This window comes from Momordica charantia (genome assembly GCF_013281855.1).
Source record: "Momordica charantia cultivar OHB3-1 chromosome 10 unlocalized genomic scaffold, Mcharantia_2.0 BLBB01000010.1, whole genome shotgun sequence".
Classification (NCBI taxonomy): Eukaryota; Viridiplantae; Streptophyta; class Magnoliopsida; order Cucurbitales; family Cucurbitaceae; genus Momordica; species Momordica charantia.
This window is the reverse complement of record NW_028275158.1, coordinates 14,813,724-14,928,343: the sequence shown is the minus strand read 5'-3', so window position 1 is coordinate 14,928,343 and position 114,620 is coordinate 14,813,724. Positions and strand designations below refer to the sequence as shown.

General features: G+C 39.0%; 3 protein-coding genes, 1 long non-coding RNA gene and 1 other non-coding gene across 8 annotated transcripts; 3 read left to right on the top strand and 2 right to left on the bottom strand.

The window, feature by feature from the left end:
• The first annotated feature begins 21,458 nt into the window (after nucleotides 1–21,458).
• On the top strand, nucleotides 21,459–29,118 carry LOC111025413 (putative WD repeat-containing protein C2A9.03). Of its 4 annotated transcripts, XM_022303276.2 has the most exons (12): nucleotides 21,459–21,953; nucleotides 22,039–22,076; nucleotides 22,185–22,247; nucleotides 24,531–24,693; nucleotides 24,880–25,047; nucleotides 25,151–25,237; nucleotides 25,566–25,700; nucleotides 25,793–25,903; nucleotides 27,429–27,520; nucleotides 27,609–27,714; nucleotides 28,236–28,322; nucleotides 28,400–29,118. In XM_022303276.2, the coding sequence occupies exons 4-12, from the start codon at nucleotides 24,556–24,558 to the stop codon at nucleotides 28,811–28,813; spliced, it is 1,338 nt and encodes a 445-aa protein (XP_022158968.1). In that variant the 5' UTR covers nucleotides 21,459–21,953; nucleotides 22,039–22,076; nucleotides 22,185–22,247; nucleotides 24,531–24,555; the 3' UTR covers nucleotides 28,814–29,118. The 4 variants fall into 4 exon arrangements, with proteins under 4 accessions (XP_022158968.1, XP_022158966.1, XP_022158969.1 ...); XM_022303274.2 differs by lacking the exon at nucleotides 22,185–22,247; XM_022303277.2 differs by lacking the exons at nucleotides 22,039–22,076; nucleotides 22,185–22,247 and having other exon boundaries at nucleotides 21,459–21,761.
• A 14,170-nt stretch (nucleotides 29,119–43,288) lies between these two features.
• Nucleotides 43,289–43,395, top strand: LOC148208639 (small nucleolar RNA R71). Its single transcript, XR_015788580.1, has one exon. It is a non-coding gene; the product is annotated as a small nucleolar RNA R71 (small nucleolar RNA).
• Nucleotides 43,396–49,158: 5,763 nt separating this feature from the next.
• On the top strand, nucleotides 49,159–49,817 carry PSAG (photosystem I subunit G). The gene has a single exon (XM_022303173.2). The coding sequence runs from the start codon at nucleotides 49,213–49,215 to the stop codon at nucleotides 49,675–49,677; it is 465 nt and encodes a 154-aa protein (XP_022158865.1). The 5' UTR covers nucleotides 49,159–49,212; the 3' UTR covers nucleotides 49,678–49,817.
• Nucleotides 49,818–67,561: 17,744 nt separating this feature from the next.
• LOC111025326 (uncharacterized) lies at nucleotides 67,562–68,939 on the bottom strand. The gene is made up of 2 exons (XR_002603507.2): nucleotides 67,959–68,939; nucleotides 67,562–67,871 (listed from the first exon to the last, which is right to left on the bottom strand). It is a non-coding gene; the product is annotated as an uncharacterized LOC111025326 (long non-coding RNA).
• Nucleotides 68,940–89,951: 21,012 nt separating this feature from the next.
• LOC111025325 (heterogeneous nuclear ribonucleoprotein 1) lies at nucleotides 89,952–92,960 on the bottom strand. The gene is made up of 4 exons (XM_022303171.2): nucleotides 92,580–92,960; nucleotides 92,129–92,362; nucleotides 90,699–91,899; nucleotides 89,952–90,457 (listed from the first exon to the last, which is right to left on the bottom strand). Exons 2-4 carry the CDS (start codon nucleotides 92,348–92,350, stop codon nucleotides 90,444–90,446), a joined length of 1,437 nt encoding a protein of 478 aa, XP_022158863.1. The 5' UTR covers nucleotides 92,351–92,362; nucleotides 92,580–92,960; the 3' UTR covers nucleotides 89,952–90,443.
• Nucleotides 92,961–114,620: the final 21,660 nt, after the last annotated feature.

Here is a 114,620-nt window from a genome sequence, read left to right as displayed (position 1 = left end):
GCATGAATTGGTTTTTTTCTTTTTTTTTTTTTTTGAAGAATTTATCAGGGAGGATGTTGATGGGTTAGGCCTTCAACTATACGAGGAGGATACCGAGGAGTTGATGCACATTGTGAGATAGAAAAACGTCAAGAGGAAGGATGGTAAGATTCTATTATTGAGCTCTTTTCAATAGGAGCCCATCTTTTAAAAAAATGATGCTAAACGATTGAATATAAGTGTATGGATAAAGAGATACGAGGAACGTTATCTAAAGGGAAATTGGGGACTTCGAGAGTCGAGCTATTGTAGTAGCATAGGAATAACATGAGGAGAACTAGTCGAGGACTTAAGGTTAAAAGTAAGGAAATGTGTAAAGGAAAAGAATAAGATACTTTCGTTGACAGGGATCTAATAAGATAATGATGGTCCTTAGGAAAGCGGAAGTTGAGGGTCGTTTGTCAATGTTCAGTTTTTTTGTTTTCTCCTTTTTTAACATAGAGAAACATAATTGCATTTGGTTTTTTTTTGTTCATTTATGTTTTTTTATTAAAAAAAAAAAGAAGGCAACCATAAAATTTTAAATTCAAAATGGAAAAATGTAATTAATCTTCAAATTTTTTATGTTATTAATACTTTTTCATATTTATTATGCATTTTATAATTCAAGATTGATAGAACAATATTTTTACTTATGTTTTGAAAACAAAATTGAAACATTAACAAGAAATAAGAAACTTGATTTTGTGCCAACCAAAACATTAAGACACATGTTTCCAATCATGAGGTTGAAAGTTTGAATCGCCACCCCTACAATGAGTAACAAAAAAATATAAATAGACGTAAGATGCTTAGGTAAAACTGGAAACAAGAAATAAGAATAAAAATCTTATCAAAGGCGCCCTAAGTTATCACGGATAATGAGGAGGAAATTGAGGAAAAAGAAGGGTAAGTGAAAAGCATGCTAGTGTTAGCTTTAGAGATTCAATAAAATTAAATATTTTGATGATCACAAACCAAATGTGAATTGATAATCTAAGTTATTCAAAGTGTCAATAACGTAGAGCTCGGAAAAACGAATCAAACGCATTATGAAACACTCAAATCAAAGTCCAAATGAAAAAATTATGGTCAAAACAAGTTTGAAAAAAAAAACAAAAAAGAGTACACGCATGGCATGTGACGTGAATAAGTCTGACCATCAGAAGCCAACATGTGGCAGGTGATGTGGCTCTTTGTTGATGTGGTGGATGGCATGGCAACTAACATGGAGCTAGCAGTCAAATTTCTATCAACGTGGCAGTGACGTGGCGCTCAACTATCAAATTTATGTTGACATAGCATATGATGTGGATGGAGAATCATGTACTGAAATGTGGCAAATAAACTGAGACGCGGCGATGAAATAAGCAAACAAGTTGGTGCTGACGCAAACATTTTGACCAATGGTAGCCTGGCGCTATATGACAATTCCAAAAGAAAGGGAATATGAAAATAAGGCCCTATTTGATAGGATATTGGATAACTTAGGTTAGTTGAGTGACTAGATTTTAACACCTGTTTTAATAAATAGCCAATAGTATGACAATTTGCAAAATAACCATCAAAATTTTAGGATAATTCAAACCGGTATGATTTTCCAACTTTATATTTATTCTATATTTTTAAATCTCACCTAAAAAGTTTAGGGGCAATTTGAGGTATGACCAAAAAAGTTAGGAAAATAAGCAAAATAGCAACAAGGTTTGAGTTTTTCAAATATAACATTTTCTTTTTTGCAAAAAAAACGGAGGTCTACGTTCTAAATTACAAGTATACCCTACAGGCCCGAACCAACAATAAATTACTTCTGATTGACTTTTGATATACTAATGATTGACAGATATACTCCTGATATATATGTGATATATGTTTTATATACATATGGTATGAAATTGATTTACTTCTCATATAACTATGATATCTATTACTATAGGTGACATAGAATTATTGATTGATTTCTGATATACTATTGATTTACTTATCATATAACTATGATTGACAGATATACTCCTGATATATATATGTGATATATGTTTCATATATATCTGATATGAAATCAATTTATTTATGATATAACTATGATATATACTACTATATGTGATATATAACTGACTGACTTTTGATATACTATTGATTTACTTATGACATAACTATGATTGACAGATATACTTCTGATATATATGTGATATATGTTTGATATACATATGATATAAAATTGATTTACTTCTGATATAACTATGATATCTACTACTATAGGTGATATAGAACTGATTGACTTCTGATATATTATTGATTTAGTTCTGATATAACTATGATTGACATATATACTCTTGATATATGCTTGATATACATATGATATGAAATTTATTTACTTTTGATATAACTATGATATCTACCAATTATTTCGAACATATTACCTCTAATATATGTTTTTTAATATACTACTAATATATGAAATAATTTTTTTTTCAGATAAAAGCAATGGTATAAGCACAAAAAAATGAAATAAAAAAACATCGTCGAAAATGTTGATGTCGTTCGTCCTAAAAGACAACATAAACCAACGCCAAAAGTGTTATCTATGGAAAAACGGAAAGCTTCAAAGATATTATCTCCGAAGACACGACAATAACCAATAACGAAGATTGATGTCCCAAGCTTTTACCTAAAGATTATACAAGAATGAAACTTACGCTTTTCTAGACTGTTGGAACTTATGCTTCTTCTTTTATAGAATTTTAAGAATGACATTGTTAGTCTACTTTTGGTTTATGGTACTGGTTCGTTTTGATGTTTAAACTTTTAAGTTTTTGGTTGAAGGACTTTGCTGATGATTTGATGTTGATGTTGATACCCAAGAATGATGTTTAAACCTTTTAAGAATGACATTGTTACTGATTTCATTTTAATCTTTAAAACTTTAAATAAAACTTAATTGTATTATTGATATATATACAATGTATACTTGAGATATCACTGATATATTATTGATATACAGAAAAATCCTAAGTTTCTATTTACCTCTAATTTCTAATTGATTTCTCATTCACAGTAATTTCGACAATCACCATTGACGTTCACATTGACGTTCCTTTCAAGTTTTCTTTCTCATTTTCAGTAAGTATCAAATTTTTTTCTCATTTTCCATGCATGCCACTACCTACTAATTTTTAATTGATCAAAACAATACAAGACAAAGAGTTAATGCACGTAAAATAGTGATTTACTATTATACAAGCCCAACCACTAAAACCCAGGCCCATGAGACAATCCATGAGCCCAACTTAATGGACCAAAGTTGGACTGAACTTAGATTTATCCTTTGATCGGGCTTCAATTAGTCCATATAATAAATTATTTTTTAATTATTATAAATTATTTTTAAAATATTTTTCAAACCAAGCTCTTCAGTATTAGAATTTGTGTTTTTATTTTATACTTCTGTATAATTTTTTATTTTTCAAAAAATTATCAATAAATTTTGTTATATCATATTTTTACAACGTAATTTGTTTTATTTTCACATAAATAAATTGTATTACTATATTAATATATATAAAAAAATAGAACAATAAGAATAATCCTAAATACTAATTAATTATATATTAATAATTAATATATGTATATATCAAGATTCAAAATGTTGATGTCGATAGAAATGTTGAGCTCCTGATTTTACAGACATGTCAATGAACACGTGACAGATATTTTGGGAAAAATCACGGAAATTGTGAAAAATAATAAAAAATTGTTTTAATTAGTAAATAAAACTGTAATTGAAGCTTAATTAAGCTATAATTGGTCACTTCTAACCATATGTAAAAATATGAGTAACTTACTTATGAAAATATCAATGTCAGAAATGTCGGAGCAAGATAATGAAGATTGATGAAAATAATTTGAATTAGTAAATTGAAGTTCAATGTTGCTTAATTGTGTTTTATTGAAAATTAATAATTTATAACCAAATCTAGTATTTAATTACATAATTAAACAAGATATGAAATATTGATATATATACACACATGTATATATGATGATTAAATTTAATTATTATAAATAGAATTATAAAAAGAAATTCAATTGGAATAAAAATATGAGTGAAAATTGAAATAAATGAATAAATTTAAATAATAATAATATTATTAATCTTATAATTATAATTAAAAAAAAGTCAAATGACGAATCCCTCCCACATAGGAAAGCTAATATTATTATAGGCTGGGCCTTTTTATACGTGCCTGATTTGAGTTTAATTTTTTTTAACCATATTCTGTAAATATTCCAAGATGTCGATATTTTCACGACATGTCGGTGATAATTTATTATATCATTGATATTTTCCCCCCACGTGTCGATTTTGATCCCTTTGACACGTTGACAATGGACGTATTGATCGATATTTAGTACACTGGTATATATAAGATTTTTTTTAAATAATGTAATTAAACAAACAAAAATAAGGTAGTTTGATAAATAATTCAAAAAGTACGACATCTAAATCATGTACATTGTGACGCGAGTTCCATGGAACCTGCATCTAACTATTGGACCCGAGTTACATGGAAATCACATCCATTGGACGCGAGTTACGTTGAGGACACGATTTCGTTGCGATGTGGCTCCAGTTCGAGCCATGTGTATGAGACTAAATATGTATATATATCTCGTATGCGTTGCACACGATTTCTCCAAACTCGTGCCACCGCAGTCCACTGGCAGGAAAATGTCCGTATATCTTATTATTTGTTTCAATTTTTCCTACTGATTTCATGTTATGAATGCTATTTTTGTGTATTTTTCTTAATGTTTTGTATTATTTTTTTTTATTTTGAATGCATTCGAATTATTTTACATTATTATATTTCACTAATATTATTGTGTTCATTTGTAAGTTTTTTCAGTATTTTGGTACGTCTTTTATTGTTTTTCTTTTATGTGGGGTATTGAACTGATTTTTTTATAATATTGTTTTGCATTATTAGTATTTTTGTTGGTGGTATCCAAAACATAGTTGACTATTATTTGGTAGTATTTTTGTTTATTTGGATTGTTGTAGACTTTTGTCTCGTTAATTGTGTAGTATTGTTATTTTTTAAAAATTGTTCTGGAATGATTTGTAGTTGACATTTATTAAAATTATAATTTGTTAATATAGTTATAATTTTGTAGAATTTTAGGCACAAAGATCTAGACTGATCAAGTTGATCAAATATGTTATTATCTTGTGATGAACGTGTGGTACTTGAACCTGGAAAGAATGAAGATACTGATATAAAGGTAGAATTGATGAAATATTTGGAATATAATTGAGTGTGAATTCCCCAATAAACAACCATCTATGTCGAAATTAAGAGGTATCTTCACATATATTCACACAAGTAGATTCTATATGTAAAGAAGGGTCAATGTGGGAGGAATGGTCAATGTTTGGGAAAATTGATCCAAACAATATATATAAAGGTAGAAGATTTATGACAAAAAGGGCGTGCAGCTTGTAGTAAAGAAATATTGTATTGCATAATATTACCAAATTATTGTGGTAAAATCGAACAATGATATTTTTCTGTTGTATGGTTCTTCGGTGAAAACAATCAAATAGAGGGAACAAAATCCAATTCATCATTTTTATGATATGTTGATGAGTATTGTATCAATTTTCCAAGTTAATTCCTATCTATCTTGCGTTAATGGCTGTTCGAGTTAAATTACAATTTTTTTCATTCACAGTTTTTTTCTTCACAACCACTATTTGTGGTTTTGCGTGAATGAATTTGTGTTTGTGATTTCCAATGCACAATTGTGCTTTAGTTTGCGATTACCATATCTGAGATTTATTTCTTTATTTTATTGTTGTATACATTTGAGTTGGATGTGGATACTGCTTTTAGTTTGGGTTTTTATGTTTGTTTAAATTCCATATATTTGTTTCATTATAAATTTAGACATTTCATAAATTGAATTTTTAAGCTGCCTTTTACGGTACATTTAGTCATATATATATATATATATATATATATATATATATATATATATATATATATATATATATTAGGTTATGAAACTTATGCATTAAATTTGTATTATACAACATATTCGGGAAAGATCATCCAATCATGTGCCCCAAAGCACGACCCATGCACGCGCCGACTTGCATCAACACTTTTAAATCTGGCTGCCTCGATCGATGCATTGAGGGAGACCGCGAGGCATGGGACAACAGGCGGTTAGGAATATACGTTGCGAATGTATACGGGCGCGTCACCATTGGAGCATCGTAAGCCGTAACCCGCATCTTGCAGTAGAGGAGAACAAACCGACGTGCGAAGGTGCCATCCACCAGATGTCAGGGATGTCCGCCCTCACTCGTCAAAATCCTGTACAGCTCGCTGCACCCCTCCACCCGAAATCGTCGTCCTTCCTGGTCGGCCACCCACACCTATAAAAAGGAAGGACCCCACCACTGAAACTAAGTGAAACATCTGTCACTAAACCTATAAAGTATCTGCTCCTACTTTTTACTTGACTTGATCGTTAGAATATTTAGACGGGACACCACACCGATGCAACTTTTCTGGTTGCAGGCTCATTTGCTTTTCGGCAATGCCTACTTCCGAAGAACACGTTGATCTCTCCTAATGCGTTGTCAAAAGTTTAACAAAGTTTTTATTTTTTTAATATAATTATGCATTTTAAAGTTTCAAATTCGAAACCAAAACATATTGATTCTAAAAAATAGTTTTCAAAAACAAATATAAAAAATATTATACATATTTACTAAATAAATCTATTTGATTAAGTGAAATTGAAAATAACCTAATAGCAGACTAAAAAAACCCTTCTTTTTCCTTAAAGAAAGTGAAGTTTAATCGTATTGGGTTGGGAAGTAATTATTTTATTATTTTTTTTTACTACGGGAAGTAACTAATCAAAATCTAATTGGTTGTAAGTATAAATGAAAACGCTCACCCACATGCCTTTGAATCCCGAAAATGGTTGCTACTGAGGAAAAACAATAAAAATATTAAAAAAATAATTTACAGGTATAAATACTCCGTCGGCCCAGCTCCCCAGCTTTGTTTCCTTTCTCTCTCTTCATTTTCTATCGTCCCCATCTGATATTATCCTAATTTGGATCATTTTTTATTAATTAAATTGTACAAATTGATTGTCTCCCCCATCTGGTTCTCTCTCCCCTCCTCTGAATTCATCTCTTTGTATCTTGGATTTCACAGATCGTCTCGGATCGTTTTAGTCTTCTGTTTTATTTCCCACCTCAAAGGTAGAAACTTTGTTTTTCATTTTCATTTGGTTTATGTTTGTTAATGTTTGTATTACTTTTCTGGGCTCTGTGTGTAAGTTGATTGTTCACCTAATGGTTGCTAATTCGGTGTCTTTTTTTTTGGTGACTATCAAGCTCGGTATTGCTTGTGGGATCGGAATTTCGAATATCCAAGATGAATTTGAGACACTGGTTTATTGCTCTTAGCATTTAGTTATCCTCACGAACGGAGTTAGGGTTTTTCGTAACCTTTTAAGAGCGATTTTCTGCTTGGTTTCAGGTGGGTTTGGTACGGAAGTATGGGAGTTAGCAACCATGCTCGGCGTTCCGAAATTTCAATGTGGGCGTTTACAACTTCTTGTTGTTCAATTTGGGTAAGGCGGAAGCTCTTATGGACTATGCCTTTCATTGATTAGGGGGCTGTTCTTTAGTGTCTATCTGGGCATTTTTCGGCTCTGCTAGTAAGATACTAGTTACCTTTTAAGTATGTACACGTTTTTTGTTCCTCATAGTGGGTAGTACTACTTAAGTGTCTGGGTTTTGCAAGTTAGAAATCTTGACCATTTTGATACTGTTTGTGATCTCTCAAACTATTACAATCTACTGGGCAGGGTGTTGAGTAATGAGGGTATTGACAATGGCTATCATGGATGATTCATGGAACTTGGAGGTGGTCACATGTTGGATGATCTTCTTTTTTTGAACAAGAAATTGTTGTCCTTGTCGGGGACTTTGTTGTTAATCCGGGGAGGAGGGTTTCTCATCTTTCGTCCCCTAATCTTCCAAAAGGCTTTTCTTGCAAATCCTTCTTCTTGTGTCTGGCAGACTCCTGCCCCTCTTGCTGCACCTTTTTTCCCCATTTTTCCCCAGTTAGGAAGGTTAAGATTTTAAAGAAGATTAGGTTTTTGTTTGATAGGTCTTACATGGCAGGGTTAGTAATTTGGCTAGCATCATGAGACATTCTTCTTCTCTGAGATGATGCATTCTTCTTCTTTGAGCAACCTCAATGCTGTATTCTTTGTAGGGGACAGTTCCTCGACTACTTGCTTCCTCTGTTTGGGATTATTTGCTTCAGGCTTTTGGGTTTGCCTTTCTTGTGTAGAGGGTGTAGCTCGATTTAGGGATAGGGGTCGATTTTCGTGGTAGATGAGTTTCTTAGTTGTTCTTTTGGGTTTGTGGAAGGAAAGAAATAACAGCATTTTAAGAGGAGTTAAGAGATCTTGGGAGGATCTGTGGTCCTTATTTGGTTTCATGTTTCACTTTGAGGTTTGTAATTAGTTCTTAGGTTTGATGTTGCTAGATTGGAGCCCGTTCTTTAGTTTGGCTCTTTTTGTTGGACTGTTTTTTTTTTGCCCTTTTGTATCTTTCATTCTTTTCAACCTAAGCTCGGGTTTTCATTAAAAAAAACTGTGTAATATAAACAAAAAAGAGGGAAACGAACAGCCAGCCTAGGGTAGGGAAAACCCCTGTAAAGGTCTAGTGGGGAACTTCTTTTGCAACTTATTAGCAGTGTTGAAACTCCTAAAAAGTTGAAACTTCACAAAGAACTTGACTTTCTTTGGAACCTTGAACTTCCAGATATAATTAACCAGAGGGACTTTCAACATGGGTTTAGATTTATTAATGTGGATGAAAGCTGACTTCGCTGAAAATGAGCCATTCTTATCTATGTTCCACATTATTCTGTCTTGACCATTTCCAAGTTGGATCTCATCCAGGTTTTCCGTAAAGGTGGCTCACCTAGCTACTCTTTGTCAAACAATCTTCTTCTTATCCTCAAATCCCAAGGCTAATGCTAAGCTAACCAACAGTTTGCAATTCGTGCCCCTTTTCTAGTTGAGTGGGCGTAGAAATCAGGGAATAGCAAAGAGAAGGGGACTGTAGCTGGTCAGGCATCTGATAGACCCCCGATTACTAAAAGGTACAAAAGGAAAAAGGCTAGGAGTGATGAGTAGGGTAAAAAGGGAATATTGTATTGTGGGCCCTAGTTTGTTACGAGGTGTTTGGGCAGTGAAGAGAGTTAGTTATATATTTTCTGCTGTGGTAGAGGGGTGGGTATCTTTTTTGGTAGTTTTTGCCTCATTGAAGGTTTGGATAAGAGAGATCAGGGAGCTCTCAAATCTCCCCTCAGCCCTGTAATGCCTCTAATACATATAGAAGTAGAGTTCTATCATTTTGGTATCAGAGAAGTGAATTCTGGGGTGGTTACTAGGATGGAAAGTAGGGTAAAAGCTGTGGAGCAGCAAATTTCAGGGATAGTTTCATCGGTGGAGGATAGTAAAGAATCATGGAAAAAGGAAATGACCTCGTTCAAGGAGGAAATGAGGCTATGAATGACGACTGTCTCTCGGAGAATGGGAATCGATGAAAAGGGGAAAGGGCCGGAAAAGGTGTGGAGGCAGGAGAGAAAACACCGATGAGTGCTGTGGGGTCAAGTGAGGGGTCAACTCAACTCTTCAATGCATTGGCACCGGTATTCGATCTTCGTCTTCGTAAGTTGGATGTGCTGATTTTTGAAGCGGAAAATCGAGATGGATGGCTGCACCGGGTCGCACGGTATTTTAAGATCAATCGGTTAGCGGACAATGAAAAATTAGAGGCGTCGATCCTTTGCCTTGAGGGTGAGGCTTTAGCTTGGCATTTGTGGGAAGAGAAACAAAGACCCATCTAAACCTGGGAAGAATTGAAGGCATTGTTGCTTCAGCGTTTTCGACCCACCTTGGAAGGTACCCTGTCTGATCGATTTGCGGCGGTACGACAAGAAACAACCGTCCGAGATTATCGTCGGCGATTTGAGGAGGCGGGTGGTGTGGTTGATGGATTCCCTGCATTTCTTCTTGAAGGCCTATTCATCAATGGGTTGAAGGAGGACTTGAGAAACGAGGAAAGGGTGATGAAGCCCAGTGGGCTCAAAGAGATGATGGTAATGGTCCAATTACTTAAGGATAAAATTTGTAAGGAATCAGACCCATTGACATCAGGGGGATCGAACAGCACAGTGAAGTCATCTGGGCCATCCCAAAGGTCAACCCGAACGATGTCCTTCAATTCGACCTGTTCTAATCCTCTGCGAACCCTAGAATCGGTGACCAAAAGTCGCGTCGCACAACCGCCGAGCAATTTCGGCGACTTTCTGATATAAAACTCAAATCCAAACGGGAGAAGGGGCTATGCTATCGTTGTAATGAAAAATTCGCACCGGGTCATCGTTGCAAGAAAAAGGAATTACAGATCCTCGTGGTTCAAAAAGTTGAAGCGGTGGGCGACGAATTCCAGGATGCTGTGGATACCATCGGCCCGGAAACCAAGTCGGATGGGGTGGGTTTGACGATGCTATCCTTGAATTCGTTGGTGGGTTTAACTTCTACGAAGACCCTCAAGGTATGTGGGCAATTGGACAAGCGAGGGATTGTGGCTTTGGTGGATAGTGGGGCGACGCACAACTTCATTGCCCTAGACTTGGTTTGTGCTTGTCAACTCCCAATCTCGGACACTAAGGGGTACGAAATTGTCTTGGGTAATGGCGATGAAGTAACTAGTTACGGGGTGTGCAAGGCAGTCGAACTTGTGTTTCTAGATTTGACGGTCGATTTCTTACCCATTCCTTTGGGTAGTGCTAACATAATTTTGGGGATCCAATGGCTGTCTACTTTGGGGGACATCACTCTGAATTGGGCCAAATTTTCGATGGCATTCACTTTAGGGAATCGCCGTGTCCAACTGTGTGGAGAAACTCGACTCCAACGAACCCAGGTAACTCTTAAAGAAATGGTACGAATTATAAGGGAGGAGAAGCATGGAGTTATTCTTGAATTGAACTCCCTCGCGAAGGTTACTACTAAGGACACTACGGGGGCAAGAGAGGTTCCACTGAAGTGAGGAAGGTGTTGCTTGAATTTGAGAAGGTTTTTCGACCTCTTGAGGGACTTCCTCCTTCACGGCAACAAGACCATGCCATAGAGTTGCAACCGTCAGCTGGTCCCGTGAATGTGCGCCCCTATCGTTATCTGCAGTATCAGAAGGATGAAATCGAAAAATTGGTCCAGGAAATGCTTGTGGCAGGTATCATCCAGCCCAGTTCTCGTGCTTTCTCCAGCCTGGTTCTTCTCGTTAAAAAGAAAGATAGAAGTTGGCGTTTTAGCGTGGATTATCGAGCACTCAACCGGGTTACGATCCCCGATCAGTTTCCAATTCCAGTGGTGGAGGAACTCTTGGATGAACTGTTTGGCGCCACAATTTTTTCCAAGATTGACTTAAAGTCCGAGTATCATCAAATTCGGGTTCGACCCAACGATGTGCACAAAACCGCTTTTCGAACTCATGATGGGCACTATGAGTTCTTGGTGATGCCTTTCGGTTTCCATGTTCCAATTAGTGATGAACGATATCTTACGGCCTTACCTACGTAAGTTTGTCCTAGTATTTTTTGACGACATTTTGGTTTACAGTTCTTCTGTGCAAGGTTATGTGCACCATCTCAGATTGGTTTTCCACGCCCTCACGGCTCATAAATTGGTGGCTAATGAAATGAAATGCTCTTTTCGAGTACCACAAATTGAGTATTTGGGTCATATTGTATTCGGTAAGGGGGTGGCAGTTGATCCTGCAAAGATAGCCGCCATGGTTCAATGACCTCAAACGACAAATATTAAAGAACTCCGTGGATTCCTCGGCCTCATCAGGTATTATAGAAAGTTTGTCTAGCACTATGGCATCGTTGCTTTTCTGCTGACTCAATTACTCAAGAAAGACAATTTCGTCTGGACCGAGAAAGCCACAGTAGCTTTCAACACATTTAAGAAGCTTTTGAGTGAGGTCCCAGTTCTTGGCCTTCCTGACTTCTCTAAGTCTTTTGTGGTGGAAACCGACGCATCTGGTATGGGGTTGGGGGCTGTATTGATGCAAGACCGAAAGCCACTCGCCTACTATAGCCATGCCCTGCCCATAACTCATCAACACTAGGCTGTCTACGAACGGGAACTAATGGCGATTGTGATGGCTGTTCAGAAATGGAGGCCTTATTTGTTGAGAAATCGATTCATCGTCCTAACAGATCAAAAGACGTTGCGCTTCCTCCTTGTCCAGCACGTAATCCCGAATAAATATAAAAAATGGATCACCAAATTGATGGGCTATGATTTCGAGATAGAATATAAACTGGGATTGGAAAACAAAGACGATGCTTTGTCTCACCAGTCGGAACCCGTTCAACTCAATGCATTATCATTGCTTGGGGGACTCAACATCTCCATTTTTGCCCAAGAAATTCGGGACGATGCTGAATTATCCAAGGTCATCACAACTCTGCAGGCTAATCAACCAAAAATGGCAGGATATTCTTTAAGGAATGACACCCTGTTTTCCCATGGCCGGTTAGTAATTTCTTCATCTTCCCCTTATATTCCACTTTAATTAAGTGAATTTCATAACTCTCCAGTGGGGGGTCATATGGGTTTCCTCAAGACTATGGCCCGTATCAGCCGGGAGGTTTATTGGCTTGGTATGCGTCAAGCTGTTCAGCGTTTTTGTGCAGGATGTACAATCTGTCAGCAAGCAAAATACCTTTCCTTAGCCCCTGCTGGGTTACTACAACTTCTACCCATTCTGGACCGAATTTGGGAAGACATTTCGATGGATTTCGTGGAGGGCCTACCCAAATCCGATGGCGTTGAGATGCTCGCTATTTCCTCAGGTTCTTAGCTCCAAACTAGCACTTAAAATGTATTATTTTCTTCCCCGAGCTATGATTTTTCTCTTACTTTGATCCAATTGCATCCTGTTATCTCTCAATTACTCATTCCTGCAAAGTATGACTTAGGAACGTAAATTTGTCATGAGCATATGAAAATTTACAATTAGTTCCAATAAAAACCATATGAAACGTGGCTGACATGGTGCAATGTCAAAGGAATGGGTTCAACTCATTCAAGCATGCTTCAGAGTGTTAAATGTGTAACAACCGAAGAATAAAAGATTATATAAATATTTTTATTTGTTATTTTATTTTCTTAAAGATGAACCTTTTTGTTTTAAAAATTACTTTTATTTTAATAAAAATAGAAGATAAATTGTTAAAGTTACATCTTTATCCCTATCTTTTTGGGTTATCTTTTCACAAAAGATTTTAAGGGATTTGCTTTAAAAACCCCTAAACCCCAGTAATTTTATTAGACGGTTAGACCTAATTTTCTCTCAAGAGTAATAAGAGAAAAAAGAAAACAAGAAGGAAAATTTTTTATACTTTTCCTCTAAAAAACAGTAAGTTTTCTTTTTATTATTTTTATTTTCTTTTTCTTGATCTTTAATTCTTCAATTAAGTTTTTGGGAAAAAATTTAAGATATTTGTTTTGTTTTTGTTAGAAGAAAAGATTTTAAAGACTTTTTGCCTAAAATTTTTTCAGAATTTTTAGTTTGAATCTTTTTGTTTATGAAACTGTTTTTGGGCTATATTAAAAGACTCTTTTTGCATAAAAAATGTACCCATTTTTATTCTCTAAAGTATAGCTTATTGTTAAGATTTTTACATGAACAATTGAATGTTTTTACCAAGTTTTAAAGATACACTTTTCAGATATGATTTTTCTATAAAAATCAGTAAATTGTTAATTGTTTTGTGAAAAATTCTTGGAAGTTTTATTTTATAAAAACAGAAAATTTTCCAGATTTAAAATCCCCAAATTTTGAATGGTTTAGAAGATTTTTAAGCTTCTTTTGTTGAGAAACTTCTTGTAAATTTAGTCTGTATTGATTTATACCGATTCTTGTAATTTTAAAGTTTGTTATTTTTGAATTTTGAGGCTTTTTAACCAAATTTTCAGATATGGTTTTGTAGCCCTAAATCCATATTTTCCTAATTGTTTTACATGAAAAAGTGTTTTGAATGGAAAAATTGGGTAGATAAGATTTGCTTAATAATTGGTTGAATTTTAAATCCTTAACTAGGATTTAAGGATAGATTTTGAATATTGGTTGTTCTAAACCTCTAAGAAAGTTGACAACTATTACAAGAAGTTAGTTAAATTTGTAAGATCTCCAAGAGAGGTAAGTGGTTTCCCTTCCAAGAGTGTTGTAAGTAATTTCTCATATCCTTCCAAAACTAAAAATTTATTTTGGGTTTGATATGAAATTTTGAAATTGATATTTTGATATGAAATTGAAGTTTTATTGTGGATTTTAAAAATATTTGGGCAATTGATATTATGTTTATTTGTAAAGTACTTGAAGTATTCTTATATGATTTGATAAAGTTTTGTTTAGATTTATTTAAAGGTTTGAAATTGATATTTTGTTTATTTGTGAAATATTTGAAATTATGTTTTGGATGACTGATAAAGTTTGTTTGAAATTAGTTAAATGTTTTGAATTGATTTAATATTGAAAGTAAGTATTTGTTTTGCATTGTATTTGAAAGATATTTTGATTGATTTGATAGGGCCATCCGAATATGTTTTGTTTTGCGGATTTGGGGTAGTAGCTTAATTTGAAATTGATGGATTCTGTTATGGCTTATTTGTAGGAAGATATTCTTTGGAATGAAAGATTCGTGTGTGTTATTCACTCACGTGACTTCACACTTAAGTAATAATTCTGACTGTTCTGGTCGATATTAATTCGACAATTCTGTTCTAGTCGATAATATTTCGACAACTCTGTTCTAGTCGATATTATTTCGAGAACTCTGATAGAAGCTTCTGATTGATTGATTAGTGTTACTGACGGGTAACCACATATGTTCCGTAGGCTACCCAAATAATGCATCTTTTCACCATGATATGAAAGTTTTGATTGAACGAAAGTTTGTTTTGAAGGATTTGAAGTTTGATCGAATGAAAGTTTGTTATGAATGAATGAAAGATTGTCTTGAATAATTGAAATTTTGTTTTGAAGGAATGAAAATTTGTTTTGATTTATTGAAAGTTTTGATTGACTGAAAATTTTGTCATATTTGAAGATTTTGTTTCCGAAAGACTAGTTTGTTTGAAAACTTTGAAAGTTTTACTAAATAGTTTATAAGGACTTTTACAAGTTTTGATCTTTTTGTATTTTTATTTACGAATGTTTTGAAAGGAAAATGGATTTCAATATTTGATATGGAAATTGCTTACTGAGTATTTTTGTACTCATTCTTTGTTTTCTAAATGTTTTCAAATGAAGGTTCGAGTGACTGCTCAGATAAGTGATTGAGGAATAACATTCTAGCATGAGGAGTTGGAAATCTTTAAGTATTTTTCCATTTTTTTAGATTACAAGAACTTAGTATGGTTTCTGTAGTTGTTCTTTGATTCGATTTTAAGATAGGTTTTCGTTTAAAGTTTTGACTGGTCTTTATCTTTAATATTAGATTTGAAGTTTAATAAAGAAGTTTTTTCCTTTGTTACAGTATTTAATTATTTACACTCCCACATTATTGTTAGAATGACCGTATTAGAAAGTACGGGTTGTTACAAAATGTCTACAAATAATAAGAAAAGTCAAATGTTTTATAATTAAAGAGAAAACAAAGAGGTTTAGAAAAATATTAGAAAAATCTTTTGTAAATCTATTTTGTACTTTTTCTCAAAGTAGATACCATTCTCATTTTCGGCGTGTAACTCACATTATATTGCTTTTGGTTGTTTACGTGTTGGATTGGGTCGAGTAAGAGGAGTTTTTAGGACCAACCTCAAAATTCGGGTTAACTAGCTCATGTACCTAATGAAATTGATATTACTGACTAACCCAACCCAACCCAACCATATTTTTTTTTCTGGATTGGGTCAGGTCATCGGGTTGTCGTTTCATTTTTTTTCTTCCTGAGAACTAGGTTGGACTAAGGAACGACTAACAGAGTGGAAGAACGGCAGACGAGAATAACTATTTGGCGGCAGACAGTAGTGAACGACACGAATTGCAATAAATAATAACGAAATGGTAGATAGTGAGAGGTCAAATGGCAGGAGAGGTAATAATTGTGAGATTGTAAGAGAGACGAGTTCAAACTGAGGGAGGAGGGAGATGAGAGACCGAGGGGTAGGTGAGAGAAGGGGAGAAGGAGAAGGAGGGGAAAACCTAACATGTAATTATTATTTATTTGGAAAGGTAAATGTGAATTTTATGACCTATTCTATTTAGAATCAATAAATGTTGAGCTGACACATGTTATTTATTGTTATTGTATTTGTTGAATACGTAAATGACATGAGAGAGTTAATTATTTTGGGAGTGGGGAATATTATTCTCAAGGAGAGCAAATTTGTTTAAACAAAAAGGGAGGCAAGAGAGAGAGTCGAGAAGCTTTTTTTTCTTCACTTTGAAAATCAGGCTTGAGAGATTGCTGGTGAGCATTCTGTGAAAGATACCAATCTTCTTAGAATATTGCTTGTATTTTTTATTCTCATACTTGGTGAATGAAGTGATGATAGGTGCTGTTGTGAAGTAGATGTAGGTTACCAAACTGGTATCTGAACCACTATAATTTATGGGTTTTCTCTTCTCCTTGTACTATATATTTCTTGTATTTAGCAGTGATATTATTGTTTGATGTTATTTACGTTTGTTTGATCAAGAATTTGACCAACTCTACTAACCTTGGCTCGGTCTAAGGATGACCCAATGGACGAGCTGGAGATGGGTTGAGTAGGGAACATGCAAAACAGAACACTCTCCGATGCTAAAGTTAGTAGTTGGTCGTACTAAACTCGAGAGAGAATTTCTTGATCGCGTACCTCAAACTGAAGCGAATGAGTTCTATTTATAGGCAATTTCCCCAACAAGGCCTCAATGGCTCTTTAAGGCAGCCATGAATCGCAGCATGTTGTCGTGGAGTTTGTCGGAGACTGGGGCCGAGCGAAGTAAAGCTAATCGGTTCAACCAACAAATGAGAAAGAGATTTCAAGTAAGCTTGGTCGGCTTGGCCGCGTAAGAGATTGACTTGGTCATAGGAGATGAGACCAAGGTAATAAAATTTGAAGCTTTATCGATTAAAGCCACGTGTGACTTCCATTATCCAATCAATATGTGCCACATGTGAGTTGGGGATCCACCTCCAACATTGGCCCCCACTGTGCTGAGATGCCATGGTCGGCTCAGCTCAGTGCTATGGATGAGTGGCATGCCGGTAGAGAAATCTAAACTAGATTTTGCGGAATTCGAATGATCGAGCTGACGTATGGTGACATCATGCTTAGCTCGTTTTGGCGGGATCAAATATGGACCGTTGATTTTAAATTAATGGACGGATGAGATGAGCCCTTTGTTTTCTATAAATAGGAAGGCTCATTTTGCACTTTTCTCTTTACGTGAATTTCCAAACTCCCAAAAATTCTCTCGTTCTCAAGGTGTCCTCGGCTCAGACACAATTTAGGTCAGTTCTACTTTCTCGTTTGTTTTGCTCCATGAGTGCGTCGTCTTTCGAGTCGAGGGGCGTGATCATTAGGGCTTGCACAAGTCGAGAGAACAATGCCTCAAACCTCTAGGATAGATCTGACGAGTGATAGTGTAGAGCCACTCATGGGTGATGTGTCCACCTCGGGTTGAGACAAGCCTCGTTGCGAACCTTGACCCTCGATTTGTACTGATCCTAACTTATCCAAACTCCATGAAAACTATAGGATTCAAGATAGGATCCTAATAAGGCTTCCTCGGGTCGGCGAGAGTCCAAATAATCCTCTACTTGGATGGGTAGGCTTTTACCCTCAAATGTTTGAGCGAGGGGTTCGGTTACCTCTTCATCCTTTCATCAAGAGATTTCTGTTGGCCTCAAACCTAGCCCCAACACAATTAGCATCGAATGGGTGGGCCACATCACTCGGTCTGTGGTTCACCTGGTGGAGCTTTAGCTAGGGCGGTGAGAGTCGGCTTCTAGATGTAGGTCAGTTCTTTGCCACCCACATCATAAAGCTCTATAGGGAGCATTCGAGTCGGTACTATATATCGGCTCGAAATAAATTCTGTAAAATTGTCAACTCCCCCTTAGCCAATAAACACCGGCGAGATCAACGATTCCAAGTTTCAGGTGAATGCCTCGCCACTAGGAAATGAGCCATATTGCCAAGTCCTGAGCGAGTTTGGGAATTAGGTAAGTTCGCCTCGGGTCAGGTCTCTACTCCCCTAAAGTCTGGGAGGAGTGAATTCCATCTTGTGAAGTTATGTTCCCAACTCCCCACTCGGTCTCGTCCCCAAAATTGTAGAAATATTGAGTCAGCAACTCGGGCCACTCTCACCCATACAGATCAAAGGACGAACCCTCACGGGCAGGAGTCCATAACTCACTCAGGATTGAGAATGAGTTGCCTGGTCATCCTAAGAAAAAACAATCTATTAGTTAACGGTGTTACATATAAAGATTGACTATTTCGTGGTCCGATCTTATACAAACTCATTGTATAAGATATCCCCACTCACATTTCTCCACACGAACGACCTGGATCGAGTCGTCTGTAACCTATACAGAGTGGGCCGTATCCATAGTGTTGCCAGGATAAGGTACCCAGCCTTATCCATATACTATAGACCCTTTAGGTTATTCACGGGACATTATCCACTTGTATATCAGGGTATATCAAATATATACCCAGTACATATACTGTCCCGGTTACACTAAAATAACCTCGAATGTTTAGTTTATTGGATTTTGGACAATGCAATGCTATGAATTCAACAACAAATTTATTGAATAAAACTTTATTGAATATACATTTGTTTTTACATAAATATAAACTACGAGTTTAGGGCAACACACCCAACAAGCATGACACGAATGTTGAGAAGAGACGATAAATTTGTGCTGGAGAAGCCTAGAAACTATCTGCAGGCCCTCATCGACCAACTCGTCGGCTCCACTTCACTGCTTGCCACACTAGGGCACTGCCAGGAAGGTCAGCTTCTCGCGAGAGCGTAAGGCACCAAGACCATCAAAGACCTTACTGCTGAGTTGGCGAAGGTGAAGATTAAACTTTCAAATTTAGAGAAATATAACTCTTATCTAAAGAATCACCTCATCCAAGCTAGGTTGGACGTCCAAGGTGCTGAGAACCGGGCGAAGGAAGCCGAGAAGTGCGCTAACAAGGTCGAGGACATGCTGGAGTCTAAACATGTGGCTCAGGTGAAGAGGTGGTTGTCCTTCGACGAGCTGGAGAAGGCGATGAGGGTCCTACAAGAGTTTAGTGATATGGTTAGGAACATCGCAACCGAGGCTTCGACTTTGCCACTGATGGGGTCAGGAAGCTTGCACTCAAGCATGACCTATCTGTTGGGTATGTTGTCATAAACTCATAGTTTGCAATTATGTAAAAACAAGTTTATATTCAATAAAGTTATAATCAATTTGTTGTTGAATTCATAGTATTGCATTGTCCAAATCCAATAAACTAAACATCCAAGGTTATTATCATGTAACCGAGACAGTATATATACTGGGTATATATTTGATATACCATCGATATACAAGTGGATAATCTCACGGGAATAACCTAAAAGGTCTATAATGAATGGATAAGGCTAGGTACCTTATCCTGGCAAGACCATGGCGCTTTGTAAATGTTACAGAAGACCCGATCCAAGTCGTTCGTGTAAAGACATATGAGTGGGGGTATCCTATAAAATGAGTTTGTATAAGACCGAACCGTGAAATAGTCAATCTTTAGATGTAATGCCGTTGACTAACAGATTGCTATTTCATAGGATGACCAGACAACTCATTCTCAATCTTGAGTGAATTATGGACTCCTGCCCGATGGCTCGTCCTTTGATCTGTGTGGGTGATAGTGTCCCGAGTCACCGACTCAACATTCTTACCATTTTTGGGACGAGACTGCGTGGGGAGTTGGGAATATAACTTCACAAGATGTAATTCACTCCTCTCCGACTTTAGGGGAGTAGATGAGTGTTCTCTTAAATGCTGACTCCGAGACTTGAAAAATGGGGCCCCACTCTCTCACTAGCACGAGAGAGACTTCCATTTATTGGTCAGATCATAACTGGGTTGTTCATTAGAGGAGTAGTGGTATTTAAGGAGTAAGATGTAACTCAAGGTTGAGTTATGAGCACTCGTGAAGGATTGACTTGCCAGTAATGGTCATATATCCTGGACACAAAAATATACTGTAGTGAGAAGAGTGCAGCTGCAAGTCTTTAGTGGAGTGACCCACAATTATTGAATGTTGATTAACTCGGTTAATGGGTTTGACCGATTAATGTCGTATCGTTGAAGCTTCTTAACTGTAGGTCAATTAGGTCCTCTTGCTAGCTCACAACGGGTAAAATAAGGATCGAGTTTCTTGGAAGAATTTGAGATGTTCAAAATGCTCAAGGGATAATATATATATTTATACATTATAATATATGGTTAATTCTAAATTGAAACTATATATTATGAGACAAATTATTTGAATGAGATTCAAATAAAATTCAATATGAAGAGGATTAATAATAAAACTATAAGTTAAAAATAATGTGCTTAATATATACATTACAACAATAGATTATATGAGAGAATTGCTTTAGAACGTGATTATATTTTGGGAATAAATAATTAAGTGTTAATTATTTATTTATTTAATATATATATATAATTAATTGTTAATTAGATTAATAATTAATTAATAAGATTAATTAATTATATATATATTAATTATTAATTATTAATGATTAATATTAACTAATATTAATATTAAACACTCCCTGCTTAATTGCAGGGGAGTGAGAGGTTTGTTATGAGTGGGGTAACTCTACATGTCATCTTTGTTTTTGCAGAATGGTTCTGCATAAAACAGAACAGAAGAAGAAAAAACCTCCCCTGAATTTTCCCTACTCAAGATTTCTCTCTAACCCAATTTCCAAGTTCGTTGCTGTAATGCCCCACGTTACTCAGGTTGGATTTAATCTCGACTCTTGAGATTTTAACTCAAATTTATTTAAATTCTTATTAAAGTAGTTTACCTTGCTTTACTTATTTATTTAATTATATAATTATGAAGTCACCTGATTTTGTTTAACTCAAATAGTTGTGGTGTGCTTTAGGCTCACTTTTTGTTAAGCATTGAGTTAAGGAAGTTAGGAAATTGTTTACTCCAACCCATGGGTTTATCCTAGGGTATTTATTGGGCTTTTAAGATTGGGACACATCCGAGGAAAATAAAGTGAATTAAAAAAATCAAGTGAATTAAAAAAATAAGAGAAAAAGAAACCTAGCTCATCTCTCCCCACCTTCACGTGTTGTCCCCTAAGAAAAGAAAAAAAAAGGATCTCACCTCTTGTTATGCCTCACGACCACTACCGGCGACCTCTCTGGCAAGCCCACCTCCGACGACCTCACCCCAACGACGGCACGACGGCTCCAACCTGTGGCAGCAGCAGGCGCGATGGTCTTCGTTCGTGACAGCAGCAGGTACGGCGGACTGCGGCGTTTTAGGAGCGATTTTCGGCGGCTCGACGTCTGAACAGTCGGGCCCGACGTCCCTTGGTGGTCCTGAAACCTTCGGTACGAGTTTTTCCCACCGTGCACAACGATATTGGTACTAGTTGACGTTTTTCCCTGCTGCAAAAAACGTAAACAGCAGCTATTATTGGTGTTCGGCGACTACCCGCGTCCGTTAACAACCCGATCTACGCAATCCACGCCCCATCGAGTTAGATCTAAGTTACCTACACCCGAACGAATTCGATTTTGGTGGTAACGAACCCTTCAAAGCACTTAAAACCAATTTCGATGGCTGGAATTTCTGTTTGAATTGCTGTTTTTGTCTCTTGATGCTTAGGTGTTGAATCAACTCGTGGTTTGGAAGCATAGCAGTGTGTAAGTAGTATTAAGGGACGGGTGGGTGCGCTAATGGGTGCTATTTTAATGGTTGCTTGTTCAACTTTATTATATTTGTGCATCTCATGTTTGTAAACAAAATTGTAGGCCATGGTGTGAGGGCTCGTAGATGTTATTGATGGTTGCGTTCGTTCTGAAAGTTGTTTTGAGGTTAAATGATGTATTTTTTCTTTTATATGTGCTGGAAAATTGTTACGAAAGGTGCTGACATCCTTGATGTGTTCTCTTTTTTTCATGATATTATGTGCTGAAAATTGTGGTGATATGGTTGCATTCTCATGATGCAGTTCTCCATGATATAGGGTGTTGAAATTTATTTTTTATGATCGATTTGGTCTGTGTTCGTGTATAGTAGAGAGTAAGGACGATTGTTGTATGGATTAGTTGGGCTTCTTGCTATATTTCTACTTGTAAGGGTATCCTAAGTTCCGAGAACGGTTACTCTTGTATTTTGTTACTTTTATATTCCTTATGGTGTAGAAAATGCTCCCTTGAAACACCCCTTCACAGCAGTTTCAATGGCCCAAATTTTTGTAAAGGAGATTGTGCGTCTCCATGGATACCTCGGAGCATCATTTCTGATCGAGATAAAATCTTTACGAGTCTTTTTTAGGAAGAGTTATTCCGTTGTGTAAGGACACAACTTCGCCGGAGTACGGCCTATCACCCACAAACCGACGGTCAAACTGAGGTGGTCAATCAATGCCTCGAGACGTATCTACGTTGTTTCACCATGACCACACCCACCAAATGGGCACAGTGGCTTGCTTTGGCAGAATTTAGCTATAATACTGCTTTTCACATGACTACAAAGACCACCCCTTTTGAGGCTATCTATGGTCGTCCACCATCGCCAGTTTTGTCGTATGAGCCTAGTTCTTCCCCAGTTTCAGCGGGATACTATGTTATGTCAATTGAAAGTTCACTTGTTGGCTGCTCAACAACGCATGAGTGCTCAATTGAATACTAAGCGTCGTGATGTCGTGCTCCAAGTGGGGGACTGGACTTATTTGAAACTGAGGCCTTATAGACAGCATAGCCTCCATTCCCATTCTAATGTCAAGCTAGATACAAGATTTGTAGGGCCCTTCCGCATACTGGAATGCATCGGTCCCATTGCTTATAAGTTGGCATTACCGGATTGGGCGACTATTCATCCGGTGTTCCATGGTCCCAACTCTGGAAGGCGGTTGGTACTACTTTTCCGATCATTCCATTGCCACGTAACACCCAGGAGGACGGCGTAGTGACCAACCGGTAGAAGTGTTGGGGATCCGTACTCGTTTGGAACCCCCTACGGGACTCGACATGATGATTCATTGGGAAGGCGGTACCGTTGAAGATGCTACATGGGAGTTCTCCGAGACTATCAAAAGGCAGTTTCCAACCTTTCACCTTGAGGACAAGGTGACTTTTTGGGCGGTGGGTAATGATAGACCCCTGATTACTAAAAGGTACAGTAGGAAAAAGGCTAGGAGTGATAAGTAGGGTAAAGAGGGAATTTTGTATTGGGGGCCCCAGTTTGTTACGGGGTGTTTAGGCAGTGAAGAGAGTTAGTTATATATTTTCTGCTGTGGTAGAGGGGTGGGTATCTTTTTTGGTAGGGAGGTGGGTATCTTTTTTGATAGTTTTTGCCTCATTGAAGGTTTGGATAGGAGAGATCAGAGAGCCCTCAAATCTCCCTCAACCCTGTAATGCCTCTAATACATAAATAATAGAAGCAGAGTTCTATCAGCATCCTCCCAAAATAGTATATGCTGGCCATTCTCTACTTTAAACTTCGCAAAACTGAGAAAACCATTATTGTTGTTGTCAATGTCCACTCATGGTCTACTCTAGCGGTCTAGCCGAACCTCCACTAGGTTTATTAAGCCAAGCCATGGGGCTTGATACCATAAATAGCCACAATCACTCTCCTCTAATGCCTTTTGTCCTCTTAGATGAATCTCCAAAGCCATTTTTAAAAAGAAGGGCACTGTTCTTTTGCTTGAGATAACCTACCCCTAGCCCCCATGTTGAGTTGGGAGCGAAGTCCAACTCCACCTTACCAAGTGACTCCCTCGATTGGAATTTCCACCGCTCCAAATAAAGTCCCTCGTCAACTTTGTCCATTGGCCTTCACCCTAGGAGTGGCCCTTACAGGGCACATGTTGGATGATCTCATTATACATTTGATGGACACTTACATTCAGAATGGTAAAACATGCATGATGCTCTCTTACATATTGACTGTGCCTTTTTTTCAATTTTTTATTTTTTATTTTTTTATTTTTTTATTATTCAGAGATAGCTCTAGAGATCTTTGATTGTAATGAGTGAAGATGATGAACTTATCTTCCTAATGCTATGTGATTTATATGGAGAACAGAAGACAATTTTTTTTTTAAATTTTATTTTGAATTGATGTGGAATTAATTAGTTGAACTTTTGTAGGTAGGGGTGTAAATTATTGTATAATATGTCCCATTATCAAGGGGACGATACTGATTACATGGCTGACGAGTACGAAATGGAAGACATTGATGATGATATGGACGATGAGTATCATGAAAGAGAAGTGGAAGGCTCTGATTCTGATGCTGATGAATTCAACTCGGTTTGTGATATATCGATGACTTATTGGATTTAGATTTTCTCATACTAATCTCTATACGATCTAAATTTTTCCATACATGTAGTACCTGTCTCATATATTTCTAAGTTACTCTGATTATCTAATTTGTGCTAACTCCTAATCTTGGGCTTATTGAATATATGAATTCTGTAATGGCATTGTATACAGAATAGTAGAATAGTTGACACCACTGCAGCTCAAGCGAGAAGAGGGAAAGACATTCAAGGCATTCCTTGGGAGAGACTTAGCATTACGAGAGAAAAGTACAGGAAAACCAGGCTTGAACAATACAAGAACTATGAAAATATCCCTAATTCAGGAGAGGGGTCAGAGAAGGTAAATGATCCCTCCTCAACACCCTTGGGGCGTGTTGTGAGTTATATTTTCCATTATTCACTCCAATGTTTTATTTATGGATTTTCCTATGTGATGTGAACAGGATTGCAAGGTTACTGAGAAAGGATGTTCGTACTATGAATTTCGCCGAAATTCGAGATCTGTGAAATCAACTATTCTTCATTTTCAGGTTTAATTAATCAAGTATTCCGTTTTCACCATTGTAAAGTATATTAACTACATTTTTCTGTAACAGTGTAACCATCTTGTAGAAGTGGAATACAGTGTTTTTTTTTTCTTTGGCAGCATGGCCATTTCAACCAAGATTGTTATTAATGTTTGAAATTTTACTTGCTATGTAAAAAAATGTTTGCGGTGTTACTAAGATGTTTTAGCATGGGATAATGCATTAGCTTATAGTTATGCCATGGCATAATCTTCATTTATATGCCATACTTTGTAGTGTTTATTTGAATATGATGCCTGTTGCTGAATCAAACTTTTTGTTTTGGTAATAGTTGAGGAACTTAGTATGGGCTACGTCAAAGCATGATGCATACCTTCTATCACATTTTTCTGTTATTCATTGGTCATCATTAAGTTGCACCAAGTTGGAAGTTCTCAATGTTTCGGGACATGTGGCACCTACAGAGGTTGGTGTATTAACTACATTAAGCTCACCATATTCTTAAATATTCACTTGTGTTGCTCTAAAGTTTAAACTAATGAGTCTGATATAATTCAGAAGCACCCTGGGAGCTTATTGGAAGGATTTACACAGACACAAGTCAGTACACTTGCAGTGAAAGATAAGCTACTTGTTGCTGGAGGATTTCAGGGAGAGCTTATTTGCAAGGTAAGTCATTCGTCTATTTTGATTTTTGACAAGAACAACACTATTTCATTTCTATCAATATCTGAAGATACAAAAGGATCATGAGTCTACCCATATCTTTATCCTAGAACTCGAGATCACTTATATATATGCTCACAATGATTCTATGTCATGAAGTGTTAGGCTCTAGAGAAAAACATTATAACCACTTAGCCTGAAGGATCTCATTACGAACTCTAATATTACCTATACTCAAACCACCTGACTCAACTAGTCTTGAACAATCTCCCATCCCATCTAACCCAATAAGAATCCTGTCTTGCTCAACTCCCACCCACCGGAAGCCCCTCATGATCCTTTCAAACCTATAGCTAATAGAAGAGGAGATCTTAAACTGACAAAAGAAATAGACAGGGTGGATCACTGTACACGAATTGAATGAAAGGCAACCTTCCTTCCTTGAGAAGAATGTTATTTTCCACGAGGAATGATGTTTCTGAACCCTTTCAGCCATCAAGTTCAAAACGACAGATCGGATGATCACCTTATATTAAAAACTCCCAGACACTTGGATCCTACCCTTGGGTTTACCAGTGACTAGAACATGATTGATTGATTTAAGGAAGTTGAGTCTGAAGATCTCCACTAAACTTGAACCCTTTCTTCAACTGAACTCTGTTCAATAGATCTCAATCTACATGGTCATAAGCTCTCTCAAAATCTATCATTGAAATAACCCCTTCCAGCTATGAGCCAAGTAATCCTCAATTGCCTCATTAGCAATAAGAACTACTTAAGAATTTGTTTTCCAACCAAAGCATCTTGAGACAGTGAAATAATATTTGGGATGGCCTGCCTATGTCTATCGCTGACAGTTTAGAAATGATCTTGCACAGGTGGGTAACAAGACTTATGGATCGGAGGACCTTTACACATGTTCACGTTTCTAGGAATAAGGTAGATGAAGGTCTCATTTAAGGAATAATCAATAATCCCTTGCTGAAGGAACTCACATTACCCAAAATGCTCAATGATCTCCCAACCATCTCGAAAGACGCAATAAGTAAAGCTATTACAGCCAGGTGCCTTAAGACCACTTTCTGAATATCCTCGATAGAGAAATGGCCTCAACCTTTCCTTATTCTTATTCCTAGTGGAAATGGGACACTAATCTAAACCTTCTAGTGATGGCCTAAGACAAGCAGGGAAAAGAAAGGACATCGAGTGTTGATTCTTTTGTTGGCTACAGCTTATAAGAACTTGACTTCTTATGGGACATTCTTTCCATATCATCCTTGTAACTTGTATTTTCAGCTTGGAGGAATTAGAATTCAGGTGGATTAATGTAGTTATACAAGTGGTTGCACCTGAGCTGTTAAGATTCCAAAACCAATTGTCTGAGTTTTTAGAAAAGGCTATTCCTTCTGGCTTTTTGATAAGGCCTGCCCATTTTTATAACTCTCTCGAAGATATTCTATTTTGTTGATATTTCAGTTAGTTGTGTGCTTATTGTTTTTATTATTGTTTTTACCTTGCTATATTGCAGCATCTAGACCGCTCAGGCGTTAGTTTTTGTTCCAGAACAACTTATGATGATAATGCTATAACTAATGCTGTTGAGATATATACCAGCTCTAGGTATATTTTCACTCTCTCTTGGTTAAGCAACTGTTTGTATTTTTATACCCTTCTGTGAACATTATTTGAACATATTCCAAAATGTCAGTGGTGCAGTTCATTTCACTGCTTCTAATAATGATTCTGGAGTCAGAGATTTTGATATGGAGAAATTTCAGCTTTCTAAGCACTTCCGTTTTCCTTGGCCAGTTAATGTGAGTCCTCTGAAATCTATTTCTTCTGTTTTATAAACAAGTAAATGGAGCACCCTTGTTTTTTCCCATTTTATATTAATTATCTCGAGTTTCTCACGTGTATATGATATTATAATAAATAGTTTAAAAGCTTATTGACAATCTGGTTGAATCATAGATTGTTTATTTTTCGGGTGCTGCTGAAAGTTGCGAAAAGTTCAGTGGGTAGAAAGATAATTTTCTGTGTTACAATTTTTGGTCGCTTGCATGTCATATCTCATCAAGATCTCAGTTACTTTGTGCCTGTGCTGTTGTGCCTGTACCTTTAAGTATGCGCAGCTCGCTTGCGCATGCTTCAGAATTTACTTGCAGTTATACTCTGATTTTGTATAGGAAACTTGGCCATGTTCCATTCTTGACCTGGGTTTTTAGAGGTGTTCATTTTAGCTTGCTTGTATTGGTGCAAAAGTATTATAAACTTGAGGCTCATAATTGATAATCTAATGGGTCGGTATTGCTATTTTATTGTATAAATATTTCAGCATGCTGCCTTAAACCCAGATGGCAAACTTCTTGTGATTGTTGGTGACAATCCTGAAGGTTTATTGGTGGACTCGCAAACTGGAAAGGTACTCGATATAGCGTCGGCAGGATCGTTTGTTTTGGTAAATCATCTGCTGACTTTTTAAGTACATGATCTTTGCAGACAGTTGCATCACTATGTGGGCATTTGGATTTTTCATTTGCATCGGCATGGCATTCCGATGGCGTCACCTTTGCCACTGGGAACCAAGACAAAACTTGCAGGATTTGGGATGTAAGAAATTTATCAAAGTCAGTTGCTGCTCTGAAAGGCAACCTTGGAGCCATACGGTCCATCCGCTATTCCTCCGATGGTCAGTACATGGCAATGGCAGAACCAGCAGACTTCGTGCACGTGTTTGACGTGAAAAGCGGGTACAAGAAGGAGCAAGAAATCGATTTTTTTGGAGAGATATCTGGATTATCGTTCAGTCCTGACACGGAATCTCTCTTCATCGGAGTATGGGATCGAACATATGGTAGCCTTCTCGAGTACCACAGATGCAGAAATTATGGTTACCTTGATTCGCTGTACTGAGTTTGGAGTATAAACAAAAGAACCTGCCAATAAGATGGGTTGTGAAAGTGAAAACTGTTTAATTAACATTGTAACATGTAGTGTTTGTAAGTGTATATTTAGTATGTTGTGGAACCAACAATAGCCTTTATCTATTCTGATTTAATGGCACTTTGGTTCTGAAGAGACACAGTTTGAGCATATGCAGAAGGGAGTGTAAAGTGGGGGAGTGGTAATGATGAATACATGGCCAGGGTGTCACCTCTTTGCAAATCAGTGTTCAGAAATTTATGTGATTAGAAATATCAGACTAAGAGATTTGTGGAGTTTTTGGCACTACAGATATTGCATTTATATATTTTTCATCGTCTGAGAGGAGAATGAGTTATGTTGTTGAACAGGAAAAAAAAAAAGAGAGAGAGAGAGAAGAGAATGAGTTTGCTGTTTCTTTGCCCAGGCAACTTTAAACTTCGTGGAAGTCGTCTCTTTTTAGTGTACAATTAGTGTTGAAAGTAGGGGTGTACCTGAGTTAGAGGATTTATTCGACCAACATAAATTTTCGAGTTTGTCAGTTCTACTACCCAATAAACTCAAATGAAGTTTGCAGCTTAAATCAACTCATTCTTATATTTTCGAATGGTGGTTGGGTTGAGTCGTTAGGTTGAGACAAGAGAGACAATCAGAGGGAGGGGCGGGGAGGGAGATGATCGAGCAGAGGGAGAGGGTTGGCGACTGTAGAGAAAAAAGATGAAAAAAGAAACCCAAAAAAGATGAAAAAAGAAACCCTAAAAGATTTGGTTCCATTCGGATCGAACCAAATAAAAGATTTCTCAAATCGTGAGTTGAACCAAATTTTCAATTTTAAAAAAATCGAAAACATTTCTAACCTAGTTTAAGTTGGGTTGTCCGAGTTGTGAGTTGTTTGAGTTGGGGAGTTTTTTGAACACCTCAGTGCTAACCCAGTACTAGAAGGTTCAACATTTAACGAATGTATACACTTTATTCACTGAAAAGGGGATTAGTATAGATGGTCTATTTAGAGATCATAATTACGTAAAAATTAGATGTTATCCATCCTATAGTATATCCTTTTAAGGATCCATCTCTTAAAATGTGCTAATGATACTTTCAAAAATAAAAAAATCCCAAAACAATAAAAAAAAACCATTCATTTTCGAAACGCACCTCTTTCTTCTTCCTCCAACTGTCCGTTTTTCTTTTCTTCCTCCGACGGTCCATTTTTCTTCCTTCGACCCTCCGTTCTTCTTCTCCGACCGTCCGTCGCTGTCTACCTTCCTTTCTGGCCGACTTCATTTTTCTTTGTTGCAAGACCATTTCGTGCGTTTATCCCCTTCGGGAGATTTTCGTCGGTTCTTCTCCAGTCGTTTCTACCTGCCTTCGTCTCCGACCACCTCCATTTTTCTCAGTCGCCAGAGCAGTTCATCTCCCAATTGAAAGGTTTGCATTCCAACCGTTGTTTTCAATTTTTGATTTCGTGTGAAATATTGTATATATGAAGATATATATTATAGTGATTTGATTATGATATATCTTATAACTCAACTTGTATATATGCGAATATGCGAATATATACTATAATGATTTTGAATGCATATATGCGGATATACTCAACTTGTATATATGCGGATATGTGGATCTATACTATAGTGATTTTTAATGTATATATGCGGATATATAAATGGATATATACTGTGATTTTGAATATGCAGATATATGTTTATTGAGACTTCAAAGATGTTTATGTGATTTTGAATTGTCTTGAAGATTGAGCACGAGTGTGGGGGAATGATTAAAGGAAAATCAATATTTTTGAAGGAGTAAATTAAGGTTTTGAAGCAGTGAATTAAGGAATTTATGTTGAAAATTAGTATGAGGTCCACAATAATTAAATGATTATGATAATAATTTATGGAATTAAATCTTTTATATTTAAAAAAACAAATAATTATAATAAATGTAAATGCAATAAATAAGGGTAAAATCGAAATTAAAATAAAATCCTACGTGCAAAAATCTAAAAGTGTAAAATTAGAAAATTTTAAACATTTGCGTAAATAAGTTTCTAAAACAACCCTAACATTATCTCCTAAAAAAAAGTATATTCTTTTAAAACAGTGCAATGCACAAATCTGAATGATAATTTATATTTTGGTTAAATCAAATATTTCGTCCTCCCACTTCTATAGAATATCTATTTATTCATTAAAATTAAAAAAAAATTATACTTACATTACTTAGTTTTAATTGTAATTTCATATACTCCTACCATTAGTGGTGTTAATTAAATGATAACATGACATGTCAGGGACAAACATAATAGACTAACTTTGTGCAATGTGACAAGGTAAGTAATATAAAAAGGTGCACATTTAAGATGTAATAGACTACCGTTCAATAAAAGAGATTTCGTAAATGGTTCCAAAAAGGGACATGTTGCAAATGTTATCTAACTATTTGCTTCTATTTGACATCTTTCTACATATCAGGGCAATTAATGTTTATATACGAAGAGCATAACTCTACATCATCAATTATACCTTTATCATCTAAAAGCAATTTATAATAAATAAATTTGATTGAGTGGTAAATATATTTTCAATATAATCATGCATCTATCATTTAAAAGTTTCTTTTTAGTTTTTAATTATTGAAAAAAAAAACTCTTGTCATTAGCTCTCCCATTAAAATGAAGACATAAATGTGACAGGGTGAAAAATAGAGGTTACACATTAGCACGTGTCACACACAGTGAGCTAAAGATAAATCAATCAAATGATTTAGTTTCATTCGAAATGACATCGATTTAGGGGAGATATAGACTTGGAGATTAGAGTTTGAGTTGAAATGTTGTTGTCCAGGGGAAACCGACCCACAAAGAAAATGTCACTTAGGAGTAAGAATCAATAGCTTTAGTGATTATGAAAAGCCAAACACTTGAATAATTGAAGGAGACAGGATCAAGAGTGAATGTGAGAGACATGCCTTTGTGGGAGAATGGAGTCGTCTTGTAAGAAATTTTTTTTGATCAATAGAAATCTATGAGTTTTCTTCTTTCTCTTTGTTTATGCAAAGATCTGCACAACAGTATTGTACGAACTTAGCTCAAACCCGGTCTCCGGTCCGACCTGAACACAAGAGTGGACATGCACAAGAGAGTAAACACTCTGACGCTCAATTCAGTATAGGTCGGATTCCCTATTTAGTTCGAGGTGAGATTCGATACCTGAGCGTGAAATGAAGCCCTCTATTTATAGGTGGTGGATCCGACAGTACACACGACCGGCGGTTACTTGTCTTTTCTTACATCGGACCTGTCGAGTTTCACGGTAGATCGGACCCCGAGCAGGTCGTACCTCGGCTTTTACACTTAGCCTTTTCAATGGTTGTGACCGGTCTTCTCGTCGGTTCGAGGTGGACTTGGTCCTCCAATTTTATTTTAAGCGCCAATGGCTGTCCTCCACGTGTCCAGGGTATTTTTACACCCAAACATTGGCCCCCTCTCTGTCGGGTTCGATCTCGACCTGGCAGAGAAGTTCATTCTTTTGACTTTTGGATACGTGGCGACTTTTAATTTGTAGAGAGAATATGACCGTTGCAGAAGATGTTTCGATCTGCCAGATCATCGGAGCATTCAAGTATTCCGTCGTTACGGATCTCGAGATGATCCTAACCGCTCGTTGATTACACGTGTACGGTGCAGAGATTTTTCTGACGAGCTATAAATAGTCCCGAGACTTCAGGTCATACCTTACGTTTCCTGAATTTTCGGAGTTCGATCTGAAAGCAGCTCAAACCCTCGGTAGGTCAGTCTCTTCCCCTTTTTCACTTTCTTTTTCAAGTGTAGTCCCCATGTCTTCCTCCTTTAGCAGTGATAGCTTAGGATCTGATGAGAGTTTAGCTCGTAGGTTAGAGTCCGAGCTCGAAGAGATAGAAAACTTTAGGTTTTCCGATGACGGGGAGGACAGCGATGCTTCCACCTCGGGTCAGGGTTTGGAATACCCTTCTAGGATACCCGAGCATTACCTCAGACATCTTGTTAGAGGGTTCGCTATCCCAGATAACATCCTCCTTAGGATTCCGGAGGAGGGGGAAAAAGCTGACAATCCTCCAGAGGGATGGGTCACTCTTTATCTCAAAATGTTTGAGTACGGCCTCAGACTTCCTCTGCATCCTTTCATTCAAGAGTTCTTGAACCGAACTGGGTTGGCTCCGGCTCAAGTGGCCCCCAATGGATGGGGTTTCATTTTTGCCTTGGCCATCCTTTTTTGGTTACGAGCTCGGGACAACGAAGTGGCTGAGCTATTGGATGTTGGGCAGCTCCTCGCATGCTTCGAAGCGAAGAGGATAGCCAAGAAGCCTGGTTGGTACTATATGTGCGCAAGGAAGGGCGCAGGAGGTATAGTGAAGGGGCCGACCTCCATCAAGGGATGGGTGAAGAAGTGGTTTTTTGCCTCTGGGGAATGGCTGGCAAAGGATGAGACTGGTCATACCTTCTTTGATGTTTCCACTAGGTTTGGGAACTTAGGTACGGAGTAGTTCTTGCCCCCTTTCTTTTTTATAGTTCTAAGTTTTTCTTACTCTTTTGTTACTTAGATTTGACTCGGATTTTGTTTTGTGCAGTGTTGATTAGGCCGGTTCCCAAACTCACTCAAACTTCCTTTGATACGCTGAAGTACTACAAGGAGCACTTTCCAAAGGGCAGGAAGGTCGGAACCTTGGTGACCGACAAGCTGCTGCTCGAATCTGGGTTGTTAGACTACAACCCCTTAGTTCGTCCCATCGAAGTGTCAAGGTCGAACTCCGAACTAGGTAAGCCGTGCTTGACCTCCTTTTATTTTGTCTAACTTTTGCTTATGATCTCTGACCTTTTGTTTCTTATTTTGCAGCCATGGTGTGCGGATTTACAAGTAGCGTGAGGCGCAAGTCTAAAGGTCGCGCTCATGCTCTCAAGGCTGTCAATAGCTCGGAGCCTGTAACTCCTGCTGTGGCAGGGCCGGCCTCAGAAGATCCAGCCCCAACCTCAGAAAATCCAACTCCGGTGATCGAGCTGGACTCGGTTGAGGAGCACTCCAAGGAGAAGCGCCCAAGAGGCGAGTCTGAGGCATTGGATGTATCTCCCCTCAACGAGGTGAGAGATGAGTCTCCTCTGAAGAGGAGAAGGAAGAAGAAGAAGACTACCTCCTTCTCAAAGGTCGGAGCTCGTGGGGCCTTGCCCACGAGATTCGCAGATCTGGTGGACGACCTTGAAGCCAAGATGGGTGGGATGTCCGACGTGCCGACGCAGTTCCGAATAGAACCGTCCAGCTTCGGGGTGAAGGATCAAGTGTCCCACATCTCGGCCGCGAGCTTGGATCGCTGCCTCAGAATGGCGTCAAAGTTTGTAAGTGACCTAGGGTCCGTTCTCCAGAGGACCATCGACCACGCCGCTGAGGTAAAACCTGCTTCTACTAGCACTTTTGTTTGATTTGTATAACTTGGTAGCTCGATCTAACTCTCGTGCTCTTGGTATTTGTAGGCGTTCGTTGCTTCCATTCTCTCGGCTATAGCAATAAAGGCCGAGCTGGATGGAAGGGAAGCTTTAGCAGCAAGGGAGAAGGAGGACTTATCTACTGCCTTGGAGGCTGCTACCACCATGAAGGGTGAGCTGCTGAAGGCTCGCTTTGAGGTGGACATCTTAAAGGCCGAGGTGGAGGCCAAGACCGAGTTGCTGAGGAGGGAAGATGAGAGGCGCAAGGCTTAGTTCCGAGCCGCTCATGCCATCACCAAAGGTCTGGAGAAAGAGAATTTCCAACTCCTCAAGGAGAATGATGACATGCTCCAGGCACTTGAGGTGAAGGATGAGGAGCTCAAGCGCCTGACTGTCGAGCTTGAGACAACGAAGGAGCATCTCAGCAACGGAGTCTTGCTGGAGAAGTCTTTTAGACAACACCCTGACTTCGACGGGTTTGCTAAGGACTTCTCTAATGCAGGCTTCAAGTTTCTGATGAAGGGCATCACTGTCGATATGCCTGATCTTCAGATCGATCTCAGTGGTCTGAAAAGAAAGTATGCTGAGAAGTGGGCTTGTGGGCTTAACTGCACTCCCGGACCCCAGGCGCTGGTGGAGAAGTACGTCAGAGATCTAGACTCTGACTAGTCCGATCTTGAAGAGGACCAGGTCGGCAATCTTTTGGGCATGCTTTGTTTAAATTTGTAAAGTCTACGCACATTCTCCACTTCCCGTTGGCTTTTTTAACTAATACAACATTAGAGAGCCACTCGGGATACATAATTTCTCTTATATATTCGGCTTTCAATAGTTTGTTTACTTCCTCAACAATTACATCATTCCTCTCCTTATTTACAGGTATTCTTTTCTGTTTTATAGGTCGGAATGATGGGTCTATGTTGAGGCGATGCACCATAATCCTCGGGTCGATGCCTGACATGTCCTCATGGGACCACGCGAAAACGTCCGAGTTGGACCTGAGGAAGTTGATCAGTTCCTCCCTATCAGTGGCCCCCAGCTTAGTTTCTATGCTTACTTGTCTTTGACTGGCGTTTTGCTGAACGCACGCACTAAGCGTGGTAACAATTATATAGATGCAAGCGCACACCTGTCAGAGTAATATAAAATGGATGGAGTATCCAAGTATCGATCCTCAAGGACTTCTAAATAATTTCCAAACTCTAAAGTTTTAAAGAATAGTGAATGTTGAAATGAGTGATTCTTGTAAAATGGGAAGTGGTCACAAATAATGATTTTGGATTTGGGATTTGGACTTATAATGATAAAACCTAGCCCAATTACTTCAAGTTAGCCAACAAAGAATCAAGGACATGCTAAGCACAATATGCATTTTACTTTAGAAACCAACGACTACGCTTCTCACTTGACTTATGTCTAAGCAAGTTCAAAGTCCTAAGACATTCCCTAATATGTCTATTATGAGAGATATCTTAGTTTTAGGATGGAAATAGTCGCAACCTCGGGTTAAGGTCCTATGTCTAGGCTACTTAAGCGGAACCCTTATGTCTAAGGCGCTCCTCTCCTCGGTTTAACCACTCAACAATGCAAATAAGCAACCTTTTCAGTATTGACTTGTTAAGACTTACAGTGGCCTTCTCTAAATCCTAACTTTTTGGGAAAACATGTTGAGCAATGAATGGAAAGCAAAAACACTACTTCTTAGCAACCCTTATTAGAAATAAAAGGCTAACTATCCGTAACCGGGCTAGAGACGGGAATTTAGAAAGACATATTGAAGAAAATACCGCAAGTAAAATGGTTGAATGTGGAATGCATGTGTGAAAAACAAAAGTTAACTAACGGAGAGTTTTTCTCGGGATTGAGAGCTTCGCCCTTCTCTTTCAAGCAAGGGGGAGTGTCACGTGCTCTTTCCTCCAAAAACACAACTCTCTTAAAAAAAATAAAGTAAAGGCAAAGGGAAGATAAGCAAAGTGCTGGATTTTTATATATTTGAATAAGTAGAAAATAACTAAGTACAAATGGAAACAAAACAAAGCTCAATAAAGGAATGTAAAGTGCTCGGGATTTAAAAACCAAAAGCAACTAATGAAAGCAACTCAAAAGTACTTAGAAAGCAACAAAGAAACACTAAAAATGATCAAGAGAAGGAAGCAAGGCTTGATGCATTTGGTGGAGAAGCTGCTGGAATTTATAGCTGTTCAGAATTGGTTAGGTAGATCCTAAAACGATGGTGAATCACCCATTTCCAACTCTTTTGACTGACCAAATCGTGCTCAAACTGATAGTGGAACACTTCTTCTACACGTATGCATCGGTTGGAACCACCAAAACGCATTGGAAGACGCGTTTCATTAAGGGCAAAGTTGGAAGAAAAACTGTTTTTCTGCAGGCTTCCCAGGCGCCTGGCGCCTCCTATGTAGGTATTTCCGACTTTTTGCTTCTTTTGATTAATTTCCACTCCCAAATGGTCCTAAAATGTCATAAATACAATATAAGCCAACCACAAACCATCATATATGAATTTTGCATGAATTGGAACTCAAATGACCGAGAAAAGTCCGAAACAAAGCTAAAACATAGTAAAAACAGCATCTAAAACCTTCTTTTTACGCATGTAGACAAGCGTAATCACACCCCCAAACTTAACTTTTTGCTTGTCCTTAAGCAAAACTTAGCAACTTTAATCAGCTTTCTAACACATGGACAAGGAAAAACAAAAGCAACCGAGATGTTCAATCATAAATTGTCTCAAGGAAAAGATGTCAAAGCCTACCATTCTATTGCCTTTGTAAGCTTAGTCACTATAAAACAAGTTTGAAATGATAAAAACTTTCTCTTTCAAAATCCTTTTTCCTTTCAAAAACAGAAAACGTTTTCAAATACCCCTATGGAATCTGCACACTCCCTCCTTACACTAAGACTTTTACATCTAAAAGACCGGCTACTAGCCCCTGAGGTTTCCACACACTAACATCGGTTTCAACCACAGCTACTCGTAGAAAGACTTTGAACTAACAGCTAGGTCATAAAACGACGACAATGAGAAACACGAAGTCACTTATCACCATCTTTACTGCTATTTTCAAAGTCAACACCCAACCTAAAACTAAATGGGTGTCTACAGTAGGACTCGGGAATCATAAATACATTTTCTTTAACTCTCATTGTTTTTACCACTCTTTTCTTTCTAACACAGGTCTTTTCCCCACTCTTATTTTCTCTCAACAAGACTCTTTTTACTCTTTTGCAACTTTTTTTTTCTTTCTTTCTTTCGTTTTTATTTTTTTAGCTAAGTGCTTTTCAACATTTTCTTTCTTTCCAACTGACTCTTTTTCAAAAGAAAATAGCATGATTTTTCAAATATAAATAACACTTTATCTTTCTGAAACAATGACTGTCCCCCCCAAACTTAAGAGAGACAGTGTCCTCACTGGGAAAAGACTTTTGCATCGGATGAAAAAGGCTTAACAGTAAAAAGGACAAGGACTTCCTATATAAGGGCAAAGAAAAAGCTTAAAGTTTGTAAAGATCAAAAAGACATAAAAGAAAATGAGTTTATCACAGAAACGAAGGAAATAGCTTAAAGCTTAGTCAGACATAGAATAGAAAACTCAACAATCTCTTATAATCATCATCGACATGAAATCACATGCACAGCACAGATGCTTCAAAATAGGCATGTGAAAAGCTAAACTAAGGTTAAGTGAAGGCATACTTTAAGTGATCAGAAGATAAACGATACTAATTTATACATGCTTCAACTGAGCTCGAAACATAATCAATACAAAAAACATGCGTAGTAAGGCTAGAATATGCAAACTACATCATTAACCAAAAGAGTAATACACAAAAAAATAGCAAAGAAAGAACCTCCCCTTCATGAAGTCGGAGGTTGTGGACTAGGATCAGTGTCGGTACTGGAAGATGGATGACCAAGGATAGCAGCTAGCGCTGGAGGCCATGAAGGTAAAACCGCAAAATCCAATGAAGCCCTCAAGTTGTAGATATGTTGCACGACTTCTCGAACTTGAGAGTTTTCGAAATGCTGGAAAAACAGGGCAGGCGCCAGGCGCCTGCGTAAAAATTTTTCAACGTTTTCAAAAACATTCTCTTAGTAAGAAAAACTTTTTATAATTAAACAAAAAGAATGTAAGATACAAAAATTTTCTTCCTTTACTTTTGTTCTTTCAAAACAGATAAGAAGGAAAAACATTTTTCGCAAACATTTATTGACCTGAAAGTTGAATAGAGGTTTTTCCTCTATCCACTGGTTCTCCAAAATACAGCTTAAGTCTCTGCCTATTTACTTTAAAAATACTTCCCTTAGAGTCAACTAGATCCACTGCCCCATATGGGTAGACTTTAAAAATTTTAAAGGGACCAGACCATATAGACTTAAGTTTCCCAGGAAAAAGTTTCAACCTAGAATTGAATAACAGAACCAGATCACCTTCTTGAAGATTGTTCGGCCGAAGACGCCTATCATGCCACTGTTTAGTTTTTTCCTTAAACAACTTAGCATTCTCATAAGAAAAGTGCCTGTGTTCTTCTAATTCCAACAATTGTAACTTCCTCGCTTCACCTGCAGCCGACAAATCAAAATTTAATTTCTTAGTAGCCCAAAATGCTTTATATTCTAGCTCAAGAGGCAAATGACATGCTTTTCCAAAAACTAGCCTATAGGGGGACATGCCGAGGGGAGTCTTAAATGCTGTCCTATATGCCCAAAGTGAATCATCAAGCTTAAAAGACCAATCCCTACGGTTAAGATTTACAGTTTTTTCTAAAATGTTTTTTTATCTCCCTATTAGATATTTCGGCTAACCCATTCGACTGAGGATGATATGCTGTTGTAACCCTATGACGCACATTGTATTTAGCCAGCAACTTTTGCATAGACCTATTCACAAAATGAGCCCCCCCCATCGCTTATCAGACAATGCGGGGTTCCATAACGCGTAAAAATGTGCTTTTGCAGAAAACGAATGACAACTTTAGAATCATTGGTAGCAGTTGCAATGGCTTCTATCCATTTCAAAACATAATCTACTGCTAACAATATATAAAGCTTACCATTAGAAGATGGAAATGGACCCATAAAATCTATACCCCACACATCAAATATTTCAATCTCAAGGATCGGGGTTTGAGGCATTTCGTGGCGTTTAGATATATTACCTGTCCGTTGGCATTTATCACAAACCTGGGCAAACTTATGTGCATCTTTGAACAGAGTGGGCCAAAAGAACCCACTTTGCAAAACTTTGGCTGCGGTTTTGTGTCCTGCAAAATGTCCTCCATATGGAGACATATGACAAGCGTCTAATATCGCCTCGTGCTCTTCTTCTGCTACACACCTGCGTAAGATATTGTCAGGTCCTAGCTTATATAAAAAAGGTTCATCCCAACGATAAAATCGAACTTCATTTAGAAATTTCTTTACCTGTTGCTTGTTGAACTCATAAGGAACTATTCGACTTACCAAATAATTTGCTATATCGGCATACCACGGAACTGAATCAACTCGCAAGAGTTGCTCGTCAATAAACTGTTCACGTATAACAGTTCCATCATCACAGAGCGGGGATTCCAATCTAGACAGGTGATCAGCAACTTGGTTTTCAGTACCCTTCCTGTCCCTAACTTCAATATCAAAATCTTGAAGTAACAAAATCCACCGTATCAAACGTGGTTTCGCATCTTTTTTAGCAAATAAATATTTTAAAGCAGAATGGTCAGTAAAAACAATGACTTTTGTGCCTATTAAGTAAGACCTAAACTTATCAAAGGCGAACACAACTGCTAACAGTTCCTTTTCAGTAGTAGTGTAATTGAGTTGTGCACCGGTCAGAGTCTTACTAGCATAATACACAGGATGCAAGATCTTGTTTTTACGTTGTCCTAACATAGCTCCTATTGCATAATCACTAGCATCACACATGAGCTCAAAAGGTAAATCACAATTAGGTTCGATAATTATAGGGGCTGAACTTAGAGCAACTTTCAACATTTCAAATGATTTTAAACAGTCATCATAAAAAACAAATGGTCTATCATGTTCTAACAATTGACACAACGGCTTAGAAATTTTAGCAAAGTCTTTTATAAAGCGGCGGTAAAATCCCCCATGCCCTAAAAAACTTCTAATCCCTTTAACATTTGTAGGAGGAGGTAGCTTTGAAATGATGTCTATCTTAGCGTGGTCTACCTCTATTCCTTGCTTGGAAATTTTGTGACCCAAAACAATACCCTCTTGTACCATGAAATGACACTTCTCCCAATTTAGGACTAGGTTTGTTTGTTCACATCTTTCCAAGACTCTCTCCAAATTAACTAAACATGCGTCAAAAGAATTTCCAAAAACAGAAAAGTCATCCATAAAAAATTCTAGAATATTTTCTACCATGTCAGAGAAGATGGCCATCATACACCTCTGAAAAGTCGCGGGTGCATTGCATAGTCCAAAGGGCATTCGCCTGAAAGCGAACGTACCATATGGACACGTAAATGTTGTCTTCTCCTGGTCTTCTGGAGCAATAGTAATTTGATTATAACCCGAATATCCATCTAAAAAACAATAGAAATCCTTACCTGCCAGACGGTCGAGCATCTGGTCAATAAACGGTAGAGGAAAATGGTATTTCTTCGTTACCTTGTTGAGTTTGCGATAGTCAATGCAAACTCTCCACCCACTCACAGTTCGGGTTGAGATGAGCTCATTCTCCTCGTTGGCCACCACGGTTATACCCCCTTTCTTTGGTACACACTGTACTGGGCTTACCCAGCTGCTGTCGAATATTGGGTATATAACACCGGCGTCAAGCCATTTAAGAATTTCTTTCCTTACAACCTCTTTCATCTTCGGGTTCAACCGCCTTTGACTCTCAATAGAGTTCTTAGCATCTTCTTCCAATAAAATTTTGTGCATGCAAAAGGCCGGGCTTATCCCTCGGATATCTGCTATCGTCCATCCAATGGCCTTTTTGTGTTTCTCCAAAATCTGCAATAAAGAATATTCATTAGTAGGTGATAAATTGGAGGCTATAATAACTGGTAAAGTGTCGTTATCCCTAGATACGCATATTTCAAATGCGACGACAATGGCTTCTGCTCCAACGTGGGTGGTTCCACTATGGACGGAAGTAACGACTTGCATTCTTCTTTTTGTATTTTTTCAACAGGATTGGTCACATCTTCCGGTCCTTCTGCTATCTTATCAAGCTCTTCTTCAATCTATGTAACTAACAAGTCATAAAACTCATCAAACATAACAGGATTCAAGCTAGTTATAGCAGAGCACTCTTCAAAGTCTCCTGGTAATTTCATGGCGTCTAGAACGTTAAATTTAACTTCTTCATTATTTACCCTCATTGTAATTTTTCCCTTCCTCACATTAAAAACTGTATCCCCAGTGGCTAGAAATGGTCTTCCCAAAATAATGGGAACGTCTAAGTCTGCCTCGCAATCTAGAATGATAAAGTCTGCAGGGAAAATGAATTTGTCCACCTGGACTAAAACATCTTCTATCTTTCCCTCAGGTCTTATGATAGATCTATCTGCTAGTTGGAGGGTAACCGTAGTAGGTCTAGCTTCTCCTATGCCTAAAGATTTGAAAACTGATAATGGCATAAGATTAATGCTAGCGCCTAGATCACATAATGCCCTACCTAAGTTTTTTCCTCCTATGGAACATGGAATGGTAAAACTGTCAGGATCGTTACATTTCATGGGTAGTGGGCTGCCTACGGCTTCACTACTACATTTTGTCATGACTACCAGTTCATGCCCTCCTATTTTTTTCTTCCTAGAAACTATATCTTTCAAAAACTTAGCATAATTTGGCATCTGTTCTAAAGCATCCACTAATGGTATATTTATATGCAATTGTTTTAAAATATATAAAAATTTCCTAAACTGGGAATCATTATTTTTCTTAACTAATCTTTGTGGAAACGGGGGAGTAGGGGTAAAAGAAGGTTGTACCTGTGGAGGAACACTCGGGGTGTCCTCATTACCTTTTCTAATATTTTCTTTTTCTGGTGTTGTTGGATTTTCTGGTATCTTTACAGTTGGTTCAGTGGACGGAATCTGTACATCTGTTGTTGGCATTGTTGGTCCATCATATGCCAGTCCACTCATCAGGGTGACAGCTTTGCACTGTTCTTTCCCTGAGTCTTGGTAATTCAGTATGACCTGGAAAAGAACCTTGTGGTCTATTCTTCAATTCATTGGCGAGCTCTCCCAATTGGGTCTCGAAATTCCTCATTGATGCCGCTTGGGATTGTATCACTGCGTCGGTTCGGGCCATGTACTCCTTCATCATACTCTCAAGATTTGAGTTGTTATTTTGAACTGGTGGAGTCTGTGTTCTCTGATTGTACTGCTGTTGCGGCGGCGGGATGTATTGCTGTGTAGGTGGAACATAGGGCTGCTTGTTCTGCTGGTTCTGCCCTTGATTAAAACCGCTCGAACCTCATTGACCTCCCCATGAGAAATTAGGGTGGTGCCTCCAACCTGGGTTGTAGGTGTTCGAATATGGGTTAAAGTTCCTATTGTTCCCATGTCCTACATAAAAAACGGAAGCAGGGTTATGTGGACAATTATCATAAATATGGTTTTCACTGCAAAATGAACAAATGAGATCGTTGACTTGGCAAACAGGGGCAGGAGTGCAATAATTCGACTGCACAGGTTGTATCGGTGTGGCTAATGGATTTTTTATTCCCAATGCCATCTCTTTTAGCCTCTGGTTCATTGTAACCATCTCTTTTTGCATCAAGGTCGCAATGTCCAGAGCCAAAACTCCAGCTGGATCTTGCTTCTTTGGTGCTGCTCTAGATCTTTGCGAATACCATAGTTCGTTGTGTGAAGCTAAGTCATTTAGGATGTCAACTATCTCGTTGAATGTCTTCTTTGTAAAGGCTCCATTGGCAGCATTGTTTAGCATCATCTTAGTAGGATGATCTAAACCTCTAAAGAAATGTTCTATCTGGATGCATGCCGGCAAGCCATGGTTCGGACATTTCCTGATTAGTTCTTTAAATCTTTCCCACGCCTCGTGAACAGGTTCACGATCATACTGTCTAAAGGAGATGATCTCCTCTCTGATATCAGCGTGGCGAGTAGGTGGGAAGAATTTTGTTAAGAACTTCTCCACTAACGACCCCCATGTGGTGATGGATCCCGGTGGAAATGCATTGAGCCATGCTCTAGCTTGGTCCTTCAAAGAAAATGGAAAAAGTGTTAGTCTAAGAGCATCGTCTGTTATACCAGGTAATCGAAATGCATTTGCAATTTGAATGAATGATTTCAGATGATCATGTGGATCCTCATGTTCCTGCCCTCCAAAATGTCCAATTGTCTGCAACATTTGGAACATCATTGGTTTAAGCTCAAAGTTTGCGTGGGCTGGAATAGGGTTGACTATCCTTGAATCAAAGTTCTGAAAAGCCGTGGCGGCATATTCTCGCATTGCCACGTCTCTGTTGTCCGCCATCTGAATATGGTTGAATTCATCATTTCTCGCATGATCCCTCATATAACCGTTAACAGCAGGTGGATCAACCAGATCACGAGGTGGAATATCTGCCATTGATGTGCTCGTACTCTCTACCTCACTTTCAGGACTGATTTCACCTTCTCTCTCTTTTTGCTTTTCTAGTTGTTTTCGAAGTCTTTGCTCCTTTCGAGTTTTTCGAAGGGTCCGCTCAATCTCAGGGTCAAGGGGTAGAAGAAAAGATCTTGTGCTCATGCACTTTAACTTACCCTTGTGAGATAAACGACCAAAAAATATAGAACAAAAACGGTGGATGGAAATTACACCCAACAACAATTCACAAAAATAAAAACTAAAAGAATTTGAAAATAATTTTAAAATTAAAGTCCCCGGCAACGGCGCCAAAAACTTGACTGGCGTTTTGCTGAACGCACGCACTAAGCGTGGTAACAATTATATAGATGCAAGCGCACACCTGTCAGAGTAATATACAATGGATGGAGTATCCAAGTATCGATCCTCAAGGACTTCTAAATAATTTCCAAACTCTAAAGTTTTAAAGAATAGTGAATGTTGACATGAGTGATTCTTGTAAAATGGGAAGTGGTCACAAATAATGGTTTTGGATTTGGGATTTGGACTTATAATGATAAAACCTAGCCCAATTACTTCAAGTTAGCCAACAAAGAATCAAGGATATGCTAAGGACAATATGCATTTTACTTTAGAAACCAACGACTACGTTTCTCACTTGACTTATGTCTAAGCAAGTTCAAAGTCCTAAGACATTCCCTAATATGTCTATTATGAGAGATATCTTAGTTTTAGGATGGAAATAGTCGCAACCTCTGGTTAAGGTCTTATGTCTAGGCTACTTAAGCGGAACCCTTATGTCTAAGGCGCTCCTCTCCTCGGTTTAACCACTCAATAATGCAAATAAGCAACCTTTTCAGTATTGACTTGTTAAGACTTACAGTGGCCTTCTCTAAATCCTAACTTTTTGGGAAAACATGTTGAGCAATGAATGGAAAGCAAAAACACTACTTCTTAGCAACCCTTATTAGAAATAAAAGGCTAACTATCCATAACCGGACTAGAGACGGGAATTTAGAAAGACATATTGAAGAAAATACCGCAAGTAAAATGGTTGAATGTGGAATGCATGTGTGAAAAACAAAAGTTAACTAACAGAGAGTTTTTCTCGGGATTGAGAGCTTCGCCCTTCTCTTTCAAGCAAGGGGGAGTGTCACGTGCTCTTTCCTCCAAAAACACAACTCTCTTAAAAAAAATAAAGTAAAGGCAAAGGGAAGATAAGCAAAGTGCTGGATTTTTATATATTTGAATAAGTAGAAAATAACTAAGTACAAATGGAAACAAAACAAAGCTCAATAAAGGAATGTAAAGTGCTCGAGATTTAAAAACCAAAAGCAACTAATGAAAGAACTCAAATGTACTTAGAAAGCAACAAAGAAACACTAAAAATGATCAAGAGAAGGAAGCAAGGCTTGATGCATTTGGTGGAGAAGCTGCTGGAATTTATAGCTGTGCAGAATTGGTTAGGTAGGTCCTAAAACGATGGTGAATCACCCATTTCCAACTCTTTTGACTGACCAAATCGTGCTCAAACTGATAGTGGAACACTTCTTCTACACGTATGCATCGGTTGGAACCACCAAAACGCATTGGAAGACGCGTTTCATTAAGGGCAAAGTTGGAAGAAAAACTGTTTTTCTGTAGGCTTCCCAGGCACCTGGCGCCTCCTATGTAGGTATTTCCGACTTTTTGCTTCTTTTGATTAGTTTCCACTTCCAAATGGTCCTAAAATGTCATAAATACAATATAAGCCAACCACAAACCATCATATATGAATTTTGCATGAATTGGAACTCAAATGACCGAGAAAAGTCCGAAACAAAGCTAATATAGTAAAACAGCATCTAAAACCTTCTTTTTACGCATGTAAACAAGCGTAATCAGTCTTTCAGGACTAAGCAAAGGAACAAGCTCGAGCTCTTCAGTTGGCGCGGATAACTCCCTTTTACCTACTCTTGGTAGGTTGGCCTCGGACTTCAGTAACTCGTCCTCGTTGACTTGTTCTTCTAGGGTGCACACTGGTGACCCTTTAAGTGCGGAGGCATAGCACTCCCTTGAAACTTTCTGCTCTCCTCGGACCGTGCCCACTCCATTAGGGGTTGAGAACTTCAGAATTGATGAAGTGTTGAGGGAACGACCCGGAATGCATGGATGATGGGTCTCCTGAAGATGGCATTATAGACCAATCTGCCGTCAATAACCACGAACTCGGCCATCTGAGTTACCTGCGTACTGTCTTGCCCAAACGTGACCGGCAAGTCAATACACCTTTCTGGGGAGACCGATTCTCCAGAGAATCCAACTAGCGGTGTCGGGCTTTTCTTTAATTGCGTCCTGGTCCATCCCAAGTCAAGATATGTTGGAAGGGACAAGATGTTAGCGGATGCGCCTCCATCCACCAACACTCTTCTAACCACGACGTGATCAATTAGAGGAGCAATCACAAGTGCGTCATTATGGGGCAAGTGGACCCCCTCCAGGTCAGTATCGTCAAAGGTAATGGAGCAGGTCGGTCTCTGCTCCCTGATGATGCACACCTCGCGCTTGGCTGCGCGGGCTAGCTCTTTTCTTTTATTTCCGGATTGGCCTCCACTTGGTCCTCCGAAAATAGTGTTAATAACCGCAGGTCGGTCATTTCGACGAGGTGGCGTCCTTGAACGCTTCATCTCCTCTTTCTTCTCTACCGAGTTGGACCTCGGCTTCCCAACAAATTTTTTGAAGTAGCCATCTTGAATGAGGTCTTGAATCTGGCGCTTCAATTCCCGACAGTTTGACGTATTATGGCCGTGCTCACGATGGAAACGGCAATATTTGTCTTTATTGCGCCTCTCCGGGTTTCCTCTAAGCTTCTGGAAGGCGCGCGCTGTCGGTAAGCGCGATCTGAAAGGTGCGGCATTTGATTGCATCTGTTGCTGCTTGAAAGTCCATGAGGCCTTCGAAGACCTCGACATAGTACTTTGGGTCCTTAGACCCATCATAAGGTTTCACGGTGGGAGTTTTGAACTTCGGAGGAATTGGTGCCTCCAAAATGTCCGAGGTGAATGACGATTCTCCCAAGTCGCCATCATCGAATGGACTTTCTTTCTTCTCACACTTGGCCTTCAAGGCCTCAACCTGAGCATCAAACTTGCTCTTTAGCTGGTCGAACTCCTCCCTCGTGATCACTCCCTCAGGGGTTATCTGATTGTAGGAGGATTCTGCCTGCTGATTGGAATTCCTATGTGAGCAGGACGGAGATTGTCCCTTTTGAAGGGACGAGCTTCTCTTTCTGTTAAGATGCTCGCGGAGATCACCCCTCTGGTGAGTATACTCCTCTTCCTCGCCTCCTTCAGGGTGCTCTTCCTCAACTGGACCGAGGTGACGACCCCTCTGCTCACGTATGTCATCGCGTGCCACCCAGTTTTCAGACCGAGACCCTGCGCTCGCAGCTTGCACCATCTCGTTGTACATCTCTTCCATGGTGCGCATCTGAGTGCGCATTGCCTCCATTTCTTTCTGAAGTGCGTCAAAATTCTCCCTTGTTAGAGCTGGGGCTGGTCCTCGGGTGTTTCTCTTCGAAGCCCCACCTCGGCCACGATTGGCCTTGGATGGCTTTGGATGTGCTGGTGGCAGAACGGACGTGGTGATACGTGCCGACCTGCGGAGAGGTTCTGTCCCCAAGCCTTCATGAACCTGCCCCTCTACCACCTCTGCTCCAACCTCCCTCTGGTGGCCATCATTGGCCGCTAGAGCTCTTCGGTCGGCTGTATTGATTGAGTTTGCTGGTTGAACCATTTTTATCACGTTTTTTTTTAAATCGGGATGACTTAAATCGTCCCTCCCTACAGACGGCGCCAAATGTTTATGCAAAGATCTGCACAACAGTATTTTACGAACTTAGCTCGAACCCGGTCTCTGGTTCGACCTGAACACAAGAGTGGACCTGCACAAGAGAGTAAACACTCCGACTCTCAAGTCAGTATAGGTCGGATTCCCTATTTAGTTCGAGGTGAGATTCGATACCTGAGCGTGAAATGAAGCCCTCTATTTATAGGTGGTGGATCCGACAGTACACACGACCGACGGTTACTTGTCTTTTCTTACATCGGACTTGTCGGGTTTCACGGTAGGTCGGACCCTGAGCAGGTCGTACCTCGGCTTTTACACTTAACCTTTTCAATGGTTGTGACCGGTCTTCTCGACGGTTCGAGGTGGACCTGGTCCTCCAATTTTATTTTAAGCGCTAATGGCTGTCGTCCACGTGTCCAGGGTATTTTTACACCCAAACACGCTTTTCTCCTTATATGCCCTAGCCCTTATTTTTCATCAATTGAGTGAGTGGAGGCCTCAAATTGCGTCTATATGTGGTCTACCTAGCCACTTGAAAATTTTTCTTTCCCAAATCTCATTTGATGTAAGAGGAGAAATAATATTTTAACCTAATTATCCCTCAAATCTTCTTCCTCCCTTCAAACACTATTTCGAATGTGACTAAAGAACTTCTATTTTACACTTCATGACTACGCACAATTTCATTTTCATTGAGATTAATAGGGAAGCCGAAGGAAAATGTGTTTTTTTTCTTAAAAAAAACAATTTTAAAGATTAATGATTAAAATGAAATTAATTTTAAACGATAGGCCAATTATTATTTTTTTCTATTCATCATGTAACCTCTATTTTTTAACTCACCATGTTGTCTCTCCATCAATGACATTTTCAAAACAATTTTAAAGATTAGAGATATTTTCAAACTTTTAAAATGATGGGGATATAAGCTCCAAACTTTTAAGATATTTATTTTATAATTTAACCTTATAGTTATTTCGTTGAACATTAAATTTGAATAATTACTCCCTCAAATTTATCACTACAAGTACTCTATTAGTTGTAAAAAAATGTAACAAATCACACCATTAAACTACAAAAATCGTACAATTAAACTCAAAACTCTAAATAAGACCTGAATTACGAGAGTTTTCGTAATTATTTTTCCCTCGTAGTTGTGACATTGGTGCAATTAGACCCAACCACTAACATAACTATTACAACAATTTCATCACTTTAGGATAGCTTAGGTCCTTAGCTAACTTTTGTAACTTTTTTTTTTCTTTTTTTTCCCCTTCCCTATATAATAAATAATGATGGAGAAATTAAGGGAAGAGAAAAAAATGAAGAGAAATGGAAAAATAAGATCCAAAAATCTTCAATCCAAAAGAACCCAATAAAACTCAGCCAACTCAGCACCAAAAATCCTCGTTCCCCTCCATCTCATCCTCACAATCTATATATCTCTTACAGACCACCTCTGGTCCAACTATTCCCACAATTCTCCTCTGCAAAATCTCCCAGAAAGTAGCCATGGCCACCGCCGTCTCTTCCGCCGTGTTCGCCTCCCCAGCGCTCTCCGCGCGCGCCCCCTCCAACATGAAATCCTTCCAAGGCCTCCGCCCGCTCCCGGCTGTGAAATCGAGCGGCCGCCTCACAGCCGCCGTGAAGAGCCGGAGATCCACCGCGGTGAGGGCGGAGCTGAACCCGTCTCTGGTGATAAGCCTGAGCACAGGGATGTCCCTGTTTCTGGGGAGGTTCGTATTCTTCAACTTCCAGAGGGAGAACGTCAGCAAACAGGGACTGCCCGAGCAGAACGGGCAGTGCCATTTCGAGGCAGGGGATGTAAGGGCCAAGGAGTACGTCAGCCTCCTCAAATCTAACGACCCAGTTGGGTTCAATATCGTGGACGTTCTGGCCTGGGGATCCATTGGTCACATCGTGGCTTACTACATCTTGGCCACGTCAAGCAATGGCTACGATCCCAAGTTCTTCTAGTTTAGCAGTTTCATTTCTTATGTGTTTGTGCTCTGCTTGTTTGTTTGTATAGCTAAATCACTGCTTTCTGGTGGAGATTTGATTGGGAAAAGTAACATTATTATTATTGTTGTTAATTACATGCCTCTTTTAAATCTCAACTTCTATGCAATTTCGAGTATTCTCAATTAATTTGTAATTTTTCTCCAAGTAGATAGGCGTGTAACTGTTCAAGGGTTGGATTTGGGAGGGTTAGAGGAATTTTGGGGCCAATTAAAAATTCGGATTGACCAGCTCATGTACCCCCAATCGAATCAAAATTAGTGTCAAACCCAACTCAACCCAACACTATATTTTATGTGTTGGGTTGGTTCATAGAGTTGCCATTTTTTGTTCTCCCTTCACTGAGAACTAGGTTGGGCAGGGGAACGGACTGGTAGGGCGGCAGAGGACAGCAACTACCTGGCGGCTTACAGCAGTGAACGGTCATGAATAGCTATAAACAGTGACAAAAGGGTAGATAGTAAGAGGTCAAATTGTAGGAAAAGTGATAATTGTCGGATTGTGAGAGAGACGAGTTGAGACAGAGGGAGGAGGGAGTTGGTAGATGGAGGGTTAGGGGGGGGGGGAACCCTAACTTGTAATTATATATATATAATTTTTTTTTAATTTTAAGAATGATTGGGTTCGGGTTGAACTGACCACCTCGTTTAGCTCATATGAAACTCACATTACGGATATAGCATCTTGTTTGAATACTAGTTAATATCACGTGCAAATGCACGTGATTTTAAATATTTAAATATAATACTCCAACAATTTAACATATAAAATAACAATTCAACATAATTTTTAAATGTTATTAATATTTAAAAATCCTTAGAACAAGAAATTTAGCTACTTCATGTTCATCATAATGGAACGAAATCTAAATGACAAGTTCATAATCAAAATAGAACAAATAAGGGAAAGGAAAGAAACTAAATCCATCGTCTTGATTGATCGTCCCCGACTCAATCTCACGATCTCGAGCTTCTATAGTCTCCTCGCCCTCTAAGATAAAACTCTTGTCCTTAACGTTGCTCCAAATCTCTAAAACTCTAAAAAAGTAGTCAAAAAGTCCTCCTGGTGATGGGTAACTTGTGCATTTATACTATTGCGGCATTGTTGAGATGCTCCAGGTAGCATCGCAACGATGTATCCTAAATAAGCGAGGAATTTCAGTCGGAGTGTTGAGAGGATCCGAGTAGAGTTGAGCCACTTCGAATTTGATTGCGTGTAGAACCTCTGTGTACGGAGCGTTGAAACGCTCCAGGGAAGCATTGAAATGCTACCCTCTTGGATGTTGGCTTGATCTTGATGGCGTTGAGATGCTCGCTGTTCCCTCAGGTTCTTAGCTCCAAACTAGCACTTAAAATGTATTATTTTCTTCCCCGAGCTATGATTTTTCTCTTACTTTGATCCAATTGCATCCCGTTCTCTCTCAATTACTCATCCCTGCAAAGTATGACTTATGAAGGTAAATTTGTCATGAGCATATGAAAATTTACAATTAGTTCCAATAAAAACCATATGAAACGTGGCTGACATGGTGCAATATCAGAGGAATGGGTTCAACTCATTCAAGCATGCTTCAGAGTGTTAAATGTGTAACAACCGAAGAATAAAAGATTATATAAATATTTTTATTTGTTATTTTATTTTCTTAAAGATGAACCTTTTTGTTTTAAAAATTACTTTTATTTTAATAAAAATAGAAGATAAATTGTTAAAGTTAAATCTTTATCCTTATCTTTTTTGGTAATCTTATCACAAAAGATTTTAAGGGGTTTGCTTTAAAAACCCCTAAACCCATTTTATTAGACCGTTAGACCTAATTCTCCCTCAAGAGTAATAAGAGAAAAGAGAAAACAAGAAGGAAATTTTTTTATACTTTTCCTCTAAAAAACAGTAAGTTTTCTTTTTATTATTTTTATTTTCTTTTTCTTGATCTATAATTCTTCAATTAAGTTTTTGGGAAAAATTTTGAGATCTTTGTTTTGTTTTTGTTAGAAGAAAAGATTTTAAAGACTTTTTGCCTCAAAATTTTCCAGAATTTTTAGTTTGAATCTTTTTGTTTATGAAACTGTTTTTGGGCTATATTAAAAGACTCTTTTTGCATAAAAAATGTACCCATTTGTATTCTCTAAAGTATAGCTTATTGTTAAGATTTTTACATGAACAATTGAATGTTTTTACTAAGTTTTAAAGATACACTTTTCAGATATGATTTTTCCATAAAAATCAGTAAATTGTTAATTGTTTTGTGAAAAATTCTTGGAAGTTTTATTTTATAAAAACAGAAAATTTTCCAGATTTAAAATCCCCAAATTTTGAATGGTTTAGAAGATTTTTAAGCTTCTTTTGTTGAGAAACTTCTTGTAAATTTAGTCTGTATTGATTTATACCGATTCTTGTAATTTTAAAGTTTGTTATTTTTGAATTTTGAGGCTTTTTAACCAAATTTTCAGATATGGTTTTGTAGCCCTAAATCCATATTTTCCTAATTGTTTTACATGAAAAAGTGTTTTGAATGAAAAAATTGGGTAGATAAGTTTTGCTTAATAATTGGTTGAATTTTAAATCCTTACATAGATTTAAGGATAGATTTTGAATATTGGTTGTTCTAAACGTCTAAGAAATTTGACAACTATTACAAGAAGTTAGTTAAATTTGTAAGATCTCCAAGAGAGGTAAGTGATTTCCCTTCGAAGAGTGTTGTAAGTAATTTCTCATATCCTTCCAAAACTAAAAATTTATTTTGGGTTTGATATGAAATTTTGAAATTGATATCTTGATATGAAATTGAAGTTTTATTATGGATTTTAAAAATATTTGGGCAATTGATATTATGTTTATTTGCAAAATATTTGAAGTATTCTTATATGATTTGATAAAGTTTTGTTTAGATTTATTTAAAGGTTTGAAATTGATATTTTGTTTATTTGTGAAATATTTGAAATTATGTTTTGGATGATTGATAAAGTTTGTTTGAAATTAGTTAAATATTTTGAATTGATTTAATATTTAAAGTAAGTATTTGTTTTGCATTGTATTTGAAAGATATTTCGATTGATTTGATAGGGCTATCCGAATATGTTTTGTTTTGCGGAATGTTTTGCAGATTTGGGGTAGTAGCCTAATTTGAAATTGATGGATTTTGTTATGGCTTATTTGTAGGAAGATATTCTTTGGAATGAAAGATTCGTGTGTGTTATTCATTCACGTGACCTCACACTTAAGTAATAATTTTGACTGTTCTGGTCGATATTAATTCGACAATTCTGTTCTAGTCGATAATATTTCGACAACTCTGTTCTGGTCGATATTATTTCGAGAACTCTGATAGAAGCTTCTGATTGATTGATTAGTGTTACCGACGGGTAACCACATATGTTCCGTAGGCTACCCAAATAATGCATCTTTTCACCATGATATGAAAGTTTTGATTGAACGAAAGTTTGTTTTGAAGGATTTGAAGTTTGATCTAATGAAAGTTTGTTTTGAATGAATGAAAGATTGTCTTGAATAATTGAAATTTTGTTTTGAAGGAATGAAAATTTGTTTTGATTGACTGAAAATTTTGTCATATTTGAAGATTTTGTTTCCGTAAGACTAGTTTGTTTGAAAGCTTTGAAAGTTTTACTAAATAATTTATAAGGACTTTTATAAGTTTTGATCTTTTTGTATTTTTATTTACGTGTTTTGAAAGGAAAATGGATTTCAATATTTGATATGGAAATTGCTTGCTGAGTATTTTTGTACTCATTCTTTGTTTTCTAAATGTTTTCAGATGAAGGTTCGAGTGACTGCTCAGATAGTGATTGAGGAATAGCATTCTGGCATGAGGAGTTGGAATCTTTAAGTATTTTTCCATTTTTTTTAGATTACGAGAACTTAGTATGGTTTCTGTAGTTGTTCTTTGATTCGGTTTTAAGATAGGTTTTCGTTTTAAGTTTTGACTGGTCTTTATCTTTAATATTAGATTTGAAGTTTAATAAAGAAGTTTTTTCCTTTGTTACAGTATTTAATTATTTACACTCCCACATTATTGTTAGAATGGCCGTATTAGAAAGTACGGGTTGTTACAAAATGTCTACAAACAATAAGAAAAGTCAAATGTTTTATAACTTAAAGAGAAAGCAAAGAGGTTTAGAAAAATATTAGAAAAATCTTTTGTAAATCTATTTTGTACTTTTTCTCAAAGTAGATACCATTATCATTTTCGGCATGTAACTCACATTATATTGCCTTTGGTTGTTTACGTGTTGGATTGGGTCGAGTAAGAGGAGTTTTTAGGACCAACCTCAAAATTCGGGTTGACTAGTTCATGTACCTAATGAAGTTGATATTACTGACTAACCCAACCCAACCCAACCATATTTTTTTTTCTAGATTGGGTCAGGTCATCGGGTTGCCAATTCATTTTTTTTCTTCCTGAGAACTAGGTTGGACTAAGGAACGACTAACAGAGTGGAAGAACGATAGACGAGAGTAACTATTTGGCGGCAGACAGTAGTGAATGACACGAATTGCAATAAATAATGACGAAATGGTAGATAGTGAGAGGTCAAATGGCAGGAGAGGTAATAGTTGTGAGATTGTGAGAGAGACGAGTTCAAACTGACGGAGGAGGGAGATGAGAGACCGAGGGGTAGGTGAGAGAAGGGGAGAAGGAGAAGAAGTAGGGGAAAACCTAACATGTAATTATTATTTTTTTGGAAAGGTAAATGTAACTTTTATGACCTATTCTATTTAGAATCAATAAATGTTGAGCTGACATGTGTTATTTATTGTTATTGTATTTGTTGAATACGTAAATGACATGAGAGAGTTAGTTATTTTGGGAGTGGGGAATATTATTCTCAAGGAGAGCAAATTTGTTTAAACAAAAAGGGAGGCAAGAGAGAGAGTCGAGAAGCTTTTTTTTCTTCACTTTGAAAATCAGGCTCGAGAGATTGCTGGTGAGCATTCTATGAAGGATATCAATCTTCTCAGAATATTGCTTGTATTTTTTATTCTCATACTTGGTGAATGAAGTGATGATAGGTGCTGTTGTGAAGTAGATGTAGGTTACCACACTGGTATCTGAACCATTATAATTTATGGGTTTTCTCTTTTCCTTGTACTATATATTTCTTGTATTTAGCAGTGATATTATTGTTTGATGTTATTTACGTTTGTTTGATCAAGAATTTGACCAACTCTACTAACCTTGGCTCGGTCTAAGGATGACCCAATGGACGAGCTCGAGATGGGTTGAGTAGGGAACATGCAAAACAGAACACTCTCCGATGCTAAAGTTAGTAGTTGGCCGTACTAAACTCGAGAGAGAATTTCTTGATTGCGTACCTCAAACTGAAGCGAATGAGTTCTATTTATAGGCAATTTCCCCAACAAGGCCTCAATGGCTCTTTAAGGCAACCATGAATCGCAGCATGTTGTCGTGGAGTTTGTCGGAGACTGGGGCCGAGTGAAGTAAAGATAATCGGTTCAACCAACAAATGAGAACGAGATTTCAAGTAAGCTTGGTCGGCTTGGCCGCGTAATGGATCGACTTGGTCATAGGAGATGAGACCAAGGTAATAAAATTTGAAGCTTTATCGATTAAAGCCACGTGTGACTTCCATTATCCAATCAATATGTGCCACGTGTGAGTTGGAAATCCACCTCCAACATTGGCCCCCACTGTGCTGAGTTGCCATGGTCGGCTCAGCTTAGTGCTATGGATGAGTGGCATGCCGGTGGAGAAATCTAAACTAGATTTTGCGGAATTCGAATGATCGAGCTGACGTATGGTGACATCATGCTTAGCTTGTTTTTAAATTAATGGACGGATGAGATGAGCCCTTTGTTTTCTATAAATAGGAAGGCTCATTTTGCACTTTTCTCTTTACGTGAATTTCCAAACTCCCAAAAATTCTCTCGTTCTCAAGGTGTCCTCGGCTCAGACACAATTTAGGTCAGTTCTACTTTCTCGTTTGTTTTGCTCCATGAATGTGTCGTCTTCCAAGTCGAGGGGCGTGATCATTAGGGCTTGCACAGGTCGGGAGAACAATGCCTCAAACCTCTAGGATAGATATGACGAGTGATAGTGTAGAGCCACTCATGGGTGATGTGTCCACCTCGGGTCGAGACGAGCCTCGTTGCGAACCTTGACCCTTGATTTGTACTGATCCTAACTTATCCAAACTCCATGAAAACTATAGGATTCCATATAGGATCCTAATAAGGCTTCTACGGGTCGGCGAGAGTCTAAATAATCCTCCACCTGGATGGGTAGGCTTTTACCCTCAAATGTTTGAGCGAGGGGTTCGGTTACCTCTTCATCCTTTCATCAAGAGATTTTTGTTGGCCTTAAACCTAGCCCCAACACAACTAGCATCGAACGGGTGGGCCACATCATTCGGTCTGTAGTTCACCTGGTGGAGCTTTAGCTAGGGCGATGAGAGTCGGCTTCTAGATGTAGGTCAGTTCTTTGCCACCCACACATAAAGCTCTATAGGGAGCATTCGAGTCGGTACTATATATCGGCTCGGAATAAATTCTGTAAAATTGTCAACTCCCCCTCAGCCAATAAACACTGACGAGATCAATGATTCCTAGTTTCAGGTGAATGCCTCGCCACTAGGAAATGAGCCATATTGCCAAGTCCTGAGCGAGTTTGGGAACCAGGTAAGTTCGCCTCGGGTCAGGTCTCTACTCCCCTAAAGTTGGGGAGGAGTGAATTCCATCTTGTGAAGTTATGTTCCCAGCTCCCCACTCGGTCTCGTCCCCAAAATTGTAGGAATATTGAGTCAGCAACTCGGGCCACTCTCACCCATACAGATCAAAGGACGAGCCCTCACGGGCAGGAGTCCATAACTCACTCAGGATTGAGAATGAGTTGCCTGGTCATCCTAAGAAACAGCAATCTATTAATTAATGGTGTTACATCTAAAGATTGGCTATTTCGTGGTCCGATCTTATACAAACTCATTGTATAGGATATCCCCACTTGCATGTCTCCACACGAACGACCTGAATCGAGTCGTCTGTAACCTATACAGAGTGGGCCGTATCCATAGTGTTGCCAGGATAAGGTACCCAGCCTTATCCATATACTATAGACCCTTTAGGTTATTCACTGGACATTATCCACTTGTATATCAGGGTATATCAAATATATACCTCGTATATCATATATACCCAGTATATCAAATATATACCCAGTACATATACTGTCCCGGTTACACTAAAATAACATCGGATGTTTAGTTTATTGGATTTTGGACAATGCAATGCTATGAATTTCAACAACAAATTTATTGAATACAACTTTATTGAATATACATTTGTTTTTACATAAATATAAACTACGAGTTTAGGGCAACACACCTAACAAGCATGACACGAATGCTGAGAAGAGACGATAAATTTGTGCTGGAGAAGCCTAGAGACTATCTGCAGGCCCTCATCGACCAACTCGTCGAGCTCCACTTCACTGCTTGCCACGCTAGGGCACTGCTAGGAAGGTCAGCTTCTCGCGAGAGCGTAAGGCCACCAGGACCATCAAAGACCTTACTGCTGAGCTGGCGAAGGTGAAGATTAAACTTTCAAATTTAGAGAAATATAACTCTTCTCTAAAGAATCACCTCATCCAAGCTAGATTAGACGTCCAAAATGCTGAGACCGGGCGAAGGAAGCCGAGAAGTGCGCCAACAAGGCTGAGGACATGCTGGAGTCTAAACATGTGGCTCAGGTGAAGAGGTGGTTGTCCTTCGACGAGCTGGAGAAGGCGATGAGGGTCCTACAAGAGTTTAGTGATATGGTTAGGAACATCGCAACCGAGGCTTCGACTTTGCCACTGATGGGGTCAGGAAGCTTGCACTCGAGCATGACCTATCTGTTGGGTGTGTTGTCATAAACTCGTAGTTTGCAATTATGTAAAAACAAGTTTATATTCAATAAAGTTATAATCAATTTGTTGTTGAATTCATAGTATTGCATTGTCCAAATCCAACAAATTAAACATTCAAAGTTATTATCATGTAACCGAGACAGTATATATACTGGGTATAAATTTGATATACCCTCGATATACAAGTGGATAATCTCACGGGAATAACCTAAAAGGTCTATAATGAATGGATAAGGCTAGGTACCTTATCCTGGCAACACCATGGCGCTTTGTAAATGTTACAAAAGACCCGATCCAAGTCGTTCGTGTAAAGACATATGAGTGGGGGTATCCTATAAAATGAGTTTGTATAAGACCGAATCGTGAAATAGTCAATCTTTAGATGTAATGTCGTTGACTAACAGATTGCTATTTCATAGGATGACCATACAACTCATTCTCAATCCTGAGTGAATTATGGACTCTTGCCCGATGGCTCGTCCTTTGATCTGTGTGGGTGATAGTGGCCCGAGTCACCGACTCAACATTCTTACCATTTTTGGGACGAGACTGCGTGGGGAGCTGGGAATATAACTTCACAAGATGTAATTCACTTCTCTCCGACTTTAGGGGAGTAGATGAGTGTTCTCTTAAATGTTGACTCCGAGACTTGAACAAGGGGGCTCCACTCTCTCACTAGCACGAGAGGGACTTTCAGTTATTGGTCAGATCATAACCGGGTTGTTCATTAAAGGAGCAGTCGTATTTAAGGAGTAAGATGTAACTCAAGGTTCAGTTATGAGCACTCGTGAAGGATTGACTTGCCAGTAATGGTCATATATCCGTGGACACGAAAATATACTGTAGTGAGAAGAGTGCAGCTGCAAGTCTTTAGTGGAGTGACCCACAATTATTGAATGTTGATTAACTCGATTAATGGGTTTGACCGATTAATGTCGTATCGTTGAAACTTCTTAACTGTAGGTCAATTAGGTCCTCTTGCTAGCTCACAACGGGTAAAATAAGGATCGAGTTTCTTGGAAGAATTTGAGATGTTCAAAATGCTCAAGGGATAATATATATATTTATACATTATAATATATGGTTAATTCTAAATTGAAACTATATATTATGAGACAAATTATTTGAATGAGATTCAAATAAAATTCAATATGAAGAGGATTAATAATAAAACTATAAGTTAAAAATAATGTGCTTAAGATATACATTACAACAATAGATTATATGAGAGAATTGCTTTAGAACGTGATTATATTTTGGGAATAAATAATTAAGTGTTAATTAATTAATTATTTAATATATATATATATATAATTAATTGTTAATTAGATTAATAATTAATTAATAAGATTAATTAATTATATATATATTAATTATTAATTATTAATTATTAATATTAACTAATATTAATATTAAACACTCCCTGCTTAATTGCAGGGGAGTGAGAGGTTTGTTATGACGTGGGGTAACTCTACATGTCATCTTTGTTTTTGCAGAATGGTTCGGCATAAAACAGAACAGAAGAAGAAAAAGCCTCCCCTGAATTTTTCCTACTCAAGATTTCTCTCTAACCCAATTTCCAAGTTCGTTGCTGTAATGCCCCACGTTACTCAGGTTGGATTTAATCTCGACTCTTGAGATTTTAACTCAAATTTATTTAAATTCTTACTAAAGTAGTTTACCTTGCTTTACTTATTTATTTAATTATATAATTATGAAGTCACATGATTTTGTTTAACTCAAATAGTTGTGGTGTGCTCAGTTGGGCTCACTTTTTGTTAAGCATCGAGTTAGGGAACTTAGGAAATTGTTTACTCCAACCCATGGGTTTATCCTAGGGTATTTATTGGGCTTTTAAGATTGGGACACATTGGAGGAAAATCAAGTGAATTAAAAAAATAAAGGAAAAAGAAACCTAGCTCATCTCTCCCCACCTTCACGTGTTGTCCCCTAAGAAAAGAAAAAAAAGGATCTCACCTTTTGTGATGCCTCTCGACCACTACCGGCGACCTCTCTAGCAAGCCCACCTCCGACGACCTCACCCCAACGACGGCACGACGGCTCCAACCTGTGGCAGTAGCAGGCGCGATGGTCTTCGTTCGTGACAGCAGCAGGTACGGCGGACTGTGGCGTTTTAGGAGCGATTTTCGGCGGCTCGACGTCTGAACAGTCGGGCCCGACGTCCCTTGGTGGCCCTGAAACCTTCGGTACGAGTTTTTCCCACCGTGCACAACGATATTGGTACTAGTTGGCGTTTTTCCCTGCTGCAAAAAACGTAAACAGCAGCTATTATTGGTGTTCGGCGATTACCCGCGTCCGTTAACAACCCGATCTACGCAATCCACGCCCCATCGAGTTAGATCTAAGTTACCTACAGCCGAACGAAGTCGATTTTGGCGGTAACCCTTCAAAGCACCTTAAAACCAATTTCGATGGCTGGAATTTTTGTTTTAATTGCTGTTTTTGTCTCTTGATGCTTAGGTGTTGAATCAACTCGTGGTTTGAAAGCATAGCAGTGTGTAAGTAGTATTAAGGGACGGGTGGGTGCGTTAATGGGTGCTATTTTAATGGTTGCTTGTTCAACTTTATTATATTTGTGCATCTCATGTTTGTAAACAAAATTGTAGGCCATGGTGTGAGGGCTCGTAGATGTTATTGATGGTTGCGTTCGTTCTGAAAGTTGTTTTGAGGTTAAATGATGTATTTTTTTCTTTTATATGTGCTGGAAAATTGTTACGAAAGGTGCTGACATCCTCGATGTGTTCTCTTTTTTTCATGATATTATGTGCTGGAAATTGTGGTGATATGGTTGCATTCTCATGATGCAGTTCTCCATGATATAGGGTGTTGACATTTATTTTTTATGATCGATTTGGTCTGTGTTCGTGTATAGTAGAGAGTAAGGACGATTGTTGTATAGATTAGTTGAGCTTCTTGCTGTATTTCTACTTGTAAGGGTATCCTAAGTTTTGAGAACGGTTACTCTTGTATTTTGTTACTTTTATATTCCTTATGGTGTAGAAAATGCTAGGAATTGGTTGTTGAGGCTTGTGACCATGAAATGCATGTTGACTTTTGGCTTGTATATTCTTTCTGGGTATACTATGGTGGGAATATTATGAACATTATCAAGTTGTGTCCTTGAGATTGTAACGCATTGATGTCCTGTGGAGTGGCTTGGTGTGGAAAACTGTTATGGTTGTTTGGTTGAGAAGTAGTACTTTAGTCTCGGCTCGGATATGAAGTGAAATGTGTTATCTGGTTATTAGCACGTCACTACTGGGTGTCGAGGCTCCAAGTATAAAGGGTCGGGGGTCGATAAACCAGTCTTGGTAGAGATGAGTGTCGAGGCTTCGGGTACAAAAAGTCGGGGGTCAACATGATGAATCTTTTGCGAATGAGTGATGGGTCTTGACGTGGCACGGTCAAAGACCAATACGCTGAGTAGTCGTTAGGGCCTTGGGGATAAATGTCAAGGGCTGATGCACAGTTCAAAGCCTTGGGGATAAATGGCAAGGTTGAAGACCAAGCTTCTGTAGAGGAGTGTTGAGACCCTGGAGATAAATGGCAAGGGCCAATGCAATTCGAAGAGTTAGACTTAGAGGACTAACATGGCACTAAGTTAGAAGTTCAGTTCAATATCTTGGGGATAAATGTCAAGAACCGATACGACTCGAAGAGTTAAACTTGGAGAACTTAGTGTGCTAGGTAGAAGCAGTGTGAAGGAGTTAGAGTTCAGCGGGCCATGTGGTATGAGTGGCATGAGTCTTGATATGTCAGATGTTTGTGCGTGTGTGATTATTTTACTGTTATGACTATCGATGCTTGTTTTCTAGTATCGTTTCCTTTTATGATTGTTGTGGTTGTGATGCATGATGTTTTGTGAAGAGTTAGTGAGGGCTACTTACAGAGTATCTTATATTCTCATCCCCACTCTACCTTAATTGGTTCAGCTGTAGATCGAATCCTTGGTTGCGATGATGACGGGGAAGAGGCTTGATCAAGGAAGGACCATTAGGCTGCATACCTTTGTCTAGGATAGTGGGTTATAATTTTGATTGTTGGGAGTATTGGGGACTTGTTGTTAGCAGTAAACTAGTTATTGTTGTTTAGATGCATTGAACGATTTTTCAGATGATCCGCCGTTTTACTTATTTGAATTTCTTGTTTGATTAGGGTTTGTTGGACACTTGAATATTCCTTTATCTTTATGGATTTTCTAGTCACTGAGGCAGACAGATTTTCTTTTAGGAATCAGTTGAAGTACGAAATCTCATCTTTTGTCTTTACAATAAGATGTTTTATGTTTTCTTTTGGGGAGAGATTGAATAGGGAGTTTGCTAACATTACCTCAAAATAATTGTTCAAATTCGGGGTCGTTACAGTTGGTATCAGAGTTGAATCGTTCCTGTAGACTGACCTAGTAACTAGAGTGTTTAGGAGTAGTGGTCCTGGTTGGCCTCCTCGTCATCGCCAGGTACGATTTATGATTGGTAGTTCTGCGAACTTATAAGTCTCCCATGTTCGAATTGCTTATATGTTTACTATTATTTTTTTTATGTATGTCATGTTTGTGGCTCTACTTAGTTAGGCCGAGGATGCTCATTAAACGGGCTATTTAAATTGTACTTGACCTTAAGTTGATTGTTGCACTCGTTTGAGACTACGCCTAGAGTAAAGTGCTAACGTTTGTTTTGTGATTTTGTGCCCTTCCGTTCCAGATGATGCCTCATCGTCGTAGTATAAGACTGCATGCGAACGTTAATCCAACCCTCGAAGGTGAGAATGTGGCAGACCCATTGGTCCCTCTAGCAGGTGCCCAAGTAGGGATAGTCCCTCATTTTCCTCCAGTAGCAGCTCGGAGAGGGTGGTTCCCCCAGCTCCCCCGGTAGTTCCCCCGGCAAACCCTCAGGTGGCATTGCTCGCGAAAGTGTTGCAGGCACTGATTAATAACATAGTTGGGGGTGGCGATGCACAAGCTCAGCCACCCCGATATTTCAAGCTCTTCAGAGTAAGGCCCAATTCATCAAGGATTTCAAACGCTACGGGCCCCTACCTTTGATGGAGGGAGCGAGAAAGCTACAACCGCGGAAGATTGGGTCAGGGAGTTAGAAACTTTTTACGCGTATCTAGGTTGTAACGACCAGTTGAGGTCAAAGGTGCAGTCTTCATGTTGAGGGGCGAAGCCCTAAATTGGTGGGACTCAGTAGTAGCGGCAGAAGACCATGCTAATGTACCGATCACGTGGGTGAAGTTCAAGGACTCGTTGTATGACTACTATTTTCCAGAGATTGTGAAAGATGTAAATGAGGCGGAGTTTCTCCATTTCACCCAAGGCAATATGACAGTAGCACATTATGAAAGAAAGTTTATGAAACTCTCCCGTTTTGCTCTGGACCTAATTCCCACCGAGGCAGTGAAGATCAAAAGGTTTGTTAGAGGTTTATGTAAAGGGATTAGAGGACCAGTTGATCTTTAGCGACCAACCACGTACGCGGAAGTAGTTAGGGGCGCCTTAATTATGGATAAGGATGTAACGCCCTCGAACATTTTACACTCTTCTAAGTAACATTAACTAAATCACCTGTTTAACCTTATCTCTAAAGCGAGATAACTATCTCCCTGTGAAATAATTAAATAAAATAAAGCTTCGTCTCTCATCAATTCACCGAAAATAAAAAAAATATCAATCCTGTAAATTATCATTCAAACGTCCTCCGTGGACAACTCCATAAGGCAAATCCATTATTCCAGCTAAACAACTCAATGAATGGAAGAAAACTAAATGAAACGCCTATCCTGAGCCAAAGTAAACAACAGGTGGGAAACTCCCAATAATCAAATAGGAACAAGTAGTTTATTGCCCAAAACATTAATACATAAACCATCTAAACCTAAGCTAAGTGAAAGTAACTACGCAGCCTATGGTCCTCTCTCGTCATGTCTCCTCCACGTCATCGCCAGGGTCGTCAACAAAATCTCGGCCTGAAAACAAAATTTGCAGAGGAGGGTGAGTATATAAAAATATACTGATTACGTTTGTTTACATGCGTAAAAAGACGGTTTTAGATGCTGTTTTTACTATGTTTTAACCTTGTTTCGGACTTTTTCTCGGTCGTTTGAGTTCCAATTCATGCAAAATTCATATATGATGGTTTGTGGTTAGCTTATATTGTATTTATGACATTTTAGGACCATTTGGGAGTGCAAATTAATCGAAAGAAGCAAAAAGACGAAAAAACATCATGGGAGGCGCCAGGCGCCTGGGAAGGCTGCAGAAAACTGTTTTTCTTCCAACTTTGCCCTTAATGAAACGCGTCTTCCAATGCGTTTTGGTGGTTCCAACCGATGCATACGTGTAGAAGAAGTGTTCCACTATCAGTTTGAGCACGATTTAGTCAGTCAAAGGAGTTGGAAATGGGTGATTCACATCGTTTTAGGACCTACCTAACAAATTCTGCACAGCTATAAATTCCAGCAGCTTCTCCACCAAATTCATCAAGTCTTGCTTCCTTCTCTTGATCATTTTTAGTGTTTCTTTGTTGTTTTCTAAGTACTTTTGAGTTGCTTTCATTAGTTGCTTTTAGTTTTTAAATCCCGAGCACTTTACATTCCTTTATTGAGCTTTGTTTTGTTTTCGTTTGTACTTAGTTATTTTCTACTTATTCAAATATATAAAAATCCAGCACTTTACTTATCTTCCCTTTGCCTTTACTTTATTTTTAGTTAAGAGAGTTGTGTTTTTGGAGGAAAGAGCACGTGACACTCCCCCTTGCTTGAAAGAGAAGGGCGAAGCTCTCAATCCCGAGAAAAACTCTCCGTTAGTTAACTTTTGTTTTTCACACATTCATTCCAATTTCAACCATTTTACTTGTTGTATTTTCTTTAATACGTCTTTCTAAATTCCCGTCTCTAGCCCGGTTATGGATAGTTAGCATTTTATTTCTAAAAAGGGTTGCTAAGAAGTAGTGTTTTTGCTTTCCATTCATTGCTCAACATGTTTTCCCAAAAAGTTAGGATTTAGAAAAGGCCACTGTAAGTCTTAACAAGTCAATATTGAAAAGGTTGCTTATTTGCATTGTTGAGTGGTTAAACCGAGGAGAGGAGCGCCTTAGACATAAGGGTTCCGCTTAAGTAGCCTAGACATAGGACCTTAACCTGAGGTTGCGACTATTTCCATCCTAAAACTAAGATATCTCTCATAATAGACATATTAGGGAATGTCTTAGGATTTTGAACTTGCTTAGACATAAGTCAAGTGAAAAGCGTAGTCGTTGGTTCCTAAAGTAAAATGCATATCGTCCTTAGCGTGTCCTTGATTCTTTGTTGGCTAACTTGAAGTAATTCGGGCTAGGTTTTAACATTATAAGACCAAATTCCAAATCCAAAACCATTATTTGTGACCACTTCCCATTTTACAAGAATCACTCATTTTAACGTTCACTATTCATTAAAACTTTAGAGTTTGAAAATTATTTAGAAGTCCTTGAGGACCGATACTTGGACACTCCATCCATTTTATATTACTCTGACAGGTGTGCGCTTGCATCTATAGAATTGTTACCACGCTTAGTGCGTGCAGCATAACCTCCAGTCATATACTCCGTAAGTAGCCCTCACCAATCACACACAAACATCATGCTCAAAAGTCATAAAAGAAAAACATACATAGTCATGCTCTTCATTACATTATACAATCAACCATAGACACGCTCTATAAAACCCGGTGCTAACCACAACCATGTACAATTCAACTACCGTCCACGTGGCTCCTCAACACCTAAAGCACCTCTATGCTCATCTCAACTATTCTAGCTTTCCAAGGCTATTCTGTTGGTAGTGTCGGCCCCTGACCATTTTTACCCAGAGCCCCGACATTACTGCATCGACCCTCGGCCGTTTATTCCCAAGATGTCTTTACAATCTATTGGCCCTTGACCATTTTTACCCAAGGCCCCAATAGTTTTCCTTTCAAAAGATTCCTCGCTGATTACGCTTGTCTACATGCGTAAAAAGAAGATTTTAGATGCTGTTTTTACTATGTTTTAACCTTGTTTCGGACTTTTTCTCGGTCGTTTGAGTTCCAATTCATGCAAAATTCATATATGATGGTTTGTGGTTGGCTTATATTGTATTTATGACATTTTAGGACCATTTGGGAGTGCAAATTAATCAAAAGAAGTAAAAAGACGGAAAAACCTTCATTGGAGGCGCCAGGCGCCTGGTAGGCTGCAGAAATCCTGATTTTCTTCCAACTTTGCCCTTAATGAAACGCATCTTCCAATGCGTTTTGGTGGTTCCAACCGATGCATACGTGTAGAAGAAGTGTTCCACTATCAGTTTGAGCATGATTTGGTCAGTCAAAGGAGTTGGAAATGGGTGATCCACCAGCGTTTTAGGACCTACCTAACTAATTCTGCACAACTATAAATTCCAGCAGCTTCTCCACCAAATTCATCAAGCCTTGCTTCCTTCTCTTAATCATTCTTAGTGTTTTTTTGTTGCTTTCTAAGTACTTTTGAGTTGCTTTCATTAGTTGCTTTTAGTTTTTAAATCCCGAGCACTTTACATTCCTTTATTGAGCTTTTTTTTGTTTCCGTTGTTACTTAGTTATTTTCTACCTATTCAAATTTATAAAAATCCAGCACTTAGCTTATCTTTACTTTGCCTTTACTTTATTTTTAGTTAAGAGAATTGTGTTTTTGGAGGAAAGAGCACGTGACACTCCCCCTTGCTTGAAAGAGAAGGGCGAAGCTCTCAATCCCGAGCCAAACTCTCCGTTAGTCAACTTTTGTTTTTCACACATGCATTTCAATTTCAACCATTTTACTTGCTGTATTTTCTTCAATATGTCTTTCTAAATTCCCGTCTCTAGCCCGGTTATGGATAGTTAGTCTTTTATTTCTAAAAAGGGTTGATAAGGAGTAGTGTTTTTGCTTTCCACTCATTGCTCAACATGTTTTTCCAAAAAGTTAGGATTTAGAGAAGGCCACTGTAAGTCTTAACAAGTCAATACTGAAAAGGTTGCTTATTTGCATTTTTGAGTTGTTAAACCGAGGAGAGGAACACCTTAGACATAAGGGTTCCGGTTAAGTAGCCTAGACATAGGACCTTAACCCGAGGTTGCGACTATTTCCATCCTAAAACTAAGATATCTCTCATAATAGACATATTAGGGAATGTCTTAGGACTTTGAACTTACTTAGACATAAGTCAAGTGAAAAACGTAGTCGTTGGTTCCTAAAGTAAAATGCATATCGTCCTTAGCGTATCCTTGATTCTTTGTTGGCTAACTTGAAGTAATTCGGGCTAGGTTTTACCATTATAAGACCAAATTCCAAATCCAAAACCATTATTTGTGACCACTTCCCATTTTACAAGAATTACTCATTTTAACGTTCACTATTCATTAAAACTTTAGAGTTTGGAAATTATTTAGAAGTCCTTGAGGATCGATACTTGGATACTCCATCCATTTTATATTACTCTGACAGGTGTGCGCTTGCATCTATAGAATTGTTACCACGCTTAGTGCGTGCGTTCAGCATAACCCCAGTTACTCGCATCGACCCTCGACCATTTATACTCGAGACCTCGATGCTCATCTTTATCCAATATTGGTGTATCGACCCTTGACCATTTTTACCCAAGGCCTCGATACCCAATTAGTGACGTATCAGCCTCCGACCATTTTTACCCGAGGCCCTGATACTCACTCATCCACTTCATAACGGAACCAACCCTCATCGGAGTCCTACTTTATGCTTTCTTAGACTATGACTCATGCATCACTCTGCTCATCAATACAATTCAGCATGCTTCCACCACATAAACATCATTCTAATAGCAAAACAATAAACGAATCATACTTTCACAACATATCAATTCTTAACAACAGCGCCACAGTCATAACAGAGCATAGTCAACAAATTTTAAACGATTGGAACCCAACACAATTCATCCAAATTCAGACAATAACATCCCCACAATAAATCCACTTTAACGAGCATTCCCTACAAATACACATCATTCCACCACAAATCTCAGCAGCTCAACAATACAAAATTTCCACTATTATCACCGACAGATATTCAACACTACCCAAGCATACAAACTAACACAAACGGGAGTTACACTGCACAATAGCATATCAAAATTAATAATAAACATCATGAAATAGCACAATGGCAACCAAATAATATGCATCAACGCACGCACCCGCCCCTCGTCTACATACTCAAAGTCCCAAAGCACTATTAAGCTCGTCGAAGGGTTCCTAAATCCAAAAGCAAACCAAACTTGATCAGAGTTCATGTTAGAAACACTTAGTTTCCATCGAAACTAAGCTTAGATGATCCATCACCTATTATCTAACCATAAAACCTCTTGGGTTTGGAGTGGGTCGACGCCGAGGATGTTCAGGCGCCCAAAACCAAGCTCCAATTGCCTTGTGCTAACTGGCCCGACGCTGAAAAACGATAGGAACTCCGATTCGAGTCCGAAAAGGAGTGGGTCAACTCCGATTGTCGCTAGAACAAAAATAACACCACGAAACTTGCTGGGTTTCACAAATCTGGAATGTTCAAGGTCGCGGAGGGATCGCTTCGCTGGTCACAGAAGAACAGCGTCGGAGAGAGCCGGAAATATGGTTGTTCAGCCGCTACAAGTGTTGGTTCTGCTCAAATCTCACCATCGTAGCCCTGCTGAAACGTCGAGGTCCGATACTGTTGTCGTGGGATGTCGGATCTGAAGTAAAACTCCTCGGATCTCCTCGCAACTTACCGGAGAACAGCTCGCCGTCGCTCCTGAAGGTCACACCGCCGCACCGAAAGGGAGAACGCCATGGGTATGTCGTAGTTCGTCACGAAAGGGCGTAAGGCCGCTGGAATCTCACCACGAATCGCCGTCCTTGTCCCGCACAAGGCACCGCCGTCGATCCGGAAATGTCATCGCTCGCTGAGGCCACCAATGATGATGCAGTCGCCGGAGGAGGATTTGCTGGAGAAGAAGAAGTTCCGGGGGGGGTTGGCGGCTCAACAAGGGGAAGAGGAAGAAGAAGAAGAAAGGGAATGGAGGAAAAAGTCAGGGTTTTGTTTGTTTCCTCTTATTTCTTATTTACCCAAAAAAGAAACAAGATAATAATAATATTAAATCAATTTTAAAATCAATAACCTAAATCGTCAAATTTTTAAAAAAAACCCAACTAACTAACACACCGACCTAATTACAAGAAGTCCAAAATTACATTTTATTACTTTAAGTAAATCCCACAATAACCCAAGATAAGATGATTAATTTTAACTTTAGAACACAAGAATAAAGCCCGAAAAGGGAAAATTAGATTTCCAAAACCAGGGATTAAGATCGAAACAAAAATCTCTCCCCAAAATTTGAACTCCGAAATTATAAAATTCAATGATTAAAAATATCAACTTTGGGAAAATCCAAAGGCACTAACAATATCTTAAAATTAACATGCCCGAGGACGCGGGGCGTTACAAAGGATTTCTCCAACAGGGCTCAACCTCTGCTAGAAAACGTTCATCTTCAGGTGCGAAAAGGAAGGCCCCTCCGTCTTTTACTGGTCAGCCGTCAGAGCACCCAATGACAGACTCAACAGTATGGTATGCTACCAATATGCCCCTCATGTAAGAGGAGACATGTCAGGCAGTGTTGGACTGGAATTAAAGTTTGTTTCAGATGCGGGAAAGAAGAGCATTTTGCAATGGAGTGTCTTATGACGAGTTCGAACACACAGAGGCTAGGTCAGGACGCCCCCTCAACAGTTTTGACGTAGGGGGGCAACTAGAGAGCTCGTGTTTTTTCACTTAAATGCAAGGAAGCGGCGAATGCTGAAACCGTTGTAATAGGTACTTCTATCTTATTCTGAGTTTTTGGTTATACGTTCGGGGTCTATGTCTTTACTCTTGTATTGTCTCTCAAGTATTGTCTTAGTTCATAATGTGCCTGCTTTTATGTATTGTTTGATTCAAGGTCAAGTCACACTTTTATTTCCACTACGTTTGTTCGTCAAGAAAACCTTGAGTTAGAACTGTTAGGTCTTTTGTGAAAGGATGTGAATCCCAGAGCGGCAACGGACCGTTGTTCATGATATTTGGGAAACAAAATCAAAATGTGCAAGATGAAAATACAGGGGAAAAATTATACCTTTGAAGAAATTTTCTTCAACGAATTTCCCTTGAACACCACCATTGAATCTTCCTTGCTATCCTCTTGGGTTTCGAGATCACGCTTGTGGGAGCATTTCCTTGGAACGAGAGGGAGAGTTTGAGAGAGATCGATTGAGAGAGAATGGGAGTTATGGCTTTTTTTCTATTTTGTCCACCTGTATTTTGCAGAACTGCAAAAGGAAGAAGAACAAAAAACAGTGACTCCACGTCACTTAATTTCAAATTGCAGGGGAGTTAATTATTAATTTATATATTAATATTATTAATTAATAATTAATTATATTTATTAATTAATATGATTAATTAATAAATATATATATATATAATTAATAAATATATATATAAATCAAATAAATAATTAACACTGAATTACTTATTATAAAATTAGAATCATATTCTAAAACATTTCTCTCGCATAACCTATAGCTGTAATGTACATCTTATGCACATTATTTTTAACCTATAGTTTTAATATGAATCATATTCATATTAATTTTATTTGAATCTCATTCAAATAATTTCTCTCATAATATATAGTTTTAATTTATAATTAACTATATATTATAATGTATCAATATACATATAATCCCTTAAGTAATTTAAACAATTCAAATTCTTCCAAAAACTTTATCCTCGTTTTACCCGTTATGAGCTAGCAAGGGGACCTAATGGACCTACAGATCAGAAGCTCCAACGATGCAAGATTAATCGGTCAAACTCATTGACCGAGTTAATCAAGATTCCTTAACTATGGGTCATTCCACTAAAGACCCGCAGTTGCACTCTTCTCACTGCAGAATGCTTTCGTGTCTATAGATATACGACTATTAATGACGAGTCAATGCTTCACGAGTGCTCGTAACTCAATTTGGGTCAAATTACCGTTTTACCCCTCAGTAACATCTTACTTCTTAAGTACCACTGCTCCTCTAATGAACAACCCAGTTATGGTCCTACCAGTAACCGGAAGTCCCTCTAGGGCCAATGAGAGGGTGAGGCCCCTTGTTCAAGTCCCGGAGTCAACATTTAAGGGAACACTCATCTACTCCCCTAAAGTCGAAGAGGAGTGAATTTCATCTTGTGAAGTTATGTTCTCAGCTCCCCACTCGGTCTCATCCCCAAAATTGTAGGAATATTGAGTCAGCAACTCGGGTCACTCTCACCCATACAGATCAAAGGACGAGCCCTCACGGGCAGGAGTCCATAACTCACTCAGGATTGAGAATGAGTTGCCTGATCATCCTAAGAAACAGCAATCTATTAGTTAACGGTGTTACATCTAAAGATTGGCTATTTCGTGGTCCGGTCTTATACAAACTCATTGTATAGGATACCCCCACTCGTATGTCTCCACATGAACGACCTGGATCGAGTCGTCTGTAACCTTTATAGAGTGGGCCGTATCCATAGTGTTGCCAGGATAGGGTACCCAGCCTTATCCATATACTATAGACCCTTTAGGTTATTCATGGGACATTATCCACTTGTATATCAAGGTATATCAAATATATACCTCGTATATCAGGGGTATATCAAATATATACCCAGTACATATACTGTCCCGGTTACACTTAAATAACCTCGGATGTTTAGTTTATTGGATTTTGGACAATGCAATGCTATGAATTCTACAACAAATTTATTGAATAAAACTTTATTGAATATACATTTGTTTTTACACAAAATACAAACTACGAGTTTAGGGCAACACACCCAACATTTTGTTGTCAGTATCTACACCATCAGGGTCAGTCATGGTTGCTAGTCAAATGGTGAGAGCAGACAAGCTATCCTTAGACGATCAGGCTTTGGCGGTAAGATTGATTCAACTGGACATGCAGAATTTGGATGTTATAGTGTGCATGGATTGGCTAGCTACCCATCAAGCCAACATTAATTGTTCGAAAAGGGAAGTCTTCTTCCAACTGCCTTCTGGTCAGAGTTTCATGTTTAAAGGAATCATGGGTGGTGTTCCGAGGGTAGTTTCAGCTCTAAAGGCCAGACACCTCTTACAGTGTGGTGTTTGGGGTTACTTGGCAAGTGTCGTCGAGACTAGTAAGATTGCACCCAACATTGACTCCATCCACGTGGTTAATGAGTTCCCGGACGTGTTCCTTGAAGACCTTCCAAGGCTATCCCCTGTTCGTGAATTGGACTTTTGCATCGACTTATTACCTGGGATGACCCCCATTTCGAAGGCACCTTACTGTATGGCTCCAGCGGAACTTAAGGAGCTCAAGGCCCAACTAGAAGAGTTATTAGACAAGGGCTTCGTTCGCCCCAGTGTGCATCCTTCGGGTGCTCCAGTGCTTTTTGTTAACAAGAAGGATGGATCGATGCGGCTTTGTGTATATATTAATTATATTAATATTAATATTAACACTCCCCTGCTTAATTGCATGAGAGTGAGAGGTTTGTTATGACGTGGGGTGACTCCCCATGTTATTTTTATTTTTATTTTTTTATTTTTTTTTGTAGAATGGTTCTGCATAAAACAGAACAGAAGAAGAAAAAACATCTCCTATAATTTTCTCTACTAAAGATCTATCTCTAACAAAATTTCCAAGTTCGTAGCTCCCACAAGCAGATTCTTGTACCTAGAGAATAGCCCGGAAGATCGGTGGTGGTGTGTTCATTTTTGATTTCTTGAAGAAAGGTTCTTCAAAAGTAAGTTTCATTTTCTTCTATATTTTCCTTTACATTGAAAGTTTCATTTTCTTCTATATTTTCCTTTACATTGTGTTGTTTTTTCTCTTAAAAATTCAAGAACTTGATCTCCGTTTCTGCTGCGGGATTAACGTCCCATCACTGTCTTCTCTCTACAAGGCCTATGAGGCTGAGCTTGATGAAGAGGAAGATCAGGTCCGAGGTGAAGATCCAGTTGTTGGGGATGACTAGGAGGCCAACAAGTGAGGTGGTTCTCAACTCGATTTTCCAGTGCTTATGCATCTTTTCCTTGTATTTTTTGGTATTTATAAAAGGTCGGAGCTTGTAGTGCTTCAGCTCGCTTTTGTACTAGGTGGAGGTCTATATACCTCAGCCACTTTTCCAAAATTAAGAAGAAAAGCCTTTTGTTTTCATTTTCTCCACTACCTTTTGGAATGCCTGACTAACCCGACCCCTGATCTGTTTATACGTGTTAAGTTGGTCTTTTTAATGCTGCTAATGAGGGGGGAAATGATCCGAGCCGAGCAGTGAATCATTTTTTCATGCTTGGCTCTGATATCATTCCTCAACCCTATTTAAGTGTAGCTCAAAAATTTGAGGTATACTTGAATATCCATCTGTATTTATTAACAATGCGTACAACATAGCTACACTTAGATTGTTTTACATATATTTATAATAAATATGTAAATGGTCAGCATTCCAAGGATGGTGTAGCTTATTGTCGTTCAGATCAACAATGATGTACGTTCCGGGCTGAACTAATTCACAGACACTGTATAGGCCTTCCCAATTCGGCTCCAGCGTGCCGACATGGTTTAAGACTTTTTTGAGGATGAAGTCTTCTGCCTTGAACACTCGGTGCTTTACCCTAGCATTGTAATACTAAGCCATGCAGTTCTGATACTCGGCTCGATGGGACTGTGACTGAGCTCGCTTTTCTTCAAGGAGGTCAAGGTTAAGCAGAAGAGCTTCATCATTTGCTCGCTGGTCAAAATTTTCAACACTCAATGTTGGCAAGCCGATCTTCACAAGGATGACAGCCTCCAAGCCGAACATTAAATTGAAGGGGTTTTCGCTTGTTGGTCCTGTTGGATCGGTATGGCAACACTAGAGGGGGTGAATAGTGTTGAAGATCAATTTACTAAACTTTTTCAATTTTAAGCGTAAATCAAATAACCAAGTAAACTTTTTAAACAAAAACAATTTATGCACAATTTATACTAACTCAAAATATCATGAAACAAATATTTAAGATAAGTATAATATATATTTGCAATAAAAGAAAATATACTTAAAAGATAAATTGCAATAAATAAAAAGTAAGGGATAGAGAAAACGTCACGCAAGAGATTTATAGTGGTTCGACAAACCCTCGGCCTACTCCACTTCCCGAACACCTCTCGAGATTTTCCACTAAGCACGATCCTTTTATGGGTTCAAGATCGGAAACCCGGTCCTTTTGCGGGATCAAGACCAAACCTTACAAACCGCTCTTTTACGGGATCTAGAACTAAACCCAACCTTTTTCTCGGGACAAAGATCGAAACTCACACTCTGTTCCTTTTACCGGGCTCTAGAACGAAACCTAACTAAGTGTGGAAATAAGAATTTTTCACACACTAAAACTCTCAAATATAGTAGATTTACAAATTTAGACTCACAAATACATTAATCCTCACAACAAGAAAATCTCTCACAAAAAATAAAAATGAAAATTGAATTGAGATCTTGGAGAGAGCAACAACGGATTATAGAGGATTTTAAATAAGAAAGTTGGTATATAAAAGTGGGAGATGAGACGTGTATAAATAAGGGAGGAAAGTGATGGAAAATTGATTTGAAAATAAAATCAAAATTGGATCCTTGTATGATAATGATTGAAGATGAAGGGTGGAGATTGAATTGTAAAAGTAATGATTACATTATATTATAATATAATATATTATAAAAATAAAATAATATATATATATGCATGCAACGGTAATTTTGATTTTTTTTTTCCTCAAACGTTAAGTTTCCTATTTTTTTTCTCTTTTTTTTTTTAATTTCTTTTTCAATCTCTTTTCTTTTCTTTCTTTTTCATTTTCTTTCTTTCTCCATTTTTTCTCATTTTTTTGAATAATTCAGCTCGCCATGTGTCAGCATATGATTCGTCCACGTCATCATCTCTTGTATTTTCCGTTCAACTTGATTCGATCATAACTTCTTCATTTAAACTCCGATTTAAGTCATTCAAATTGGGTTGTATCCGTCTCTTCAAGCTCTACATTATGGACACTTTGAAACACCAAATCATCAATATATTAAGTTTGTTATCATCAAAACATATGGTATGATTGAAACTCGAAAAGTCAACAATCTCCCCCTTTTTAATGATGACAAACCACATAAGAAAAACACATTTAAATTGGCATTAAAAATGTATTCAATAATATAATTTCATTTTTCTCCTACTTTCTCCCCCTTTTGGAATCAATCAAAAAGGATAAATGAATATTTTCATATCATTTTAATACCCATTGTAATAAGCCCAAATCATCATAACATATAAATTCAAAAGTTTACTTTCCATAAAAAATTAATCAATTAATATATCTTTACGAAATAATAAAGTATGAAACTGCTCCTAAATAAAAGAATCATATAATAAATGTACAAGAGTGATAGAATATAATCAAAAAATTTAACACCAATATTTTCAAAAGATATAACTCCCCGTAAAACTAAGCATACTCCAAAATATATATCAAGAGGTTTCATGATTTTCAAAATAATGCTAAAAAAGCAAATATTATTCAATATCTCAAAGAAATAGTAATAAATGTGATATAACAAAAGGATACCAAGTTCAAGAGATAAAATTTCTAAGGTCATAACAAATAATGTTAGAAACTCAAATGACTTTAAACAAGTTACGAATTTTGTTCCATTCAAGAGAATATCAATTTCAATCCATAATTATACCAATTGTTAAAAAAATATACCAATTATTCTAAAAATAAACAAATTTGTTGAGATAAAAAGATGCATCAATTTTAAGCAATGAAAACAATAATTTCATTAATCAACCAATAGGGTTTCAAAAAAAAAATTAAACAAATAAACCATTAGAACTCCCCCTATAAAAAACATAATTTAACCATTAAAAAAATTATTAAATATCGAGGCTTTTTATAAAATTTCAAACAAAACAAATAATTTCTTCAACTTTCATATCACATCATAACTAATAAACTCAACAATAATTATTCCCCAAGGAAATCAATATTTCAAGTAATCATTACTATCAAATAAACTCCTTCAAGAACCAAACAAATATAATTTCAAATTTTAATTTAAACTCCAATAATAACTCAAAAAAAAATCAATATATCCATCAAAGAAACATCACAAGAATATTTTCAATATCACAATGTATTAAAAAAATCTCAATTGTCATTTAGAAATAAACAAAGTTACCAAATAAAGTGATTTTCCACTTGAAGCACCAAAAGAGAGTTATAGAATTGTGTTTGGGGGTAAAAATACCCTGGACACGTGGAGGACAGCCATTGGTGCTTTAAAGATGATTGGAGAACCAGGTCCACCTTGAACCGCCTAGAAGACCGGTTGCAGCCATCAAAAAGGCTAAGTATGAAAGCCGAGATACGACATGTTCGGGGTCCGACCTACTGGGAGACCCGACAGGTCTGATGTGAGAAAAGACAAGTATCCGCCGATCGTGTGTACTGTCGGATCCATCACTTATAAATAGAGGGCTTCATTTCACGCTCAAGTATCGAATCTCACTTCGAACTAAATAGAGAGTCCGACCTATACTGACTTGAGCGTCAGAGTGTTTACCCTCTTGTGCAGGTCCACTCTCGTGTTCAGGTCGGACCAGAGACCGGGTTCGAGCTAGGTTTGGAAAAAGGACCGTTGTACAAATCTTGAATAAACATTTGGCGCCGTCTGTGGGGACGGACGTTCTAAGTCATCCCAATTTAAGAACGCGAACGAAAATGGTTCAGCCAGCAAACTCAGCTAATACAGCGACCGAAGAGCTCAAGCGGCCAATGATGGCCACCAGAGGGAGGTCGGAGCGGAGGTGGTAGAAGGGCAAGTTCATGAAGGCCTGGAGACAGAACCTCTCCGCAAGTCGGCACGTATCACCACGCCCGTTCTACCACCAGCACATCCAAAGCCATCCAAGGCCAATCGTGGCCGAGGTGGAGCTTCAAAGAGAACCACCCGAGGACCAGCCTCAGCTCTAATAAGGGAGAATTTTGACGCACTCCAAAAACAAATGGAGGCAATGCGCACTCAGATGCGCACCATGGAAGAAATGTACAACAAAATGGTGCAAGCTGCGGGCACAGGATCTCGGTCTGAAAACCAGGTGACGCGCGTTGACGTGCGCGAGCAGAGGGGTCCCCACCTCGGCCCAGTCGAGGAAGACCATCCCGAAGGAGGTGAGGACGAGGAGTACACTCACCAGAGGGGTGATCTCCGCGAACATCTTAACAGAAAGAGGAGCTCGTCCCTCCGAAAGGGACAGTCTCCGGCCTGCTCGCACAGGAACTCCAACCAGCAGGCTGAATCCTCCTACAACCCGGTAACCCCCGAAGGGGTGATCACGAGGGAAGAGTTCGACCAGCTAAAGAGCAAGTTTGATGCTCAGGTTGAGGTCTTGAAGGCCAAGTGCGAGAAGAAAGAAAGTCCACTCGATGATGGTGACCTGGGAGAATCGTCATTCACCTCGGAATTTTGGAGGCACCAATCCCTCCGAATTTCAAAACTCCCACCGTAAAACCTTATGATGGGTCTAAGGACCCCAAGGACTATGTTGAGGTCTTCGAGGGCCTCATGGATTTTGAAGCGGCATCAGACGCAATCAAATGTCGCGCCTTCCAAATCGCGCTTACCAGCAGCGCGCACTTGTGGTATTGAAGACTGCCGGCCAGGTCGATCTCGACCTACTCTCAGCTGAGGAGAGAGTTCATCGCTCAATTCTCTTCTCGGTATTATGACAAAAAGACAGCGACTCACCTCGCCACCATCAGACAGAAGGAAGGCGAGACGCTAAGGGAGTAGGTCACAAGGTTTAAGAGGAGCAGTTGAAGGTCGCGCACTGTTCCGACGACTCGGCCATGTGCTACTTTCTCACCGGCCTGACCGACGAGGCCCTCACCGTGAAGCTCGGAGAGGAGGCTCCAGCTACCTTCGCCGAAGTATTACAGAAGGCGAAGAAAGTCATTGACGGGCAAGAGCTCCTCCGAACCAAAACTGGCCGACCAGAAATAAAGGTCGACCAGGGCAAAAATGGAAGAGACAAGGGGAAGGCAGATTCCAAGTCCAAGGACAGAGGAACTTCCTCCAGTGGCCGTGCAGAGTACCGAAGGACGGAGAACAGCCCCAGCTGAAGCCGACCCTATGAGCGCTATACTCCAACCACCATTCCAATCTCTGAGATTCTTACAAATATCGAGGAGTCTGAAATGGAAAAACTCCTCAAGCGACCTTAGAAGCTCAGAGAAGACCCGGAAAGACGCAATAAGGATAAGTACTGCCGCTTCCATCGCGACCATGGCCATAACACAGCGAACTGCTGGGAATTGAAGCGCCAAATTGAAGACCTCATTCAAGATGGCTACTTCAAGAAATTTGTGGGGAAGCCAAGGTCCAACTTGGCAGAGAAAAAAGAAGAGAGAAAGCGTTCAAGGACGCCACCTCGACGAGATAACCGACCTGCGGTCATTAACACCATTTTCGAAGGGCCAAGTGGAGGCCAATCCGGAAATAAAAGAAAGGAGCTAGCTTGCGCAGCCAAGCGCGAAGTGTGCATCATCAGGGAGCAGAGGCCGACCTGCTCCATCACTTTCGACGATACAGACCTAGAGGGGGTCCACTTGCCCCACAATGACGCACTGATGATTGCTCCTTTGATTGACCATGTTGTGGTCAGAAGGGTGTTAATAGATGGAGGCGCATCTGCCAACATCTTGTCCCTTCCGACATATCTCGCCTTGGGATGGACCAGGATGCAATTAAAGAAGAGCCCGACACCGCTAGTTGGGTTCTCTGGAGAATCGGTCTCCCCAGAAGGGTGTATTGACTTGCCAGTCACGTTCGGGCAGGATAGTACGCAGGTAACTCAGATGGGCGAGTTCGTGGTGATGGACGGTAGATCGGCCTATAATGCTATCTTCGAGAGACCTATCATCCATTCCTTTCGGGTCGATCCCTCAACACTCCATCAAGTTCTGAAGTACTTAACCCCCAATGGAGTGGGCACGGTCTGAGGAGAGCAAAAAGCTTAAAGGGAGTGCTATGCTTCCGTATTTAAAGGGTCATCAGTATGTGTCCTGCAAGAACACGCCAAGGGGGATGAGTTACAGAAATCCGAGGCCGACCTGCCAAGAGTAGGTAAAAAGGAGTTCTTCGCGCCAACTGAGGAGCTTGAGCTTGTTCCTTTGCTTAGTCCTGAAAAGCAAATAAGCATAGGAACTAAGCTAGGGGCCACTGAAAGGCAGGAGCTGATCAACTTCCTCAGGTCTAACTTGGACGTCTTCGCGTGGTCTCATGAGGAAATGCCTGGCATTGACCCGAAAATCATGGTGCATCGCCTCAACATAGACTCATCATTCCGACCTGTAAAACATAAAAGAAGACCTGTAAATAAGGAAAGGAGTGATGTAATTGTTGAGGAAGTGAGCAAACTTTTAAAGGCTGAATATATAAGAGAAATTTTGTACCCCGAGTGGCTCTCTAATGTTGTATTGGTTAAAAAATCCAACGGGAAGTGGAGAATGTGCGTACACTTTACAAATTTAAACAAGGCATGCCCAAAAGATTGCTTCCCACTGCCGATGATCGACCAGCTCATGGACGCTACTGCCGGGCACGAGCTGCTCACCTTCATGGATGCCTACTCCGGGTACAACCAAATCAAGATGCATTCCCCAGATCAATATCATACTGCATTTATAACAGACCAAGGTCTGTACTACTATAAGGTCATGCCCTTCATCCTAAAGAACGCAGGGGCGACCTACCAAAGAATGGTGAATAAAATGTTCGCCAAGTAGATCGGCCGGAATATGGAAGTATATGTGGACGACATGCTTGTCAAGAGCAAGCAGTCAAAGTCGCATCTTTCCGACATGGCCGAAGCCTTCGAAGTTCTGCGGAAATATCAAATGAAGCTCAATCCAGCCAAGTGTGCCTTTGGAGTCTCCTCGGGAAAGTTCCTTGGCTTAATGGTAAACAACCGGGGGATCGAGGCCAACCGCGAGAAGATAAAGGTCGTGCTCGAGATAGAGGTACCCAAGACCCTGAAGCAGCTTCAGAGCCTCAATGGCAGGATTGCAGCCCTGAACCGGTTTGTTTCAAGGTCAACAGATAACTGCCTTCCTTTCTTCAAAGTCATAAGAAAGAAGGGGCCATTCGAATGGACAGCAGAGTGCGAGCAAGCACTAGAGCGGTTGAAGAATTATCTCTGCTCGGCACCTCTGCTTGCCAAGCCATTGCCAGGAGACAGGCTCTACTTGTACCTGGCAGTGTCCGACAGCGCCGTCAGCTCGGCCCTAGTCAAATAAGAGGAAGCGCGGCAAAGTCCGGTCTACTACACAAGCAAGGCTATGACTGAAACTGAGACCAGATACCCTCAAATGGAAAAGTTGGCTCTCGCCTTAGTCACCTCTACCAGGAGGCTTAGGCCGTACTTCCAAGCTCACACTGTGGTGGTGCTCACCAACTTGCCCCTGAAGAGTATCTCCCATAAGCCAGAGACATCAGGACGCCTGATGAAGTGGGCAATGGAGTTGAGTGAATACGACATCCAGTTCGAACCCAGAACTGCGTTGAAAGGACAAGCAGTGGCTGATTTTATAGCCGAGCTCACACCACCTCCCGAGCTAAGCAGGCCCGACCTCCCGTGGACGATCTATGTCGACGGATCCTCCAATGAGAGAGGATGCGGGGCAGGAATCCTCTTGCTCGCACCAGGAAGTGAGCGGTTTGAGTATGCTCTACGATTCAGCTTCCGGACTTCCAATAACGAGGCCGAGTATGAAGCACTCCTAACGGGTTTGCGGATCGCCAGGGCACTGGGAGCCTCTCATATTAAGGTCTTCAGCGACTCCCAGCTGGTTGTAAGTCAGATCAAGGAGGAGTATCAAGCCAAAGACTCCCGAATGGAGAAATATCTAAGCAAGGTCAGATCGTACCTCATCCAGTTTAGGACCTACGAAGTAAGCCAAGTTCCAAGAGCGGAAAATTCCAATGCTAATGCCTTAGCCAAATTAGCGTTAGCATACGAGACCGATCTGGCCAGGTCGGTCCCTGTCGAGATCTTGGACGGCCCTTCGATCTTGGAGCCAGATTTGATGGAAGTCGACACTCCGGAGCCTTCGTGGATGGATCCAATCGTGGATTTCATTAAAGGAAATTCACCACCAGATCCCAAAGAGCACAAAAAGATGGCGAGAAAAGCAGCTCGGTTCGTAATCCAAGACGGAGCGTTATACCGACGTAGCTTCTCTCTACCTCTGCTGAAATGCGTAACCCTTGAGGAAGGCCTCTATGTCCTCAGGGAGATCCATGAAGGAGTGTGCGGCAACCATTCAGGCGCTCGGTCGTTGTCGGCCAAGGTGGTCCGACAAGGATACTACTGGCCTACTCTCGACCAAGATGCCAAGAAGTTTGTGAGAACTTGTGACAACTGCCAGTGCTTCAGAAACATAATCCACCATCCACCCGAGCTGCTCACCCCCATCTCGGCCCCATGGCCATTCACCTAGTGGGGGATAAACATCATCGGTCCTTTCCCTTTGGGCAAAGGACAGACCAAATTTGCCGTTGTCGCTGTGGACTACTTCACAAAGTGGGCCGAGGCCGAGGCGCTCTCCCACATTACAGAGTCCAAAGTCACGTCCTTCGTATGGGCAAACATTATATGCCGTTTTGGTATACCACATGCCATCGTGATGGACAACAGAAAGCAATTCGACAATGCAAAGTTCAAGGACTTTTGCGGAAGGCTTGGTATAAGTCATGTCAGCTCATCCCCTGCACATCCGAAAGCAAATGGACAAGTGGAAGCGGTGAACAAGATCATCAAGCGAGGCCTCAAACTGAGATTGGACTCCAGAAAAGGCAGATGGGTCGAGGAGCTACTAGAGGTTCTATGGTCATATCAGACCACCCCAAGAGAGTCAACTGGCGAGACCCCCTTCTCACTCGCTTTCGGCTCTGAAGCTGTTGTTCCAGTTGAGATGGGCCTCCTATCCAATAGAGTGGAGCACTACGAGCCTACAGTAAACGAGGAAAAGCTGCTTCTCAACCTCGATTTACTTGAAGAAAAAAGAGAAATGGCCCAGCTACGCCTGGCGGAATATCAAAACAGAATGGTCAGACATTACAACGCCCGAGTTCGACCTCGAACCTTCCAAGTCGGACATATGGTCTTAAGGAGGATCCAAAGTCATGTGGGCACCCTTGACCCAAACTGGGAAGGGCCGTTTGAAGTCAGGGGAATAGTCCGACCTGGGATGTACATACTGGCCGATCTGAAAGGAGACGTTCTCGTGCATCCATGGAACGCAGAGCATCTGAAGCGCTATTACCCTTGAAATGTCAAAATGGTCCTAAATGGACTTGTAAAAATTTTCAAGAGGATGGTGGTCTGAATAGACGAGGTGATTTAATTTCATGACTTCGAGTTCGACCAGAAATTAAATGGGGGCCACAGACTCTCACAGGATTAAATTGCAGTAATTGGTTAAAATTCAACCCTCAAAACCTACGGGTTAGAGGTGCGATGTCAAACCAGCAATGAACCAAAATTCAATCCTTTGTACGTTAAGAGTTAAAGGTGCGATGTGAAAGGTTCAAAATTAAAAATTAATTACGAAATAGTTGGTTAAAATTCAATCCTCAAAACCTATAGGTACGAGGTGCGATGTCAAAACCACTGATGAACTTAAAATTCAAACCTTTGAACATTTAAGTTAAAGGGGCGATGTGGAAAATTCAAAATATTCAAACCTCTGAACCTAAGGGTACGAGGTGGGATGTGAAGAATAGCTATCGACTTAAAATTCAAACCTTTGAACGTTTAAAGTTGAAGGTGCGATGTTAAAAGTCCAGAGTTTGTGTAATGCATTGAAGACTAGATGGAGACTCAAATTCAAACCTTTAATGAAAGGCGTGATGTCAAAAGAGTTAGAGGTGCGAGGTGAATTTGACTACAAAATTTAAAGAAAAGGCAAGAAAAGAGACAGAGCCAAGTGCACAAAAATGAAGGAATAAGACATTTCATTGATTACAGGACAAAGCCAAGGCTTATAGACCTTGTAGCTCTGCCCTGCGACTTACAAAAAAGGAAAAAGAAAGAAGCCTCAGCTGCTTCCGAGGTGGGAGGATAGCTCGCCCTGCGACCCAAGTAGATTGACCTCCTGAGATTCGCCTGGTTGAGAAAGAGCTTCCTCCTGAGTGGTGCCGACCTGGTCCTCTTTAAGATCAGAGTAGTCAGAGTCCAGGTCTCTGACGTACTTCTCCACCAGCGCCTAGGGGCAGGTGTGCAGTTAGGCCCAGAGGCCCACTTCTCAGCATACTTCCTCTTCAGACCGCTAAGATCGATCTGAAGGTCAGGCATGTCGGCAGCAATGCCCTTCATCAGGAACTTGAAGCCTGCGTCAGAAAATTCCTTAGCAAACCCGTCAAAGTCAGGGTGTTGCCTGAAAGACTTCTCCAGTAGGGCTCCGTTGCTGAGATGCTCCTTCGCCGTCTCCAGCTCGGCAGTCAGGCGCTTGAGCTCCTCGTCCTTCGCCTAAAGGGCCTGGAGCATGTCATCCTTCTCCTTGAGGAGTTGAAACTTCTCCTTCTCCAGGCCCTTAGTGATGGCATGGGCAGCTCGGAGCTGCGCCTTGCGCCTCTCATCTTCCTTCTTCAGCAGCTCGGCCTTGGCCTCCACCTCAACCTTTAAAATATCCACCTCAGAGCGAGCCCTCAGCAGCTCACCCTTCATGGTGGAAGCAGCCTCCAAGGCAGCAGAGAAGTCCTCCTTCTCCCTTGCTGCCAGAGCTTCCCTTCCATCCAGCTCGGCCTTTATCGCTATAGCCGAGTGAATGGAAGCAACGAACGCCTGCGAATACCAAAAGCACGAGGGTCAGATCAGGCCATCAAGTTATACAAATCTAACCAATATACAAGGAGAAGCAGATCTTACCTCGGCGGCGTGGTCGATGGTCCTCTGGAGAACGGACCCTGGGTCACTTAGGAATTTGGACGCCTTTTTGAGCAAGCGATCCAAACTTGCGGTCGAGATGCGGGACACCTGGTCCCTCACCCCGGAGCTTGAAGGTTCAATTCGGAACCGTGTTGGCACATCGGACGTCCCGCCCATCATGGCCTCAGGATCGTCCACCAAATTTGCGAAGCTCGCAGGCAGGGTCCCATGAGCTTTGACCTCCGAGAAGGAGGTAGTATTCTTCTTCTTCCTTCTCCTCTTCAGAGGAGATACGTCCCTCACCTCGTTGAAGGGAGACACATCCAACGCCTCAGACTCGCCTCTGAAGCGCTTCTCCTTGGAGTGCTCCTCCACCGAGTCCAGCTCGATCACCGGAGTTGGATCTGCGGAGGCTGGAGTTGGATCTTCGGAGGCTGGCCCTGCCACAGCAAGAGTTGCAGGCTCTGAGCTATTGACAGCCTTGAGAGCATAAGCGCGGCCTTTAGACTTGTGCCTCACGCTGCTTGTAAATTCGCACACCATGGCTGCAAAATAAAAAACAGAAGGTCAGTAATCAGAAGCACGAGTTAGACAAAATAAAAGGAAAAGCGCAGCTTACCTAGCTCGGAGTTCGGCCTCGACGCTTCAACGGGACGAACTACTGGGTTGTAGTCTAACAGCCCAGACTCAAGCAGCAGCTTGTCGGTCACTGACTGGGATGTTTATGCTGAACGCACGCGCTAAGCGTGGTAACAATTATATAGATGCAAGCGCACACCTGTCAGAGTAATATAAAATGGATGGAGTATCCAAGTATCGATCCTCAAGGACTTCTAAACAATTTCCAAACTCTAAAGTTTTAAAGAATAGTGAATGTTGGAATGAGTGATTCTTGTAAATGGGAAGTGGTCACAAATAATGGTTTTGGATTTGGGATTTGGACTTAGAATGATAAAACCTAGCCCGATTTACTTCAAGTTAGCCAACAAAGAATCAAGGACACGCTAAGGATAATATGCATTTTACTTTAGAAACTAACGACTACGCTTTTCACTTTACTTATGTCTAAGCAAGTTCAAAGTCCTAAGACATTCCCTAATATGTCTATTATGAGATATATCTTAGTTTTAGGATGGAAATAGTCGCAACCTCGGGTTAAGGTCCTATGTCTAGGCTACTTAAGCGGAACCCTTATGTCTAAGGCGCTCCTCTCCTCGGTTTAACCACTCAACAATGCAAATAAGCAACCTTTTCAGTATTGACTTGTTAAGACTTACAGTGGCCTTCTCTAAATCCTAACTTTTTGGGAAAACATGTTGAGCAATGAATGGAAAGTAAAAACACTACTTCTTAGCAACCCTTTTTAGACATAAAAGGCTAACTATCCATAACCGGGCTAGAGACGGGAATTTAGAAAGACATATTGAAGAAAATACAGCAAGTAAAATGGTTGAATGTGGAATGCATGTGTGAAAAACAAAAGTTAACTAACGGAGAGTTTTTATCGGGATTGAGAGCTTCGCCCTTCTCTTTCAAGCAAGGGGGAGTGTCACGTGCTCTTTCCTCCAAAAACACAACTCTCTTAACTAAAAATAAAGTAAAGGCAAAGGGAAGATAAGCAAAGTGCTGGATTTTTATATATTTGAATAAGTAGAAAATGACTAAGTACAAATGGAAACAAAACAAGCTCAATAAAGGAATGTAAAGTGCTCGGGATTTAAAAACCAAAAGCAACTAATGAAAGCAACTCAAAAGTACTTAGAAAGCAACAAAGAAACACTAAAAATGATCAAGAGAAGGAAGCAAGGCTTGATGATTTTAGTGGAGAAGTTGCTGGAATTTATAGCTGTGCAGAATTGGTTAGGTAGGTCCTAAAACGATGGTGAATCACCCATTTCCAACTCTTTTGACTGACCAAATCGTGCTCAAACTGATAGTGGAACACTTCTTCTACACGTATGCATCGGTTGGAACCACCAAAACGCATTGGAAGATGCGTTTCATTAAGGGCAAAGTTGGAAGAAAAACTGTTTTCTGCAGGCTTCCCAGGCGCCTGGCGCCTCCTGAGGTGTTTTTTCGTCTTTTCGCTTCTTTTGATTAATTTGCACTCCCAAATGGTCCTAAAATGTCATAAATACCATATAAGCCATCCACAAACCATAGTATATGAATTTTGCATGAATTGGAACTCAAACGATCGAGAAAAATCCGAAACAAAGCTGAAACATTGTAAAAACAGCATCTAAAACCTTCTTTTTACGCATGTAAACAAGCGTAATCAGTCACCAAGGTTCCGACCTTCTTGCCCTTTGGAAAGTGCTCCTTGTAATACTTCAGCGTGTCAAAGGAGGCTTGAGTGAGTTCGGGAACTAGCCTGATCGACACTGCAAAGAACAATATCTGAGTTAGATCTAAGCAACAAAAGAATAAAAGAAGCTTAGAATCATAAAAATAAGAGGAGCATGATCTACTTCATACCTAGGTTCCTTAACCTAGTGGGAACATCAAAGAAGGGATGACCAGCCTCGTCCTTTGCCAACCACTCCCCAGAGGCAAAGAACCACTTCTTCACCCATCCCTTGATGGAAGTCGGCCCCTTTACTAATACTCATGCGCCCTTCCTTGCGCACATATAGTACCGACCAGGCTTCTTGGCTATCCTTTTCGCTTCGAAGCATGTGAGGAACTGCCCAACATCCAACAGCTCGGCCTCTTCGTTGTCCCGAGCTCGTAACCAAAAAAGGATGGCCAAGGCAAAAATGACACCCCATCCATTGGGGGCCACTTGAGCCGGAGCCAGCCCAGTTCGGTTCAAGAACTCTTGAACGAAAGGATACAGAGGAAGTCTGAGGCCGTACTCAAACATCTTGAGATAAAGAGTGACCCATCCCTCTGGAGGATTATCAGCTCTTTCCCCCTCCTCCGGAATCCTAAGGAGGATGTTCTCTGGGATAGCGAACCCCCTACGAAGGGGTCCGAGGAAGTGCTCGGGTATCCTAGAAGGGTATTCCAAACCCTGACCCGAGGTGGAAGCGTCACTATCCTCCTCATCATCAGAAAACCTAAAGTTCTCTATCTCTTCGAGCTTGGACTCTAACCTACGAGCTAAACCCTCATCGGATCCTAAGCTATCACTGCTAAAAGAGGAAGACAGGACTACGCTTGAAAAAGAAAGTGAAAAAGGGAAAGAGACTGACCTACCGAGGGTTCGAGCTGCCTTCAGATCGAACTCCGAGAATTCAGGAAACGTAAGGTATGACCTGAAGTATCGGAGCTATTTATAGCTCATCGGAAAAATCTCTGCACCGTACACGTGTAATCAACAAGCAGCTAGGATCATCTCGAGATCCGAAGCGATGGAGTACTTGAATGCTCTGATGACTTGGCAGGTCGATATATCTTCTGCAACGGTCATATTCCTTCAACGAATTAAAAGTCGCCATGTGTCCAAAATAGAGTCGAATGAACTTCTCTGCCAGATCGAGATCGAGCCTGATAGAGAGGGGGCCAATGTTTGGGGGTAAAAATACCCTGGACACGTGGAGGACAGCCATTGGTGCTTTAAAGATGATTGGAGAACCAGGTCCACCTTGAACCGTCGAGAAGACCGGTTGCGGCCATCAAAAAGGCTAAGTATGAAAGCGAGATACGACCTGCTCGGGGTTCGACCTACCGGGAGACCCGACAGGTCCGATGTGAGAAAAGACAAGTAACCGCCGGTCGTGTGTACTGTCGGATCCATCACCTATAAATAGAGGGCTTCATTTCACGCTCAGGTATCGAATCTCACCTCGAACTAAATAGAGAGTTCGACCTATACTGACTTGAGCGTCAGAGTGTTTACCCTCTTGTGTAGGTCCACTCTAATGTTCAGGTTGGACCGGAGACCGGGTTGGAGCTAGGTTCGGAAAAAGGACCGTTGTGCAAATCTTGCATAAACAAATTGCTTTTGTGATCATTTCCTTTTTGAACTAAGCAACATTTCAAATTTGAATTTTGGAGCCAACCTACAAAAAGATTTTAAAAAAGATTTTGGTACCCATATTTTCTTGGGTCCATGTAGGTTATTAGAATTAACTTTTGGAACCCATTTCTTTTTAGTTCTATTTTTCATAACATTCAATTTGGGCAAATAACAAGCATAAGATTTATGTCCAAATTTACCACAAGAAAAACATGATATATTATGCATGAATTTTTCTCTTAGAAGAAATTTATGCACATTCTTTTTCACATCAAAATTCTTTCTATAAGCATGAAAAGATTTTGGTTTATGGAAGAAATTTCTTTTTCCAAAAAAATTAGGAGCATTTTTCAATTTATAGCAATTTGGTCTAATATAACCTAACTCCACATTAATGACATTTAGGTACAAATTTCCACTTCTTCTAATTCTGGGGATGTTTTATTTTTATTTGTTCAATTTTATTTCTTCTAATTCAAGTATCCACTTCGTGATTGAGTTTGGACATTTCTTTGACATGACCCAGATCTTAAGAAGTTTTTATGATTTATTAGTTGGTTCATGGACAATTTTTAAATTTAGTTTAGAAGAGGTGTTAATTCCAACACTTGTTCAAGTTTAGAGTTTAAATTAATGAAATTGAAAGTTCAACGTCCAAATTGACTCACCCGCACAAATTTAATTGTAAAAATTGAATGTTTTCCTAAATTCTAAAACTACATTTCTAATTAAACACACGTTGTTAAAGAATTAGAAAATTTATTTGTATCCCTCATATAAAAATATCACAAATAGAACTTTGATTAAAAACATTAAAATCAATGATAAAATTTGTTATAAGTGAATAAATAATATCTACGGATAACTTGTAGTTCAACTTGAGCTTAGAAATTTGAATCCTTGATCTTTTTGTATAGTATATATATCTAAACCAGTTGAATTATGTTCAAATAGGTCATAAATTACGTGATTAATTTCCTATGACGGGAAACACTATATTTTTGCTTGCACTAATACCACAAATGACACGCAAAAAAACCTAGTTAAAAATATACGTGAACAAAAACTAGTTAAAATAAAATTGAAAATTCAATTACTCTCAGATAGTAAAAACAACCAATATTAAAAATTAAATTCTTAAAATTATAAACAAAAAATAAATAGGTAGATCCCCTTTTTTTTAGGACAATGAATATGTAAAATTACAATTGATGCAAATTGCCCGACATAAACTGAGTTAACTTAAAGTATAAAAAAATATTAAATATTTGAGCCATACAAAAATTACAATGTATTTACATTTATGTCTGTTTGGAAAAGAATGTACTTTGGCGAATATTGGTAACGAAATTATAACTTTTAAAAAATTACCAACTGAATCTATAATTTGAATTATAAGGTTAAAAAACACATTTGGTCTCTATACTATCACTATAGTAACAATTTAGTCTTGAACTTTAATTTGTAACGATTTAATTCCTATACTTTGACTAAAGTAACTATTTACTCCCTGAACTTTAGCTTATAACGATTTAGTCTCTGTAGTTTAAAATTTGTAACAACTCAACCCCTATAGTAAAATTTTTTATTAAAATTAAGTGTCAAATTTTATTATATAACAATTTAATCTTTCTAGTTATAAACATTTTCGATTAATAATATTTAAATCTGAGAAAAAAGGGTACATATATAGCTCCAAGACAACCTTGCTAACAAGGGTTTAAGGTCTCTTGGTTCTACCGGCTTAGAAGTCTCAGTTCAACCTTCCAATGAGCTTAATATAAAAAAACCTTAATGTGTCTTAGGTCTCGATCTTGGAACCAGCACGGAAACCCTTCAGTGGAGCAAAACTCTGACTCCCAGTTATTAAAAGAATAATATTAAATAAATAAATGTTTTATATGGATAGAAGAGGGTATAAAAAGGCATGTGGGGAAGGACCCTGGTGTGGACCCATTTAAGGCCAAATAAAAGAAAGAAGAAGAGCTGTCATTTTATCCATATATATGGTCATTGGTGTGTGCTTGATGAGTGAAGGAATGGGTGAGGGATTGTAATTTTCTTTCAGCAACAGATTCAGGACCACAAGCATTAAATTCTTGAGGTATTGGCTTTGGAGGACAAACAAAGAAAGAGATGCAAAAGGCAAAAGCAAAGCAAAGCATATCCTAATCTTCAAGGATGAGAATCAATAAAATGGCCATACAAAATGGATAATAAAGATCTGATATGAACACCCCAATTGACATTTTGGCAAACAGATTCTCGAACTCTAAAACAACTCATTTATTCACAAACAATCATCTGAGAGTAACAAAAAAATTGAAAGATAAGATATATTATATATGTATGTATAGGAAAAAATAAATCATCTGTTTTCCCATTTAATGATATGATATTACTACTGCCATGCGGCCCATGCCTCACTGGAGATGAATGCATGATAAAAATAATTGGAAAATCACTCTTCTGCTGGAGTATCTATCTGCCAATCTGGTTTGTTTTACACCTCAATCAAATGCCAACAAAACAATCCTATGTCTTATGTTAAACAAAAACCAAATGCAAAAGAAAATTACAATGCTCGAATTTCGGTTCTCACCTTTCTTTTGAAAAATATGTCTGCTCCTGCTTCTGCTTCTGATCGAGGAACCAAGTCAAAAGTTATGAGATCAGTATTCCCCTTCCCTTCCCTTTTTTAGCTCATCAACTCAAGCGAGCGGTATAAAAATCACGAATCCTTCTTCCTTCGTATGTTCGATTCATTGCACTATATGCAACTCCAATCGTGTTGGAAAGCCAAACAACAATCTTCTATGCAGCAATTCCTGAAAAAGATAATACAAATACCAAATGGTTCGAATTTCAGATTCATTCATTCAAAGTCTTCTAAGGCTGCAATTCTCATGACCGTATAATTTCTTTGCCCAAAAGCGCAAAGAATTTAGTCTGAAACCATAAGTTTCATTGTATTGTGTGTGTAGTTCATGAGTTTTTCATTTTAAGGCCTGGTTGGTTAATCATGACTATGAATCATCCAACTAAAAGAAAAGAAAGCCAAGGGGTTACCTCTAGTTGACTGTCTGTTTGAAACATCATAACTTGCCAGAAAACTCTCAGAACTTCTGGCTGGATCATCTGAAGCAAGGTTACCAAGACCATAACCAAAAGACACAGAACCATCCAGTTCAGGAGCTGTAGACTGCCAAGTTGAATCGTCGTGCACTGCTTCATCACGATACAAGTCCCTATACGACCTCTCATAACCTTCGGTTGTTTCAGCAAATGCTTTTCTTGTCGCTGCACTCGGGACTCCATTTCTTCCATAGCCTCCTCCTCTGAACCCAAAGCCGTTGTCTCCAATTCCGTAACCATTGCTTGCACAAGTATAGCCAGGCGCATTCCCTCCAACATGATTAGCAGCAGCAGCAGAAATCCAGTTGTCATCATTATTTCCGTATGCCACTCTAAAACTCCCCGATCCAGAGCCAGAGAAAGAGCCAGGGCCAGGCGTGTTCATGGGAGTGGTCATACTCCCATTTCCCCAGACATTCCATGTACTCGAGCTTAAGGGAGAATCGTCTCTTCCATTGCCCCCGCTGTAGCCAATCGGGGTAATGTACCTATTCGAATTGCCATTATAATAGGAATTCAACATTTGTTCCTGTGCTTGAGTATTCATAATGTTCACAGTCCTACCATAGCCTTGCCTCAGCCCTTGCTCCAAATTCATACCCACTCCATAATTAGCAGCACCAAAATGAGGAACCCCAGTTCGACTGCTAATAATTGGACTCAACCTACCATCTGCCCGGACTCCATAACCTCCGAGAGGACTCATATTATAGCCTTGAGTATAATTGTTAAGAAAACCACTAGCTCTACTCATACCATAGTTATATCCTACGAGAGGGCTCCGGTTGGGCCCTGGGGTTAGCTCTTTTGGGATTGCTCTCTTTACCTCAACCATCTTTCCATTGAGTTCATGAAAGGTTTTGTGCAGCACTCGATCGACCGCCTCCTCCGAGTCGTAAGTAATGAAGCCAAAACCTCTTGGCCTCTGGGTGCTGTGATCATACATAACAACAACATCAGTGATTGTGCCAAACTGGTCAAAATACTTCTGAAAGTCAGCCTCCGTGACCGTCGATGCTAAACCTCCCACGAAAATCTTTTTCGTGCGCCCCGAGCTAGGCGAACCATGAATGCTGCCAGCATTTCTGTTCAATATGTTCTGATCATCCTTTGGAACAGCCTTCTTAGCTTCAACCTGAAAAATTGGGAGCCACTATATATTTAAAGAAGAAAACCAACTTCATCTTCAGGTAAACTAATCACAACTGAGCTATTCAATATATCGTACGCGATGTGCATACACAAAGCGCATCACATCTTAAAATATGGGCAGAATCAGATTCAACATTCAACCTTAGGAAATCGAAATCAGAAGTTGAAACAAGAATAATCACAAATATTATGATCAGAATAAGAAATCTCACAGTGCGGCCGTCGATGACGTGTTTCTCCAAAATGACTCTTTCGGCAACAGCAGGATCTGCGAAGACAACGAAACCAAAGCCACGAGCGCGGCCGGTGGCGCGATCCCTCATGATCACCGCCTCCACCACTTCCCCATAGTTGCCGAAATATTCCCTGAGACGTTCTTCATCAGTGTCCCACGAAATTCCGCCAATGAAGAGCTTGCCAAGATCCGATTCCATCCTTTTTTTTTTCTGTAATCAAAACATTCAATCACCCAACGAATTCGATTTTATTATACAACGCGCAAAATGCCCAATTCGAATTTCAAATTAAAATCATTCGATTCGGACCACACAACCGGATCCGGAATCCGAAACAGAAAAAAAATCCAATCCAATCCAATAACAAAAATTACAACAGACCAGATGGGGATTCAGTTAAACCATAACAAAATGGACGATTCTTAACTGGAAATTCAGACAGAATCCGACTGGCGCTTCGAACACAAAAAAGAGATTAAAAAAAAAACAGATTCAACCTCGAACCATCGGATGCGAGAGAGAGAATCAGAGATGGGAAATCAGGAATTCGGAGGATCGAGATGAGAAAAAAAGGAATGAGGGATTTGGAAACTAAGATCTAAGAAAAGGAGGAGGAAGAGGATGAGGAGGAGGAGGAATAATAGTTAGTAAGGGAAAACAGAGGATGTGCTCATCCCCTCGCTCTCTCTCTCTTCTCCTTCCTTTTGTTTTGTTTTCTATCTTTTCTTTGGTTTTGCCACTTCCCTTAAATAAATCAAAAGAAATCCAATTTTCTTCTTAGATGAAATGAAGGTAGAGAGAGAAAGAAAGAAAGACTGACAAATCCACTGGTGCAAGAATATTTGGAGGAGGCAAGAGACATGACAGAGGATGATGATTTTTTTTTTTTCATTTTTATATTTTATTATGACAACTATATATGGTAAGAATATATAATTTAAATATATGTATTTATTTATTTATAAGAATCTTCCTGTTGGATGTGTTGAATCAGTTTATTAGCCCTCTATATTTTCAACTTCTTTTCCATTTTCCATTTCTACCCCCACATTCTAAACTTCATTCAAAACCCCATTTTACATTTTGGTCATTTTACCAATTCACTTTTTATTTGGATTTTTTAAAACTCAATTTAGCTCGAATGTCGCAATCTTTTTTTTTTCATGGAAGCAGCTCCATAAATTGACCTTGTTAAAAAAAATGAAGGCTACAACTAATATTATTAATGATAGGAATTCGTTGGAATCAAAATTAAAAATTTAGAAAGTTTATGAAAAAATAGAGACAATCATTAAAATTTAGGGTATAAATTTATAATTCAATAAAAAATGGTTTTAAAGAGAATTTGATAAGCAACATAAATTTAATATTTGTATCCACAACTTAAGAATATATATTATATTCTAATGTTCTTTTCACTCCTCTTGTCCAACTCATTTCATACTAATAAATCTTATTTTATACTTTTGAGATTTTCAAAATTATTATTCATGTAACTAAATAAATACCCTTTTCACGGATAATCATGTTGAGGATTAGAATTAAAAATGACATCTAGTAAAAACAAAAGTAAGGTAAATTCGAGCCTAGTCCAATAATAATTACTTTTGCATTAAAGTCAAGATTTTTTTTTATACAACATATGGGGGCGAGGGATCGAGTTGGAGTTCGATACCAATTACCGCTGAGCTATACTCGTTTTGGCCTGCTTGTCTATTTAATTAATTGATACACACTGAACTTGTAAAATGTATCAATTTTTATCCTAACTTTCTATTTCATCCTATTATCATTTAAATTTTGAAAAATGTTACAATTTTTACCTTAAACTTGAATAAATGTGGTAATTCTTACTCTGTGACATTGAATTTAATTGAAAAATCGTTCAAAAAATGAATTATAAAACACATCTGGTATGAAATTTATAGAATTTTAGAGGAAAAACGATAGTGGAGTTTTTTTTTCTGAGTTTTGATAAAGTTATTATTTTGTATATTAATCAAACTTAATTTCGTGAGCATACTTAGATTTCTTTGAAATTAGTATGTATTTTAGAGGCTTTACTTTGATTTTTGTTAAAATTTGTGAGTGAATTAGCAAAATACAAACTAATGGTAAAAATTGCAATTATTATTAAAGACTATAATACAGGAATAAAAAAAATTAATAATAAAGTGTAGGTTCTAATTTGATGAAGTTGAAAATTTTATGGTTACACCTTGTCAAATTTGTGGATAAATTTTGATTTTTCTTTTCTCTTTTATTTAAGGAATCTTTGGCAATTATTTTAGGAGTGATTTTAGTGAATTAAAATATCGATTTAATGACAAGCGATTTTCTGAGAGTAATTTTTATATAATCTCTTTAACATTTGAGTACACAATTTTATGTAATTGAAAGGGATTTTTTTATGACTAATGTTTCATTTCAAATGATTTTTGAATCACCAAATTGATATCATATATTTGAAAAACTATGTAACATTATTTTTTCCTATTATTATTATTTTTATTCTTTTAAGAAAAACATGTAACATTATTTATTGTATACTTATTATGAAAAAAATGATATATATATCTTAGTAGCCCTCTCAATAATTTTAGAGACAATAAAACAAATTTTTAGAGAGAAATAAACTTAGAAATATAACTATACGAGGACTCAAAATTTAGAAAGAGACAAAAGTTCAGAAAAATAAATAAATTTTCTCAAAATTTAAGGTGAAATAGAAAGATGAATTTCAAATCAAACCAATAACTATTTTAAAACTAATTTCCTATTAATTATTTTTACCAAAAATCATTTCGAGAATCACGAAGTAATTTTGGACTTTTTCAAAATCAATAATGAATCATTGTCAAATATGTATACTTTAAACTCCAAGTAATTTTAGTATTAGTAAACGTGATTCTAGTCATGTTAAAATCGCTTTGATATATACCCTTTAGTAATCCAAATTATTTCCATTGTCACAGGTGTTAAAATATATTGTCAGCACCATATTAGTTTATAATTACATTCACATTGCCAATTAAAATTTCGAAAAGTACAACCACACGAAATTGACACAAATATAAAAATATATAAACAAAAAGTCCCAATTTTGCAAAGGGTATGTATGGTCAATTTTTAATAAATTTTGTGAAAATTTTATTTGTTTTGTTTTCACATAGGATTATAATCCCATGTGAATGTGGTGAGGATCCTTCAATCCCAATCCATATATGGCTAGGTAAGGTATGTAGAGCACACCCACAAGATAACAAGAAACTAGAAGAAGCAAGAGTTGGTAATTTGTATTTTGTAATCCATTAGTTCCAATGCAGTGTATGAAATTTGAAAAATGCCAAATATAACAATTTGCGTTTTGGCATTATGTGAGTTATACACTTACTTCTACAACGTTACAGCTATTGATGGGTTAAGAATGGAACTTCAAAAACTTCATGGTTTTCTGGGTGAAATTGTAAATATAATATAAACTACGGGGTAAATTTTCTAATACTACTAGGACATAATTCAATGGTAATTGATATGTATTCTTTCGAGGTTGGAAGTTTCATATTCCATATTTCAAAATTGTTGTACTAAAAGAAATAATATTGTAATATTTCTTTCCTCCCGTACAAAAGATTGACAAAAAAAAATGCTACAAATTGTGCGACGCTTGTTTTTTGGTTGAAAAAACGTTAATTTCCTGATTTTTAAAATTTTATGGAGGTTAAAAATTATAACGAATTTAGTTTTTTTCTTTTAATTGTTCAATGACAAAAAAAGATGTCATGAAATGATGGAGGCACAATATTTGTGGAAAAAAAATTGGATCCACCATCTTTTACGAATTTTATGATATTTTATAAATGTCACGAAAATTTAAGTATAATATACTGGAATTTTCATATTATACTAGGATTTTTCCCCAACACAATACTCAACTTGGCTATTGCTTGTTGGAATCCTCGTTTTGAAAATTTTAAGGTAATCCGACGCTAATGCTCCCAATCTCAAAATGATGTTCATGACTCAGTCTATGTGTTTGCCTTTATTGATCAATTCATTTCGATTGATCAAGCCTTTCTGAATGGGTCTATTTGACAATTTTTTTAAATTAATTTTTATTTTATAATTATTTGATTAAAAATTATTAGATTAGTATTTCTCGGTTTTAAAATGTCAAAGTTTCAATTTTATGGAAATATTGATAGAAATATTGATGAAATGTTGATATTGATGGATAATGTTGAAAAAATTATAAAAATAAAAAATTCATTGCTGTTTATGGTGGATTATGATAACTCGAGAACTGTGAGGATTGGGTACGGTGGAACTTTCGAAGTGAGCTTAGCAAGAGATGACTTGCACAAAGAAATCAAATACTCCGACACTAAAGTCATAGTAAGAGGTCGATCTTAGGTCTCATGCCGAGGAATCAGATTGCGTACGTTAGAGTGACGCTCTTATTTATAGGGTGTCAAGTGGTAGAGCCCGTGTAACCATTTTGTTAAGCCATTTGCGATTCAGTTAGGCAGTTACTTTAGGTCGGACTCGACGCATGAAACTTACCTTCAACCAATAGGGTTTGATCGAGCTATCAAGTCACAATTGGTCGAGCTTCAAGGTAGTCGCCCACTCATGTTTCCACAATTTTGAGAGAAAGATGTAACATAAATCTCTCAACGCGGCAAGTCGTATTTTATTTTCAAACAATTAAACTAACATTTAAACTAACAAATAAACATTTCATGCTTTTTAAATAAGTTAAAAATTATTAATATTAATATTATCTCCTTATTCACGATATTCGTGTTGATATATATATATGTTACAATATTTGTCGATTTTTTTACGATATTATGGAAATGTCAATTCATTTGTTACATCAATGTCGAACCCTCCCAAAGATATAGGAAATGTTGATAGGGGTCGATGGAAATTTAATACATTTTTTAATTACATTTTATTTTATTGTTTATTTTTTTTGTATTGTAAAGGTTTTTTCATGAATTTAAGTTACTATTTAAGAAGTTCACTTTTTCTTTGTTTTAAATATTTTTATTAGTTTTTATATTTTAAATTTTTTTATTAGGATTAAAATTATAAATACAATCTGTCTAGTTTGGATAATTTACGTGGGTGGCTAAATTTCAGACACTCATTTAAAAAATAGCCTTTAGTTTTAAATTTTGCAACTAAATCATATTTTAGGAATTTTAAAAATATGATGATTTTCCAGCTCTTGACCATATTTTTTTTTTGTCCTTCTAATTTTTAACCCAGAGCTAAATCTTGATTTGAGTTCAAATTTCTCTTGAGATTTTATGTTGTTTTGTAAATATATTACTACGAATTAAATTATTTAAATTATTTTGTATTGAATTTTAATTAATTTAAATGATTTGTCAAGTTCTCTCATGGATCTGCCATTGTTTTACTATCTCTCTTTTTTTAAGCTAAATTTTCTCTTTGCAACTCATGTACTAAAATTGATAGGTCAATACATGTATATACTAATAGAAGAATATAAAAATTAGAAGGTCAATACACATATATACCAATGGAAGAATTATCAAAATTAGAAAGTCAATACATTTATATATCACTCTACAACTTAATTGTCATAATTAGAAGATCAATACATGTATACACCAATAACATTGAAGTATACTAATTACCTCACTGACAGGTTCTTCTCCACTACCTTAAGACCCTTTCATTTTCCTTGAAACATAGGAGTATAACCTTAAGACCCTCTCATTTTCCTTGAAACATGGGAGTATAATTAATTAAGTGATTCTAATTTGTAAATATTACTGCCAACACAAAGATTCTTTAAGTTATTACTTTTTTTCTTTTTTTTTTTTTTCCGTAGATTCACGGCTTACCTCATTCTCCTTACCTGAACATAAATTTCTTTTAGGGTCAACTTTAGCTTGTTTTCCCTAACTACCTCCGACTAAGTCTCCTCCGCACTCTTTTTGCCAGTGTCATTCAGTTTCTTATTTTTCCTTTTTTGAACATCCTCACATTCTCCAGTTCTCATGACAGCCTCTCCTTGGGTTCTTTATGATTCAATCTGTATATATAAAAATAAGACATTTATATAGAGATTTGTAAAAACGAACAAGACATTTATATATAAACTATTGAAGCTATACCTCTTCTTCACTTTTTAAGGTGATTGTGCACGATTCCTTTGAACATCCTGATGTTATACCAGTAACTTTTAATCATTCACTCGATCATTGAGACGTGTTCTTTCTGTAACCTTGACCATATCTATTGATTTTATTTAGATTTTAGTCTATTTAAATATAGAAAGTAGTTGGACTTAGAGTAAATATACTCACATTTCTAAACGACACATTCATGTGGTCGGTCCCACAATTATATTTTATTTTAAAAATATCCCTAAATTACGGGAAGACAAAAACAAGTTTTTAAACTTTGCTTTAGTTTGTTTTCCATCATTCCAAGTCCAAAAATTATTACAAAAAGATAGCTGGACTTACCTTCCTTGAACAGTTGTTGAAATTAAAAGGTGTTTGGAAAGGCAAACAAAGACTGCCGGATGACAGTGGACGGCGACTGCCAGTCGACATTTGATGGCACAGATCAGGGCATGCAGTGAGTGGCAAAACGAGGCGTTGGGCGGTCAATCAGGTCAAGATCAGGGACTTACGAATCTGGGTGGTGCACGGTGGATCTCGACCAGGGTCAGCGGATTAATGCGCTTGGTGGTGGGCGACGGTCAATGGGACTCTAGAAAAGGACAGGATGATGGGTGGCGTGTAGATGGACTAGCGGATTTGGCTTTTGGGTGAGGTGGAACGTGGTGGCAGATCTTGTTTGGGTGAGGTGGAACAGGGCAACAAGCGACATTCAAGCTGAGATGTGGGAACTCTTAGCGTCCAAAAAGGAGGGGCTGCTACTATACAAACCTTAAATGCCTCTACTTCAAATCACAAGGTTAGGAACCTAGGTTTTTGTTAACAGATCTTAATAATACTAATAATATATACATATTTATGGAATTACCTAACTTTATAGTGTTTAATACATTGAGAATTTTAAAAGTTGAGCAAATTGATTAAAATATTAGGGACTATCTCGTATATTTAAATTATTATTTTTACTAATATATTTATGCACGTGAACATGCTGATGGGACGTAAATCCGAAGTGGACACAGGGATCTTTGTTCTCGAATTTTTTGGAACAAAACCCACACATGGAAAAGGAAAATACAGGGAAATTGGGTATTATTTTGATGAACAGTTCTTCAACAAACCCAATTGAAACCACCAAACGATCTTCCTTACTATGTCTCTGGCGAGGATCTTTGCTTGTGTGAACAACGATTGGAAACCATAGAGAATTGAGAGAGAGGACTTGAGAGAGCAAATGCTAGGAAAGATTTTTTTTTTTGTTCCGTCTGATTTTGCAGAACCATTCTGCAAAACAAAAACATACTAAACTTCCCCACCCCTGCAAGATTTCAGGGGAGTGTTTTCATATTATTATAATAATATTAATAATTAACAATAATTAATATGTATAAACAATTAATTAATCATATTAATTAATATTAATTAATTAATTATTTATCTAATTAATAATGGATTAATTATATATATATATATATTAACTAAATAAATATTTAACACTGAATTATTTATTATCAAAATAAAATCATATTCTAAAAGCATTTCTCTCTTGTAATTTGTAGTATTGTAATGTACATCTTATGCACATTATTTTTAAATTATAGTTTTAATATGAATCACATTCATAATAATTTTATTTGAATCTCATTCAAAAAATTTCTCTCATAATATATAGTTTTAATTTAGAATTAACTATATATTTATAATGTATCAATATACATATATATAATCCCTTGAGAAATTTGAACACTTCAAATTTTTCTAAAAAAAAAATTGATCATCGTTTTACCTGTTGTGAGCTAGCAAGGGGACCTAATGGACCTACAGATCAGAAGCTCCAACGATACGAGATTAATCGGTCAAACTCATTATCGAGTTAATCATCATTCATTAACTACAGCTCACTGCACTAAAGATCCTCATCTGCACTCTTCTTATTGCAGAATGTTTTCGTGTCCACGGACATACGACCATTAATGGCAAATCAATCCTTCACGAAAGCTCGTAACTCAAACTGGGTCAAATTACCGTTTTACCACTGAGTTACATCTTACTCTTTAAATACCACTGCTCCTCTAATGAACAACCCGGTTATGGTCCAACCAATAACCGAAAGTCCCTCTCGGGCCAGTGAGAGGGTGGGGCTCCTTGTTCAAGTCCCGGAGTCAGCATTTAATATAACACTCATCTACTCTCCGAAAGTCGGAGAGGAGTGAATTCCATCTCGTGAAGTTATGTTCCCAGCTCCCCACTTGGTGTCGTCCCCAACATGGTAGGAATATTGAGTCGGCGACTCGGACAACTCTCACCCATACAAATCAAAGGACGAGCCCTAACAGGCAGGAGTCCATAACTCACTCAAGATTGAGAATCAGTTGCCTAGTCATCCTATGAAATAGCAATCTATTAGTCAACGACGTTACATCTAAAGATCAGCTATTTCGTGGTTCGGTCTTATACAAACTCATTGTATATGATACCCCCATTCGCATGTCTCCACACGAACAACCTGGATCGGGTCGTTTGTAACATTTACAAAGTGGGCCGTATCCATAGTGTTGCTAGGATAAGGTACTTAGCCTTATCCATATACTATAGACCCTTTAGGTTATCCTGGGATATTATCCATTATATATCGATAGTATATCAAATATATACCTAGTATATATACTATCCCAGTTACATGATAATAACCTTGGATGTTTAGTCTATTGGATTTTAGACAATGCAATGCAACAAATTCAACAACAAATTGATTGAATAAAACTTTATTGAATATAAATTTATTTTTACATAAATACAAACTACCGAACACATGCCACTCAGATGCAACTTGATACATAGAACTTAATTCATCCATGAGCAAACCTGACCTATCAATCAACAAAATCCTTTTTTAGTTTTGGTTAAGTGGCGTGTCCAACTAAGTGGCATGCCTATATATGTTTTAATAAAACAATAATGTAATGACACATTAATTTTATAATAAATGTTAAAATTCCCAATTTTATTCTTAATATATTAAAAATTCTCCAATTAAGGTTTTCCATAATTTGTTAGCAATTAGGTTTTTTCCATAATTTGTTAGCAAAAAGTTAATGTATTATTAAATTATTAATTTATTAACATATATATATAAAGACGCCCACACAAGAACATCTTAATCACGTATAACTTGACATTAACACATACATACATACACGAGTTTAAGGCAACACACCCAACAAACTCCCACTTAAACTAAACTCGAGTGGGGTGTACATAATTATAAAGAAAAGGGATATACAATAAACTAGGGTATACACTATACCCGTTACATTTCTCCCACTTGCCCTAGACTAGTTGTACAATGCTCGTAGACCTAAACTTTCTAGAGGGCCCTCAAACACTTTAGTCGTGAGTGCCTTCGTAAAACGATCACATCCCCTCGTTGCACTATCTCCTGTATTAGGTGGTACTTCCTTTCTATGTGCTTGCCTCTCTTGTGGCTTCGAGGTTCTTTCGAACTTGTCACAGCACAACTGTTATCACAGTAAAGTGTGATGGGTAAGTTCATATTCGGAACGACTTCCAAATTGGTTAAGAACTTCCTAAGCCAAACCGCTTCTTTTAATGCTTCACAAGCTGCAACGTACTCAACCTCCATCGTGGAGTCTGCGATGCATCCTTGTTTGATGTTTCACCAAACTACCGTTCCTCCGTAAAGAGTGAATACTAACCCCAACGTGGATTTTTTTTAACCCTTGTCTGTTTGAAAGTTAGAGTCAGTGTATCTTGTAAGGATCAAATCCTTAGAGCCATACACAAGCTTGTAGTCCCTCATTCTCCGAAGATACTTGAGGATTCCCTTCACAGCAGTCTAGTGATCATATCCTGCGTTGGATTGATACCTACTGACCATCCCTAATGCGTAGCAAATATCAGGAGTAGTGCACAGCATAGCGTACTTTAGGCTGCCCACTACTGAAGCATAAGGTATGCATCTCATATCCTCAACTTCTTGAGGTGTCTTAGGACATTGTTCCTTAGACAGATGAATTTCATGCATGAAAGGTAATAAGCCCTTGTTGAAATTCTGCATCGAATATCGAACAAACATCTTGTCTGTTGGGTGTGTTACCCTAAACTCGTAGTTTGTATTTGTGTAAAAACAAATGTATATTCAATAAAGTTTTATTCAATAAATTTGTTGTTGAATTCATAGCATTGCATTGTCCAAAATCCAATAAACTAAACATCTGAGGTTATTTTAGTGTAACCAGGACAGTATATGTACTGGGTATATATTTGATATACTGGGTATATATTTGATATACCCCTGATATACGAGGTATATATTTGATATACCCTGATATACAAGTGGATAATGTCCCGTGAATAACCTAAAGGGTCTATAGTATATGGATAAGGTTGGGTACCTTATCCTGGCAACACTATGGATACGACCCACTATGTAAAGGTTACAGATGACTCGATCCAGGTCGTTCGTGTGGAGACATGCGAGTGGGGATATTCTATACAATGAGTTTGTATAAGACCGAACCACGAAATAGCCAATCTTTAGATGTAACACCGTTAACTAATAGATTGTTGTTTCTTAGGATGACTAGACAACTCATTCTCAATCCTGAATGTGTTATGGACTCCTGCCCGTAAGGGCTCGTCCTTTGATTTGTATGGATGAGAGTGGCCCAAGTTGCCGACTCAACATTCCTACCATTTTGGGGACGAGACCGAGTGAGGAGCTGGGAACATAACTTCACAAGATGGAATTCACTCCTCTCCGACTTTAGGAGAGTAGATGAGTGTTCCCTTAAATGCTGACTCTGGGACTTGAACAAGGGGCCCCACCCTCTCATTGGCCCGAGAGGGACTTTCGGTTATTGGTCAGACCATAACTGGGTTGTTCATTAGAGGAGCAGTGGTATTTAAGGAGTAAGATGTAACTCAGGGGTAAAACGGTAATTTGACCCAACTTGAGTTACGAGCACTCGTGAAGGATTAACTTGTCATTAATGGTCGTATATCCGTGGACACGAAAACATTCTGCAGTGAGAAGAGTGCAACTGCGGGTCTTTAGTGGAATGACCCGTAGTTAACGAATGTTGATTAACTCGGTAAATGAGTTTGACCGATTAATCTCGTATCGTTGGAGCTTTAGATCTGTAGGTCCATTAGGTCCCATTGCTAGCTCATAACGGGTAAAACGAGGATCAAATTTTGGAAGAATTTGAATTGTTCAAATTACTAAAGGGATTATATGTATATTGATACATTATAATATATAGTTAATTATAAATTAAAACTATATATTATTAGAGAAATTATTTGAATGAGATTCAAATAAAATTAATATGAATAAGATTCATATTAAAACTATAGGTTAAAAATAATGTGCATAAGATGTACATTAGAACTATAGATTATACGAGAAAATATGGTTTAATTAAATATGAGATATTTAATTAAATGTTAAATAATTAATTGTTAATTATTTAATATTACATTTAGTTAATTAATTATTAATTTGATTAATAATTATTTAATATTACATTTAATTAATTAATTATTAATTTGATTATTAATTATTTAATTTATTAATTATATTAATATAATTAATTAATATAATTAATTATTAACTCCCTGCATTATTGCAGGGGAGTGGGGAGTTATGTGACGTGGGGTAACTTGTTTTTTCTGGGATTGCAGAACTGTTCTGCATAGAAAAGAAAAGAACAGAGAAAAAAGCTCTCCCAGTTCTCTCAATCGATCTCTCTAAAAAATCCTCTCTTCTTCCAAACGAAACGCTCCCACAAGCGTGTTCTTGAGACCCAAGAGGATAGCACGGAAGACTCATTCGTAGTGTTGGGAAATTCATTGAAGAAAAGTTCTTCAAAGGTAATTTTTCCCCTGTGGTTTTCTTCTTGCAGTTTGTGATTTTGTTTCCCAAATGTCACGAACAACGGTCCGCTTCCGCTCCGGGATTCACATCCCTTCAAAGATAACCTATGCATTAGATTCATAGAACAAAGAACAAAGCTAAGAACAGTCGAATTGGGATGGCCTAATCTATCGTGCCAAACTGAAGAGGACGTGCGAGCTCCAACATGAGCAACATTAGGCCGAACTGTTCGGTTGGGACATGTTCGGGGGCTAGTGGTGGTTCTTCGAGTGGTTTGCCTCCTTGCGGCCCAGACTCTTGGTGTGGCCTTTTTGGTTCATCTTCTGGGGTGGCGTCTCGGCTTGAGTGTTTTCCTCTAGTGGTGATGGTTGGGGAGCTCGTTGCGGTTCCCTCTGATGATATTGTTGGGGAGGGGGAGAAGTTGTGGGCTAATTCTTTGGTGGGTCAGTTTCTGGACTCTCAGCCTCCTTATGCTGTGGTCTCCCGTATGGTGGCTCGGGTTTGGGCAAGTGTGGAGGAGTCGGTTATTACTTATCTGGATGACAGGCTCATTGTGTTCCAGTTCCTGCACGCTTCTTCCTATGATTAGGTTCTGTCCCATGGGCCGTGGCACATTGGGGGGAAGCCGCTCTTCCTCCGTCTTTGGACTCCTGGTATTGTTCCTCAGTCTTTTTCTTTTGCTTCTGTTCCAGTCTGGGTTAAATTGCCTAATATTTCGCTTGAGCTGTGGACTCCCCGGGGGCTTAGTGTTATTGCTAGTGTGTTGGGTGTGCCTCTATGTCTTGATAAGGCTACTAAGGATCGTAGCCGTCTGTCTTTTGCCCGTATTTGTGTTGAGATGCGGGCTGCTTCATCTTTTCTTTCGTCAGTTAAGGTGAAGGTTCGTAATGTCTTGTTTACCGTTGCTGTTGAGTATGCCTGGAAGCCATGGCGGTGTTCGAAATACTGTATCTTTGGCCATTCTGATTCGACTTGTCCCGTTGAGAAGGTCTGGGTTCTTAAGGCGCCTCGGGGTCCGGTCTTGCCGGTGTCAGCTCCTCCAGCTTCGGTTTCCCCAGACAATACTGTATCTTTGGCCTGGTCGGGCCCTTGCTGTTGTGGCTCCTGCTCGTCCAGTGGAGCTGGCTGTTTCTTGTAACTGTTTTGAGGTACGACTGGTCATGCCTCTGGTCCTTCGGGTCGGGATAGTGGTAAGGCTGTCTCGGATGGTCATTTTCCTGGCCCTTCGGGTCGGGATAGTGGTGAGGAGGTGTTTTCGCCGCTTTTTGGGGATGGTTTTTTCTCAGGTGATGATTAGGAGGGTTTCACTACGGTTGTCTCTCGTCGTCGTCGCTTGTCTCCTGTCTCTAGGGTGGGTTCTCCTTCCCCTCCTGTAGCCCATGACTAGTTGGTGCTCGTGGAATGTGCGGGGTTTGAATGCCGCCGCAAAGGGCCGTGAGGTCCGCTCGTTTCTGCGTAGTGTTCGTGCTGAGTTTTGTTGTCTTTTGGAGACTCGTGTTTTGAATCGTAATTTTGCCTCTGTCTTTCGCCCTTTCCAGGTGCATTGGCACTGCGTCAGCAGTTACTCTTCTTCTAGTGTTGGTAGGATTTGGGTGTTGTGGCGCCCGGGACATTATGATTTCTCCCCGATTATTATTTCTGATCAGTTTGTGCATGGTGTTGTTTTTTATCGAGTCTTTCAGCTTTCGGTGCAGGTTCTTTGTGTTTAAGCTTCTAATTTCACCTCTGAGCAGGCTCTGTTGTGGGATTCTCAAGTGTCCATTTGTTCGGCATGGTCTGGTCCTGGTGTGGTGATGAGTGATTTTAATGCTATTCGGCACTCGTCTGAGGTGCTGGGTGGTAGTCCTGTTTTGACAGATATGGAGCGTTTTGATGATGTTTTGTTACAGGCCGATTTGGTGGAGCCTCATGTTTCTGGGTCATGGTTTACTTGGACAAATATGCATTTGGGGGATGGTCTTATTCTCAAGCGCCTTGATCGTTTGGTCAATTCCGCTTGGTTTGGTTCCATGCCTGTTTTTTAGGTTCAGGTTCGCGAGTGGGGTGTCTCTGATCATTGCCCTCTTGTTTTTCTTGTTGGTGCTGTGGTGCATAGGTGCCGGCTATCTTTTCGGTTCTTTGACTATTAGGCTGCTGATCCCCTGTTCTTGTCAGTTGTTCGGGACACGTGGAAGGTTCATTCTCAGGTTTCTCCTCTTGTGAGTTTTGGTATGAATCTTCGTGCTTTGAAGCCTGTGTTGCGTCGTTTCGGTCATCATATTGATACTATTCAGAAGGGTGTGCAGGAGGCACGTTCTCGTATGCTTGCTGCTCAGGCTTTACTTTTGAGTGACCCTTCTTTGATAGGTGCTTAGGAGGAAGAGAGGGTCGCCTCTCGTGATTTCTGGGACTGGGCTGTGTTGGAGGAGGCTTCGTTGCGACAGAAGTCCCGGGTCCAGTGGCTTTCTTTGTGAAACCAGAACTCTGCTTTTTTCCACCGTAGTGTTCGAGGCCGGATTGTTCGTAATGATCTCGCCTCCTTGACGGATGATGCCGGTCGGGTTGTTACTGATCGTGCTGAGATTGCTCGTTTGACGGTTAGTTTTTATCGTCGGTTGTTGGGATCGGAGTGTGTCGGTTATCGTGATCTTACTGCTCGTCTGGCTGCTATTGTAGATTTTGTGTGGCCTCCTGAGTGTGGGGTGGAGTTGTGTCGTCCTGTTATTTCTCTGGAGGTGCGGGAGGTGTTGTTTTCGATGGCTAGTGGTAAGGCTCCTGGTCCGGATGGGTTCTCAGTGGGCTTCTTTAAGGCGGCTTGGAGTATTGTGGGCGATGACTTTTGTAAGGCAGTGTTGCATTTCTTTGATACTTCCTATTTGCCTTCTGGGGTGAATGCTACGTCGCTTACTTTGATCCCTTAGATATCCAATCCTTCGAGGTTAGGGGATTTCCGCCCTATCTCATGCTGTAATGTGTTGTATAAGTGCATCACGAAGCTTTTAGCTAACCGGTTGAAAGTCTGGCTCCCCAGGTTTATTAGTCAGAATCAGTCTGCTTTTGTGCCCGGACGCTGTATTGTGGACAATATTTTGCTTTGTCAGGAGCTTGTTGGGGGGTATCATCTTAATAAGGGTATCCCTCGTTGTGTGCTTAAGGTGGATCTTCAGAAGGCGTATAACTCGGTGTATTAGGATTTCCTGTTTGGTCTGTTACTGGCCATTGGGACCCCGACTCGCTTTGTTAATTGGATACGAGCTTGTGTTACGTCTCCTATGTTCTCCATTTCTCTGAATGGTTCGCTTGAGGGTTATTTTCCTGGTCGTTGTGGGCTTCGTCAAGGGGATCCTCTTTCCCCTTATCTTTTTGTTATGGCCATGGAAGTGTTGTCGCGTATGCTTAATCGCCCTCCGGCGGGGTTTCGATATCATCCGAAGTGTGATCGGATTGGTTTGACTCACCTGTGTTTTGCTGATGACTTAATGATTTTTTCGCATGGGGATGTTGGTTCTCTTTCCTTTCTTCGGGATTCTTTGGTGGAGTTTGAGGTGTTGTCGGGTCTTGTTGCTAATACTCGTAAGAGCTCTTTTTTTGGGGCCGGTCTTCCTCTTGAGGAGGTGCAGGGGTTGGCTTCTTTCTTGGGGTTTTCGGTGGCAACTCTCCCGGTGCGGTATCTTGGTGTTCCGCTCCTTTCTCGTCGGTTGTCTTTTCGAGATTGTAAGCCTTTGTTGGAGAAGATTAGTGCTCGTATTCGAAATTGGTCGGCTCGTGTGCTTTCTTTTGCTGGTCGTTTGCAGCTCATTCGCTCGGTGCTTCACAGTTTTCAGGTTTACTGGGCCAGTGTTTTTGTTCTTCCGGCCCGGGTGGTGCATGAGGTGGAGCGTATTCTTCGCTCGTTTTTGTGGAAGGGTTGTGAGGGTGGGTCCTCTTAAGCGAATGCGGCTTGGTCTGACGTCTGTCTTCCTCTTAGGGAGGGGGGGCTGGGTGTTCACCACTTAGCCTCGTGGAATTGTGCTGCTATTATGAAGCTGCTCTGGCTTCTTCTCAAGCGTGTTGGGTCGTTGTGGGTCGCTTGGGTGGAGGCTTATGCTTTACGGGGTTCTTGTATTTGGACTGTCCGGCCTTCGCCTCGGTTTTCCTGGTGTTGGCAGGATATTCTCGGTGTCCGGGATTCCCTCCGTCCTCTGGTGCGTATTGTTCTTGGGATGGTCGGCTTTGTTTTGTGTGGCACGATCCCTGGTTGCCGGGGGGTCCGATTCACCCGAGGTGTGGGGATAGGGTCATCTATGATGCTGCTAGCTCTTCTATGGCTAAGGTTGCTGACTTTTTGCTCCCTGACGGTTCCCGGCTGTGGCCTCGTGTTTCGATGGATCTTATTGAGCTTCTCCCGTAGGTGATGTCGGTGCGAGCCGTGGTTGGTCAGGAGGATCGCCTTGTCTGGACTCTTGCGGTGTCTGACCTTTTTTCGGTCTCTAGTGCTTGGGGGATTTTTCGTCCTCGTCGTCCCCCAGTTCCTTATTTTTCTTTGTTATGGTTTGGTGGGAATATCCCTAAACATTCGTTTATTTCTTGGTTGGCAATTCGTGATCGCCTATCTACGCGTGATCGTCTTCGCCAGTGGAATGCGTTGGTGCCTGCTACTTGTGTTTTTTTGTGCTGGTTTGGAGTCTAGGGATCATCTATTTTTTGATTGCCCTTATAGTAGAGCGGTTTGGGCTGGTATGATTTCGTGGGCAGGTTCGTCTCATCAGGTTTCATATTGGTCTACAGAGCTTTCTTAGATTTGTCATGTTGGTGCTGGGTCGCCTGTTCGGCGGCATGTATGGCGGCTAGCTTGGACTTCGACTGTCTCTTTCCTTTGGAGGGAGCAGAACCTTCGTATTCATGGTGGTCAGGGTCGCTTGTCGTCTGTGCTCCTTAGGGTCATGGTAAGGGAGTTGTTGTAGGAGCTCTGAGCCCATGATTGTCTCTGATTGGGACTTATTTTCGTGATTTCTATTGTTCTCTTTCCCTTTTTGTTTTGTTACCTTGATCTCGGGCTGTGAGATCCTCCTTATGCTTTTCTTGTTTTATATATTTTATTTACCTTCGCAAAAAAAAAAAAATCCCTTGAGAAATTTGAACATTTCAAATTTTTCCAAAAAAAAAAAAATTGATCATTGTTTTACCCGTTGTGAGCTAGCAAGAGGACATAATGTACCTACAGATCAGAAGCTCCAACGATACGAGATTAATCGGTCAAACTCATTATTGAGTTAATCATCATTCATTAACTATAGGTCACTGTACTAAAGACTCGCAGCTGCATTCTTTTTATTGCAGAATGTTTTCGTGTCCACGGATATACGACCATTAATGGCAAGTCAATCATTCATGAGTGCTCGTAACTCAAACTGGGTCAAATTACCAATTTACCCCTGAGTTACATCTTACTCTTTAAATACCACTGATCCTCTAATGAACAACCTGGTTATGGTCCAACCAATAATCGAAAGTCCCTCTCGGACCAGTGAGAGGGTGTGACTTCTTGTTCAAGTCCCGGAGTCAGCATTTAATATAACACTCATCTACTCCTCGAGAGTCAGAGAGGAGTGAATTCCATCTCGTGAAGTTATGTTCCCAACTCCCCACTCGGTGTCGTCCCCAAAATGGTAGGAATATTGAGTCAGCAACTCGAGCCACTCTCAGCCATACAAATCAAAGGACGAGCTCTAATGGACAAGAGTCCATAACTCACTCAAGATTGAGAATGAGTTACCTAGTCATCCTATGAAATAGCAATCTATTAGTCAACGACGTTGGTCGACTCGTATGCTTTCTTTTGCTGGTCATTTGCAGCTCATTTGCTCGGTGCTTCAGAGTTTTCAGGTTTACTGGGCCAGTGTCTTTGTTCTTCCGGCCCGGGTGGTGCATGAGGTGGAGCGTCTACTTCACTCGTTTTTGTGGAAGGGCTGTGAGGGTGGGTCCTCTGGGGCGAAGGTGGCTTGGTCTGACGTCTCTTCCTCTTAGGGAGGGGGGGCTGGTGATTACGCTTGTTTACATGCGTAAAAAGAAGGTTTTAGATGCTGTTTTTACAATGTTTCAGCTTTGTTTCGGATTTTTCTCGGTCGTTTGAGTTCCAATTCATGCAAAATTCATATATTATGGTTTGTGGTTGGCTTATATTGTATTTATGACATTTTAGGACCATTTAGGAGTGCAAATTAATCAAAAGAAGCAAAAAGACGGAAAAACCATCATGGGAGGCGCCAGGCGCCTGGGAAGCCTGCAGAAAAACTGTTTTTCTTCCAACTTTGCCCTTAATGAAACGCGTCTTCCAATGCGTTTTGGTGGTTCCAACCGATGCATACGTGTAGAAGAAGTGTTCCACTATCAGTTTGAGCACGATTTGGTCAGTCAAAAGAGTTGGAAATGGGTGATTCACCATCGTTTTAGGACCTACCTAACCAATTCTGCACAGCTATAAATTCCAGCAACTTCTCCACCAAAATCATCAAGCCTTGCTTCCTTCTCTTGATCATTTTTAGTGTTTCTTTGTTGCTTTCTAAGTACTTTTGAGTTGCTTTCATTAGTTGCTTTTGGTTTTTAAATCCCGAGTACTTTACATTCTTTTATTGAGCTTTGTTTTGTTTCCATTTGTACTTAGTTATTTACTACTTATTCAAATATATAAAAATCTAGCACTTTGCTTATCTTCCCTTTGCCTTTACTTTATTTTTAGTTAAGAGAGTTGTGTTTTTGGAGGAAAGAGCACGTGACACTCTCCCTTGCTTGAAAGAGAAGGGCGAAGCTCTCAATCCCGATAAAAACTCTCCGTTAGTTAACTTTTGTTTTTCACACATGCATTCCACATTCAACCGTTTTACTTGCTGTATTTTCTTCAATATGTCTTTCTAAATTCCCGTCTCTAGCCCGGTTATGGATAGTTAGCCTTTTATGTCTAAAAAGGGTTGCTAAGAGGTAGTGTTTTTGCTTTCCATTCATTACTCCACATGTTTTCCCAAAAAGTTAGGATTTAGAGAAGGCCACTGTAAGTCTTAACAAGTCAATACTGAAAAGGTTGCTTATTTGCATTGTTGAGTGGTTAAACCGAGGAGAGGAGCGCCTTAGACATAAGGGTTCCGCTTAAGTAGCCTAGACATAGGATCTTAACCCGAGGTTGCGACTATTTCCATCCTAAAACTAAGATATATCTCATAATAGACATATTAGGGAATGTCTTAGGACTTTGAACTTGCTTAGACATAAGTAAAGTGAGAAGCGTAGTCGTTAGTTTCTAAAGTAAAATGCATATTATCCTTAGCATGTCCTTGATTCTTTGTTGGCTAACTTGAAGTAAATCGGGCTAGGTTTTATTATTATAAGTCCAAATCCCAAATCCAAAACCATTATTTGTGACCACTTCCCATTTTACAAGAATCACTCATTTCAACATTCACTATTCTTTAAAACTTCAGAGTTTGGAAATTATTTAGAAGTCCTTGAGGATCGATACTTGGATACTCCATCCATTTTATATTACTCTGACAGGTGTGCGCTTGCATCTATATAATTGTTACCACGCTTAGTGCGTGCGTTCAGCATAAACACCCAGTCAGCTGGGTGTTCGCCACTTGGCCTCGTGGAATTGTGCTGCTATTATGAAGCTGCTCTGGCTTCTTCTCACGCGTGCTGGGTCGTTGTGGGTCGCTTGGGTGGAGGCTTATGCTCTACGGGGTTCTTGTATTTGGACTGTCCGGCCTTCGTCTCGATTTTCCTGGTGTTGGCGGGATATTCTGGGTGTCCGGGATTCTCTCCGTCCTTTGGGGATGGTCGGCTTTGTTTTGTGTGGCACGATCCCTGGTTGTCGGGGGGTCCGATTCACCCAAGGTGTGGGGATAGGGTCATCTATGATGTTGCTAGCTCTTCTATGGCTAAGGTTGTTGACTTTTTGCTTCCTGATGGTTCTTGGCGGTGGCCTCGTGTTTCGGTGGATCTTCTTGAGCTTCTGCCAGAGGTTATGTCGGTGCGAACTGTGGTTGGTAAGGAGGATCGCTTTGTTTGGACTCCCGCGGTGTCTGGCCTTTTTTCGGTCTCTAGTGTTTGGGGGATTCTTCGTCCTCGTCGTCCCCCAGTTTCTTATTTTTACTTGTTATGGTTTGGTGGGAATATTCCTAAACATTCGTTTATTTCTTGGTTGGCAATTCGTGATCGCCTATTTACGCGTGAACGTCTTCGCCAGTGGAATGCGTTGGTGCCTGCTACTTGTGTTTTTTGTGCTGGTTTGGAGTCTAGGGATCATCTGTTTCTTGATTGCCCTTATAGTCGAGCAGTTTGGGCTGGTATGATTTCGTGGGCAGGTTCGTCTCATCGGGTTTCATATTGGTCTACTGAGCTTACTTGGATTTGTCATGTTAATGTTGGGTCGTCTTCTCGGCGGCATGTGTGGCGGTTAGCTTGGACTTTGACTGTCTCTCTCCTTTGGCGGGAGCCGAACCTTCGTATTCATCGTGGTCAGGGTCGCTCGTCGTCTGTGCTCCTTAGGGTTATTAAAGCAGAGGTGTATTTTCGTTCCACTACTTGGCCAGGGAGTTGTTGTAGGAGCTCTGAGCCCATGCTTGTCTCTGCTTGGGACTTATTTTCGTGATTTCTATTATTCTCTTTACCGTTTTGTTTTGTTGCCTTGATCTCGGGTTGTGAGATTCTCCTTATGCTTTTCTTGTTTTTATATATCTTATTTACCTTTGCAAAAAAAATATATATATACCCAGCATATATACTGTCCCAGTGACATGATAATAATCTTGGATGTTTAGTTTGTTGGATTTTAGACAATGCAATTCAACAAATTCAACAACAAATTGATTGAAGAAAATTTTATTGAATATAAATTTGTTTTTACATAAATACAAACTACGAGTTTGGGGTAACACACCCAACACATGCCACTCAGATGCAATTTGATACATAAATATTCATCCATGAGCAAATCTGACCTATCAATCAACAAAATCCTTTTATTTTTTGGTTTGCCCTACTAAGTGGCATGTCTATATATGTTTTAATAAAACAATAATTTAATGACACATTGATTTTATAATAAATGTTAAAATTCCCAATTTTATTCTTAATATATTACTGCCATTAGAGTTTTCCATAATTTGTTAGCAATTAGGTTTTTCCATAATTTGTTAGCAAAAAGTTAATGTATTATTAAATTATTAATTTATTAACATATATATATATATAAAGACAGCACACACAAGAACATGTGAATCACGTACAACTTGACATTAACACATACACATGCACATACATACATACAGACGCATACATGTGAATCACGTACAACTTGACATTAACACATACACATACACATACATACATACAGACGCATACGTGTGAATCACGTACAACTTGACATTAACACATACACATACACATACATACATACAGACGCATACATACATACGTACGTACAGACGCATGCATACATACATACATAGATACATACATACATACATACATACATACAGACGCACACACAAGAACATGTCACTCACATACAACTTGACATATAAAACCTAATCCATCCATGAGCATAACCGTGCCAATCAATCAACAAAATCAATTTTTTTAAGTGGCGTTTTCACGGTGTCGTGTCTATGTGTTTAAATATGTGTTTAAGTCCCATTTACGTATGGGTTATCTCTATGCTCGAGAGTGGTACGGTTTTACTGGTAGGTGGCGACGTTCGATGGTTTCGTGAAGGAGAGGATGAATGAACTTGTTGATCTGTGGAAGGGTTTAGATCTTTCAGATGAGAAGAATGAAGTTGTACAGGTTGGGTATGAAAGCAATTTGTTATCTGCTGATAGTGTGGAGTTGTGTGCTGTGGCAAAGGTTCTTTTAACTCGGCGAATAAGTGCGGATGCTTTTCGATTAGTGATGAAGTCATTGTGGCGGGTTCTTCATGGAACCCAGATTGATCCGACGAGCGATAATATCTTTATCGTTCACTTACAGTCTTGATCAGATAAGCTTCGAGTTCTTAACTCTGATCCGTGGCAGTTTGATAAGAGTCTTGTTATCCTAGTTTCGTCAAATGCTGCTGACCGGCCATCTGACTTGCAGTTTACGACTGTCTCTTTTTGGGTCAAAATCCACAATGTTCCCTTTCAATATATGACTCGGGAGGTGGCTGTTCAATTGGACAGTGTTTTGGGTTTCGTCGAGGGATTCGATTGTGGCGACAGATTGAATTAGGTCGGTGCCTTTTTGCGAATTTGGGTGCAACTAGATATTCGTAAATCGCTTCGTCAGGGTGTAAAGCTTAGTCTGGTAACGGGTAAAGAAGTATGGTGTCCCATTCAGTATGAGCGGCTTCCCGATTTCTGTTATTGTTGTGGACTTCTCGGTCACACTCTCTGAGAGTGTAGTAGTGCAC

Bases quoted from the DNA above. Each gene is read 5' to 3' on its own strand.
- LOC111025413 (XM_022303277.2), top strand. From the start codon at position 24,556: ATGTCCCATTATCAAGGGGACGATACTGATTACATGGCTGACGAGTAC. The intron at 27,521-27,608 runs GTATATTTTCAC...CCAAAATGTCAG, and splicing joins GAGATATATACCAGCTCTAG to TGGTGCAGTTCATTTCACTG. The intron at 28,323-28,399 runs GTACTCGATATA...TGATCTTTGCAG, and splicing joins TGGACTCGCAAACTGGAAAG to ACAGTTGCATCACTATGTGG.
- PSAG (XM_022303173.2), top strand. From the start codon at position 49,213: ATGGCCACCGCCGTCTCTTCCGCCGTGTTCGCCTCCCCAGCGCTCTCC.
- LOC111025325 (XM_022303171.2), bottom strand. From the start codon at position 92,350: ATGGAATCGGATCTTGGCAAGCTCTTCATTGGCGGAATTTCGTGGGAC. The intron at 91,900-92,128 runs GTGAGATTTCTT...CCAATTTTTCAG, and splicing joins ACGTCATCGACGGCCGCACT to GTTGAAGCTAAGAAGGCTGT.